The 144,179-nt window shown below is 37.9% G+C and overlaps 2 protein-coding genes and 1 long non-coding RNA gene across 21 annotated transcripts; 1 reads left to right on the top strand and 2 right to left on the bottom strand.

The window, feature by feature from the left end:
* Window positions 1-24,839: 24,839 nt before the first annotated feature.
* PALS2 (protein associated with LIN7 2, MAGUK p55 family member) lies at window positions 24,840-78,738 on the top strand. 14 transcript variants are annotated; one of them, XM_034402652.3, is made up of 13 exons: window positions 36,620-36,710; window positions 38,488-38,653; window positions 53,195-53,316; window positions 57,768-57,920; window positions 58,927-59,079; window positions 59,696-59,923; window positions 62,581-62,712; window positions 64,513-64,612; window positions 64,950-65,018; window positions 66,329-66,490; window positions 69,528-69,730; window positions 71,527-71,655; window positions 73,880-78,738. In XM_034402652.3, the coding sequence occupies exons 2-13, from the start codon at window positions 38,650-38,652 to the stop codon at window positions 74,054-74,056; spliced, it is 1,632 nt and encodes a 543-aa protein (XP_034258543.1). In that variant the 5' UTR covers window positions 36,620-36,710; window positions 38,488-38,649; the 3' UTR covers window positions 74,057-78,738. The 14 variants fall into 14 exon arrangements, with proteins under 14 accessions (XP_034258545.1, XP_087748791.1, XP_034258547.1 ...); XM_034402654.2 differs by lacking the exons at window positions 36,620-36,710; window positions 38,488-38,653 and adding an exon at window positions 24,840-25,323 and having other exon boundaries at window positions 53,198-53,316; XM_034402656.2 differs by lacking the exons at window positions 36,620-36,710; window positions 38,488-38,653 and adding an exon at window positions 25,025-25,278 and having other exon boundaries at window positions 53,198-53,316.
* A 1,456-nt stretch (window positions 78,739-80,194) lies between these two features.
* On the bottom strand, window positions 80,195-120,937 carry GSDME (gasdermin E). 6 transcript variants are annotated; one of them, XM_087892668.1, is made up of 16 exons: window positions 120,641-120,937; window positions 120,076-120,164; window positions 116,702-116,732; window positions 116,345-116,381; window positions 115,717-115,743; window positions 113,890-113,925; window positions 112,914-112,938; window positions 104,821-105,066; window positions 102,309-102,501; window positions 101,367-101,538; window positions 99,654-99,774; window positions 93,315-93,488; window positions 91,103-91,230; window positions 90,258-90,438; window positions 87,283-87,356; window positions 80,195-84,250 (listed from the first exon to the last, which is right to left on the bottom strand). In XM_087892668.1, exons 8-16 carry the CDS (start codon window positions 105,035-105,037, stop codon window positions 84,011-84,013), a joined length of 1,500 nt encoding a protein of 499 aa, XP_087748794.1. In that variant the 5' UTR covers window positions 105,038-105,066; window positions 112,914-112,938; window positions 113,890-113,925; window positions 115,717-115,743; window positions 116,345-116,381; window positions 116,702-116,732; window positions 120,076-120,164; window positions 120,641-120,937; the 3' UTR covers window positions 80,195-84,010. The 6 variants fall into 6 exon arrangements, with proteins under 6 accessions (XP_087748794.1, XP_034258539.1, XP_034258538.1 ...); XM_087892670.1 differs by lacking the exon at window positions 80,195-84,250 and adding an exon at window positions 87,021-87,088; XM_087892669.1 differs by lacking the exons at window positions 80,195-84,250; window positions 120,076-120,164; window positions 120,641-120,937 and adding exons at window positions 87,021-87,088; window positions 117,353-117,410.
* On the bottom strand, window positions 111,900-135,384 carry LOC148114327 (uncharacterized). Its single transcript, XR_015734014.1, has 8 exons — window positions 135,285-135,384; window positions 134,159-134,194; window positions 133,040-133,088; window positions 132,881-132,947; window positions 129,413-129,463; window positions 123,212-123,239; window positions 121,289-121,319; window positions 111,900-112,032 (listed from the first exon to the last, which is right to left on the bottom strand). It is a non-coding gene; the product is annotated as an uncharacterized LOC148114327 (long non-coding RNA).
* Window positions 135,385-144,179: the final 8,795 nt, after the last annotated feature.

Genomic DNA, 144,179 nt, shown 5'->3' with positions numbered 1-144,179 from the left:
GAGCAGTAGTCGAAAGTTGTATTAAGTCTTCTTGGGTAATCAAAGCTCCCTCTTGAGCCTGTGCCAACAATTCTTCCTTCTCCCCCTTTCTTGCCCCCTTTTCTGCTTCCATCTTCCTTCTAGCTTCTGGGGACTGTAGGTGTCCAGCCTTTAGTACATTGGTGTAGAAATCTCTTGCCTTTCACACTGAGTTAAGATGATGTCTTTCTCCTGAATAGTTCACTACTAGTCCAGCTGGAACCTCCCATCTGTACTGTATCTGATGTCCTTTGTCTCCATTATTGTTTATCTTGACCTTGGAATTTTTGTTAAGTAAGATACGTGGGTCAGACAAAATAAATTAAAATTAGGCAGTATGAGTACAGATTACAAGCATTCGCAGACAACTTGGTTGTTACTTTAACCCAACCATTACAGTCGGTTGTAGGTTTAATGGACATAATCAATATGGACAAGTATCTGGATTTAAAATAAATGCAGGAAAAACGAAGATAATAACTAAAAATATGACTATAAATCAAAAAGATGAATTAGAAAGACTAACAGGATTTGAAATTGTAAAAAAAGTTAAGTATTTAGGGGTCTATATCATGACATCAAATGCGAAATTATTTAAGCATAATTATGATCCATTGTGGCAAAAAATACAGAAAGAGATGGAAAACTGGAAAAAATTACAATTATCCTTGTTAGGAAGAATAGCAGCAGTAAAAATGAATGTTTTGCCTAAGTTTTTGTTTCTTTTTCAAATGATACCAATACTTAAAAAAGATGAGAATTTGAAGATATGGCAGAAGGGTATTAATAATTTTGTCTGGGCAGGGAAGAGACCGAGAATAAAACAAAAAATAATGCAGGATATACATGAAAGAGGAGGTCTCAAAATGCCCAATTTAAGACTATATTATGAGGCAGCTGCCCTATCAGCAATGAGTGATTGGATGAACTCAACAGAAGAAAGAATATTGAATATTGAGGGATATGATTTGGTTTACGGGTGGCATGCTTATTTATTATATGATAAGAAAGTGGATAAGACTTTTAAAAGTCACATATTAAGGAATGCTTTATTGCGTGTCTGGAAAAAGTATAAGTATAAATTAAACGAGAAGTTGCCAATGTGGGCAATACCCAGAGGGTATTGGAGGGAAGGGGGGGGAAAGAGGGATGGGAAAAATTGTTGTAATACTTGTTAAAACTTTTTAATAAAAAAATAAAATAAAATAAAGGTTTCCCACCTAGGTTACCATGGGAACGCTACTATGGTTGTAAGTGCAAGGATCAGCCCAAAGTCAATGGCTTTCAATGTCATGGTAACTTCAATCACTACATGGCTGTAAGTCGAGGACTATCTATATAGAGGTTGTTTAGTTCTCTCATTATTCACCATTATGCAACAGCAAGCATGGAGGCTTGCAATGAGTTAAACTTGAAACTGTTTTAAAACAGTGCAACTTCCAATGATAGACAATGGCACCAGCACATATAAGAAATCTGAAATACTCATTTTATCAGGTTCATATAGCTGCTCATCTCTATACATAACTCTGGGCAACAACCAGAGTTAAATGAATGGGCTGTAACTTTGAATGGCTGCTAAACAAATGGTTTTTAAGTAGAGAGCTGGAAGAGTTCTTTTAGACAATTAAATCCAACCCCCATTTTAGTGTCGGATTATAAATCTAAGCATTCCAAGCAAAGGGCCCTGTCCTGTCTGCCTGAAGACATGCACTACCAGGGACTTCTCTGTCTTGGGGTCCTCGCTCAAAATTCTCTTACTATTAGGAAATTTTAATGAAAATCACAAAAAGTCTACATTTTTAACATTTAAAGTTATATTTCAGGGTGAGGGTTTTATTAGACTCCCCACTGATTGGTTTAAAATACAGAGTATGTACATTAAGAGTTATTTTTAATTTAATCAAACAATTACACACCCCAATCTCATTTGCCTCAAATGACAAATGAATACCTACATATACGGTACATAATACGGTGTTTCCCCCCAAAATAAGACCTTGTCTTATATTAATTTTTGCTCCAAAAGATGCATTAGGGCTTATTTTCTGGTTAGATCTTATTTTGAGGAAAATACGGTACCAAATGCATCCATCTGGCTGACAATCTTAATTTGGGCTTATTTTGGGGGTAGGGTTTATATTACGAGCATCCTGAAAAATCAGGCTAGGCCTTATTTTCCAGTTGCGTCCTATTTTCAGGGAAACAGGATAAATTTAGCAAAGACATGTAGGGGAAAACAACATGACTAAGTATAAAACCATATACTGTAAAACATCCGGCAGGGAATGGATCACAATCCTGCTGCTCCAGGGCTTGTTAGTGAAACTGATCTTCAAGGGTTGAATAAACCACCACAGGGTTGGAACCATATGGATTTCTGCATTTCTATTACTCCCAAGGGCTTGAGTGAACAATAAAGAAGACATGTTTCTGAGGTTCTGCAAGATAGCATTCTTAACTGAGAGGACTTTGTATGAGTTTGCCGATCTCATGTTTGCTTTTCATATCTATATTGCACACAATACACACAATTCTCAAAATAAATGCAGCATATAAATCAAATGATAACTTATTATTGGAAAACAATGGTTATAATAAACTTTTTCAGTTTATTACAGACCAGAGACCAGAACAAATAAAAATGCTCAGTAGATATACAATTAAAAATTCTAGTATAAAATAATAAATAACAACTAAAATCTATAATAAAATCCAGTCTGTCAATTATACATGGTCTAACTATAATACAATTACAATCCATAAACTGTGTGGTCCATTGTAGCAATGGTGGGTTGCCCCCAGTTTGCAAGAACCGGTAGTAAAACCAGCAGGGGGCTCCGCCCACCGCCCCAGATATTATCATTGTAGGTTCAATGCTAAAAGAGAAAGAGGTTATAATAAACTCATGACTGTTGCATTACTAAAGACTGGAATGGTACAGGATAGGAGCTGCTTCCTAATAAAGTGTCGAACATAAATTAGAGCGAGAAAATATTCACAGAAATACTTTATCTTGCTTCTGTTGATGCAATTTTGTTATTGGCAGGAGTGTAATATTTGTTGTCTCTCCCTTTTTTATGTTATGAAGTTAATGGATGGTTTAAAATACAAAATGGGTACATTACACTTTGTGGTGGCTTATGTGCTTACCGTATTATGCATTTGGGAAGAAAGAAGTAAAAATGAAAATCAGTATAATCAGCTGTTTGACAGTAAGTGGTTTTGCTACCAAATTTGGGCAATGTAATCCAGAGGGTGCTTTGAGGTGGGGTTTTTTTTCCCCTTTTGCTTTGCAAAATGGAGATTAAGATTCATAACTATGTTGCAGATCACCAATTCCTGGTATTAAAGGATAGGAGATGCTGATCTTGGTGCTGACTTCATTGTCCCTGGGCCAAGATCAAAGATATGAGATGTTTAGGTCTCACAGTAAGTAATTAAAGGTGCTAAAGTAGTTCTGGAATCCCTTAATCAACAAAACGGGGTGGTACTACCCCATACAGACTCTCTGTATAATCTAGGAGGGGGGTTTCCTAGACTCACGACTCCTGCTTGAAGAGCAGGTGGTGATAAAGGCCAGGAGGGCCTTTGAGCAACTGCGGGTTCTGCTCCAGTTACACTCTTTCCTGGACCAACAGTCCCTACTCACAGACACTCATGCCCTAGTCACTTCCTATCTTGATTATTGCAACACACTACATGGGGCTGCCCTTGAAGAGCATCAGGAAGCTCCAGTTGGTGCAAAATGCAGAGGCCTGTGTGGTTTTGTGCAGACCCCAGTGTGCAAATATATCACCTCTCCTATGGGAGCTGCATTGGTTACCAATTTGCTTCCGGGTCCAATTCAAGGTGCTGGTTGTCGCCTTTAAAGACCTTCCTAGCTTGGGACCAGGTTATCTGAGGGACCATCTCTTGCCGGTCATATCTACCCCATCAGAGTGGGGAGGCAGGGAATGTTGTGGGCCCCATCCCTGAGGGAGATACACCTGGTGGGACCCAGAAGAAGGCCCTTCTCCATGGTGGCTCCCTCTCTCTGGAACATCCTTCCCCTAGAGATTAGAATGGCCCCCACTCTAATACTCTTCCGGAAGGCGCTGAAGACCTGGTTCTGCCAGCGGGCCTGCGGAATCCAAAGCAGGATCGAGCCCATTAAATGGCTCATGTGATCTGCTGCCACTAGGGCAGAGGGTGGGAGGTGGGGGTGATTTTGTTATATTGTACTGTATTAATTTATTGTCGAGTGTCAAGCAGCACTCGACACCATGTCCATGAACGTTGAAAGACAGCAGCCGCCTGGGGGGGGGGTTGGTGCGGGCGTGGGAGGCACAGGGTGATGGTGATGGGGTTTTGAGATGCGACTAGGAGTCTACGGCGCACGGGGGGATTAGCGGGGCTCGCGAGTGGCTACCTGAATGGCGCAACGAGCAATGAGCAAGCAGCAACGATGCCGGCAGAGGGCGACCAAGGAGATTGGGCTGGTAATGATGATGTCAACAGCGCGCACCCGGAAGTAAGCAGCGGGACTTTTAACTGCACCCAGCTGACCGGCATTGGCTTGATCTATATAAGGGCGCTGCTGGTGACCGTTGCTAGCCGTGTCTTTGCTTTGCTGCGCATTCCGGCTTCCTGGATGAGCTGTTGTCACTAAATAAACCAAGTTACATTGCTGGAACCTTCGTGTGTTACTGGTATCTTGGTGATCGCGGGCTACCGGAGGCCGAGATTTATTTAATTCTTTTTATTAGTTTTTATTGTTTTAAATGTGGTTTTATATTCTGTAAGCAGTGGTGGGCTGCAACCGGTTTAACAACCAGTTCTGTGAGTGGGCGCTTTGCTTGCGGGCGCTTAACACGCTTGTGCACAGCGTTCAAAATGCAGCAATTTGAAGCTCAGCTGCTTTCCTTCTAAGGCAGCCCCAGTAAGTAGAACAGCGGAGGCACGGAAATTAGCTGTGCCGCATGAATCAGCTGAGCCAGAAAAAAGGAAATATAGGACAGGATAGGGCAGGTGTGGGTGGGCAGGGCCAGCTGATCGTCAGAACTATCGGTTCACCTGAACTGGTCCAAACTGGCAACAGCCCACTACTGTCTGTAAAGCTGCCTTGAGTTGCCATAGGTGAATAGGCAGCAATATAAATTCAATAAATAAATAAATAGAAGGACGGAGGACTACACTTGTGTGTGGATTACCGGGGATTAAACGCTGTTTGTGTTGAGCCATTATACCCGCTACCCTTAATAACTGACTTGTTAACGTTATCCACCGGGAAGATCTTCACCAAATTAGACCTTCGTGAGGCATACTATCGGGTGCGTATCCGCTCAGGTGACGAATGGAAAACCACCTTCAACAGTCCCCTGGGGAGCTATCATTTCCTGGTGATGCCGTTCAGGTTACAGGGGGCTCCAGCCGTTTTCATGCAACTAATCAACGGGATATTGCATGATTATTTATATCGCGGGGTGTTAGTCTATTTGGACGATATTCTTATTTATTCAAACTCTCTGGAGGAACATATCCAGCTGGTGAGACAAGTACTTACCAGGTTACTGGAGGCACGGCTGTTTGTGAAGCTCTTGAAATGCGAGTTCCACCATACAGAGATAGACTACCTTGGTTTTCGAATTACAAACACAGGCATACAGATGGACCCGAAGAAAGTGGAGGCAGTAGTAGGTTGGCAGGCCCCACGGACATGGAAGCAGTTGCAAAGTTTCTTAGGGTTCGCAAATTTCTATCGACGGTTTATCCCTTCATTCGCTAAGACGGCTTTACCGTTAACAAACTTATTGCGCACAAAGGGGCTGTCACCACCCGGGGTTAAACCTAAACCAGGGCACGTGTTGCCCTGGACCTCTACCTGCCAAGAGGCGTTTGAAAACCTCAAGAGCCTGTTTTCAAAGGAGCCTGTCCTTAAACATCCAGACCCATCACTACCCTTTACTGTGCAGGCTGACGCCAGCGACGTAACTGTCGGAGCTGTCCTCTTACAGGAAGATACATCTGGTAACCTGAGGCCCTGTGCATATACGTCACGGAAATTTACATCGTCGGAGAGGAATTGGGCTATTTGGGAGAAGGAGGCTGTTGCCGTAAAATGGGCATTGCAGACCTGGCAACATTTATTGGAAGATGGTAAGCACCCGTTCGAGGTACGGATGGACCACAAAAACTTAGAGGCCCTCCAGATGCCACGGAAACTATCCCCGAAACAAGTGAGGTGGGCACAGTATTTCCAACGGTTCTGCTTTTTGCTGAAATACAAACCGGCAGGAAAAATGTTCTTAGCCGACGCTCTGTCTCGAATGCCACAATATGGAAGTAAAAGAGTTAGTTCATTACAGGCTTTAATACCGTCTGTACAAACGGAAACATGTGCTGTTGGAAGCCGGCAAGATGATGAATGGCTTCCTATGTTACAAAAAGCATTAGCCTCTGATGAATGGCTACTCAGAAATCGGTCGGTATTGACCCACCAAAACGGAGTAGCATGGTGGGGGACTAAGTTGTATGTCCCTGCTGCGTTGAGACAACAGATCCTGAAACGATGCCATGATGTTAGATCCGCAGGACATTTCGGTTTCCTTAAAACATTGCATCTGGCTAGGCGACAATTCTGGTGGCCTAGAATGCAGAAGGAAATTGAGAAATATATTCAAAGGTGTCATGTTTGCGCTCTCTCCAAACCAAGACCCAGGAAACCCTTAGGACTGCTGCAAACCGTAGTGGAACCCACTTGACCTTGGGATGAAATCTCGATGGATTTCATTGTAGATCTCCCGAACAGCAAGGGCTATACCGTGATATGGACGGTACTAGATTTCTTTTCAAAACAAGCACATTTTGTCCCCTGTAAAGGGCTACCATCAGCACGACAATTAGTGAAACTGTTTCTACACCATATCTACCGCCTACATGGGGTACCCAGGCGGATTATATCAGATAGAGGGGTGCAATTTACAGCTCGGTTTTGGAAGGGGTTTCTCCACGACATTGGAGCCACTCAAGGATTAAGCTCTGCTTACCATCCCAGTATGAACGGGGCCGCCGAAAGAGCTAACGCTATGGTAGAGCGTTATTTACGCTCTTATGTGTTATATCAACAAAACGACTGGGTGGACTTGTTGCCTTTTGCTGAGGTTGCTTATAACAACTCAGTACACCGTAGCACAGGGTACACCCCATTCCAGGTTGTTATGGGGCGAGAATTTACAGCCATCCCCGAGTTGGAACTCCACACTCCAGCAGCTACAACTCCCCAGGACTGGTCCCATAACGTACAGAAAGTATGGCCACAGGTAAAAGAAGCACTAGACAAGGCGTCACAAGAATATAAACAACAAGCAAATAAGAAACGGGCTACCTGTCCTTCCTTCAAAATCGGAGACCAGGTGTATCTCTCTACTAAATATATACGACTATGACTACCAAGTCGAAAGCTAGGGCCCAAATATATAGGTCCTTTCCCCATACTAAAAATCATAAATCCAGTAACCGTCAAATTGAAACTACCGCCCTCGCTAGGAAAAATCCATCCGGTGTTCCATTCCAGTTTACTAAAACCAGTTAGCAACCCCTATGTACCCCAAAACCCCCCAGGACCAATAGATGGATCGCATTACGAGATCAATGATATCCTTGACTCCAGATACCATAGAGGACGTTTGCAGTATTTAGTCAGGTGGACACTGTATCCCGAATCAGAAGCATCCTGGGTTTCACTAATCGATATAAATGCCCCGAAGCTATTAAAAAAATACCATAAAAAGAACCCCCAGAAACCGCAACCAAAGCCAAAACGTAACCGATAACATATGTTTCTTTTCTATCTCCCCTAGGCGGATACCTGGTAGGGGGAGCCGCCTGTCGAGCGTCAAGCAGCACTCGACACCATGTCCGTGAACGTTGAAAGACAGCAGCTGCCCGGGGGGGAGGGTTGGTGCGGGCGTGGGAGGCACAGGGTGATGGTGATGGGGTTTGAGATGCGACTAGGAGTCTACGGCGCACGGGGGGATTAGCGGGGCTTGCGAGTGGCTACCTGAACGGCGCAACGAGCAACGAGCAAGCAGCAACGATGCCGGCGGAGGGCGACCGAGGAGATTGGGCCGGTAATGATGACGTCAACAGCGCGCGCCCGGAAGTAAGCAGCGGGACTTTCAACTGCGCCCAGCTGACCGGCATTGGCTTGATCTATATAAGGGCGCTGCTGGTGACCGTTGATAGCCGTGTCTTTGCTTTGCTGCGCATTCCGGCTTCCTGGATGAGCTGTTGTCACTAAATAAACCAAGTTACATTGCTGGAACCTTCGTGTGTTACTGGTATCTTGGTGATCGCGGGCTACCGGAGGCCGAGATTTATTTAATTCTTTTTGTTAGTTTTTATTGTTTTAAATGTGGTTTTATATTCTGTAAGCAGTGGTGGGCTGCAACCAGTTTAACAACTGGTTCTGTGAGTGGGCGCTTTGCGCGCAGGCGCTTAACACGCTTGTGCACAGCATTCAAAATGCAGCAATTTGAAGCTCAGCTGCTTTCCTTCTAAGGCAGCCCCAGTAAGTAGAACAGCGGAGGCACGGAAATTAGCTGTGCCGCATGAATCAGCTGAGCCAGAAAAAAGGAAATATAGGACAGGATAGGGCAGGTGTGGGTGGGCAGGGCCAGCTGATCGTCAGAACTATCGGTTCACCTGAACTGGTCCAAACTGGCAGCAGCCCACTACTGTCTGTAAAGCTGCCTTGAGTTGCCCTAAGTGAATAGGCAGCAATATAAATTCAATAAATAAATAAATAAAAGAGTATATTGTTAATAAATAGAGTAGATCTCTAAATAATGTCCATTAGATCACGGAAGGCTTCTGATTTTGCAGAATTTAAATTATGCTACTAAAATGATATTTGAGAGTAGAAGAATAGTGTGTATGCAAACATACAAAGTATGGGTATGCAAATACTCAACTTATAACTTTAAAGAGCCTGGAAATTCCATTCTATGTCATGATGGTCGTAAATCAAAGCACGCACATGACTGGCCCAATTCTATGACATTTTTGTGGCAATCATTAAGTGAACACATGGCCGTAAAGCAAATATCATGATTGTTAAGTGAACTCATTATGTGCAATAGGAATTTTTGCCAAAAACCAGAAGTAAATGCTGGTTTCCAGCAAAAACTCTTGTGAATTGTGATAATGTGACCATGGAATGCTGTGGGGCAGTCCCCAAGCACCCAAAATGCAATCAAATAATGGGAGGGGGGGCAGAGGGCCATGAGAATTTTGAATCCACATTGTAAGTATCTTTGGGGGGGGTCCCTTCGTTGCTAAATTGAAGACTATCTCTATACATCCCAATGACCGTATTACAAACATTTCCCCCCCTTGTAATTGTAGGCCAATTTTCTTAAGGCACTGTTTGACTTTCTGTTGGGCTGTTGGTGTTCTTTGAGGTTGGTAGCTTACCTGCACAACAGGTAACATCATCAGTGCAAGGGAAAAGTGAGTTTTGATGGTTGTTTATATATTTGAGCTTGTCCTGCAAACCTTGGTGGGGGTATGGCTTCCTCCTTGATGATGCCTTGATTAGATTTCCTTCCTCATTGTTTATCTGGTGCTATTTCCTGCTTCTCTGAGTGTTGGGTGCTGGAGGGCATGTGTTGAAGGCTGTTTCCTTCCTCCCTAAACTTTTGGTTGTGTCTTTTAAATGGTATGTACATTTATCTCTATGTGTTTATTGATGGCTGGTTTCTTATCATGGACAAGGCCATTATTTCTAACAGAGCAAAGACATTCAGAAAATATAGTTATAGGTATGACTGCCTGAACCCAAACTTTCTGCATATAATGTACAGCTACTATTAAATTAGGCAGAAGTTGATGTCAGCAATAATAGATTTCGGGATTAGTTCCATTACGGCAGGTGCTGGACCAGCTTGGTATCACTTTGCTATCCTACATCTAAAACTGGAGAAAACACTCTTAATAATAGTAGCCACCCTGTGTCTTACTGATAAATCATATATCCAAGAGTATGCCCAATTCTGGCCTTGAGAGGCAGGGCAAACTGTTTTCTGAATCCTGAACTTGTCTAATGTCAGACAGAGCAGTGGTAAAATGTAAAATTTGTTACTACCGGTTCTGTTGGCGTGGCTTGGTGAGGGGGTGTAATGTGACTGGATGGGTGTGGCCAACTTTTTTTTTTCTTTACTTTTAAAAGCATTTTTTCTACAACCTTAAGAGGTTGCAGAAAAAAATGCTTTTAAAAGCCTCTGATGATCAGGCAACTCAGCAGGGATCGTCAGAGGCTTTTAAAGGCATTTTTTTTTCTACAACCTCTTCGGCCAAAGAAAAAAATGCTTTTAAAAGCCTCTGACAATCTCAGCTGAGCCGTGCGATCATCAGAGGCTTTTTTTTTTAATTTTTAAAACCATTTTTTCGGCCGAAGAGATTGTAGAAAAAATGTTTTTAAAAGTAAAAAAAAAAAAGCCTCTGATGATCGCGCGGCTCAGCTGGGCATGTGGTGGGGGGCAGGGATTTTTGCTATGGTTCTCCGAACCATCCGCCACCATCGCTACCGGATCTGGTGATCTGGTCCGAACCGAGAGCATTTCACCCCTGAAACAGAGTCTCTATCTTAAGTGCATTGAAACCTTATTCATCTATATCACATCTCACCTGATACGGATGCATAAACAAAAAAAATATTAGAATCAAACCTACTGACTGAGAACTTTACAACTTCTTGGAAAATATTTGGTGTGAAGCACCAAATATGGAAAAATTACAAAAATTGTGAAGCATCAGGAAGTTTGACCAAGACACAAAGAATAGAAAAATATATCTTTATCTTTTTTCAAGTATTCCTTAACCATTTTTAATGAACAATTAATCATCAGAGCTATGTATTGCAGATGCAGTCTCCCTCCCCCAAATTTCATTATAAGCAATGATGATTGTATAGAGGATGATTGTAAAAGTAGCAATAAGGATTTTTTTGTACTTTTGATATGCTAACCCTATTGTAATAATAAGATAATAAAAACACACTGAAGCACATTGAAGTCAAGGCTACATCATGAGTGAAGTCCAAACACAGAGAGGAAATAACACTTGAGCAATTAACACCTGAGAAATTCCAACTATTATACAGATAGCTGAAATAGTGGACTGAAGTAGTTCAAGTAGAACTGAAAGCCCTGGATAGGAAAATCAGAAAACTAATGACAATGAATCATCCCCTTCATCCACACAACAATGTTGACAGAATCTACTTATCGAGGAGTGTAGGTGGGCATATAATGTTACAAGTAGACCAGACTGTTGAAGAAGAAAATAATGGCATTGGAAGAATACCTAAGGACAGTAAAGAAGAAGTACTGAAGTTACTACACCATGAAACTTACTGAATACCAAATAGACCAAAGTGGCCTATAAAAGACCAAATGAGGAAAAGAAAAGAGACAAGGCAAGGCAAGTACGTAAAAAAAACAAAAAAAACCCAGCACACAACATAGATAACAATACCTGACTATGATTAAGACGAGAAAAATTGAATTATCAGAAAGAGGGGCTAATTTTGGCTACGCAAGCCCAAGTCTTAAGAACAAATATATTATCATCACCAGTCAATTGCAAAAGGCAGCATGGAACAGGTTACATCCTGTGACTTTTAACATTAGTAAACAACATCTGCTTATACCTATAAGGCCCTTCATGACTTAGGTCCGGGATATTTGCATGACCTTCTCCTGCCTGCCTCTCACCATCCTGTTTGCTCACATAGGGCTGCTCTCCTCAGGGTTCCGACGGCGAGCCAATGTCACCTTGCTGTGCCCAGGGGTAGGGCGTTCTCTGTGGGTGCTCCCACCCTCTGGAATGAATTACCTACTGAGCTCCGGATGGCTCTGATCTCCGCTCCTTCCGTCGGGACTTGAAGACTTGGCTTTTCAAACAAATAGGCTGAGACTGATTCCGGGCTTTATTATTTACTACTAATTAATTATTTGGATTAAATTATGATTTTATTGTACTTGTTTCTTAACTTGTGTTCGCCGCCCTGAGTCCTTTGGGAGAATGGCGGCATATAAATACATGTAATAAATAAATAAAATAAATATTCCAGGTTCTTGGGAAAGATTCAACTGGAAGACAAAATTCCAAATCCAGTCTAAATATTTGGCTGACTCTGTGACTATATTGCCTATCCCAGGTCCTTGGGAAGGACTTGATAGATAGACAAAAATGCCAAATTCAACCTAAATAGCTGGCTGACCATGCAACAAACTATAGTTAATACATTAAACTTGTGTGCCACCTAACACTTAGTGACTTTGGACATCTTACAAGAAACAAAGGAATTACAATAAACATAAGGGGCAATCTTCCCTCCAAAATCTATGGGACACGGCGAAAACCTACATAAGAGACTTAACGATATCCTTCTTAGCAAAAAAAAAAAAAAAACAAAGAAAAACAACAGGAAAAAGACAACTTATTGAAGGAACTCAAAAAGTATGAACTTGAGCTACAGAATGAACCCCTAAATAAGAAGATCAAAGAAAAAATAAATTTGGCCAAACACAAAACAAATTTGATTACACAAACAGAAATTGCGAGGAAAATCAAATCTGTAAAGCAAAACCACTTTGAATATGCAAATAAGACAGGGCAATGGCTGGCATACAAACTGAAGCAAAAAAAAGAGAGAAAAACAATCCATGAACTACAGGATGAGGTTGGAGAAATACATTATAGGAACAAAGACAAAAAAGAAATAGCAAGAACTTTTTCCCAGAAACTATATAAACAGGAAGAATCCTCAGAAGAAGATATCAAACAATATCTTAATGAAGTCGATATCCAAGAACTAGAAGAATCACACAGGGACCTTCTGGACAGGCAAATCATGATGGCAGAATTTATAGAGGCGAGGAAGAAATTGAAAGCAAACAAAACCCCAGGACCAGATGGCATACCTGCAGAGTTCTGTAAGTCTTGCCAACAGCCAATAGATGAAATTTTACTTGGTGTATGCACTTCTGGAAGCCACGATCCCTGATTCTTGGACAGAGGCTATCATAACACTGATACCGAAGGAAGAGACAGACCATACCCATATCAAGAACTATAGACTGATATCGCTCTTAAACGTGGACTACAAATTATTTACATCAATAATTACAGAAAGAATCAAGAAAATAATCAACAAATATATCCATCTGGACCAGAACGGTTTTATCCCAAAGAGACAGATAAAGAACAACCTGAGACAAATAATGGACATATTAGAATACTACGAAACAAATTCAGACAAACAAATGGCCTTAATTTTTTTAGATGCGCAGAAAGCCTTCGACAACCTAAATTGGAAATTCCTCACACTACAATTAGAAGCTATGAAATTCGGCAACAAATTTACCAATATGATAAAGAAAATCTATTCTGCTCAAACAGCGAAAATAACAATAAACGGTGACCTAACAGAACAATTTCAAATAACAAAAGGAGTAAGACAAGGGTGTCCCCTATCTCCCCTTCTATTCATTTTAACATTGGAAGTTCTCTTAAGGGAAATTCGAAGAGATAAGGAAATACAAGGTCTGAAGATCAAGAGGGAGGAATACAAGCTCCAAGCCTTCGCAGACGACATCGAACTTATTGCAGAATAACCAATAACAATGGGCTCCAAAATATTAGACAAAATAGAGAAATACGGGAGAGTAGCGGGACTTGAAATTAATAAACAAAAGACAAAGATACTAACGAAGAACCTTACCAACCAGCAAGAAAAAGAATTAGAGGACAAATTAGGTATACTAACTACAAAGAAGATAAAATACTTAGGAATATGGCTCACCAATAAAAGTACATCAATTAGAGAAGACAATTATGATAAACTCATAGGACAAATCAAAAAAGACCTAGAAACCTGGAAAAAACTATAATTATCTCTATTGGGAAAAATTGCTTCAATTAAAATGAATGTCCTTCCCAGAATGTTATACCTATTCCAAGTGATCCCAATAAAACCGGGGAAGAATTTCTTTAAAGATCTTAATAAATTAACAGCGGATTATATTTGGCAAGACAAGAAAGTAAGAATTAAAATCAAATACTTACAAGATGCAAAAGAAAGAGGAGGACTTGGCTACCGCACTGGGAAACATATTATAAAGCATCTACATTGATTTGGACCAAGGAATGGATGGAGCTAAAAAATAAAAGATTGCTAACTCTAGAAGGATTTGACCTACAGCGAGGATGGCATGCATTCTTATGGGAGGGCACCGATAAACAACACGGATACTTTCAAAGACATATGGTCAGGCAGTCATTATACCACACATGGCAGGGTATCAAAAAAGCACATTATTATAAAATCCCGGAATGGTTATCGACCATGGAGGCTCAGATTTACCCAAATGCCATGGATAGCACCAAAATGAAAACCTACAAGGACCTACTAAACAACCAAGGAGAGCTAAGAACAAGACAAGAACTGCAGGAGATGGGTGGCCCTACCTACAAATAAAATCAAGATATCAGAAGGATTTGACCCAATTTCAATTTCAAAAAGGCCAAAACGAGCTAGACAAAATTGTACAAGGACCACAGGATAAATTGATTAAAAAAGTCTACAATTATTTGCGAGCATATAAATTAGAACAGGAGGTAGTCAAGGGCAACATGTTAAGCTGGGCAAAGAATTTCGGCCATAACATCGAATTAGATAAGTGGGAAAAATTATGGACAATAAACTACAAATTGACAATGTCTGTACCCTATAAGGAAAACCTGCTTAAAATGTTTTATAGATGGCATCTCCCTCCGGCCAGGTTGGCAATAATGTTTCCCAACACATCTTCAACATGCTGGAAATATAAGATACACAAAGGAACCTACTATCATACAAGGTGGACCTGCCCAAAGGCAAAACAATACAGGCGAATGATCAAAACACAAATAGAACAAATCACACAACATAGAATAGAAATGAAGCCAGAAACCTTCTTACTAGGCATTATATCTGGACAATATGAAAAGGAAATAAAATACCTAATAATTCATATAAAACGGCAGCACGCATAGTTTTTGCACAAAATTGGAAGAGTAATGACACACCAAGCGAGGAGAAAATAATTAGTAAGATCATGGAATGTACAGAAATGGATAGACTCACAAAGGAACTGCAAGATAAGGAAGAACATGATTATTATTTAGTATGAGATAAGTGGTACACTTGGTTGGAAGATAGGAAAAGAAAAAAACAGGACTAGGAGGTGGCTAGTGGAACCCAAGATAGATATAGAAACATAAACTGTTTACCACAGGCCAATAGGGACTTAAAAAAGTTTAAACATAACACAAAAGACCCAATGAGAGAGGAGTCAAACATACAAATGAGAATTATATAACAGACTACAGTTGCGATAACTTTGATAAGATTATACCTGATTTCTTTTTCTTTGTGTATATGTTTTGTATGTCTTGTTTTTACTTGTTCTGTTTTGTTTGTATCTTTAAATAAACAAAATTTCAAAAAAAAAAAGAATAAAGTGAGGAGTCTTACTTTTCCTCATCAAAGATCTGGGTGAAAAGCCAGATTTTTCCAATCAGAAAAGTGGAGGCTGTCCAGATCTTGGTATGAACCTTGTCTTTTATTAAGTATTTTGTTAGTTAATAATTTTATTTATTTTGTTAACTAAAAGGCTGTATTATATGAAACCCAGGGTGGTATGGTACTTAAGGTAGTGGATTAGGCCTGGAGACACCTAGTCTCCATGATTGAAGATTCATTGGGTGATTACCTTACCAGGCTGTTAATATGGGTATGAAATGAAGGAAGATTCTCATGTAAGCTTTCTTGATTTCCTGGAAAAAGTGAGATGTAAATCCAACAAATAAGTAAATAAATAAATCAAACCAGAATCCTGGATAATGTTAAAAGAAATGTTCTTTTGAGGTACCAATATAATTTATATATTGTTATATGAGTTACAGTCAGTGCTGGGTTCTACCGGTTCGCCCCGGATCGGGCAAACTGGTAGCGGCAGCGGTGGGAGGCTCCGTCCATCCTGCCGGACACTTCTGTGCATGTGAAACCTCCACGCATGCGCAGAAGCATTGCGCGGATGTGCGAATGTGCACGTGCCCACAAGCAAACTAGTAGCGACAGATTTTGAAACCCGCCCCTGCTTATTAGTAATGAGTTCCAACTGGTGTTATCACTGGTTCTCTTCGAGTACACGCTTTAGGTTTCTGCCCAGCTGAGGTGCAGCAATCCACTCTGCTGCGCCTATCAGCTGGGCTAAAAAATAAGAAATAAAGTTAGGAATGGACTTCCAGTTGGCACCGCGGGAATACAGATGGGGAATTAGTGGACTCTTCAGAGCCCCGCAAAAACCCCGTCTGCCAAGCCCCCGCCGGTAGGTCGTTGGACCTACCATTTCCTGTAAGGATAGGGGGATAGAGAGGGACCCTCGGATGACCGAGAGGAACAGGCAGGTTCCTCGGGGCCAGAGGCTTGCCCTCTGTGCTGGTGGTGGTGGAATGGCGGCCATGGCGGCTGCCCTGAGACCACGGCAACCGGGATACAAGAATGCGCAGGAGGAGAAGAGGAGGAGAAGCGGAGAGCAGAGCTGGGAGTTTGTATGCCGGGTGAGTGGACATCAACCCAGGCAGGAACTGCCCACAAACGCTGAAATACAATTAGTCTGCCCCAGCCTTAACAGTGGTTGAGAACTATTGGGACACAAAGACAAAAGACCTGTTGGTGGATAACATAAATTACTGACTTTTTGGAAATGTTTGACTACAGATCTGGATATATTTTTTCTTTACTTTTTGGTTGATAAATGAGATTGGACTATGTGCCCTCCGGGTTTCTATGCATTCCATCAGCTGAGGTCCCAGGGGAGGGGTGGGGGGGTGGCGGTTCTAGTAAAGGAAGGTCTCGCCCCAAGGGAGGCCACTGTACCTCAGATAGCCGTATGTGAGTCCCTCCTTGTGAAGTGGGGACAAGGGAGGCAGATGGGCTTGCTGATTACATACCTGGCTCCCTACAACGTGTCAGCCGCCCTGCCCGAGCTCCACAAAGTGATTGCCGAGGTGGCGGTGGAGACCCTCAGGCTTATGGTCATGGGGGACTTTAACCTGCCATTTGTCGGTGAAGCATCTGAGGCGGCTTGGGAGTTCATGGCTTCCATGATGGCCATTGACCTGACCCAATTAATTTGTGGACCCACGCACATGGGAGGACACACTCTGGATCTGATTTTTGTCTCTGGGCAGTGGATGAATGATCTCAAGATAGGGGAGATAGTGATTGAGCCCTTGTCATGGTCGGGTCATTCCCTTCTTAGGCTTGACTTTCTAACTGCCACACCCCACCGCAGGGAGGCGGAACAGACCAGATGGTTCTGCCCCGGGTGCCTGATGAATCCTGATAGGTTCCAGATGGAGCTTGGGCCATTTCCTGAGGCTCTGACTCATGGCTTGGCTGAGGAGCTGGTGGCCGCCTGGGATAGGGCGGCCGCTGACGCTTTGGACCGAGTCGTGCCTGCACGGCCTCTGACCTGTCGCCGAGTCTACCTGGCTCCTTGGTTTTCCGAGGAGCTGAGGGAGATGAAGTGCCAGAAAAGACGTCTAGAGAGCAGTTGGAGATCTAGTCGCTCCGAATCCGAACCGAACACTGGTAAGATCTCATATTAAGACTTACCTAATGGCGATAAAAGCAGCAAAATGTAACTATTTTTCTGCTCTTATCACATCGGCAGATAATCGCCCGGCCACCCTGTTTAGGGTGACCCGTTCCCTCCTCCATCTGGGAGCGCGGGAGGATCCCTTTCAGGGTCATGCCGAGGATTTTGTCCAGTATCTGCACGATAAAATCACTCAGATTCGGGAAGGCTTGGTCTCTGACTGGGTAGGTACAGACGGGATGATGGGTGCCAGTCTTGAGACTGCCATTTGGGAGGAATTCGACCCTGTTGCTCCCGAGGACATGGACAGGATACTGGGGCGGCTGAACGCGACCACATGTTTATTGGACCAGTGTCCCTCCTGGTTGGTGCTGGCCTCCCTGGAGGTTACGCGAGGCTGGCTCCAGGGGATTATCAACGCTTCCTTGAGTGAGGGTGTCTTGCCATCCACCTTGAAAGAGGTGGTGGTGAGGCCCCTCCTCAAGAAGCCTGCTCTGGATCTGGCTGTTTTGGCTAACTATTGTCCAGTCTCCAACCTTCGCTTTGTGGCGAAGGTTGTTGAGAGTGTGGTGGTGTGACAGCTTCCTGGGTACCTGGATGAAGCTGTCTATCTGGATCCACTCCAGTCCGACTTCGGGCCTGGGCATAGCACGGAAACGGCATTGGTCACGTTGGTGGATGATCTCTGGAGGACTCGGGATAGGGGTTGTTCCTCTGTCCTGGTCCTGTTAGATCTCTCAGCGGCTTTTGATACCATCGACCATGGTATCCTGCTGCGCTGGTTAGAGGGGTTGGGAGTGGGGGGCACCGTTCTGCGGTGGTTCTCCTTCTATCTCTCCGACCGGTTGCAGTCAGTGTTGGCAGGGAGGGCAGAGGTCGACCCCGAGGCGCCTTGTTTGTGGGGTGCCTCAGGGGTCGGTCTTCTCGCCCCTTCTGTTCAACATTTATGTGAAGCCGCTGGGTGAGATCATCCATGGCTTTGGGATGGAGTTCCATCAGTACACTGATGATACGCAGCTGTACATCTCCACCCCAGGCCATCCCAACGATGCCTTTGAAGTGATGTCCCAGTGCCTGGAGGCGTGTGGATCTGGATGGGGAGTAACAGGCTTTGACTCAACCCTTCCAAGACTGAGTGGCTGTGGCTTCCAGCGTCCCGATATAGCCAGCTGGTGCCATCGCTGGCTATTGGGGGCGAGTTATTGGCCCCCACGGATAGGGCTCGCAACTTGGGCGTCCTCCTGGATGCATGGCTGTCTTTAAAAGAGCATATGATGGCCGTGGCCCAGGGGGCTTTTTATCAGGTCCGCCTGATTCGCCAGTTGCGTCCCTTTCTGGATCAGGATTCCTTACACACAGTCACTCGTCACTTCCCGCCTGGACTATTGCAATGCTCTCTACATGGGGCTCCCCTTGAGGAGTACCCAGAGGCTCCAACTGGTGCAGAATGCGGCCGCGCAGGGGATTATGGGAGTGAGGGGTCGCTCCCATGTGACACCTCTCCTGCATGAGCTGCTTTGGCTTCCAGTGGTCTTCCAGATGCGCTTCAAGGTGTTGGTTACCACCTTTAAAGCGCTCCATGGCATAGGACCTGGGTATTTGCGGGAGCGCCTTCTGCCGCCGATAGCCTTCCACTGACCGGTACACTCCTACAGAGAGGGACTCCTCAGGGTGCCGTCAGCCAGGCAATGTTGGCTGGCAACCCCCAGGGGGAGGGCCTTCTCTGTGGCAGCTCCCGCCCTCTGGAACGATTTGCCCCCAGAGATAAGAAGGATTTCGGATCTCCGGGTCTTTTGCCGTGCCCTGAAAACTTTTCTTTTCCATCAAGCAGGGCTGGTGTGAAACCCCCCCCCTTTTGTTTTTTAGTTTTTTAGTTGTTTAGCTTTTAATCTGTCAATGGGTTTTAATTCGAATTGTTTTAAATTTGGGCCAAAGTATATAATTCTTTTAATAATTTTAAATTTTGTATTGTTATGTGTTTTAGTTCTGGCTGTGCACCGGCCTGAGTCCACTAGGAGAAGGGCGGTATATAAATTGAATAAAATAAATAAAATAAATAAAAAATGTTTGGGAGAGAGGAAGGAGAAGAGGAAATAATTATGCCTTCAAAAGCAAAGGAAAAAGGCAAACGGAGATGGTTTGCCAGCTGAAAAGGGAAAGTGTAAATTCCAGGCTGCTTGTTACTTGAAAAGAGAAACTTTATTGCTTGTTATTTAAACTTGACTATTTTGAGGAAAAGACTCGGAGAACTTGACTTAGGATACATAATCTGTTCACTGGAGGATTTATTGAAGATTAGAAAGAAGAAATTAAATGGAACAATGAAAACTGAACTAATAAATGGGGCAATAAAAGAAGGGTGTGGCAATAGACCCATACCATATATGGAATAGCTTCAGAATCAACTTTGTAGAACTCATAACTTTGATGACATTGAAATGGAAAAGATATATACTTGGATAGACTGGAGAAACGAATAATGGAATATATTATGTAATAAGACAACAAAATATTATATTTTGATTTAAATGAATGTAATGATTTCTGGGTGGTTGAATAATGTTAGGAGATACTTTTTTTTTCTTCTCTATGCTCTCTCTCTATTTCTTTCTTGTAGTATCCTTCTCTTTGTTTCTTTTCCCCTATTTTCTTTTTTAATCCATTTTACTTCTTTTGTTATATTTCTACTCTCTTCCTTTTTCCTTTTTTTAGTGTTGCCTTATTTTTTGTATTTCTTTTATTGTAATTATTATTATTATTGCTATTACTCTCTCCTTTTTTCTATTATTATTTTCATATAAATACACAAATAATTTGATTAAGAAATAAGAGCATAAATGATTGAAGAAAAACATGATTTTTGGATGTTCTAATGCCTTTTTAAATTTTGAATTTTTAACTAGCACTACCTACAGATTTAATAATCTGGAAGAAAATATTTACTTTTAAAGGCGTTGGATGTTAAAAAGAATTATTTATAGAATTAAGAACCATAAAAAATTGATTTTAAAGTGTTTCAAAATGTTTCCTATTGAAAATAAGAAATAAGCATGGAATGGGAGAAAACTTAAGAGAGAATAGGAGATAAGATATTTATTGAAATATACTTTTATCTTAAATTGGTAAGAGATATGGAGGAGAATAGATTGGAAAACAATATTGGTAACATATTCCGAAGTAATTTGGAGCAAAACAACTGAATAAGAGATAAGTGTTATGAATTAGTTAAATAAATGAATTTAGGAGTGGAGGAAAGCATGATTCTGGAGATCAGTGAAAGCAAAGCTGTGACCCAGTTTTACAAATAAGGTAGGAGTGGAGGAAAGCATCATACTGGAGAACAGTTAAAGTAAACTGGGGACCAGTTAAAAATAAAAATAAGAGTTAGGAGTGGAGGAAAGCATGGGCTGGAAAACAGTTAAAGCAAAGCTGTGAACCAACCAAAATAGAGTTAAGAGTGGAGGAAAGCATACACTGGTCAACAGTTAAAGCAAAACTGTGAACTAGCTAAAAATAAAAAGTTAGGAGTGGAGGAGACTATATCTGGGGATCAATTGAAATAAAGTTGTGAACCAGTTAAAAATAGGGGTAGGAGTGGAGGAAAGCATTGCTGGAAGGCAACTACTTAAGTTGTGATCCAGTTTTATAATAGATTTAGGAGGAGTTAAGGAGAAGATTGGTGTGCAGTTAAAATTATACTGTGAACCAGCTAAAATAATTAAGATAAGGAGTGGAGGAAAGCATTGCTGGAAAGCAGCTGATTAAGATGCGAACCAGCTAAAAAATAAATTTAGGAGGAAGTGGAAGAGATTTTACCAGAGAATAATAGCTAAACAGTGAACCAGTTTAAATAAATACAAATAGGAATATTGGAAAATACAGCTGGGAAATAGGTATTTAAACTATGAACCAGTTAAAAATTAGATTCAATAAAATATGAGAATAAACTTGAAATAAATAAAATAAAGTATTGTGGAACTAATAAACTATAGAAGGAAATGTTGATGGTTTATGAAATGACTTTAAGAGAGGAGGAAAATACTTTTTGTCAAGATTATGGATATTAGATGTCATTTAAGAGAAGTAAAATATAGATTTGAGATAATGGGCCTTAGGATTGAAGAATATATATGAAATATTGATTGTTAAAATGATAAAAATTTAGAATAGTGTTTATTGTTTAGAATTTTGGGTGTAATAGTAGAATGATAAATGTTTATAATAAGATTTTTTTTCTTTTTTAAGATGTAAATGGATAAAATTTGGAACAAAATTGATTGAGGGAATGTGAATAATTGTACTTATTTTATGCCGGACCAAACCCTTGCTCTAAAATGATGTATTTTATGTTTTATGTTTAAAAAAAATAAAAAAAATTGGGAAAAAAAAAGAAATAAAGGTAGGAATAAAGCGGGGGCGGGCGGGAGGGTTCAGCTCCATCAAAGCGAACCGGTTCAGTGACACCACATTGTCACCACTAATGTAAATGAAGCGGGCTCTGATAGATGACCACTGGATAACTTTCTATTCACTCTATTCTAAAAAGTAATGCATCCGGTTGGAAAAAGTACAAACTCAGCCAAAATCCTTTTGGTACCTCTAGGAGGCCTCTAAGTTGTCAGAAGAAAGGAACATTCTAATGACATACAGGTTAAAGGTTGGTTAGGTCAAGGGGATCCACATGAGTTAAAAGTTGTCTATCGTCAGAAGATGATTTGAGTCTATGCTTCAGTAATCTACAAAAAGAATTATAACTGTTTTGCAAAGAAACTCAGTAATTAGGAAATGTCAATTAAAAATGACAAATGTATATGACCATATGAATTGCTGAGTTAACAGAATCCTTTGTCTAGAAGGGTATAAAACCATTGTACCTAACTTCTGTCTTTGTTCAACGCTTCATGTACAGAGCTTTGAACCTATTGCGCAATATACAAATTGTCTCTGATTAATCCAAAAGTTGTGTTTGTCTTATTAAATCCACAACACCACTACTGGCTCAGCCAAACCGGGCCGAACCGGGAGCAACCCACCACTGCTGTTTACAGTATAATATCAAACTAGTGATTGTTACTACAGTGGAATCACACAGTACTATCAATAACAACTCTAGGACACAATGCTAATAAGTTGTTTTAAACAGGCTACTGTTTTTCTCTATTATTCTATTCCGCGAGAGTCTTATCTTGTGTATACATTGTGGAAAAGCACCACTGAACCTATGTGCAATACAGTGATTAAGTATAGATTTTTAAAAAGGGCAGCTGAATCTTTCCTTTAAATTGGGGTACTGTAGAAAATGTATATGATGCCACAAGTATATAGATTTTGTTGGATATGTTAAACTTCTTATCAAATTACAGTACTTGAAGCAGCATCTGGTTTATTATTGGCTTGCTCTTACTTTTAAAACTAAGAAAAAAGGGCCTCTTGACTCAGAAATAGATTGCCATTTTGTGTGTAATCATTTCAAGCCTTAAGAAAATCAGGAAGGCCTATATATTTTTGTCCATTTTTTCCTCAGGTATATATCTTATTATATTAGTTTTGAATTTGGTTTTTGAGAATATACTGTAAGGATGGCATCTATTAACTTTATTAATTGTTTCTGTTAAGTAATTTGCAGAGCAACCCTTGAGTAGCAAGGGTGTGCACATGAAAGCGATTGAGAGTAGTTAGGGGAAACACAGCCAACACACAGATACACTGAGTTGTGTTTACTTTTAGGAAATAGCAATACGGCACAGTCCAAATAACAGTCCAGGTCATACACGTATAAAGCAGTAGAAAGTAAAATAATAATCCAGGGATAATCCAATAACAAAGTCTTCTTACCAGTCATTGTAGTCATACACAATAAACAGTTGCAAACAGTAGCAAACATAGCAAAAATGCAGTAAAGACCACACAACAAACAGCAGAGAGTCATTAAAAGAAACAAACCAGGTTTCTAGCTCCCTCTTAAGGACATTGGCTACAAAGCTAACCAATCAGGACACAGTATGATGCAATACAGCAATACAGCAGTCTTAAAGCTATAATGATGGTTTATATATTGCCAACCCAACAAGTTAGGTAAAATCATTTCCTAACAGTTTCATTATTAGGAATATTTAAAAAAAAAAATCTAGAAATATTTTTAAAACCTACAAAAAGGACCAGTCTTTTTCATAACCAATAGCTAAATATAAGATTAACTTTTCTGTTTTAGTGAAAATCCCATTCAGAAAATAGCAATGAACAGGATGGGGAAAAGTGTTACATTCTGTGAGCAACAGAAATAGACTTTACTTAGTCAAAACATGTAAGAGTTAATCAATAAACAAGTAGTAAGAGTGTATAACTATATTAAGATTTTACAAAGTGTGTTGCTATTTCCATGTTATAAATCCTTACTCCATCTACTCGGCTTTGATGACCGTAGAGGTTTTCCATCTACAAACTTTCCCATCCTGAGAATCAAAGCTGAAATGTGCAAATAAATCACATCATCCTTTTTCCAATTTAACTGTGTTCGTAAATACATTCTCTGATTCAAAACAATTTTTTGGGAGTCCTACTCCTGAAATTGTGGATTTCTGAAATAATCAGCCCAAGCATTCTGAAGGACATGTAAACCACTACAGATAAATTTATGTGAATTTACTGCCAAATGCAGCTAATGTATGTGAGGTTGGGATGTTTTAAAAAAATTTCAACCCCTAAGAACAAAACAGAGTTTTTAATTCAGAAAGGAAGTGTGTGTGTGGAGGGGGGGGGCATTAATTGACCTGAACTCATTAAGATTTATTTCGAACTATTTTCAATCCGAGCCGTGTCCTGAATAATATCTACACTTGAAAGTAAAAAAATCTAGTCTTCCAATAGAGGTTACTTCCTTATTTAGTTAACAATACGCCTAAACACGGCTACCCAGAAGTAAGCGTTCGTCAATTTAATCCGGTTTATTTCATAAATCTTTATTTCATAAGTGCGATCAGTATTGCATCTTTAATTTTGCACCCTGATTTGTCCAATATTGACACGCATTCATATATGGCCTTGACATCGCCTGGTTTTCATCCTGGTTACATTCCAGCTCGAAGAATGCAGGCGATTGAAGATCTCCGGGACAAAAGACAAATGCACACGTGAGTTCCCTTTTCTTTGCCTTGGCATGAATGGCGAAACTGGCGTCCTCAGGCCAGTAAGGTGGGACCAACCACAAGCCCAGTCAGAAGGCAGCGAAAGAGTTAAGGGGGGAGGGGCTTGCTTCGCGCGCTCCCGCCCGATCAACTAGACTAGAGAAGCTTTCGCGCGCTCTTTGCCTCGGCAGCAGCAACAGTAGGACGGTCTGCTGCGCGCGCAAAAGACCCCGATTGGCGGGTACCCATTTCCACCGTGTGCGCCTCTCGACGGGCAGAGGGGGTTGTGGGCGCGCGCTGCCGGGAGTTTCATGTCATTAGATGGGGCTGAGTCTGAGCGGCGGCATCCAGTGAAGAGAAGGAGGCTGTGGGTGCGCGTGCGAGCGAAAGGAGAGGCGAGGCCAGCCGGCGAGCCCAACGAGCCAACCCACCGGTAACTGCCGGTAACTGCCCACCTTCCTAGCTCTGGAGAGAGGCTTTTGGGGCAGGCGAGTGCCCTCCCCCCTTTTTTTTCTTACGCGCGGGTGGGTAGGAAGAGGTGGGGGCAGAAGGTCCTGTCGTGGCGCACCCTGTGTGAGTGCCGAGCCTCTGTGTATGGAAGAGGGCGGAGAAGAAGCGGGCAAGGCTCTTATGGGACGGGAACTGGTTCCCGGCGAGGAGCCTACCCCGTGACTCTCGCTTTAGCCTGCCTCGGAGCGAAACTGGTGGCGGCCTCTTTGGGCGTTTTATGGTAGGGGATTAAGGCTCGTGCAGGTATTTTACTCGTGGCTCGTAATGGGGCATTTTGCTTCTTTCCCCACCTCTTCCGTGTCCCTTCTCCTCCCAACTCTGGGCTGTCTTTTTTTTTGCCCCGGATTATCTCCCAGGGGGATAATCTTTGTTTCCCGCTCGGGATTATCTCCTCGACCTCTGCGGGATTATTCTTCTTTCTCCCCGCCTCTTTTCGCAAAATTTAGGGGCGGTGCGCGAACAGATCACCCCCCTCCCCTTTCCTTCAGCGATTATTGCGCGCGCTCTCCCCAAAATAAGGGTCCGTCTTTCCATTTCGGATGAAAAAAACATATTCTGGTTCTTATCTCAGCTCTTTCCTTGTTGTCTGTAGCTGCAGTCCGCATTCAGTTGAGTGAGGAAAAAAAAGGTGGCGGAGCTGATTGAAGAACTGGGTGGGTTGTAATTGCCACGGTGGTGCTGTCACCTCGATACATTTGGAGCTGGGAGGGCGGGAGGCAGGACAAGCGCAAGGATTGGCCGCGGGAAGGGCGATTTTCTGGGGGAGAAGATAGGTAAGTGTTGAAGTCTGCCAAATGCAGGAAAAACATACCGTCGCACTTCACCCATGGTAGTAAAATAATCATTTGGACTGCTAGAAGCGAAACGAACAAGGAATCACAGGATGTTCTTTGGCATCATGATTTTTTAGGTGCATTCATGTCCATTGTTATGAAACTGTCAAGCCTACCTCTTTATTTTTGGATTCAAACTCTAGAAACGTCTTAGTGCTTTCTGCGTCAGAATAATTGAGAGAGTTTACTGAAACTCAACATGTGAATGAAAGACTGCCTGGGTATCATTTGTTGTTAGTAGGGGTCAGTCCTGAATACAATGGACTGTACTTTATGGCTCCCAGCCAACTGGTCACTGAAGGGGGGGCATTGTTTCAATTATTGCTGTGATGACAGAGTTTATATAGGATAATCTTTAACTCATGACAGAGCAAGTGATAGTAATCTGCTAGTGTCATCAACACCCTTTTTCTTTCACCTTTTGGAGGTAACCAGGAATTTGCCTGCTGCTACTGCAGAGTTTGTAATCAATTCTGCAGTACAGGGTTACATCCATCAATTAAAGTTCATTTTATTTGACTTTGGGAAGAGGGGGGCCTTAGGCAACTATAAATAGACCTTTGGACTAGGCGGTAATCAGTAGAGGAAGACAAGTAAATTCTAGTAACACTGTATCTGTGTCTTGCAGGGATGACTGTCATAATGTTTCTACCTTGACTCCTGGCTTGGGTGCATGTTATAAGTTATTTTAAAGGACAAGCTATTATTTAGCAATTTCTCTGTGAAAATGCCTCAGTTAAAACCCCTTTTCAACAATTATAACCAGATTTGAGAATTACACACAGGATCAAAATTTGAATTTGGTACATTCAAAGTCTTGAAAAAAACATATCAATGAGAGAAACTCTAGAATATTCAGTACATACTGCAGCCATCTGTTCATTTTTCACCTCTCTTGTTTACAACTTGTGGCTGTTCAAAATTATCCATTTATATGAACTCTTTACAGCAGAAAGATTTTGTGCCTTGAATCATAGTGGAGATAATGTACTTTATTATGTTATTCTTTGTGTTCATAGTAATATTTTGGTACTTAATTGACTATCAATTTATTTGAAATTTTAGTGTTATGTGTGGATTTTCAACTAGAATTGTAGCTTGGATTAAGAATGATTTTAGTAGTTACAGTACTTAACATAAAGGTTGATGGAAGTTTGAAGGAATTGACTTGGTTGTGTGCATTCATTTGCAATTGTAAAAATTTTAGATGCCAAAAATTCTTATGTGTTGTGCAAAAAATGATGAGAGGTTTTTTTTGTCCTGTATTGATAAAATATTGATTTTGTGTTTTCATTAATGTCCTCTTTCTTTTCACTAAAAGAAATGACTATGTGGAAGAAATAGCAATGTCTTGCTTGTTAGCCCTAATGCCTCTAAGTAAGTGTGTTGGAACTTTTGCCAATGGACTGCAGTGTTAAATGTGCAATTATGCAAGAGATTTAACACTATTTTAAGTTCTGGGTTTTTTGGAAATAATTTGTTTGGAATCTTTATGAAATAGAAAGTATCTGTTCTTGAATACTATGACCATGAAACGACAAATAGAAAATGGCTCAGTTTCATTAAGAAGTAGTTATATGTAGAAAGAAATCAGATTTCCTATCATGTAATTATAGCTAATGTTCAGAATCCACTGTTATATTTGGATAAGAATTAAATTGTTGCACAAATGAATAGTTCCCTGCACATTATTAATATGCAGCTGTTGATTGCTACCAAAAAAATAAGCAAGGATTATAAAGGGAAGAGAAAATGTTGTATATGGATATATGGTATATCCATGGATATATGATATAAGAAGACATATATGGTATAGTGTATACATATTCAAATAATTTTCTTGATAATTGTATGGAAGTCACTTACCATTCTTCCATATAGCCACCCCTGATTTTAAAAAGTTAAATGTTTGGGATCTGGTTAATATTTTGATGGGAAATCATCAGTAAATCCCAGGATACAGACTAGATTCTGAAGCTGTAAACATTTCTGAAAGGTATAATGGTAATCCACTTGTGCCAGAAAATAGCATGATTGCTTTCATGACATCACCAAAAATCAAATTAAATTCAAAGGACACTAATAAATGTTAAACTTACAACCATTTGTTTAGTAATAATTCAAATTTACAACAGCACTGGAAAAAATACTCAAGACTGGCCCTTATATTTAGAACCATTACTACATCCCCATAGTCAAAATCCAGGTGCTTGGCAACTGGCATGTATTTATGATGGTTGCAGTGTCCTGGTGTCATGTGATCATCATTTGCAACCTTCCCAGCCAGCTTCAGATAAAGTCAATGTGGGAAGCTGGAATTGCTTAACAACCATGTAATTCACTTGACAATTGTGGTAATTTGCTTAACAACCATGGTAAATGGTTGTAAAATTGAGTGTGACTCACTTAACAAGTACCTTACTTAGAAGTGGAAATTTTGATCCCAATTGTGTTCCTAAGTCAAAGAATACCTGTAGATACATCAGTTCTAGTTCTCAATTTCTGTGGCCTTGATTTGCCTTGTACAGAGACATCTGAGGGAAGGGCCAGCAACATATAAATGGTGGTACAATCTGGTGATAAAATCCCTGCCCCTTTTAGATATCTATTGCATACATATTAAAAGGGGCAGGAGGTTGCATGCCATATCTCACCCACTATTTTAGCCTCCTTGGCTTTCCTCCATATATACCCCTGACTTCATGTCTGCTTTTACATTGTAATTCTGTGCTATATATGATGTCATGTATAAATAGAGGAATATGGTATTTCTTTTGAGATCCTTTCATGAGTTGCTATCAGGAAGGAGCGCAAAGAAAAAGGAGTTGCTTCTCTGATCCGCTTCTTGATGTCATCTGGCTCAACTTCCCATACATTACTAAATGAGAATCATTGAGGAGAAAACCTACTTCAACATGCTTTCCCCAGATTTTAATACCAGTATTGTTTTATCATCTCATGATATTTTTATTAGTAAAAAGTTGAGGCTAGTGGAACTATATTGGTGATAGGAACAAAAGTCACCAAGACTCTGCATTAGTCTTTACAGAAAAAAGAGGGTTTAGTCTTTACAGGGAGAAGAGCCCTAGGAAGGAGGCAATGGCAAACCACTGAAGAACTTCGCTAAGAAAATGTTGATGAAGATTCTCAGTCATCCAGTTACAGTTGTCTGTAGATTGAGTCATGGCAACTGGACTTCTTTTTTTGCCAAAAAAACCTGCAAGGATCAGCCTGGGCAGCTGTCAAGAGTCAACACTTAAGTTGAAGGGAATAACAACAACAAAAAGTATCAATGTGTCATGGCATAGAAAGAGACATTTGAGGTAAAACACACATCTCTCTCCCCCCAAAATTTCCCAAAATTCACATTTATACTTTAAAAAGAAAAGAAATTGACTACAGCTGTGAAGCAATGTAGCACTTATAGAAATGAATGTGAGCAAAGACTGGCTTTGTACAGGTAGACCTTGGTACGCAATGGTAATTGGGACGAGGAACTCGGTTGCTAAGCAACATGGTCATAAAGTGCAATGTCGCATGTCTATTCTGACTTACAACAGTTGCAGTCGTTAGGCGAACCCCATGTTATTAGGGGCAACATCACATGATTGCTACTTGTAATCTTCCGCCAGCTTCCCAATGATTTTATTTGTTGAAACCTAGTAGTGAAGATTACAAATAGTGAAAAATAGCAGAATAACAGAGTTTGAAGGGACCGGGGAGGTCCAACCCCCTGCTCAGGCAGGAAATCCTATACCATTTCAGACAAATTGTTATCCAATCTCTTCTTAATAGCAAATGGTGATTGTGAAATGCTGCAACCCTTGTAATTATGAGCCAATTGCTAAGCCCCAAATAGTGAGCACGTGACTATGGGGACACTGTGACAGCCATAATTTCAAGGATAAGTCTCCTTGTTCAAGATTGTAATAACTAAACAGTTTGTTGCATAAATGATAGTTAATTGAAGATTACCAGTCTAGAGATCTGCATGTTGGCATTGTAAGTAACAAATAATGCCACTGTTAGTGCTATTCTTCTACAAACCTACAGTTATATAGTACAGTGGTATCTAGGTACTCATTGTTAATTGATTCTGGGAGGTGCAATGTGTATCAAAAACAATGAGTATTAGACAAATTTTTTCCATAAGGAATAATGTAGTGAGTCAAAAAGAAGCTGACACTAACACATTTTAAGTTGTATGTTGAGTACCAAACAAATGATGACTAACGGGACAAAAATTTTGTATCAAACATGTTGAGTACCAAATTCGATGAGTTTCAAAGCAACTGAGTTCCAACATACCACCGTATGTATTTGGTTCTATGTTTCAGGTTTACAACATTTTAAAAATATAGTTACTTAGTTTGATTACTTCACATTTGTGAATTTTGTGCAGATATGCTAACATAGAGAATATATTAATAAAATCTATGGATCTTGAAAATGTTGCAATTAGTTTCTAGTGTTAATAAAATAAATTGATAATTTTATAATTTATTTAAAAGAAGCCTTGTTATAAATTTGTACCAATTCTAAATATATTTAATTGCATTCATGATATGTTTCAACAGAATATCAAATGAGTATACTTAAGAGAAAATCCTTAGATTAAGCGTTGGTTTAATATTTTTGTCTGTCAAACATCCATTTAAAGATAAAGAAAAGAATTATGATCTATAAATGAGTAATTTCCATTGTGTTTTGTTCATGAATTTCCCAAATAACTAATTTTGGAAGGAAGAAGTATTCAAAAGTATATGGGGTATGTGGGGGTCATGTGATCACCATTTGCAATCTTCCCAGCTGTTTCCAATAAGCAAAGGAACTGGAGGAAGCTGGATTCACTTAACAAAAATGGGATTCACTTAATAACTGCAGTGATTCACTTAATCATGATTTAAAAGATTGTAAAATTGGGCACAACTCACTTAACTGACTTGCTTAGCCATGGAAATTCTGGTTCCAACTGTAGTCATAAGCAAACAATATAAACCATCTATACAGGTCTAGGGTTAGACTGCCTGCATTTAATTTAAAGCAATTGTATAGCTATCCTAGTCAAGATAAAGTAGATCATCCGTATTACTTAGTAGCTGTGTTTATAAGAATATTGTCTGATAATTTTGCATGGTTGGCTTGGAAAAAACTACCAAACCGTGATTTGTTCTGTACATAGGGAATAGAAACAATAAATGATTGCAAGGAACAATTTATCTGAGAGAATTTTTCCTGTAAAGAATTGTAGCAAAGTTTTAGCAGCAAATTGGTTATTCACTGTTTAAGCAAGTGCAAAACTGAGCAAAACAAAAGATTTCTCAAAGCTTGTTAAGGGAATAAAGTATATTCCATTGTTATATAGAAAATGTTGATATAGGAGAAGAGCAGGCAGGGCTAAGGGAGCAGAGTTAAGTGCTTGAACTCTATGGGAATGTAGCATGGAGGAATTTCCAATGAACAGTGTGTCTGTTGATTTAAAACGAACAATTGGAAATTGGCAGGTGGTGCTTTGTGTCCAGGGCTTGAGTCCTTAGGGTATATAGAGACCCACTTTTTAGTTATGCTAGTGATTTGTGTTCACATTGCTTGACTGCCCTGTATTTTAAATTTTGTAATGTGTGCAATTGTTTTCATTACGTTTTAACTGTTTGCTGCCCAAAGTCACTTTCTGAGATAAGTGGCCATATAAATTGGATAAATAAGTAAATCTCTCCAAATTTGCTTGATCATAGTGCATTCAAATAACACAATAATCTACAAAAATGTGGCCAGTGGTTTTCAGAATATGGCAATAGATGTGATCAGTGTATTATTTATTAATAATTAAGAAACTAGCTTGTCATTTGGTGGAATGGGAAATAAAATACAAATAGAGGTTACATTCTTCCTTCTACTTTGCTGATTGAAATAATTTTACCAATTTTCAGGTTTATGTACTTCACAATCTTTGGATTAATTTTCACACCCAGTGGTAAGTCTGGGAGTATTATTTTCCCTTTCATTATTTTCTGTGTCTGCTACAGAGAGCAAATTAGCATTCATGAACTGCTTTGGTAAGTATTTGCAAAACAGACTAAAGGAGATTGAAAAAGCTGCAATGATGCATAGTATGGCTACTGTTCTATTTTTTTCCTTGTTATTATTACCTTTGATATAACCTACATTTATTATAAAAAGTTATTTCTACGAAGCAGAGAGAGAGTAAGTGCATGTAGTTTCCTAAAAAAATAACATGATGGCAAAAAAAAAAAACCTGTTGTAAAGGCAACTTTAGCTTTTCTTATGTGCGATATAAGGATGTGTGGATCAGTAAACATGACTGTTTCATTATTCCCTTTGATGGAAAACAGGTTAATCTGTTGATTCACTGTATGTTTCTTAGTTATATACTAGTGTATGTTTCCATTCTTCCAATTGTGGACTATTTGTCCTTATATTTTGCATGCTACTCACAGCTGCTGTCCTTCACATTATCCCCATCTGCCTATCACATGGAAATGAAGTACTGTGTTGGCATTCAAACCATTGGGGCTTCAGCTACATCCACTATTTTAAACTACAGATAGTGTCAGACCTAAGCACAAAGCAGCAAAATCTAACTAAGTCCAATCCTTTATTTCAGGGTGGATAAAAATAGTTTATTTTTTAAAAATATATATTAAAAAATGGCTTTTTAAAATTTAAATCAGATTTTTTATGTTTATCAAATTTATTTTAATAAAATGCTTTTGGAGTAAAAATCTAAATATAATTTTTTATTTAAGATACATTAATAATTTAGTTTATTCAGCATAAAATGGAGCTTAGTTATGTAGCATGAGGCTGTATATTCTGCAATATTTATATTTTTGGTAAATGCGTTCAATGAATTCAAGCTCTGCAAACTGAGATAACATGCACTGCATTGATGCATTCACACAATTTCACAGTAACGAGATAAATCATAAAACAAAGTTCAGGAATATTCCTTTATCCATTGTTTTGCAAATCGATGTACACTACAAACTGTATGATTGTTTGAAGAGAAATACACCTGTACCACCAGGCTGTACCACCAGGAGGAAAGGCAAGCAACAAAAATGAAAGTGAAACCTTCTAAGCAGCTTATAAATATAATATTAAAAAGTACCTATCATTTCAGATCCATCATGACAGCGCCTGTTAGCGGGCATCCACTCACCTGCTGCCTGCCATGTTCCTCACCACCTTGTGTCACTGCCGCATCACCAGCCGTCCCATTAAAGTGAATGTGACTGTTGGTGACTCAACAGAAGGTCAGAGGAGAAGCTGCTGCTGGACAGAGATGACAGTTGCTCTTTAAAAATTATTATTTAAATTGAGTTGATTTAAATCAACCCTGCTTTATTTGCTTACACCTAATGGACAGAACCTTTGCAAACTGCATCTATAACCTTCTAGCCTACATCTTGAGAGAGTCCAGGGTAGCTCGAACCTCTTCCCCACTGCCTCATCCAGCTCAGGGCTGTGTAGTCTCTTAATTTGGACCTCCCCAACCCACCCCCAGGAAAAGTTCTGTGTTGCCAAAACATCCTCCCCCACCACCAACTGCTTCTCCAGGTGCACATTCTATCATATTTAATTTCTCTCAGCTTGAACTGAGCAGCATCAAAATATTCTTGCATAAGCATCATCACATGGTCATACAGGAATTGAATGGAAAGAACCTGCCCTCTATCCACCCTATTTCTTTGCTCCTTTAACCTTTTTCCAAAACAATAGCTCAGTGAACCCACTTATTGCTAGGTTAGGAATATAATATATCATTTAAAATGGTGTATACTTAGTTGTGGTCTTGAGTTAGGTATCTGTAGTTAAGATCAAGATTTTTCATAACCACTTCATAAGCGCATGGCACAACATAGATGAAACACATCAGGACTGGATTCAGCAATCCACCTGCATTTAAAAGACACAGGCCACTCTTGAAGACCACTAGTTTAAAAGAGGGATCAAAGAGGCCATCTATGTCAAAATTGAACAGCCTCCTCTCAACAGAGCGGGTGGGATACGACATCATCTATCTCCATTCTACAACACAGTCCTTTCAACAGTTCCAAGAAGGCTCCAGAGTCCATACCCATTTGTACCACTCAGGTGACCCTGATGACACAGATAAACCTCCAGGTGACCTTAGTGACTCGCTAAAAGAATGCAAATGACCAGCTGTCTGCAAGGAGTGTAAATCCTTCCATTCCCCACCATCCAGTCAGAGCTGAAGAAGCTTTTTGGAGAAGTGAAACATCTTCAAAGAAAAAACCAGAAAGTCCAGTTGCCTCTTGAAAAAGCACCCTTGGGTCTCTAGAAGGGTGAACAACAAATATGAATTAGATGATTAATCAAACAAATGATTAAATTAAAAAGAAAGCTTGAAATAAAATTGGGAAGCAATCATATGTTACTCTATTTTATGTAAAGAATGATTTTGTGTCGTAAGCTTAAATGCTATTATGAAAAGTGAGTCTTGGAACTTCTAGTAGAATTGCAGATGTGAGTACTAGAAATTATGGCTGTAAAATATTGCTGAATTTAGAAGAGAGAAAAGGTTTTATTTTTTTAAAAAAATCATTTTTTTATGAGTACTGTTAATTGACCTTCGATAATAGCTTTATTATTACAACTGTGGCATAGTAAGATATGGTTGAAGGGCAGTTTATATAGATTGTGCACAATCTGTATAATTAGATGTACAGCTGCCATTAAGTTCCGGAATTCTGAATTACTAAAATCTACATTTCAGCCCATACCTCTCCGCCAATAAATGCAGATATTTTTTCAAGTTTAGAGAAAGTAAAGAATATGATTCTATGTGAGTTCAAAAAATAAGTCCTTATGTGAATTTGAACAGGATTAAATGTGTAGAATGATTAAAATAAACCTTAGAATTTCTAATAAGAGTTTACACATCATTGTGTATATTGTGCTGTAGCTATTTTTACTTAAAAAAAAAAAAAACCACAACTGCTGGAATTTGGGATTCAAACTTTAAAACTTGCCACTTATTTCAAGATTTGCAAAACTAATTGATTCAGCTAAGAGTGAGAAAATATTTGTCTTGGTGTATGTTTCTAAAAAATATTTGTCTTGGTATCTAACTGTTCATAGTTATCTTAGAATCAATTGTCAGTTTTCATAGTAGTCAGCAAAGTCATTTGTTTAAAAGAATTTGGATTTATAAACATAGTGAAGACATCTTATTTTTTAAAAGTATCTCTATTTTATTTTTTTCATTAGCTGGTAATCTCTTGAAACTTTAAAGAGTGTTGTCTCTATTTTAAGGTGTGCTTTTTTGCATGTCTGAACTTTTTAAGAAAAACTTCAATTGGAAAGATTAGTTTTCTACATTCTTGTCTACAATTGTTGGGATTTGATATATTGTCTTCTGAACTAGTAGTTAAAAGCTTTTGGGGCCATTTATCTGAAAACTGTAGTTACATGATTTTTGAAACTGCTGTTCAGAAGTCTTAAACTATATACTTATATGATGTAAGTTGGTGTCTTAGCATTGACGAAGCTCTTGATAGAAAGCAGGACCATTACATTCTCTAACATAACTGTAATTTCCTGTTTATATAGTTTCCCTGATTAGCAGTAATGGTAAATTTAGCTAGAAATTAAACTGTACATTAGGACTTATCCTGGATGATGAACAGCTTTTTCAAAAATCTCACCCTGAATTATCTTCTCAGAAATCCAATTATTGTGAGTCTCAGGGCTTCTAGTAGAATTTCAGGTATGTATGTTTTAGAAATTATCTTGTAAATACTGTTGAATTGAGATAAATGTTTTTCAATTAGCAGAAAAGAGGATGCTGTAAATTATGACATATTAAGTTACAGTTGAAGGGCAGCTTACATACATTGCACACTTAACCATATAATTAGATGCACAGCTGCTTACACTAATGATTCCACTCAGTTGGATAATGAAAAGTCTCAATAAGGAAGGATATTTGTAGCTTCAGGTTGAAATGAAAAGATTGCAAGCAAACAACTCAGCTCACCAAGGATTGCGTAGTATCAACACTTCAATATATTCTTGGAGCCCAACTTAAAACAATGGACTCTGAAGCAGAATGGAGGGATAGCAGATATAAAATAATGAAAATTACATTGGGAAAATAACAATGTTGAAATAGACAGAAAGTTTTTATTGGGTAGCCCTTCTTTGAAAAAAAAAGTTAATATAAGCTTGGATTTTAAATGTTTTTCAGCTTGTAAATATGCCAAATAAGGTGTGCTTGAATATGCATTTTGAGCAGCCCAAATTAAATATGCAAACCTCTTTCTAATGAAGTTATACAGAAGATACCCTTTCACAGCAGCTTGGTAAAGAAGACTTTTTTATCCCCATATAATTATATAGACTGATAAATACTGCCCTTGAGTGAATTCTAACTCATAAAATCTTACACCTCCACAGATAGATGTATAATGATATGAGGTTTAAATAGTAAAAGTTTCATCAATGATGCTGGAAGTCTTCAGAAAGCCTTGAGGATACATTTATAGGTAACTCTAAGCTATGATTTTTAAAACATAATTTCCTGATTATTCCCTGGTAGATTGGTTTGAACATGCTGTGAGACCAGTTGAAGAAACCAGTTACATTATGATTTAACATGTCAGAATTATTTGGAATATTTTCAAAATTTAAAAACTACAGGCTATATTTTCTAGAAGCTGATATATTTACACAAAATACTATGTAGTTTTTCAAAGAGCAGTAATATTCTTCTTTTTTAGTCAAAAAGTCCTAAATTTGGTACATATCTTTCAGAAAAAATAAAAGGATCAAACTCTGGAAAGTTGCTGCTATTCACTGAAAAAATTATTATCTGGATTGATGAAACATTTTTTGTAACTTGAATCATAAAGTCTATTTACCTGTCTATTACAGGCATATTCATATGATTTCCTGGTTGACTGCCTTGAGGCTGCAGTTTTTTAATGTAATGGGTGATCATAACATGTTCTAAAATAGATTGAAGCCTAGAGGGAATTTTGACCTAGGGGTAATTCTCAGGCTTCACATCTTGTGACAGAATAAAAACAAAATTGCCCATTTAGGGTGAGAATGCTGCTTAAAAGGAGACTTCGTAAGTGTACTTGGATGACTACACTTACATAATTAGAATCACAGTACAGGTGGTATATGAGTAATAATCCTACAAAAGATTACTTTTTCTGTGTCATATTTTCTAAAGTATAGTAACAGTTTTTGTTGCATTACAAGATTTCATCTCATGCATCTGCTGAGTTTTCTGTAATAGCTTATAGAGGTGAAAGATGTCATAATTACAATGGATTCTTAGCTATGATACCAAAGTCTTCCCTTCAAGGGAGTTTTATATGTAACTGAACACTAAGCATTTTTGCATTATTGTAGGACAGGGGTGTCAAACTCATGTTGTCATGTGACATGACTTTTTTCCCCTTTGCTAAAATGGGGGTGGGCAAAGCCAGCGCGTGACACATCTGTCCTGCGGGCCATGAGTTTGACACCTCCCTTTTGTAAGATAATTATTTCAAATTGAATGTGGACAAATATAAACTAAATGATTAGACTGCATTAGAATTATAACTAGATAACTTTGAAACCTTGGTGTAATCAACATCATTACTATTTTTAATTGGAAGAGTTTGTGTGCTAATGTAGTAATATCTGTGAAATGATAATTTACAATGACTACTGTTTTCATACTTTTTGATTATGACTCTTGTAGCAATGTTGCATTATTGAAATATCTGTTCTGTTTGAATGTGCCTCAAAATGTATCATTTCCTTAAAATTATAGAGCTACTAGTTTGAGGGGAAGCATGGAAAAGGCAACTACAGGTAGTTCTTGCTTACTGGCTTGTCTTGTGCAGCAACTGATCAAACTTACAACAAAGTTTAAAAAAAACTTGGTGACCAGTCCTCATATGTTCAGCAGTTGCAGTGTCCTGCAGTCAAAAGATCACTATTGGTATGGCAACTGACTTACGACATTCGGAGTTAATAGGGAAGGCAGAGGTAGTAAAATCATAAGTTGTAATCATATAGGTTTTTTGCTTACCAATTTAATGACTGAAGGACAAGTATGGACATAAGCATATGACAGTCATATGCTTTTTTACTTAGCAACTGGGTAGTGCTTTAGTGGCTGAGTTACGGATCCCATTTATGGTTGCTTATGAAGATTACATTCTGTATGCACTCCAAATGGGATAACTGTTATGATCAACATATTGTGTTGCCTCTTCATTTATGGATTGTTGATTGAAACATTTTTATTCTTCCTTTAAGGGATCTATCCATGGAGCTCTCTTTTTGCTTTCTCCTGTAGACCATGCCCTGGGTGGAATATCTGAGAGATTGATGATCCCAGCACAGATCATCAAGAGTCATTGCATGTTTATTCTTTTCTCTAGGCCTGTTTCTTAACATCTGGGGAAAAACTTATTTTTGATGGGTAAGCTATCATGTGCCTTCTTCCATATTTGAAAGTTGATAAAGGGAATAACTGTAGTTTGACTTTTGGAAAATTTTTATAGTGCTTGTTTATGTAATGCATACCTGTAATATTGTATTGGATACAATCAACATAAGCTTTTATGCCAATAGAAAAGGAAGTCCTTCTGAAACCATATAATTTTCTATTTAATAGATGTGGGCTATAAAAATGTATTGCATCTACCGTATATGTGAATGTGAAAGAATGTGGATATGCGCAGTTAGCTTAGAGATAAGAGCTCTGATCAAGGTGCAATTACCCAAAAGCAGAATGGGATTAATTGCCACCCTGATAATATCAGCAAAATTGCATTGATTTTTGCTGTATTTCTAGACTTAGTTCAGGGTATTGTTAGCACTGGTAGAAAAATCAACAAAAGAAATGTTTCAAATTATGGAGAAACGTATATACAGATAATCCTCAATTTACAAGAGGTCATTTAGTGAGCATTCAAAGTTACAACAGCACTGAAAAAAGTGACTTATGACCATTTTTCACACTTATGACCATTGTAGCATCCCAGTGATCACATGATTTACAGTTATCATGATCACATGACAACTGACTCACATTTATGACCATTGCAGTGTCCCAGAGTCATGTGATCCTCTTTTGCGACTTTCTGCCAAGCAAAATCAATTGGGAAGCCATTATGTTACTACACAGTTAACAACTGTGCTACTAATTTAAGCATTGCAGTGATTCACTTAACAAATGTGGCAAGAAAAGTTATAAAATTAAGCAAAACCTACTTAACAAATTTCTCACTTAGAAACAATTTTGCTCAATCGTGGTGTTAAATTGAGGACTATCTGTACCCAATTGGTTTCTCTTTTTACTTGTGGCAAACAGCAGTCTTTTAATTCCAGTGAATAATATCAGTATCATTTAATCTTTTACTCCCTTGATGAATTCAATTTTTAGTCCCTTTTTTCCAGAAACAGGCCAATCTATTTGTTGTGCATTGCTGAAGCTGCAGCAGATGATTTGCATTTTAAATCTCCTGCAAATAACAAAAAGATGCCATAGAGTGCCCCGTCTACTTTCAGGATGCCAGAAGAAGTGGAAGATCTCACTGGCCCTGATTATGAGCTGTGGGCTCCTATGCTACAAAATACAGGACAAAGAAACTGTGGCTTTTATTCTTTAATATAATCCAGTGATAAATAAATTATGGAATCTAAATTTGCTGCATATTGAAAATGTCCAGTTCTTTCAGTTACTTTGTTGTCATGGAGTTCCAGATTTTTGACAATTCTACTAATGGTTTTTGAGGTAAATTATCAGAAAGCAAGAGATTATATCATTTATCAATGATTTTTGCCATTTTAACAAAATAAGATGAGGTTTCTCTCCCACCTGCACTCTGCCATTAAATGGGTATTGTTTCCATGTATATATGCATGCATGTATGTATTTACTTATTTATTTATTTATATCCTGCCTTTTTATTTTTATCAATCTCAAGATGCTAAACAAATCCAACACATCTTCTTCCTCTTATTTTCCCCTCAACAACAACCCTGTGAGGTGAATTGGGCTAAGAGAAAGTGACTGGCCCAAGGATACCCAATGGGATTTCATAGTCCTGTTTTAAAACAGGACTAATCAAATTGATATTGAAATCTACATTGAACTATGCATTCATATCACAGTCTAAAGATGTATTTGATTTACTACTATTTATTAATTTGTTTATTAATCAAATTTATATATCCATCCATCTCATGAAAAGTGACTCTGGGCAGCATACAATTATCAAATAAAAGTAGACATATAAAACAATCATTATCTAACGCCATTATATAATAATTATTTATTAATCAAATGTATATAACTGTCCATCTCATGGAAATTCACTCTGGGTGGCATGCAACAATCCAATAAAAGTAGAAATATAAATCAGTCATTATCTAAAGCCATTATATAATAATTATTTTAAAAGCATTAAACATTCAGGATTAATTAATCAAATGTATTTGGCTACCTTTGTCAGAGAAAGTGACTTTTTTCCAAAGATTCCAAACCAGGGTGATTATTTGGTTATTGGTTTAATTTTTGGAATACGTTGTCAAGGCCAATAATCTGGTAGGATTAAAAAAAATTAGACATATCTAGAGCAGATAGTCTTACAGGTACAACTTATTTAGTGACCACAATTGGGACTGGCAACTTGGTTGTTAAACAAAGCACTTGTTAAGTAAAACTGTGATTGTACAGTGCTTATGAGCTTGCTTTAGATTTCCTTGGCTTTATAGACCTGCAAAGGAAGTAAATGTGAGGGCTAGTCACAAGTTATTTTTTCATTCCTATTGTAACTGCAAATGGCTGCTAAATGAGCCAGTCACTAAATGAGGACTACCTGTATTTGTTGTTTACCAAGATGGAGAGAAAATACAAATATCCTCAAAAAATACAAATATCCTTAAAAGCAAATATGTTTTTAAAATTATAAATTTTAAAAATTCTGCATATCAACCACATTTTATCAAATTCATTGATACAATGTCTTGGAAGCTGATTATATTGATTATCACATTGAAGTACATTTGTCAAGTTTAGTGGACGTTAAATTAATAAGATTATTTACATTCCATGAAACCTAGCTGAATGTGGCTCATAACTGAAAAACTCATGGGAAGCCACAGGAAATACCAGAAGCAATAGGCTAGACTGACAATAGACAAAACATTGAGAAAAGCAATGATAAACAATTTCTGTATTATTATCAAGAAAAAATCATGGAATTTTACTCCACTCAAGAAGAATTTGCTCAATTCAGCAGGATTTTGTTTAACTCCGAAAATTAGTTTTTTAAGGAGTTCTTGTTTTTCTTTTGGAGGGAAATAGTTTTCAAATGTTGTTAGTATGGTAGGTTCTAGTTTCTTTACTAGGATGTTCAAGGATGTGAACATAATGGTTTAGGATAGTACCTAACTATAGTGCTTTGTAGGAAGGGTCTTGGGAGACTGGGCAAAGAGACATTGCCAAGGAAATGGTCAGATAACAGACAGCTTGGCCCACAACTGGATAGTGGGTGGTGGGGTAAGAGGCTCAGAAGTCACTCTCAGGAGAAAGGTTGGGTTATAAAGGAGATGGGCATGGAAGACTTGAAAGCTTTTGTCAATGTAATTTTACAATAAAGTAGAATTAGCTCATCTGGTTGTGTTTCCTATCTAGTTAATCCTATGAGGCTGACATTAATCTTGCAAGTCAAGATTGATGTCATCTTCACCCCACCCCCAGCACCTATGCCATCTCTTATCTGACCATTCCCATGGTAATGTTTCTTTATCCAGTCTCCCAAGGTCCTTCCGCATAGTATTACAATAAGTCTGCATTGTAAACAAAGGGAGTGTGCCTTGTTTAAACAAAGTTAGGACTATGGTCATAACATTGTTCTGTAGCATAAAGTAACAATTAAGGAATGAGTCCTCCAAGGCAAAAATGACTTTTGAACCAGACTCTTAGTTATGCACAACAGAGGAAGTTGAAATAACCACAGGAATTCTAGCCTTCTTGACCTCAGCTGTAACACTTAGCAAAAATAGAGTTTCAAATCCTTCCTAGAATTCAGAGAGACATGTTGATGTCTTTTGGGTAGTTCAAACTGAGTAGTGGAGAAACAATGGAGTGCCTGAAGTTAAAACCTGGTATTTTACAAATTAGAATAAGAGACAGGCAACCTGGTAACCCCTTTCTTCAATGTTTTGAATTTCATGTTCTAAGGTTCCTAACTACCTATGGCTAATAACAAGGGATTGTAGAAGATTCTTTGGATAGTTGAGGCCAGAATGAGGAAGGAATTGCAACATTTGCTGCTATTAATTATACTGCTACACTGTTTATTTTTTGAAATGCATCCTTTTAGTTGATTTTTATGTATTGTAGATTGTTCTCTCTTTATATGTCCTGTTGTTGAATCTTAAAAAATGAAGTATATCATGTAAATATCAAGCTTGCCTATTGATAATATGTACTGTCTGGTACAAAAAGAAACAGCTTAATTCCAATCTATATATATAAAAGTGAAAACCACTTACACATTAATCACAAAATCTCCAGAACCGTAAAGCCTACAAACTTGAAAATTTGCCACGTATGTTCCTCTTGGCTTCTAGATACCCACTAAGAAAGGATTTTTCGAAATGACCATCAGAGCATTAGTATTTTCTATATTATTATAACATGCTCTGATGCTAATTAGTTAGACATTCTACCCCCCCTCCCAACTTGAAAATAACTCTGGAGAGAATGGGGATAGCATAGGACTGGCTTCTGTGGGGCAAACCTCATGGAGAGAAGGGGCTAGAAAGCCTGAGGGAGAGAAGGGGATAAGATAGGAGATGTTTATGTGGGGCAAGGCTGAGGGAGAGAAGGGGATAGGATAGGGGAGAATTCAAGTGTCAATTTATCAAGTCCGATCACATAGTTTCGTAGCGAAGCACGGGGATTCAGCTAGTATAACATAAGGTTCTGAAATCAGTGTAAATAATAAGAAGCATGTCCAACTTATTTTAGTGGGAACAAAGTGCAACTGGCATCATGGTTTCATCTCAATGTATTTGGATTGGGATTGGACCAACAGTAAAATCTGTTATGAGACAAAAACATGATTTGATTTCAGAATCGTCCCTCACTGACAGATTCAGTCCTTGGTATCTCCAGATAAAACAGGAGCAGAGCTGCTGCCCGTGTTGACACTGCTATAGGTGGGCCAAAAAACTGATTGTAAGTCTCAATGTAGAGTCTCATTAGATGGTCACATTTTATGAACAATTGTCATAATGCAAATAATAACTATAAATACATACAGGTACATGGTTCAGTCTTAAATCATTCTTTTCTTTGAACAATTTTATTAAATTAAATATAAAATAACAGAACAGGAAAAATTTGTGGGGAGGGAATAAAAAGGGGGAATAAAGAAAAAGTGACAAGAAAAAAAATGGGGAATTGACTTCTGATTTTCTTCAGGATAGACACAAATATATAGTACCTCTTATTCTAAGTTAAATCAAAAACATAAAAACATCATGTAAAATATACAAATTAATCAAAATAATATTAAAATATATGTAATAAAAACCCTCTTACTCTAAGTTTAAACATAAATTTAAAGTATAGGTTTAAAGAATATAATAAGAATAAACATACCCAATATTAATCATAACAAATCTAATCACCGAGTCCTAAAATCAAATTTTCATTTTTATCTTTCTCAAACAAAAAATCCAAAAATGGTCTACAAATAGAAACAAAGTTATTTTCTGAATCCTTGTTCTTCAACATTTTTATTCATGAAGAGGTGAAGGGAATGGTTATTAGATTTATAAAGGATACAAAATTGTATAATACTTCAAAAAACAAATAAAATCCAAAACAATTTTGATACTTTCTGAAAAATGGGTTGAAAGTAACAATTAAATTAAATACGGACAAATGAAAATTGTACTTAAGAAACTAAAGTTAAATGCACAGAGATGGAATGCATTATATATGATTTTATAGTAGGACATATGAAAAGGATCATGGAATTGTAGTTGATCACAAAGTAAATATGAATAAATAAAATGTAACTTCTGAATTATGGGAATAATACTGGTTGTTCCACAGTGGTATTCTTGTTATCAAACATTGGGTTTCGTTTGGGGAAAGGATTTAGATAAAGCTGAACACATGCAGAAAAGAACAAAAAGGATGTTCAGGTATACAGAAAAATTGAAGGTACTAAGGAATGTTCAGCCTTAAGAAGGGAGACAGAGTGGGAATAGTCAAGTTGGTCTAGTGGTTAAGGCACCAGACTAGAAATCAGACACTAAGTTCCAGTCCCATCTTAGCCATGAAAATCAGCTGGATGACTTTGAGTCAGTCCATTTCATCTTTCTCAGCTCAACTCAGGGTTGAGGTATGTTGGATATTTTCACTGCCTTGAACAAAATAATATAGGCAGGATTAAAATAAATAAATAAATGGGTCCTTCGTGCTGTCTGAGCATGATTGTTTTCTTGCAGACATTTCATAAATTATTTTAAATTTATTTAAACTGAGATTCATAAATAAATACAGGTAATGCTTGTGTTCCGGCCATTTATTTAGTGACCATTCGAAGTTGCAACGGCACTGAAAAAAGTGATTTATGACCGTTTTTCACACTTATGACTGTTGTAGCATCCCCATGGTCATGTGACCAAAATTCAGATGCTTGGCAACTGGTTCACATTCTCAGGGTGACACTGTCTCAGGGTCATGTGATCATCTATTGCAGGGGTGGGCCGAATGCGTCACGCACTGGCCATGCCCACCCCCATATTAGCAGGGGGAGGGAATTTGCGATACATGTCATTGCCAGTTTGACACTCCTGATCTATTGCAACCTTCTGACAAGCAAAGTCAATGGGGAAGCCAGATTCACTTAACCACCTTGTTTCTAACTTAACTGTGGTGATTCACTTAACAATTATGGCAAGAAAGATTGTAAAACGGAGCAAGTTCACTTAACAACTGCCTTGCTGAGCAATACAAATTGAGCAAACACAATTATGGGTGTAAGTTGAGGGCTACCTGTAAATATCATAGCACTCTTTAAATAACTTGAAATAATTATTACATAGAAAAAGATCAAGAATAATTTTCTTTCTTCTCTTGATGTAGGTAAAGCTGGTTTTAAATAACAAGAAGGAAGCTACTGAAATGTCATTTAGTTAAATATACAGGGTGGATTTCTCTCATCACTGGATGTGTTTAAGCAAAGGCTAGAGAAGACCAATAGTTTAAATATTGTGGCTTGATTATCTATTTGTTCATTCTAAAAATAAGTCTGTTCCCTATTTAGCTGAGTTATGGAAATAAAAGTTTATTGCTTTAAGTGAACTTTGGACAGGAATAATGAATTCTAGTTTACAGCCAATACAGTGCTATTACCCTAGAACAGTGTTTATCAATTTCGGGAACATAAAGATGTGTGGACTTCAATTCCCAGAATTCCCCAACCAGCAAAAGTTGACAGAAATTCTGGAACTTGAATTTCACACATTTTAAAGTTCCCAAAGTCAAACATAACTTTGCTGGAAAGAATTGATTTCTTTTCCCAACCTTGTGCTTTCCAGAAGGGTTGAATTGCAGTTCCCAGAATTCCCTGATGGTGGCCAACCACACAATATGGATCCTACTGTATTCAGATATACCTGCATAGAAGCAGATTATGAAAAAATACTAGTTTTTGGGATATATTTTCCACTGTCTATGATCATCTATGGCTTGTTTATGGCTTGTTGCAGCTTTTTTTTTTTTTTTGCTTTTTAGATTAATAGATGCAGATAATATTTTACTTGTTACAAATAAAAACTGTATTCTGAGTATTGAACATTTTTTTCCAAGTTTGCAGCATTTGGCATCCAGCATAGTAAACTTTAGGAAGCTGCTTTGTACATTATTCTGTTACCTCAGAGTTGTGTATAAATTTAGATATTGTACAAATGAAGGTGAGAAATATTTTGCATGCATCTTTTTGAAGTGAGTTTGCCCCAACTATTAAAACAGTTCTTATGCAATTTATTGGCTTTAATCTAGATAATGAACTTGAATTTCTTGCTACTACCTACACAGCTGCTACTCTTCATTTTTTTATTAATAAAAGTGCATTATGTTCCTGAAATTTTAGTATGGTTGACAATCTTGGCTTATCAACTGAAGAAAAAATGCTGTCAGAATTCCTGAAAGCATAATGTAACTGTCATTAGCCTCCTACACAAGCTTTTCAAAGAGAGCTTGTTTGCTAGGAGGAGATGGGGATGCATTGATTGTACAGTGTGGTTATAGCAACGTTTTTAAAAAGCTTTCATTGTATGATACATGTTTATTTTAAGAATGGTACCACATAGTTAAAATTTTCTACGTAGTAATATTTTTCCAGAAAATATTTTTCCCCTTTTAAGCGAGGACATATTAAGAACGTAGGTGTTAGTGTTATTTAATGAATACTATTGTGAAGATAATGTGCAGTGGTTCATGAGTTTTTGAAGCTCTGTTTTTGAAGTAGTCCTTATGGGCAATATTGTAAAAACTTTTATTTTTAACAATCTCGTTATTTCCTGTTCGATGTGCTTTGTCTTTTTAAAATGGTAATTAATTTTTCCTCTGATTGCCTCTGTTCACTACAGAAAGCAAGCCTAGGGAGGTCTGCTATACTCAATTACTGTGCTTTGTCTCCAGTGATGTCATAATTATTTTTAATCATTGTTAAAAATTAATGCAAGCATTAGTGTACTTTAATGCACATTAAATCACTATTGAGGATCAGTAACTACCATTCTGGTCCAGTGCTTCTGCCTTGACCTGCTTTTCCACAAGCAGTTATTATATGCGAGTTGCTTTATTGCACTTACACATACATACAAAATTAAATATACTTGAAGGATAAAATTAGTGTTATAGGTAGTCCTGTACTCATGACTGCAATGGGGGACTGGACTTTCAATCATTAACTTGTGATGGTCATAAATCGAGGACCAGACCCAATTTTATGACTGTTTTTATGGCAATCATTAAGAGAATCAAGATGTCATAAATCTGATTCACATGGTTGTTAAATGAATTGCAAGGTTGTAACTGCAACCTATTCTCCTGACAGAGTGTTTTTTTTTGCCAGAAACCAGCAAAAAAACACTAGAAATGGCCAAAAAAAAAAAATGTTGCAAATCACAGTTATATGACTACAGAATCTGCAATTGGTCATAAATGTCAGTCAGTTTCCATAATGCAGTCATGTGACCATGGGAAGAAGATGCAACATAATGCAATGGCTAGAAGTACTTTATGGGTTATAAAGCACCTTTTCTGAGGCAATTATTATCTCCAAACAACTGGTCTTAAATCAAAGACTACCTGTAGTTACTAGCATTCTCCCCCCCACACCTTATATTACAATAATATACAATTAAACCAGTAGTATTGAAATTAGAAATTGTGACTTGAGAAATAGAAGTATGGAATCTTATCTGAGCATATAGATCTACACCCTAATGTAGGCTATTTACTTTTATAATATATATTTCAATATCTTCTTTACTTTTTAGTAAATTGTGGTTTATAAAGGGACACATAGGTTGCTATGCATTGATTGGCACTTTTAAAGGATTATGTCCTCCTACATCATGGTTGTCAAACTCAATTGTGTTATGGGCCGGTTTGTGACCTATTGTGATGTTTTTTGCTTTTGCGGAGTCATGGTGGGTGTGACCTGCATGTGATGTATCCGATCCATGGGCCGCCAGTTTAACAGGCCTGTTCTACATGCTTAAACAAGTCATAAGTCTCTGTGAATAGGGCCCTCGAAGAAAAAATTATTTTTCTCGAGATGGAAAGATCAGCTTTTTATCTGAGGATACAAAATGTGGTGGAAGAACGGGGGGGGAGCTCTAAGAGATATAGTGGCAAACATTCTGGCTGGGATTCTGGAGATAGCTAAGGAAGATATTCTGAGAGATATTGATGACGTTTTCCGTGTACATACGAGTTACACCAGGAGGCAGAAACTTCCGATAGAGGTCCATGTTAGGTTATCCAAGAAAGCACTTAGGGAAGAAGTGATTTTGAAGTCCAGAGACAAAATGGTAACATATAAAGACAAACAACTGATAATTCTGAAACAACTCCCCAGACGGGTACGGGAATTACGGCGAAATTATCATTTCTTAACTGCTCAACTAAGAAAACACAGAATGCTATATAGGTGGCTATTACCGGAAGGGTTACAATTTACGTGGGCAGATAAAGTGAGAATTGACAACCTTAGAGATGCCAGTGATTTTCTTATCAGATATATAAACCCCTCAGAATCGGATGTGGGAGAAGAGTCGGAGTGCAAGAGTGGGGAAGAATTATTAGAGGAGGAAGAGAGAAGGGAACCAGAACAGCTAGGCGGGAGAAAGAAAGGAAGAGGACAGAAGCAAATAGAGGCAGAGATAGGAGTTGAGGGACTGAGCCAGAGAGAAACAAGACAAACAAAAAAGAAACTCCAAGCAGAAGGCAAGTAAGGGCAACAGAAGGGAGAAGGGATGGGGGAGGAAATTCGTCTATTGTCAGTTAACATCAATGGGCTGAGTAGCCCAAATAAGAGAAAAAAGATTTTTAATAAATTAATAAAAGCACGTCTGAATATAATATGCCTTCAAGAAGTACATGTGAAAAGGGAGCATCTTTATTTATTGAATTATACCAAACTGGGTCAATTATATACGTCTTTAGCGGAAACTAAAAAAAGAGGAGTAGCAATTTATGTCCAAAGGCATATAAACTCGAAATTAATTTTTGCAGATGAAGAACGGAGACTTCTAATTTGTTGTAAAAAATGCTTACTGGTTTGTATTTATGCACCTAATGGGAATCAGAAAGACTTTTTTCAGAATCTCTACAGTAAATTGGTAGAATATGATTACTCACACATTTGTGTAGTGGGGGACTTTAATGCCATGGATGATAAAAATAAAGACTATATATCTGGAAACAGGAAACAGGAGGGGAAAAAGAGCTCTGTAAAGAAAAGACTGCCTATTATTTGCCATCAAATACAAGAGGAATTTGAATTTAAAGACATTTGGAGGGAAAAACATCCAGAAGATAGACAATACACATACTTCTCCACCAGGCATCATTTTGGTCGTGGATAGATGCGGCTTGGATGTCAGGGGAATTGCGGCAGGGAACACAGAAAGTAGAGATAGGTGTCAATGAGTAGGCAGACCATAATCCACTCTGGATATCATGGGGAGGGTTGAAAACAAGGCCTAGGTGGAGAATGGACGTGAGGGTCCTCAAAGATGAACAATTTTTAACTTATGTAAAGAAGGAGATGGGTTTTTTCTTCCGGGAAAATAATAATGAAGATGCAAACTTTTAAAATGTATGGGAAACAGCTAAAGCAGTGTTTCGGGGTTTAGTGATAAATTATACAGCTGGGAAACGGAAGAAGGAGAAGGCTAAATGAGACAAATTATTAGAAGACCTGACAAGAAGTGAGGTTGCATTGCGACAGGACCCAAATAATAGAGAACTTAATATGAATTTGAAATTAGTGCGACATCAAATTAATTTACTAGACCAAGAGGATTTAGAAAAAAAATTAGGTGGATGAAACAATGACAATTTGAAAATGCAAATAAACAGGGAAGATGGCTTACATACCGATTAAAAAAAGGAAAGGAAAAGAGTAGAATTCACAATTTGAGAGATGGAAATGGTGATTGGATCACAGGGGAAGAAGGGAAGAAAAGAATAGCGCAGGAATTTTATACCGATTTATATAGAAAAGAAGATAAGCCTGAGCAAGAAATAAGGAAATACCTAGAAGAATCTGACCTACCCAAAATATCGGATATGTCTAGGGAAATACTGGACAGGGAGATAATGGAAGGGGAAATTGAAAGGGTTATGGGAAAACAAAAAACAGGAAAGACTCCCAGTATGGATGGTCTCTCGATAGAATATTATAAGGCACTTTGGGAAGTCTTAAACCCTTATATGACAGACTGTTTAATGGGGTAATCTGGGAGGGAAAGATCCCGAATTCCTGGTCAGAAGCGTTAATAACCCTCTTGCCAAAGGATAGTAGTGATTTATCCCTAATCCAGAATTATAGACCTATTTCGCTCCTTAACGCAGACTACAAACTATTTGCGGCAGTATTAGCAGAGAGGCTAAAAAGTTTCCTAAGTCAATTTATACATGAAGATCAAAATGGCTTCTTACCCTGTAGATAGATTAGAGACAACGTGAGAATAATCATGAATGTTTTGGAACATTATGAAACCCACATTGATAAACAATTGGCTTTGGTTTTTGTGGATGCGCAAAAAGCCTTTGACTGAGTGAGCTGGAGTTTTTTAGTGGGCTTATTACAACATATGCAATTCGGGGAAAGGTTTATCCGGGAAATTTGAATAATCTATTCGAAGCAGTCTGCCAAAATTTTAATTAATGGAGAGGTATCTGAACAAATCTGCATCGAGAAAGGAACTAGACAGGGGTGCCCGCTTTCTCCATTGCTATATCCTAACATTAGAACCTTTATTGAGGGAAATTAGGTGCAACTTGGGGATAAAAGGATTGCATATTAAGGACCAACAATATAAGGTACAAGCATATGCCGATGACCTAGTATTTATATTGGAAGATCCTATTCTATCGGGCCCAAATTTGATCTATGAGTTAGAAAAATACAGAAATGTAGCGGGCTTAAAAATAAATAAGGAAAAAACTAAGGTTATCATTAAAAATTTGACAACAAAGCAGAGTAAGGAATTAGAAGCGAATTTGGGATTTCAAATTGTCAATAAATTACGACATCTAGGTATTATATTAGCAGCCAAATGCTCAACAATCAAGATAATTACTTGAAATTACTTCAACGAACAGAACAGGACTTAGAGAAATGGAAGAACCTTCAGACGTCTCTATTAGGTAGGATCGCGATTATAAAATCCTATATTCTCCCAAAATGGACATATTTATTTTATACAGCACCAGCTAGATTAGACAACAATTTCTTTAAAAAGCTAAATTAATGTGTTCTTAAATTTATCTGGCAAAATAAAAAGCCCAGAATTAAACTTAAAATGCTTCAAGAGATGAAAGAAAGAGGGGGATTCGGCTTACCAAAATGGGAATATTATTATCAGGCTGCAAACTTAGTTTGGATAAGGGAATGGATCCTGCTGAGAAGAAGACGATTGTTGATTCTGGAAGGTTCGGGATTACAACAGGGTTGGCACTATTTTCTTTGGCAAGATAAGGTTAAAAAATATATGAGCTTTGCAGGTCATTATGTAAGGAACATCTTAATTGAAACATGGAGAAAAATCAAGGGTAAATTCTACTTCTTGACCCCGTCTTGGTTGGTCCCACTAGAAGCTATAACATATAGCTCGCTTTACAATAAAGAAAAACACCTATCTTACCAGGAGCTATTGGATGCTCAAGGCCATTTAAAAACAAGAACTGAGTTAGATCTTCAGGGAATAGAATTGGATTGGTGGTCTTATGTCCAGATCAGCTCTAAACATAAGAAAGACAAGGAAAAAGGTGGCATAGATATGACCCAGCAAGAAATAAATAATATTATATTAGGAAAGGAGGAAAGAATGTTATCCAAGATTTATTAACTCTTAATAAATTACTGGATAGGGGATTAGATTGTTAAAGATTCAATGATTGCCTGGGAAAGAAATATTGGTTACTCAATTGAGTTGGTAAAATGGGAAGAAATATGGACGAAACAACTGAAACTCCTGATGGCAACCACTTACAAAGAAAACTTGTATAAGATGGTGTATAGATGGCATCTCCCTCCTGCCCGACTATCCAAAATGTTCCCAGGACTCTCCGCAAACTGTTGGAAATGTGGGGAGATAGGTATTTATTTTCACGTATGGTGGACCTGCCCCAAGGTAATTGAGTTTTGGAGACTTACACAGGGATGGATATTAGAAATCACTGGATATAAATTACAATTGAAACCAGAATACTATCTATTAAATATAAGGCCAGATAAGATAGGCACGAATACATGGTGTCTGATTGTATATATCACAACTGCAACAAGAATATGTTTTGCTCAATATTGGAAGTGGAAAGACTTACCGGCTGAAGATTTGATTTTGGGAAAAATTATGGAATATGCGGAAGCTGACAGGTTAACAAAAATTTGGAGAGATCAAAAGGATTCCGCATATTTTCAATGCTGGGACCAATGGTATACTTGGTTGAATAATAAAATAAAAAGAAGGTAAGGTTAGTGTAGATTTTATATCTTATTTGTATATTTTGACTGAAGTTAATATATTGTGTAAAGCTCCCGTCGTGATCTGTATGTGAATAAATACTTTGTTTGTAAATAAATAAATAAATAAATAAAAACAAGTCATAACTGTCTGATGTGTATTTAGCTCTGTCTAATAGGCAATGAATGGAAACTGACAGGATTAACTCCACATTTCTACGATTTTTTCCATCCTGTCAGGTGGCTACCACACTTTGATGTTTTTCTATCTCAAAAGTAGGTGAAGAAACAAATGAAAAGCCATCACCCATTCCCACTTTTATGAATGCTCAAGCATTTGTCCCATAAACAGATAGTCCTTGCTTAACAACTAGAATTGGGACCAGCAATTCCATCACTAAGCAATGTAATCATTCCGTATAAACATCACTGGCATGGTCATGAGAAGACTGGTTATAAAGTTATTTTTTCAGGGGCATCATAACTTTAGTTGCTAAACAAGACAATTGTTAAGCCAAAACTACTTGTAAATATGTTAGCTTTAAGGTAGCCAAAAGGTTTCTTACTGTTTTTTTAGTTGTTAAATTCTCTCTCAAAACCAACATTAAAGGAGAAAATAATTGGTGCTTGGCCTTTTAGTGGCTGGTCATTTTATTGACAATTATTTTAATTATATATTTATTATTATAAGTCTGAAGTATTTTATCTCTGTTTCTTTTCAGTAGCAATGCAGCAAGTTTTGGATAATCTTACTGATTTACCCTCATCATCAGGAGCTGAAGAAATAGACCTTATTTTCTTGAAAGGAATTATGGAGAATCCTATTGTAAAATCACTTGCTAAGGTATGAAATATTTATTTATGGCAGTTAATTTCCAAATGGTCAGTGCACCTTCTCATATACATTAACTAGCCCCTTGGAAATCCCTGCTGTATCAATTGAGGAGAATTGACTACAAAATAGTTTTCAAGAAGGGTAAGCTGTGGGGGACTCCAGAACACCTCAAGTGTGCACTGCTGTAATTCAGAAGCAAAAATTATTGAATTGTAACAATGTGATTGTAATTTTTATTTATTTTATTTTATTTTATTTCAAATTTATATACTGCACCTTCTCCCAAGGGACTCAGGGCGGTGTACAGCCAGATAAAAACATACAATACAAACATTAAGAACAATTAAAAGAATATATATTAATTTGGCCCCAGTTTAAAATGACAAACCAATTAAAAATTAAAAATCTAAAAATATGTTAAACCAGCCCGGCTTGATAAAAAAAGAAAGTTTTAAGGGCACGGCGAAAGGCACCGAGGTCTTGGATTCTCCTTATCTCAGGGGGCAGCTAGTTCCATAGGGTAGGTGCCCCCACAGAGAAGGCCCTCCCCCTGGGGGTCACCAGCCTATATTGTTTGGCTGATGGCACCCCGAGGAGGCCCTCTCTGTGGGAGCGCACGGGTCGATGGGAGGTTGTCGGTAGCAGCAGGCAGTCTCGAAGATAACTAGGTCCTATGCCATGGAGCGCTTTAAAGGTAGTAACCAACACCTTGAAGCACACCCGGAAGACCACTGGGAGCCAGTGCAGCTCGTGCAGGAGCGGTGTTATGTGGGAGCGCCATGCAGCTCCTGTAATTACCCGCGCGGCCACATTCTGGACCAGTTGGAGCCTCCAGGTGCTCTTCAAGTGTAGAGAGTGTTGCAGTAGTCCAGGCGAGAGGTGACGAGGGCATGAGTGACTGTGCAAATGGAATCCCGATCAAGAAAGGGTTGCAACTGGCGAATCAGGAGAACCTGACAAAAGGTCCCCCTGGCTACAGCCGTCAGATGTTCCTCCAAGGACAGCTGCATATCCAGGAGGACTCCCAGATTGCGCGCCTTCTCCGTGGGAGCCGAAGACTCACCCCCAATAGTCAGCAACGGAATCAGCTGACTATATCGGGATGCCGGGAACCACAGCCACTCAGTCTTGGAAGGGTTGAGCTTGAGCCTGTTCCTTCCCATCCAGATCCGCACAGCTCCAGGCACTGAGACATCACTTCAAGAGCATCGTTGGGGTGGCCTGGGGTGGAGATGTACAGCTGGGTGTCATCAGCGTACTGGTGGTACTTCACCCCAAAGCCACGGATGATCTCACCCAGCGGCTTCACATAAATGTTGAACAAAAGGGGCGAGAGGACCGACCCCTGAGGCACTCCACAGATGAGCAGCCTTGAGGTCGACCTCTGCCCCCCTGCCAACACAAACTACGACTGGTCAGAGAGAAAGGAGAAGAACCACCGTAACACGGTGCCCCCCATCCCCAACTCTTCCAACCGGTGCAGCATGATACCATGGTCGATGGTATCAAAAGCCGCGGAGAGATCTAATAGGACCAGGACAGAGGAGCAACCCCTGTCCTGAGCCCTCCAGAGATCATCTACCAACGTGACCAATGCCATTTCCATGCTGTGCCCAGGCCTGAAACCCGACTGGAACGGATCTAGATAAGACGTTTCCTCCAGGAATTGTGGAAACTGTCGCGCGACCACACTCTCAACAACCTTCGCCACAAAGCGAAGGTTGGAGACAGGACGGTAGTTGGCCAATACTGCCGGGTCCAGGGAGGGCTTCTTGAGGAGAGGCCTCACCATCGCCTCTTTCAAGGCTGTGGGGAAGTAACCCTCACTCAACGAAGCGTTAATAATTTCCTGGAGCCAGCCTCGTGTAACCTCGTGTAAATTTGTTCTTGGGGGTCCTAAATAATTTTTAAATTAGGAAGAGGAAGTGATCCTACCTGGAAAATGTTTTTTCCCATGTCCACCCTAACCCCTCCCCCAAATATTGCTAATTACAATAGCAGCCCTAACCCCTATATGATAGTGCCATATATCAGTAATGACTTCTTGTGAAATTTTAGAAAGATGGGAGGCTGAATTATGGAGCCCAGTTGCATAGATATTGCTGGTATCTAGTATATGAGGTAATAAAATCTGATATGCAAGAGAGTATGAAGATTGAGGATAAGTTCTTTTGATCACAGAGTGAGCCCTCCAAATGTAATTATTTTAATTGTACTAGTAATTCTTGAGCAACCATTAAATATCCTTAATAGCAATAGCATTTAGCCTTATGTACTGCTTCACAGTCCTTTATAGCCCTCCCTAAGTGGTTTACAAAGTCAGTCTATTGTCCCCAACAAATTGGGTCCTCGGAAGGATGGAAGACTGAGTCAACCTTGAGCTGATGAGAATCGAACTGCCAAACTGCTGGCAGCCGGCAGTCAGCAGAGGTAGCCTGCAGTACTGCATTCTAACTGTGGCACCATGGTTCTTACCTTCATCTTCTAGATTTCAGTAAAAATTCATTAATTAAATTCATTAATTTGTTGTTTCAAAAATAGCACATGAAAAGATAAAAGAAGGGTAGCTTATGTAAAGCATGGTGAGTTATAATTTGAAGTTTCAATACTTCTGTTTCTTCAGTACTCAACATCTGACCACAATTGAACCCAAAATTTATGTTGCTAAGTGAAAAATTGGTTAAGTGAGTTTTGCCTCATTTTACGACTTTTCTTGCCAAATTTATTAAATGAATCATTTCAGTTGTTAAATTAGCAACACAGTTGTTAAGTGAATCTGATTTCCCCATTGACTTTGCTTGTCAGAAGGTTGCAAAAGGTGATCACATGATGTGGGGATCAGCGGTGAAATCTATTTACCTTTGCTACCGGTTTGGGCATGCTCCCCTGCGTGTGCGCCTCTTCTGCGCATGCGCAGAATGTTCTGCGCATGCGTAGAATGTTAAAAATGGGACGTAATGACGTCCCGGCGGGTGAGCAGAGCTTCCCGCCACCGACGCTGCCGGTTCGGCGAGCTGTATAGAACTGGGGGGGTGGATTTCACCACTGCCGGGGATACTGCAACTGCCATAAAGATGAGTCAGTTGCCAAAAATTCAAATGTAAATCACATGACCATGGAGGTGCTGCAATAGTCATAAGTGTGAAAAGTGGTCATCAGTCACTTTTTTCAGTGCTGTTGTAACTTTGAACAGTCACTAATTCAATTATTGTAAGTTGAGGACTACCTGTATAAGCTTAATAGATGAATGGCAGTTTCTTCTTCAAAAAGGGAATTATTTAGGTAATCCTCGATTTATAACATTCATTTAACAACCATTCAAAAAGTTACTGTGCAGCTGAAAAACGTAATTTATGATCAGCCCTCACATTTACACCTCCACAATGTCCCCACAGTCACATGATCAAAATTTGGGTGCTTGGCAACTGGCATTCATGTTCATTCATTGCAGCATCCTGAGATCATGGGCCTGCCAGTTGCAACCTTCCCAGCTGGCTCCAACAAGCAAAGTCAATGGGGGAAGCCAGCCTTAACAAGTTAGTAAAAAGATAACATGCAGTAAAAAGATAATAAAATTGGGCATCTCATTTGATGACTGCTATGTAGTGAATTTTGTTCCTAATTGTGGTTGTAAGTCAAGAGCTGTCTACCCTGATCTGATGAAAGGATAACCTGAATTTAGATTGCCCCCATCTTTCTAGATATCAGACAGAAAAAGATAAATGTGGATATTCATTACTGTGTTTTCAGTTATGGTCCAGCTGAAGATAAACTTTGGGGGGGGGACCTTTTTCCTTTTGCTAATTTGGCTAATCACAGAGTGTGTGATTTATATTTCCTTGATCTCATTTACCTTGCATTAAGTTTTCAGCCTTATCAAGTAATGCTTCAAGGCTTAGGAACCGGTGTCCCTATTTTTAAAGCAAAAAATCAGACTTCTATGGTAAAAGTAAACACCATAAGGAAGCAGATGTAAAATAATAATGATTCTAGTTTGCTAACTTGATTACCCTAAGAACGTCACCTTTCAGCATACACCCATTTCATGCATGATACATATATTTCAGTGAAACATTTTATTTTGTAAGATATTTAGTCTTTATAACATAAACATTACCTGTGGTGAAAATCTCTACCAGAATCTGAAGCATAATTGTGCCTTAATATTTCCAAAAGGCTGTGTATTAACCTTATTGTCTTACTTCTGTTACTAGGAGTAAAAACAACTATTCAGAAAAGTATATTTGCATGCTTTATTTAACAGAAGTGCTGTTTTTTTCAAGGGTCCTACAGCAAAGATAAAAATCCTAAATTACACTGCATGAAATAACAATTTGCAGAAAGTGCAATATAATTGGTCTACCTGAGTTGTTATCAAAATACCTAGTAAGTATTATAAAATCAATGGTAAATCAAACACCCTTTTCTTGTTAGTATGTCTTATTCTATAATTTTCATAGGCTCATGAACGATTAGAGGATTCTAAACTTGAGGCTGTGAGTGATAACAATCTGGAGCTGGTCAATGAGATTCTTGAAGACATCAGTCCATTAATAAATAAAGATGAAAACATTGCCGAATTAGTTGGTATACTAAAGGAACCACACTTTCTGGTAAGTATATTTCTAGTCTTAACAATTTGTTCAATTGCTGTAAAACACATGAAAATAGGTTTTTTTAAAAGACAAGTCTTTAGATTTAGAACCTAGATTTAGGTTCAGATCTAAAAACGATTGTGTTAATATTAGACTGAAGTTGATATAACTTCAGATGTGTTTGATCTTGGAGTATAAATATACTTTGATTGATTAATAACTTTAATTACCATTTCTATTTAATTTACTTCAGATTAGAGCCGTGATGGCTAACCTTTTTGCCATTGTGTGCGAGGAGCGGGCATGCACATACGCATGCCCATACTCATAATTCTATGTGTCCTGCCCCCGCACATGCACACATGACCCCCCCCCACTCCTGGCACGTGATGGCACGGTGGACCTGGTAGACCCATTCTTTGCTCTCCCCAGCCTCCAGAGTCTTTCTAGGAGCTTGGGGAGGGCGAAAATGGCCTCCCCCCCGGGGAAGGCCATTTTTGCCCTCCCCAAACTCCTAGAAAGCTTTGGAGCCTGGGGAGAGAGAAAATGGGCCTTCCCCCGCCCGAGGCCCTCCAGAGGCAGGAAACAGCGTGTTTCCCTACTTCCGGTGGGCCCAGAAAGTCTGAAAATCAGCTGGCCGGTGTGCACATCTGCGCCGGAGCTGAGCTTGCGTGCCCACCAATATGGCTATGCGTGCCACCTGTGGCACGCATGCCATAGGTTCGCCATCATGGGATTAGAGCATAATTTAGCTTTTCTTCTGAGCTGGATCACATCTGTTGTTTTGAACTGAAGAAAACATGTTAGAATGAGCAATCTGTACAAAAATTCTCTGTATGATGAATAGAGTTTATCATATATTGTAATTTCTGTTTACAAAATTGAGAAGCTGCCCTATTAATATTGTAGGACCATTCTGGGTTGCCAAGAAATGGCCTTCAAATTATTCTGTTTAACTATTGGCCAATTATAGCTGGAAAAAATATGTATTAAATGTATCATCTCATCCATTCTCTATTTACAGTCACTCTTAGAAGCTCATGATATTGTGGCATCAAAGTGTTATGAATCTCCTCCCTCTAGTCCAGAAATAAATAATGCTTCGGTGAATAATCAGATAGTACCAGTAGATGCTATTCGTATACTTGGCATTCATAAAAGAGCAGGGGAGCCTTTGGTAAGTATGATTTCCCCCTTCCCTTTAAATATGAAATGTATTTGACAGACTTGCATAATCTTTCTGTGTTGTTTCTTTAATTAAAGTTATAAGATGGTAAAATACTTCTTGAATAGACACTGAAATATAAACTTGAAGTGGGAGAGGCATAATTCTTTAAATATCTGTTTTTATATATTGAGGCAGTCCAGTGCTTTTGTGGGACTGCAAGCTTTTAGTGTGTGAGTGTATATGAAAGAAGGAATAATCAAGTTCACTGAAAACACTAATATGCTCCAGGGAGAAGAAATGCTAAGGACTTGCTTTCATATCTCTGTACACGTTCTTCAACTAGTAAATAGAATAGATGAATAAATTTGTTAATAAGTATCTAACTTATAAAGATTTAAATAATTGTGTTCAGTAAGTTGAAAATGTGAGAAATCCATGTTTATAAGTCAATTCCTTGTATGAAATCCTCTTTTGCTTTTGGATTTCAGGATCATAACAGTGTACAAGTTTTAACAGCTCTTATGTGATGTCAACTAATAAGAAATCACAGTGTTAAGATTCTAGTTCTGAAATGGGTATAAATGTTTCAGAGATAAACTCTGATGCCCTTCAAATGTTCATTTAGGGTGTGACATTTAGGGTGGAGAATAATGACCTGGTGATTGCAAGAATCCTTCATGGAGGAATGATAGACCGACAAGGTCTCCTACATGTAGGTGATATCATTAAAGAGGTTAATGGTCATGAAGTTGGAAACAATCCAAAAGAATTGCAAGAACTTCTGAAGAGTATTAGTGGTAGTGTCACTCTGAAGATTCTTCCTAGCTACAAAGATAATATTGTTCCCCAACAGGTTAGTAGTACTATCCTTGATTTGAAGCTATATAGTGATGTTACTTTGTTTCCTTTCCTAGGACTAATAAAATATGTTAATTAACTCAGCTATAGTCATATTTAAGGATGACAGCTGTCTGCAGTTAATATTTTGCTAAGAGCCACTTAAAATATATATGTAAATGCACTGCAGTTACACATAATTGCAGGAATTTCATTCAGAATGCAAGCATTATAAAGATGCAGCTGACTACAATTCAAGTATATGAAAAGATGCATGTTACTATCTATTATTATTATTATTATTATTATTATTATTATTATTATTATTATTATTATTTAATCTTTGGTGAGATTCACAGCCTTTGAGGCTGGTTAATAGCTCAGCAGCTCGAATCCTAATCAAGGACTTAGGAACTGTTAAGGTATCGTCGGAGGATGTAAGCTGTTCCAAGTAAAGTGGTTTTTTGTAGAGTCCAAATGTTCAAGTCCGGTAAATTTAGAATTTCTAAATAGCGAGGTAGCCCTTTGGGTATTGGCTATTATTATTATTATTATTATTATTATTATTATTATTATTATTATTATTATTATTATTATTATATTTGTAGACTAGCCCAAAGTCATCCAACTAGGTTCCATGTTTAAGGGAGATCTAGAACTCAGTCACCTAGTTTCTAGGCCAGCACCTTAATCACCTACACCAAACTGACTCACTATTGAAGATGAAAATGAAGATGTTAATTTCTGAGGAACAAAATTAATGCAATAATTTTAGTAAATTCCTAAAAACACAAGATGTTTGGTAAATTCCTTGAGAATAAAATTATACATTACATTTCATGGGTTTTTATTTTTTTTCTGCCCCTGTGTACAAATGGCACACACCCCACACATCTTATTTTTACTAGTTTTCTTCTTTAAGTTCTTGGCTTAGAATTTTATGTCTGGAAAGAACACCCTGTCACTCTGTGGTCAAATGATGGGGTCAATGACTGTAATGGTTCTTCTCTATAAGAAGGGTAAGTGGGACAATCTAGCTAACTGTAGACTAATTGTCACCTAAACAATGAACATCAGTCATGGACAGTTTCTAGAAGGAATCTTAGGGAATAAATAGGGATATTAATAACATTAATAACAACTGAAAACTTCCCACTAAACCTGAATAATCCTGTTGGGGGAATTGGAGAAGATATTGCCATATGGCAAATATGCTCCTGTAGAAACATATTGAAATTCAGACAGAGACAAATAGTTTAACTTTTAAAAGCAACACCTGGTTGTCATAGAGTTGCTGAGGAGTGGCTAATTAGCCTGCCTGTAGTAACATTTCCCAAATTATGGTAAGGTTGTTTCTGAGCTAGATATATAATAAACTCCCTTTGGCATTTCTACAAAGAATATACTCTTAAGACCCATTAGAGAAACATGTCTGTCATTATAAAACAAGGGATATTGAAGTAGCCCAGCATGTGTTATTTTGCTGTGACATTTACAGATGTATCCAAAATATATATTCTATCTTTTCTTCAACAATAACTGGGTGAATTGGCAATTTTTATGTTATTTTCAGATGCTACATCTTCCATTATTCAGATGGTAGCAAAATATTGTGCAGCAGCAGTGAAAATGAGGCAGCTATTATTGCAAAGTCTTCCATAATTATAGCTCATGTATTAACCATTCTCAGGCCTTTGAGTATAATACAGCTTATTATGTTTCCTCTATATCTCAGATGTCAGCTTTCCATTGATTTTAAAATCTTATATGTAAAAAAATATTTATGCTTAAGCAGTAATAACAATATTTTTTGAAAGCCAATACTGTGTGGTTGACTGAGTTGTGGCCTAGTCCAATCTCACTTCATAAAAAGTAATTTTGTCTTTTTAGAACTATGATTTGCTGAATAAACCTAAAATATTTTGATGCAATATTTGGAAAATATTATTTTGTAAGAATTTATGTGTTGGAGCTTTCTGTAACATCCATGTATCACTGCTTTTTAGTCATGCTTTGTTCAAAAGATTGTTTCTAAAAGACAGCGCAATACACTGCATGAAATAAAAACAATTCTGACAACTGATTGTAAGGTGTGGAATAAAATAAATTAACTTTGAACAAACATTAAAGAATGTGTAAAATATCTTTAAAATTGTATGAAAAAGAATTGTTTCATTGTTTTAGTAATAATTGAAATGATTATTTAATGTAAAGGCAAGTCGCTTTGTTATGACACTATTCAATTGTAACCTCTCAGGTTACATTTTTTGCATTGGGACAAAGTTTTCTTCTGTGGCAGATGGCAGAATCTTCTATGCAAGTTTGAATCCTGGAACTCTTAATTAAAATATTGATTTCACTTCAGCTCACTTGACTGCATTCTGAGAATAAAGACATCTAAAAATAATTGGGATCACTTAAACAAAATTATAAGAACATAAATGACCACATGATAACTGTAGTAATTCATTTCAAGGGATTTTTACAGCTTGAACCTTTATCAGACACGTAATCATCTTTCAGAATTGTCCTCTGGACCCTTCATTTTGCTGGGGAAACAGCAAAACTTTTTCTGTTTTCTTTTTCTAAACTTTTAACCAAGTGACAAACTTGATGAGCATTTATAAATCTGAGAATGGTTGTTCTTAAACTGTTTTTAAAATTATGTTTCAGGTATTTGTGAAGTGTCACTTTGATTATAATCCATTCAATGATAATCTCATTCCATGCAAAGAAGCTGGTCTTAAATTTTCCAAGGGAGAAATTCTTCAGATTGTAAATCGAGAAGACCCAAACTGGTGGCAGGTTAGATATTGTTAAATTTAATACAAATTTTCAATGCATTAATCCAGTCTTCTGCTATATACATTCTGCATTTATTTTTTTAAAAATACTATTTTGTATCCTATGAAGAATTACTGTTAAATATAATTTCAGGCAAGAGAGCTAGTTTGGTATAATGATTAAGAAATCAGTTCTAGTTCTATCCTAAGAACAAAGTCAACTGGGTGATCTTGGGCCAATCTCTTATTCTCAGCCCTAGGAAGAAAGCAATGGCAAATCACATCTGAAAAAGCTTCCCAAGAAAACTGCAGGAACTTGGAGAAAGGGATAAAAAAAAAAACCAGACAGAAATTCAGAACTGTTTCATGAAAAGTGGAGTAGATCCTTAGGCTATCCCTTCTATATGATCAAATTATAATTCTGTCTGTAAAAATATGGAGTAATATCAGGCTTGTCTTGAGATCATGTGCACATCTGTGCTCGGTTAGAATAACCAAATGATACAAATTAGCACATAGATGTACTGTAGTATACTTATTAAATTGTTACAGAGGTACAAGGATATTAGTAACCTTTAAAACATGTGAGTAAAAAAGCCTCCATGCTTTTGAGAGGGGCTTCTTTGTGTATGTGTGAATATATATGCATAAAATGCCAAAATATGGGTCTTGGGTTGGTGTGACAAATAACAAAAATTACTGGTGCATCAGATAGGCTTATTTGAAGAAGGAAAAGTTCTCATTAGCTTAGTTCTGGGTCACAACTAATGCCTGTTAATGCCTGTGAATCTGCTCTTGGTTGTCCACTATATCCACTAGCGTTTGTTATAAGAAAGAGTGGTCAGATTATTTATGTGGGCACATTCCTAAATTTTTGTCCAATGCATTCCAACACAGCTAGCCTTAGGTTGTTGCTATGGGAGCAGTGGTGGGTTGCCCCTGGTTCGGACCGGTTCTATAGAACTGGTAGTAAAACTGGAGGGAGGCTCCACTCACCAACCCCGATGTCATCAGAACACTTCTGCGCATGTGCAGAAGTGAGCGTGCGCGCTCAGCCCCGTTGCGAACCGGTAGTAAAGGTAAGTAGAACCCACCCCTGTATGGGAGGGATTATCAGTCTTGATATTTCAGGAGGAAGACAAATGGAAAAGAAAATTTGAATAGAATTCATCTAACTATTTGGAAAGGGATACCGCTACTTCATTTTTATTTCTGCTTACATTGTTAGATATAATCAAGATAAATCTGCTTCCTTAGGATATATTTGGTTTTTACAAATAGAATGGTCTATATTACTTAGGTGATCTGCATTATGTAATCTTATTTTTAAGCATAGATGGCCATGAAGTAGGGCTCAAATGACAGACGATGTATTATGACATTTTAATGTCATTTTGGCTTGCTATGCACCTTGGTATCTAAAGACTGTGTACAAGTCTTGGAACATGTAAGAAATCCTGAGTTAAAGTTCATATCTATTAATTCAATGATTTAATAAAAGCAAAAGGTGGAAATGGGATTTTTTTTTAAAATGCATTTTTTAACATGTACTGCTTTAGGACTTCACTTAGAATATTTACTGAAAAATAGGTTTTGGTTGTTGAAAGGTGGGTGGAAATTTTTTAAAGAAAAACTCAACTGTTCTTATACTTTACGTTTCAGATATTTTTTGTCTACTTGTGTGTTACAGTGCTTGTCTACTTGTGTGTTACAGTGCATCCAACTTGTTTATATGAATAAATCTGAACATTAAATTGTTTTTGGCTACATTACAACTTATAATGTAAAAATCAATTTTGTTTCATGCTTAATTTTATTTCAGGCCAGCCATGTCAAGGAAGGAGGAAGTGCAGGACTTATTCCTAGCCAGTTTTTAGAAGAAAAGAGGAAAGCATTTGTTAGACGGGACTGGGAAAATTCAAGTAAGGAACACAAAAATATCATTTTGATTATGTTCATTTTTCAAGTTCCATATGTTGTGAATAATGGAATACGTTATTGTCCATAATTACAAATTAGTAATCAAAATAATTTGTTTTCTTTCTAATTTCTGAATCTTTTCTGCCATCTGCTGGTACTTAGATAAAATTAAATAGGGAGTATTATAATCATAAGTCTAAACAATTTATTATAATTATATAACCAAATTTAGCAGTTACAAGCAGTTAGGGTGATACGGCTTTCAATGGAGTACATTAAAACTTGGTTCCAAACCAATATAACAAATTGTAATTTCAAAAATATCTCATTTGTTTTTAGGTCCTTTCTGTGGGACAATAAATAGTAAAAGGAAGAAAAAAATGATGTATCTCACAACTAGAAATGCAGGTTTGTGAATTTCAGCATTACATACTAGAATACAGAAAAATAACTTGGCAAGAATATTTAGAAAGTTATTTATATTCATTTAGTTTAATAACTACTGCAAAAAAGATAGTAAAATTGGGTGTGTTCACAGGCTGACCATACACAACTAATATGGCATACAACCATAATTATGGTCATGTATCAAAGACTATCTATATCTCCAGTGGCTATACATACAAATCCAGGAAGTGATTCCAAATGAAACTGATCTTTTCTGAGTTTTCCTACATGCCAGCAATTTCATATCCTTTGTCACAGTTTAAAAATATATATTTACACTCTTTTGCTAATTTATTTTATAATTCAAATTATCCTTGAACTCACAGATAATTTAGCTTGTCATGTTTAGCAATTTAATACCAAAGTGAAAAGGAGCACATTAATGATTTTTTTTTTTACTACTGTATTAAATAATTTAGGAGTCCTATGTTCCAGATTATATCTAACATTCTCAGAAGTAATTGGGAACAAGTGCCTGTACAGCACTATTTTTTTTAAAATAAACAGCCATGCAGTAGTAGAAATCCTACTACAGGAAAACATTTTTTTACTCCTTGTGACAAGCTGCAGCTGTTGTATATTACATCATTCATATAATTAGCAATGTGTTGACCCATCTATATTCATAGTATATTCATCATTTGAAAACTATTGTATGAAATCAGAGATACAATCTGAAGGACCAGGCCATATGACCTTTCACCCAGTCCTTTCCCAAAATTATCAAATCATAATTTGTAATAAGTCTAATATTAGTGTATAATGTGTAATAAATTTTAATTAAGCTTAAATTTACATTAAATCAACTGTAATTGCCTAGTCCTATCAACTTATTGCAGAGGACTTTCTGCCACGATTGGATACTGCCCGCCTCCTGAAAATACATACATACATACATACATACATACATACATACATACACTATCTTCAATGCTGGAAATAATAAAAATGGATATCATCTTGAAAACCTTACATGACTAGCTTATCTGCCTCTTCTTGAAGTAATCTGTCCTTTCTGCATTGTAGATCCCTTCTCTTAAATGATGTCACGTAATAGGGGCCTCAGAGGCTCTGATTTCTAGTGGTTAGCCCAACCCTTTGGACAGCCTCCCACCTGAGATTCAAGAAATCACAAATTGATTCGGTTGAGAATAACTGTCCCAAAGTCAACCAATGAGCTTCATGGCTGGTTGGCGGATTGCATTCCTAGTATTGTGAAATTTATATAATGTTCACAATGCCTTGATTTTAACATATTCTGTTGCATCTAGAATTTGATCGACATGAAATTCAGATATATGAGGAAGTAGCAAAAATGCCTCCATTTCAAAGAAAAACACTGGTCTTAATAGGGGCCCAAGGAGTTGGCCGAAGGAGTCTGAAAAATAGATTTATTGTACTGAATCCCACAAAATTTGGAACCACAGTCCCATGTAAGTTTTTATAACACTCATTTGTTTGCTTATTTTACATAGATTCACTAAACATATTTCTTTGATTCCTGATAACCTTAATTTCAGATAGACATTATGAAATGAGGTAGAAATTAAAATCTACAAATTAAAATCATCACTTTAGTCATTGTCTATCCACTGCAGGATGAAGGCTTCTCTTCTTCATGTTTCCAACCAATATGCGACAACATTAACAAGTATTGAGTGCTCAATTGGCAAAAGAAAGCTCAGAATGGTATTGGTTGGAAAGTACAGGTAATCCTCGAGGTATGACAGTTCACTTAATGACTGTTACACGATGTAATGAAGTTACACGATAACCCTCCCAAGTATTTACAACACAGTCACACAGTCGTTCACCCTTACAAATGACCGCAGAGGAACTGCAACATTTACCCTGCCTATTCGTCCCCTCAGTTGCCCACAGTTGCTTTTCCCTCATCCTGCCATGCCAGATTCACTTACCTTGCAAAGATCTGTCTCCTCTCTGCCATCCTCTGGAGTCCATTTAAGCTCACGCCTACTGCTTCAGTGACTCCATCAAGCCACCTCATTCTCTGTCGTCTCATTCTTCTTTTGTCTTCAATCTTTTCCAGCATTAGGCTCTTCTCCATTGTGTCCTTCCTTCTTATATTAGGTGGCCAAAGTATTTGAACTTCATCTTCAGGATCTGGCCTTCTAAAGAGCAGTCAGGGTTGATCTCTAGGACTGACCAATTTGATCGCCTTTGAATAGATTTTGAATAGCTCAGCTGGAATACTGTCACCTCCACCAGCTTTTTTGTTGCTCAGATTTCCTAAGGCCCATTTGACTTCACATTCTAGGATGTATGGCTCAAAGTCAGTGACCATTCCATCGTGGTTATCAGGGACGTTAAACTCATTCTTGTATAGTTCTTCTGTGTAATTTTGCCACCTCTTCTTAATCTCTTCTGCCTCTGTTAGGTCCCTGCCATTTTGGTCCTTTACCATGCCCATCTTTGCATGAAACGTTCCCTTCATATCTCCAATTTTCTTGAAGAGATCTCTGGTCCTCCCTATTCTATTGTTCTCTTTCATTTCTTTGCACTATTCATTTAAGAATGCATTCTTATCTCTTCTAGTTATTCTCTTTAATTCTGCATTCAATTGGGTGAATCTTTCTCTTTCTCCCATGCTTTTCCCTTCCCTTCTTTCCTCAGCTATCTGCAAAGCTTCCTCAGACAGCCATTTTGCTTTCTTGCGTTTCTTTTTCTTTGGGATGGTTTTAGTGCTACCTCTTGTACAATGTTGCGAACCTCTGTCCATAGTTCTTCAGGTAATCTATCTATCAGATCTAATTCCTTAATAATTCCTTCTATTTGTCACCTCTACTGTATATTCATCAGGGATATGATTTAGTTCATACCTGAGTGGCCTAGTGCTTTTCCCTATTTCTTCAATTTAAGCCTAAATTTTGCAATGAAAAGCTCATGATCTGAGCACAGTCAACTCCTGGTCTTGTTTTTACTGACTGTATAGAGCTTCTCCATCTTTGGTTGCAGAGCACATAGTCAATCTGATTTCTGTGTTGACTGGTGATGTCCATGTGTAGAGTCGTCTCTTGGGTTGTTGGAAAAGTGTGTTTGCTATGACCATTGTATTCTCTTGACAAAATTCTATCAGCCTGTGACCTGCTTCATTTTGTACTCCAAGGCCAAACTTGCCTGTTATTCCGGTTATCTTTTGGCTTCCTACTTTAGCATTCCAATCCTCCATGATGATAAGGACATCATTTTTTGGTGTTAATTCTATAAGATGCTGTAGGACTTCATAAAACTGGTCAATTTCATCCTCTTCAGCACCAGTGGTTGGGGTATAGACTTCGACTACTGTGATGTTGAATGGTTTGCCTTGGATTCGAACTGAGATCATTCTCAGATCATTCTCAGTAGGATGGGGGGAAGCAATTGCGGAGTGCATGAGGTATCTCAGTGAGTCGGGGGGAGGCCTTGAGTGGCCTGTTCCATCACCATGCCTTCCCCACTCTGAGATACCTTGCACACTTAACGACCAGCACATTCAATTAACGAATGCGTAGGCGAAAGCAGGAAGTTTTTATGTTCACTTTATGTGATTCACTCCAATAAATCCTCGGGTTATAAATAACTGGCAGGCTCCATTACATTCATAACTCAAGGATTACCTGTACGGGTTAAAATACTATGAATAAATGCATTTGAAGTTTGTAGCTAGTTCATTTTCTAATATTGGCATGTTTTACATATTTGGCAGTAAAATAGTATCAGAAAACATCTGGGCAGTTGTGCTTCAAAGCATATTCCCCTGGGAATAAGCTACTTCCAAACACACTTTGGAATGCATTACATAAGGAATTCTACAGATTGGAATTTAAACTATTTGTATGCAAGTTCATTTAAATATTTTAATTATAAATAGTTGCTAAAATACTTATTTTTTTCAGATGCAGATGGGAGAGAGGCAGGAAGTGCATGAACTCACAATGAAAATAAAAATGCAAATTAAAATAGCTCTGCAGACTAAAAGCCTAATTTCTGGAGCTTTTATGTGATCTCCTGCTGCCCCCAATCCTTCTTTCAGGTTTATACCTCAAGGTTGAAAGGTTATGAGCGGTGGTGGCACAGTGGTTAAAATGCAGTATTGCAGGCTACTTCTGCTGACTGCCTGCAGTTTGGCAGTTTGAGTCTCACCAGTTCAAGGTTGACTCAGCCTTCCATTCTTCCGAGGTCAGTAAAATGAGCACCCAGATTGTTGGAGGCAATAGGCTGACTCTGTAAACTGCTTAGAGAGGCTGTAAAGCGATATATAAGTAAGTACTATTGCTATTTCCTGAAACAGAGAAATTATTTTGTGAGCCATAGCAGGAAACCATTCTTGAACTGAAGAGCCTTTCTACTAGTACAGGAAATCTACTGTATTCAGATCTTTGTGTCTTTCTGTAAGAAGTTCTTACATAAAAGCACACCTGGCTGTATCTTTTGTATATTATTGTTCTGTTCATATGTCAATTTATTTAGTTACATCACGGAAACCGAGGGATGATGAGAAAGATGGACAAGCATACCGGTTTGTGTCACGAAGTGAAATGGAGGCAGATATTAAAGCAGGAAGATATTTAGAACACGGGGAATATGAAGGAAATCTTTATGGTACCAAAATAGATTCTATTATTGAAGTGGTTCAGACTGGAAGAACATGTATCTTAGATGTGAATCCACAGGTATGCTGGTGTAATATTTTAGTACCCAAGTATCTGTGGGAAAATTTTGCACCTGATCAAGTTGGAGAAACTTTTTAAGAGTTGGATTTTCTAAAATTACATTAATTTGAGTAGTAAGCAGATTTCATAAGAGGGCTAGGCTTTCAACAGGAAGTGGGGACTACATCATGCCTTGTTGTTGCCAATGATGGCCAGAAAGAACAGCATTGGTCCTTTTCCTATTTTAGCATGTTTTAAAGGCCATTTTCACAACATTTAAGTGGCCATTATGACTCTTAATCCTCCCCAAGACCGTACACATGAAGAAATAGTCTTTAAAAAATTCAGTCCTGTCTACTTGAAGAAATCTGCAAGTTGTGGATTTCCCAGTTGTCTCTAGAGGGGAGCTAGTACATACATATCTGAAAGGAATATTCCCATGACTTCACTGTATATGTATAATTTTTATTGTTCCTTTGAAATGGAAAGTGGCTTATAAAGTTGAGCCAAAGGCCATCTAGATTGGCATTTATAGCTTCATAATGATTGTTCTTGAGCTTACTTTCCCTCCCATTACTGCATTTTTTCCATCTTCTTCTTTGGCCAATATTTGCTATTGTCTCCAAATGGTGGAGATTGTGATTGTAGAAGCAGTAGATGGATAAAGAATAAGCCTCTTATTTCTTTTATTTTTTGAGGCTGACTTTAGGTAACTACATGAAGAAGTTCATGTAATTTTCTTAACAACCTTTCAGAAGGGATTCATCATTGTTATCTACAGCTTAGGGATGGTGACTCAAGGTCAGGACAAGAACAATTTTTTTTCTGTTCTTAGTCTAGTGCCTTAATCACTAGACCAAACTAGTTCTCTTAATCTCTGAAGATTTAAAGTCAATGGCAGTGGGAGGGAAGCTTATTTGCTTGGAAACTGTATTTTATATTTATACTAGAAAATTTGAAAAGAACTCAATTACAATAATTAAAAGGTTGGAGAAGGTAGGGAAAATAGTATGAATTTAATCCTGTCCTGCCTTCACTCAGTTTTGGGAGTAGTTTCCCCCCAGTCTGGCCTAAAATATCCTACAAAATTTGATATGGCTCTGAACCCAAACTAGGCTATGCAAATTATTGGTTTAGTGCAAATTCAATTCCAAAAGAAATGTCTCCTTTCATTGCCTCCTTTCCAAGGCTGAGAGAGAGCGAGTAGCCCGAAGTCACCCAGCTGCCTTTATGCCTAAGGCAGGACTAGAACTTGCTTAATTCTTCAACATTTTGTACTTGAAATGTAGCTATGAGTTGTTAGATTACAAAAGTATAATAACTAAAGAAAGTTCCCCCTATCATTAGGTGCTAAACATATATTCAGTATATAACTGAATTGAAATATAGATTTAAAAGTCAACTATAATTTTGACCAGCTTACAGTTTAAGAAAACATTATAGAGAAAACTTCTGACACATCCTGACAACCATATTCTATATCTCACCACTATTACTAAGTCCACCACTAATATCCTGGGAGAACTGCCATGTTTGTAAAGACTTCTAGAACATCCTCAGGGCAGCAGAGTCACATGGATCTCTTGGGGCACGTAATTGAAGAGGCTGAATGCAGTGTCAGAAAAAGCACCTTTCCTGTGTTCTAATAGATAGCATTGTTTAATTGAAAGGACTGAAGCATGTTATCTATTAAATAGTGAAAAATACATATTATCCCCTATGCTATCATGGAAATCTGCATAATGTTAAAGCTGCTTACACCAACACTACCTATTATCCAAAAAATTGAATGCATAACTTAATTCTTTTCTTTCCAGGCACTTAAAGTGTTGCGGACATCAGAGTTTATGCCCTATGTAGTTTTTATTGCTGCTCCAGAACTTGAAACCCTGCGTGCAATGCACAAAGCTGTGGTTGATGCAGGAATTACAACCAAGCTTCTAACAGTAAGGAAAATTAACATTTAAAAAAAAAATATGTGTGACTAAACTAGTTTGTTTTCTCAGCATTATTAAAGCTACATTTAGTATAGTATAGTATAGTATAGTATAGTATAGTATAGTATAGTATAGTATAGTATAGTATAGTATAGTCCGTCTTCAGATTCCTTTCCCTCTTTCTGCTTGGCCATTTGTAGTTCTTGGACTTTTACTAAACTTTCTAGGCATAGATTGTTGCAGATTTTTATTTCATTCTGTTATAACTGCCTCATCTGTTCCAGAAAACTTGGCAGGCTAGTAGTTTGTTGATATGAGGCAAAGAATGTACTTGATGTCTCTCAATACATTTTTAAAATATATTATGGATCAAGAAGTTCTTTTAATTCAAATAACATTCGTAATCTAGTTTCTTAATTGAAAAGCAGGATACACTTCTAATTACTATAAATATATATTATGTTACTTATGACATAGCTCCTGCATTTAAATATATGATGCTGTATGTAACCATTTAAAATTGCCAGAATAGTATGCATTGAAATAATAGTTTGGATTAAGATTGTGTTAGAATATGGAAGTCAATGGGATTGGTAAAAAGCTTATAAGGACAATTTCAAATATCAAATATAATTCTGAATATAATTAAATCTAAATTTAGCCTAACAAGTGTGTGAACCACTATGAAAGAAAGTGAAAAATAATTTCATGAGTAAACTATCAGGCAAAATAGCTAGATAAATCAGTGACACAGAAGATGGTCTTTAAGGCACCTTAATCCTCAGCTGATAGAGCTTTATAAATAAATAGGCTCCGACTCAACCCCTCCAAGACCGAATGGCTGTGGCTTCCAGCGTCCCGATATAGCCAGCTGACGCCATCGCTGGCTATTGGGGGCGAATCACTCGCCCCCACGGAGAGGGCTCGTAACTTGGGCGTCCTCCTGGACGCACGGCTGTCTTTAGAAGATCATTTGACGGCCGTGGCCAGGGGGGCTTTTTATCAGGTTCGCCTGATACGCCACTTGCGCCCCTTTCTAGATCGGGACTCTCTACGCACAGTCACTCAGGCACTAGTCACTTCCCGCCTGGACTACTGCAACGCTCTCTACATGGGGCTCCCCCTGGGGTGCACCCGGAGGCTCCAGCTGGTCCAGAACGCGGCCGCGCGGGGGATTATGGGGGCGCCGAGGCGCTCCCATGTGACACCTCTCCTGCGCGAGCTGCACTGGCTCCCGGTGGTCTTCCGGGTGCGCTTCAAGGTGTTGGTGACCACCTTTAAAGCGCTCCATGGCTTAGGGCCGGGGTACTTACGAGACCGCCTTCTGCCACCAATAGCCTCCCACCGGCCAGTACACTCGCACAGAGTGGGCCTCCTCAGGGTGCCGTCTGCCAGACAATGTTGGCTGGCGACCCCCAGGGGGAGAGCCTTCTCTGTGACGGCGCCCACCCTCTGGAACAACCTTCCCCCAGAGTTACGTACAATAACAGACCTCCGGATTTTTCGTCGAGCCCTGAAAACCTATTTATTTCAACTAGCTGGGCTGGCTTGAGTTAAATTTTAAATTGATTTTAAATTGGGTTGTTTTAATTTATGGCCAAAATATTTAATTATTTTAATACTGTTTTTTAAATTTTGTATGCTCTGTTTTTACTTTGGCTGTGCACCGCCCTGAGTCCTATTTGGAGAAGGGCGGTATAGAAATGGAAATAAATAAATAAAATAAATACCTGCATGTTAAAATGGCCAGGAAAATATTCATTGACAGGTTCGGTCATTTAAGTACATAGTTAGTATGGTCCATACAGTTTGATCTAGCACAAAATGTAGCTGCTTTGTTATTAATTAAAATGCTTTGAAATTTTTCTGATGAAATCCAGAATTGTAATAAACTAATATTGAAACATTTATTTCTAAAGTAAGATTTCAAAGTATGCAGATTGTATGCATGTTTAAAGAGTTGTGCATATCTATAAGAATCCCAAGAACTAGACTGTAATGTACGTAATTAAGAACATCTGTTTTATCTACGGTACATAGCTGTTTGCAATTTCAGATTCCTGTGTCATTATATTTTTAGGAATTAATTTTAAATACTTTTTTCTAAAAAAAACCTAGTTTTGCTGGTCTCTAAAGATTTTTTTTAATGCAGACTCTCAATTTTACATCTGACTCTAGTCCCTTGCTTTTTATAGCATTGTTTTATTTTTAATATTTGTCAATATTTTAATAGGATACTGATTTGAAGAAAACTGTTGATGAGAGTGCACGGATCCAGAGAGCTTATAGTCACTACTTTGATCTGATTATTGTGAATGACAACCTAGACAAAGCTTTTGAGAAGTTGCAAACTGCTACAGAGAAATTGAGAATGGAATCACAGTGGGTCCCGATTAGCTGGGTATACTGACAGTTCTTTTAAAGATGAAACAAACATCATGTAATGTTAGTTGAAACAAACACTATACTAAGAAAATATTGTACAGTGGTGCCAGATACTTGGCAGGACCCAATATGTTTTTATTTTATGTATATTAAAATAATAGTATGCTAGTCAAACTTTTTATACAAAATGTTGAAGGGAAAGTGTACTTAATATGTGATTTATTTTAATTTTTCTAACTTTTTACAAATAACCTTTTTATTCATATCACATGAAGGAAATGCGTTGAAGCATTTTTATAAATGTTTTGATTTACTACTTTGCCTTTACTCATCTAAAGAACTTTCCAGTCATTCATTTATACATTTGATCTTACATTTTCACTGTGATAAGGAGAAAAATACTTGAAAAGGTTTTTGTAAAACTCTGTTTTAAATCAAATGTTTCATCTTATTAGTTTTTATTATTTAGATATAATCCTTGTTCTAATAAGCATATCTCCTTGACATAAGCAGAACTTTAATAAAGCAACCAGCACTGAGCCATGTTACTGAAGCATATTTGCTTAATGTTATCCATGTTTTGCAGCTGTTTTGTCTTAGACAGATGTACTGTAGACTTTTATGTAGATTCCCTTTTTACATAAATGTAAAAGCAATATCTTGAACTTTCCCTAAGAGACTCTTTTAAAAAGCCAACATTTCAACCCATTCAGTAAGTATTTTTCAAAGAATTCTCGTAATGTAAATTCATTGTGTTTGAGGTAATGGTGAAGTAGCCTGAAAGAACCTCACGCTACAGAGTCTTAGTGAAGAGCTCAGCATGTAGAATGTATGTTCTTAGTTGTGGAAAATTCATAGCTTAGAGGAACAAAATCTGCTTTTTTATTATGACCTCGCTCTGTATTTGTATATCGTTCTATGACGACTGGCTTTTAGTTTATACCAGAGTATTTATGAGTGATTTTGTGTGTTATAAAACGTGATGTGATGGGGCTTTGAGCTGATCCTTTGTGTTACATGGCTTTATTCACCAAATAGAGTGTGAAACTAAAATTATTGTCAGATGCTAAAATTCAGTGTTATTTATCAAAGAATTTATTTTTGTTTCACACTCACGTTTTACAGTGTTAGCTAATAACTTTTCCCTTAGTTAGTTCGTCATCTTAGGTTCATATTTACTGATTACATAAATGGATTTCTGATATATATTCTATTGAGGGGATGTAGATATGGATGATTACTAAGAGGTAATAATTTGATGATCATATTTTATATTACGTCTGCTATTATAAATAGAGCCAGACATTGCTAACACATAGAGAGTCTGAGGTAGCTATCATTTCCCCATTTCATTTATTTTGCATATGAGTTTGGGCACTAGGATTACAGAGCTTATTTTCAATACCAAAGTATCATACACAAGATGCCAACAATGAAAAAATATTGGAAAAGGCCAAGAGAGTACAAACTAGCGTTTAAGTATTTTGCCTTTTAAGATGCACAAGGAAACAGGGTTTCAATAATTTTTAGTTTATATAGAGAAATGTTGATACCAAAAAGGTATTGTAGACTAAAAAAAACCTTTGTGGTATTTTTTTAAAGATTTAAGTATATTTTGTAAATGTTATGCAAATAATTGCATATCTGTGTCTTAATTGCTATCGGTATTTAGAAATTAGCTTCTAACAATATGAAATATTGTACAGAAATTTATTTCTGTTGCATTAATTCTGTAGATAGGCTGATGTTAAGTATTTAAAAATATGTATACCTGAGTCTGGGGTAAAAAATTTCCAGTACCCAAAATGACATTTTACTCTGTAATTTCAATGTCATTGTAGGGTTATGAAGTGGGATAAAGTGTAAAAATGACTATACTTTTATTGAATATAATACTGTTTGAATGGAGATTGAGCGGAAGGCATTACTGAAACCTGAAGTCAAATAACTGCTTCTCATTCCTTTGTTTTCTATTATTACATTAGCATTCCAGTTGGTTTGATGCTACTGCTCTTTGCTAGATGAGTTTTTGGGCTGCATTTTAAGTAGCCGGGATTAAAGTTCTGTTCAGATTCTACCTGAACTATTTTATTAAAAAATAAAATGTTCTCAAGCAGAATACTTGGTCTACTCATGTCTTGTTTCTAGCCATTGATTTGTATTATCCACTCCTGTTGGAAAGCAGAAGGTTTTTCAGATTGGCCTTAGTTGAAGGAAAGTTTAGCAAGTGATTAAACGAATTTGATGTTGGTTTTAAGGTTCAGAAGGTCAGTTTTTCCTGTCAAAAGCAGGAAGAAGAAAAACAGAGTATCAGTATTTGCCTTAATGGCTTTCTAAAGAAATGGTTAACAGTAGGGAATTGGTCAAGAAACATTTTATATTTTCTCTGGGCAAGACTTTTTATGCTGGTACCCCTATATCATCTTGGGAGAACTGCTCATGTCACAGAATTCACTCTTGGCATTAATATGGGAATTTAAACCACAGGTCCTGAATGTAACAGGAAGAGTTAGTTCGCTGCCATGCATAAGAATTACTGCATTTGATATAAAATACACCTCTATGCTCAGTCACAGACTATCACTGCACATTATATAGGCCATTCACTGTTTTTGCTGCATGGGTATAGTAGTTCAAGCTATGAAATGAAACTTTGAATACCCATGAATTTATCCTCCCACTGAATGGCAGCAATGGAGAAGTATGTAACAGGCAAAATGAGGTGCAGAATGGATTAATTGGAAAGGTGTAAATCAGAGGCAGAACATTTTAAGTGTCCTAATTTCAGTTCTTGGCATCTTTGTCTGCAACTGCAGAGTTCCTGTCAATGATCTAAACTGATATAGTGCAAATTCCTATGGATAATAAATCCAGAATATACCAGACATGTTTAACCACTTTACTCAAAGGATAAAGTATATTTATCCTTCCTTCATTAATAGAGTAAATGTGAAATCATATAAGGGTGATTCCATGTGTACTTCAATATAAAAATGAAAAATGTGTCTATGCTTAACATGAGTACATGAAATGGGAAGAAAATATTGCTTGCTGACATTAGGGTACATAATTATCTGTACCAAAGTAAATATATATTGAAATATATGTGCTAAGTGTATAGGTATGCCTGTGTAATAATAGTAGAAAACAATGGTTTATGCAAATGCCTATACTAGATGTTAACATGGATCAGTAAATAATATTCATTGTTCTGTTCTATAATTTTACCAAAAATTATGGAATGGAAAAAAATCAATAAAAGTGCATGACAGTTATTATAACGTTACTTATCCATTAAGGCAATCCATAATTGTATCTGTTTAAGCTTTTTTTAAAAAAATAATAATTTTCCATAAATTTATATAGTTTATACATTGTGGTAACTTTAAATTATACATAAGCTACAATAGGTCATACTGAATTCACAGGGACTATAAAGTTCCTGGAATATATAATTGTTATATGTTTATTTAAGCTTTTCATTTATATTAAATTTATAATAAAATGCAGAATATATGAATCATGCTGAGTCAGACCTGAATCAAAGCTAATTTTAGTTTCTAATGTAAATGCCTATTTCTCTATAGCCAGTAACTGAATCTTCAAGGAGAAGCTGCTACTGTTTTAAACTATTTTTGGCCTTCAAAATTTATAAATACAAATATACTAACCAATATAAGAACAGAAAGTGTCAGAAAGACAGTTGTCATAATCAAGGAAAATTATAAAAAAAAGAACTTAAGAGCAAGAGCTGAAGAAAGAGAATAATAGAAACTGAGGGACGTTTTAAATCAGGGGTCCCCAACCCCTGGCCTGCAGTCCACTACTGGGCCATGGCCCATTCAGAACCAAGCTGCAGAAGAAGCAGGCAAGCGCACAAGTGTGTTCAGCTCCACTTGTACGCACAGCAGGCTGGCAAGCCTGCATGTACAGTTCCATTTGTGTGAGTGGCAGGTACATGTGGAACCATCCCCTCTCCCCTCCCTACCAGTCTGCAAAACTGGCAAGATTGGAGACTGCTGTTTCAAATGACAGTTCATGTTGGTGCTTCAGGAAAAATTCTATTTCTTTCTATTTAATTTACTAGTATCACAGATACCCAGCGAGTTTAAAATTATGTACAAAATATTTGAGTAATTTTTTTGTGGTTAAAAGATTTTGGAAAAGAAAATACTCAAAAATAACAGCAATAATTTAACTGCTAAATTATCTACACAAGATCTGGTAAATCCTATCTATAATAATAATGAGTTCCTAAAAATGATGTTTTAGCAATTTGTGGAATCAGCAGCAACTGCTATTTTTGAGAAAGATGCAAAATTTTGAATGCAAACTGCCCTGTTCAAATCTGTATATGATACTGATAGAAAGGATTAGAGTTAGGTACGTACTTTTGGAATAAAAATGTAAAATACAGAACTTTTTTTGGAATATTTGTCTGAAATTCATTTCAGTTCATGGGTAATTTTTTATCTGTTCAGAATCAAATATAGTCTACAGCCATTGCACATTATTACTATTTTGCTTTGTCTTATCTTGGTTCAATTGGCAGGAGTTCCCATAATAAACCTTGGAAACTTACAGAGAAAACAAAGCAACCCTTAAACTATCTCAAAAGCTGCTTTCATCATGTCATATTGAAATATTTGTGTTTATGATGTAAATTGCTTTGGATTAGTTTTCCATTAAAGTTCACCGTGACTGGAACTATGTATTGGATAATCCTTTCTCTACAATATTAAAATAGCAACATCCATGACAAAAAAAACAAAACCCCAGGCAACAAACTAATGAGATTCCTAACACCTCTTATCTATTTCATTACATACAGTAGGTAGTTCTCAATTAGCAACTGTTGAAAGTTACAACACCTACCCCCACACAAAAAAAGGACTTATTACCTGGATTTGAAGTTCTGATGATCACCCCACTGTCACATGATCACACTTTGGATACTGTTCCATAAATATTTGCAGTGTCCTGCAGTCATGTGACAGCAATTTACATTTTTTGCTGGGAACTGGTGTTTACTTCTGGCTTCCAGAAAAAAGCACCCATATATGGGCAATGAGTTTACTTAACAACCACTGTAAAAAGGTCATAAAACTGGGCATGGTGATGTGCTTAAAACCCATCATGACTAACAATGGTAATTCCAGGTTCAATTGTGGTAAATTGAGGAATACCTATATTTTAGATTGCTTACTTATCTTCTTCCTTTCAATGTCCTTGCCTTATATGGGCTTTCTTGGCAGAACTGAATTTCTTTGAGACTTCTTGCTGCTAAACGGATTGTCCATTTTTAAGATCGAACATTTTTCTACTGATCAAGTATGATAGCTGAGAATCATGTCCAGTCTTATGATGTTATTTGTGTTCCAATATGAGGGTAAGAGAAACATCTGATTAAGGGTTCAGGTGCATATATGATAGTTATACTTTTTTTAGAAAACGTAACATGTTAGCGAGAGAAAGATGTTTTAACTTGGAAGCTGTATTAAAATAATATATCTTGGATGCATTGTCATACCATTTCTTCGAATATGTATGCTATCGAGATCTACATTTTTTGGGGGGCGAATTATTATATGGGGGCTATTTTGTGTTTCTAAGATTAGATGATAGAAAATCATCATTAGGTACATTCCAGAATAATGACTTCTGTTAGGCTTATGCAGTATAATTTTTATTGCTTCAGCTCTTAATATTTCTATTAAACGGTAACTTTTTTCAAACGTGCACTAATATTGATACACATAGGACAATAGAAGATTTAAATGGGACTTGACTGAATCCCTAATAGGAAATTTTATTGTCTTTCCATGCTGTAAATCAGAAGAAAATTGCCACATAGATCAGATTAGAAAGTTCTGAAAAAGGATCATAAGAAAAGTGGTGAAATTTCATAGGACAAATGTGTGCTATTCAGTTAAACAATGTTTTTTTTTTAAAAAAAAAAATCTGTTTACCCATTTTAAGTTGTATATCATTGTTGAAATGTATAAAACTGTGAAATCCTGAAAACTCCTAAGGTTATTTTTGTATATATGAAATAAAATGTAATATTTGAAAATTCAGTGTGATCTCTTATGAATTGCATTCTTACTGCACAGAACAGGCATCAGAAAAGGAAGCTGAAAAGAGGCAATACAGTAGGCCTTCCTTGCAATAGATGTTATTTTATATTGAATGATGTATACAATTTTTTTATCAATATGAAAGAATAACAAGTCATATTTTTGCACTGCATATGCCTAAATTAAAACACTGAAAAAAACTCGTTATCATTCCCATAATACCTTAATTAGCATTTAATAAGTGCTGTGAATATATTATCCAAAATCTGTTAACTCATTGATTTGAGGCCATATGGCTTTGCTAATAGAAGTGAATGGAATTGAATGGGTTTTATATCCCTTTGTGAATATCTGAAAAGCTAAATATTACATTTTGCTCCTTAACATACCCCCCCCCAATCTAAAACAAGCAGCTCTGAGAGCTCAATTTTGATACACTTCACATTAATCAAGTAGGGTAAATAAAAATGCCTTTATAACTAGAAAGATTAAAAATATGACTCCCAAACTGAATGCTGCTGTTCCCAGTTTCTCTGCCACACCATAAAGAAAAATACTTGGAAACTTGCTACATCCTTTGTGATATTTGACTAATCTAAATAATGGCTCCAAAGGAAAGCCCAACATTTCAGATCATGCTTATTTATTCCTGTGCTGCTCAATATTTTAACTTTGTTTGCTTAAATGGCTCTTTCAATTATTCTCCTGTTTCATGATGGTCTTTGCCAGTGGTGGGATTCAATTTTTTTAACAACCTGTTTTGTGGGCGTGGCTTGGTGATCATGTGATCGGGTGGGCATGGCCAACTTGACGTCACTCATGTCAAAGGGTGCCTTGCCTGGCCTCTCATACCGATACAATTTCCCAGTCTACTTATTTACCACTACTGAACATCCAAAATAACTATTTAATCCTATGTATATATGCCATATGTGTACATACATATTACAAAGTATAGTGTATATAGGCACACAAAAAGATATACTGTGTATCTTATATATATACTGTATGTGTATGTACACACACAGAGCTCTTCTAAAACTATACACATTCAATTTCACTTACTGAATTTGGAAAAAGACACCCACTTTCTACCACACATTTAACTATAACTTCTGTACATTAGAACATTACACACGGCTCCAGATTTTCTTCCCTAGCCTGCACATGATTGTTAGAGCAGGGAGGTGTCATGGATTGAATAAAATGTGGTGAAACTCACTTAACGCTCTTGCTTAGCAACCAAAATTTTGGGCTCAATTGTGGTCATAAATCGACGACTACCTTTGCCTTCCTCTGCCTTGTCCTAGTAAACTCCTCTTTTCTGGCAATTTTCCTCTCTGTTAAAGGCACCAAAATAATTCAGACGATATAAGGTCTCCTGCTGGAGCAGGGAGTTGGACTAGATGGCCTCCAAGGTCCCTTCTAACCCTGCTATTCTATGATTCTGTAGGGGTCTCCTGCTGGAGCAGGGGTTTGGACTAGATGACCTCTGAATCCCTTCCAGCCCTAGATTGCTGTGCTGTTTCAAAGCGTCTTCTAAAGGCATGTCTAGTGCCAAGATTTGTGGTCCTCCTTTTCTCTCTCCTTCTTTCCTCCCTTCATGTATCTATCCATCCATCCATCCATCCATGCAACTATGTCATTCACTTTCCCTTCCTGCCCTCCCTCTTGTCTTTCCCCTTTCTCTCTCCTTTCTCTCTCTCCCTTTCCTTCCTCCTTCTGTCTATCCTTCTAAGGCTAGGAGACCCACCTGAAACAAAAACTCCTTTGGATGAGACCGGCCATTGCCATCTGGCTTATTCAACCCAAGACACACACACACACACAAACAAACTTCTGTGATAGTAAGCTGGAAAGTGCAAATTAATGAAAACTCTTTGCAATGCTTGTTTTTTTCAGCCTCAAGCCTCTCCCGATATTTTCCTCTGTCATAGCCCTGGGCTGCGAGGGGGGGGAAACCTTAGGCGCGTGGACTATCAAAGAGGATCCTGGGAGCTGCGCTCAATAGGGAAAATGAGAAAGGGAGCTGCTGGCAGGATGGAAAGAGGAAAGGCAGCCAAAAAAAAAAAGCAGCTTCCTTCCCTCACGCTGGCTGCTGTTTCACCTCCCCGTTAAAGAGGATCTTGGATGCTGTGCTCAATAGGGAAATGAGAAAGGGAGCTGCTGGCAGGATGGATAGAGGAAGGGCAGGCAAAGAAAAAAGCAGCTTCCTTCCCTCACGCTGGCTGCTCTGTTACACCTCCCCATTAAAGAGGATCTTGGATGCTGTGCTCAATAGGGAAATGAGAAAGGGAGCTGCCAGGAGGAGGGAAAGGTGAAGGGCAGGCAAAGAGAAAAAGTGTCTTCCTTCCCTCACGCTGGCTGCTCTGTCGCCATTTTGTCCATTTCAGTGCTGCGCCATGGAGCTTCCCCCACCCACCTCCGCCCAGGCTTTTGCTTCCCCCAAGCAGAAGGATGAGCAGCGAGAAGGCTGTTCTGTTGTCCTTTTTGCCATTGCAGTGCCACGGAGCCCTCTCTTTCCCCAAGTAGGACGAGGAGCACGGAGAAGGCTGCTCTGGTTGTTGCTGGTTTTGCCTTTGCAGCACCACTAAGCTTGCCCCACCCACCACTGCCCAGGCCCCAGCTTCCCCCAAGCATTGCCCCCATTTCTTTGCCTACCTGACTTCCCCTCCGTCATGTTTTTCCATTGCACTTCTCACCATTGTGTGCCGGAGAGCGCCACGTGAGATGCAACTGAAGGAGCAAGTTGGCTAGCCCTCGGAGACCGTGTGGTCGAGGCAAGCAAGGGAGCCAGACAAAGCAGCAGCAGTTATGCCGGGCAAGCGAGTGGACAAGATGAGTAACTGGACGGGGCGGGGCAGGTAGGGTAGCACAGAATTTTAACAACTGGTTCACCCGAATCGGCCTGAACCGGCTGAATTCCACCACTGGTTTTTGCTCAATTTTGAATACACTATTGCCACATAGTATTCAATTAGAATATACTCTAGCTCAGGGGTCCCCAACCCCTGGTCTGTGGACCAGCACCAAGCTGTGGGATGCAGGCAGCATGCAAAACCACCTCCTTCCAGTTCACGGAAAAACCTCCCTCCATAGAACAAGTCCCTGGTGCCTAAAAGGTTAGGGGCTGCTGTTCTAGTTTATAAGGAAAATAAGATTAGTACTGAAGCACAATACAGTACAAGAAATTCTTCACTGGCAAGTCCAGTTCTAAATGAAGCTATTGCTAAATGGACCTTGCTATCTTGTATGCATCAAAAGCAATGCAACTCTGTCACAATCTAGTACTGGAGCCATTCTCTTAAAATCCGTTTCTCTCCAAACCCTTCACTCAGGTGTAGGTGGGGGGAAGAATAAAAAGCAAGCAATTTATGAAGACAATCTCTCCTTCCCTGCTGCCAGTGTGATCATGATATGTAGAACAGTGAACAGCTTATTTTGTTGAAATCTCTCTCTACTCTACAAGGGGTGATGGTATGTGAAAGAAAAAAAAAATCACAGGTCTGGCTCAAGACAGTACATACTGACTGTAATGGCATTCATATGGCTGACGGATGCTGTGAAGGTTGTGAATGGTGGTTAATGAGCCATAAAATTACTTTTTTCTGCACTGTTGTAACTTTGAATGGTTGCTGAATAAATGGCTGAAAAGTGAGGACAAGTAATCTTTTTAAACCTTAAAATAATACAGGAGTGTCAAACATTTCACCAAGTATCCCTGCATTGCTTTTTTATCTTTGCATCTTTTCATTCATATAATTAATTTCAGCATTCGTCTTACTCCAATAACACAGCCCATCGGCAGATATTCCAATTGCATGAACACAAATCTAGTGGGTTCATCACTAAGAGGCATTAAACAGAGACACTTGTAGTATTAAACTATTCAAACAGCTTCATCAGTTCTTGTCTTTTTCATAGCCTAATGCATGGAGGCCATTCAATGCTATATACAGAATGATTGGGGAAAAATTGGATTTTTTCATGGTTGCAGCTTTGATGGAAGATTCCGTCATTTCAAGGTTAATGTTTGATAAAGCGAATAGCCTCTGTGCTATCCGAAACCTTCCTGGGTCAGCAAGTGGAGCCAATACGGGATCTGCAAGTATCACTGTACCATCTTCTGAGGTCATATTAGGCTGCTCAGAGATAGAAAGACATTGATTAAAAGCATTTCCACAATAGTACAATTTTTAAATAATGAAGGCAAATTTTCATATGTAAAGCTCACTAATCTGGGAATGGAACATCTGGAAAACACTGGAATTTTATTTCAAATTTGGCTATTGGAAGCTGCCTAACAGTTTTCCAGAAATTAATCTTCAGAGATTCAGGAACAGTAGTTTTTGTACATTCTTAAAATGCAACAAATTAGAGGATCAATGCAATGTAATGATCAAAGTATGCTACATTAAATTGGAAGGCCAAATCCAAATGCCCATTCTCTGGGCAACTTTGCTGATTACCAGAATCAAAAGGAGGTTAGTTGTTTGGAAGAAATGCTGGATATAAATGAAATAAAATAAATAAAAATACTCATCTGCTATTCCAGCCAAAGCTCTGTGAAACAGTCTCTTCAATAGTGACACCATCTGTGCAGATACCTTTCCCATAAGCATTTCATAGTTACAATTCCTAGCAACCTCTCTGCGTAGATTGGGGAAATGTAAAGTATCGCTAATGGTCTCAAAACTGTCAATGAATTTAACTCTTCGTCCTTTTCTTTATCTCAGGCTTTTGGGTTTCTATTTCATGTTCCTTTTCAGTATACTATATAATCCAATTTAGTATATAAAGGAACAGCATATCCATTGTTACATATTTATGCATCTGCATGTTTGAGGGCTGCGCAAATCAGCACAAATCCTGATTCTGTTCAGATTTGAGATCTGAAGCGGCAGATTTGAGAACAGATTCAAATGAACCTGCTTTGTGGTTCCATTTAGGGGGAAATGCCCATAGGTTATCTAAACGTCTCTAGGTGATTCATTTTTGGCAGCATTATATCCAATGGAATGTAGAACTCCTAGAGAACAATCCTGCCAAGGTTCAGGCAGGTATCTCTAAGGGTTTCATCATAATGGCTTTTGAAATAGAGGACGGAACAGTCCATTAGTCTCCAAATTATCTAGCAAAAAGCCTGGTATCTCAACTAATATCTCTAGTAAATCATTGAAGCAATGCTAAAAATGTCCAGGATCTTTAAAATCTTCATAAACAGCTAAAGAAACAAGTTTTTTTTTTAGGGTCTTGCTTTCTGTGAGCGTCCAGGCTTGGTATAGTAATGATATTGAGAAATGACCATAGACCTATCTTTGTGATAATGTTTGCTGTATCTGATTGCCAAGTTCTCTGGGGTGACAGGAGATTGCTACTACTAGTTGATAAACTTGGTTCCTTCCAAGTAGGGCCCCTTTATCAGTGTTACAATTCACTCTGATCAAGCTGGGAATTCTGCATGTTGGTAGAGGCTATCTAATACAATGAGACCCAATGGCACAAAATAGTATACTACATATACCAGTATTTATATTATAAGAAGTATAATATAACAGTATTATAAACCCTGTTCTTAAAAACACTAAATGTTTTAGCGAGCCAGGCATCACTTTAATCATTACTGAGAAGTCAAAGTCTGTCACAACTATATAAATTTTAAGTTTTGACTAAAAGTTGTGTTACCCTCAAAATTGGATAGGAAGGATAGCACACTCCATTAACACAAGACAGACCAAAGTTAAGATCTCGTGCAGCCTTACTTTAAAAAAAAGAGAGAGAGAAATGAATGAAAGCAATGCTAGGCTTGGATCTCCAAAAGAACTCTTGTAGACACAGAGGTCAATCCAATTGGCTACTTAGGTCATTGACAGAGACCATCATAATACCATTTATCTGTAGCACCCCAGAAACAATAGAAAAGCCATTCTATCCATGCAGCACTTTGAAACATTACACAGCACTTTCAATCAGATCATTACTCAGCTGGCCCTTTGGCTTCAAGGGAATAATTACTATCACTTCTGCACTGCTGCGGAATAGGCAGGATACTGAAATTTTTCTTTTCTTTATAATCATTTTGATGAGTATTTATGATGCTGTATTAAAATAAATTTATGAAAATTGAGATATATTTATTAAAATGAATTCATAATACTTCAAAAAAGATTCCACTTATCACAGCACAAGAGCTTATTTATAGGAAAATCATCCATTAACAATAAAGCATTAAAAATGGGCAAGCAAAAGCAGAAATAACCATTCATACTTCCAAAAGGTGACACACAAAAACCTATCTATATCAAAATGTTGCTGAACAAATTCCTGCCAATAGTCAGCATGCAACATATTGTCATGGCTTCTTGCAATCGAAACTGGTTTTATCTAAGCAGATCAGAACCGTATCTCCCACCCCTCCTTTATTGTTTTCCCAAGTATTTCAAAAGGGAGTGGTAGATAAGTAACAGTAGGAACTAAAGAACCACATTTGAAAGGGAAAAAATTACAAGTATTTGTGTACAAAAGATCTCAATCTATTTCTGATAAGAGGAACAGAATTACTATGGCCACAAGATAAACTAGAATGGAGGAATAAAAGTGCAGTGATAGCAACAAATGAACAAAAAATCTAGTTTCAATAAATACTTTTATTAATTGTTAATTCCTACTGACGTATTTAATGGAATGTATGGAGTTTCTATGCATTATTGGTTGTATTCTGTAGGTTTTATTAAGCTTTATTTTATCTGAGTCATAATCTGCAACAATAATGAATTTTTAAAAAAATCTATGTCATTTGGAAAAATGTCTATTTTTTTTAGTATAAGAAACAGACCAAATGTTGACAGTGTTTTTCAGGTATCAGATTCTTATTTGAAATACCGTAATTATGACAAAATGCTTATAAAATCAGTGATTGCTTTTTATTCAGTTTTGTACTGATTTTTCTTATCTTTCCTGCTGTGAATTGCCTTAGGAACCTGTTGTTGAAGGATAATACGTATGACATTAAAATTCAATTTCCATTTAGGGCTAGCTAATTTCTTAAACTGAATGGAATACATATTCCATAAGGGATGCAAAAGATATTGCCATGAATAAGTACCACTAAGAACCAGCTGCTAGAACTTATGCTATTGTTAAAACATTTCCAACTTAAATTGACAGGACTTACCAAGAAACACAGAGTAGGGACAAGCTGGAGGTCACAGCAGGCTAGCAGCAACCATAGGGAATAACTTGACAGTTCTGAAGAAAGGAAATAAAAGGCAAACAAAAACTTTTAAAAATATAAAAGAATCATTCCCGCTGAGCACTGAGTCATGGGCTTCTGAAATCTTTCTGAAGAAACTCAAGAAAGTAGGGCAGTATGTTCTCCAAGTCCACATAGAATCTAGAATCTGCCAAAACAGAACAATTTATGTTGTTCCTGAAAGAGAATGTCTTGAGAATCTAGATTGCCATGCTGAAAAGAACATTCCTGTAGTTTGATGTACCTCACAATTGAATCTTGCCTTTAAATTACTATTGTTCAGACAATCTACCATTTATTTTTGCATTTAAAAGGTTTGACAAGTGAAGTCTGACTACTTCAAAATTGCATTTCCAAGCACGTTGTAAGATATAATTCAGTTAGAAATGAAAATACTCAGGAGTCAACGTCAGCATATATTAAAAAACATGACTAGAATAGAAAATAAAAACTGTATCTCAAAAATAAAGACTTTATTATCTTTATTAAATGGGTGGATAGGATCATTAATAAATACAAGTAGTTCTCGAGTTATGACCATAAAGACATAACTCATGATGGTTAAAAAGCAAGAATATGTGACTGACCTGATTTTATTAATTTTGTGGTGGTCAGTAAGCAAACCCCGCAGTTGTCAAGCAAATCTGTGGTTCAGTATGAGCTAATTTTGCTGAAAACTGAGAGTAAATATCAATTTTTAATATCACAGTAATAAAACCTGATCAAGCGAATGCAGGATGTTGCTAACAGCCATCAGTATCAGTTGGTCATTGATACTTGAACTGCAGTCACACAATTGCCATCCCAACTGTAGGAATTTTGAATCTGGGTTTTAATATCCCTCACATAAATTCCTCAAACTTTAAATGAGGCAACCAGTCATAAGTTAAAACTACCTGTGCAGAGTGTTTATGGTATGAAGAAGAGCCTGGATATATTGAATTAGACAAGGTGTTCAAGCTCAACTTCATATAGACTTTTTAGATGAAGTGAAAGGCTTGCTGGAGATATAAGTAGAAGTGGGTGTGAATGATACAGAGACACTAGTGAAAAACAAGTAAATGATGAAGACTCCAAGAACAAGTAAAAGGGTAACAGAGGATCAAAAAAAGGACTTTCAGATGTCTTTAAGGAAAAATTAGAGAAATAATTTTCTCTGATAGGAGCACCCACTGGATGAGCAATAAGATAGGTAGGCAAAAGAATAAGTGACAGAAACTTAATGCATGTTAGGATCAAGACAACAATGTAATCAACCAAACTAAAGGGAAAAATATGAAAATTAAAAATCCCTGTTTAATTTAACAACAAAAATAATCTGAGATTATAAAAAATTGTAGTTTCATTTCAAAGAACTTCATGAATCCAATCTGACCTGTCACAAGAAGATCAATACTTCAACACTGAGAAAGAGTTTTCCCCAAAAAACCTCCATGACATTAAAGACTGATTAGAGCAATGATTCACAAACAGTAGTATTAAGTTGGGGCTTTAAGTAGGATTTAAAGTATCATATTTTTCGTATAAGATAAACCTTTTTCCCCCAAAAAAGAGGGTGAAAGTCTTATACTCTGAATATAGTCTTGCCCAGCCTCTGAAATGGAGGCTTTAGAGGCTGAAAAAAGCCTCTGAAAGAGAGCTTCAGAAAAAAAGCCTTTGAAACAAAAAGGCACAGAGCTCACAACCAACGAACCTGTTGCTAAAATTCACCTCTGGGAACAGCTGATTGGGGTTATTCTGGGAGGCCAATCCACTCGCCAATCAACTTTTTTCTTATTTTCCTCCCCAAAAACTAAGGTTATACTCTGGTGTGTCTTATAGTCTGAAAAATACGGTAAATCATTGCTATGTAAAGTCTGTCTATAATAACAGAATCTTTGCAAATATATGAATGTTATTCTTGGAAAAAGTGAGGGTTTCTATAATGGTGGGACTTAAGTTTCCAAGGGCGATTAGTTCTAAGACTCTAGACAAAAGATCCAAGCATACAGTCTTTATTTTATCAGTGAATCAGGAGTCAGTCATCTGAACACAGAGTGAAGAAATGATAAATATGATCTTAGTGTGATATCAAAAGACAGAAATTAAATACTAAGCATCTGTAAAACTAGACTGAGTCACAAAGATATCTAGGAAATGTAATGTAAAATGTAAAAAAATATTAATTTTGTTTAACAACAGTCTTTTTCTTTAGGGATACTGAGTTTCAAATGGCAATTAATGATCTAAGAGTTGATCACCTGAGATTATTAAAATAATATTCTTTTCCTTTGATCAGTTCTATTTCTTTCTAAATTATTACTTTTAAGACAGACTCTGAAGCACTGTAATTTATACCACTGATATAAAAGCTTGAACCTTTCTTGTTTCTTTATTAGTAGCAGTAAATAAACTTAGCACCATATGAATCAAAATGAGAAAGCCATCATTCAAAGGCAGCTGAAGTTAAATAATTCCTTTGTAGAAAGTAGGGGGTGACCTTGAAGCAAATTTTTGGAAACCCTTATGTAAATACTGTGAAGATGACAGAAGCATTCCTTAAGTCTGTGGAAATATTAGAAAGACACTCAGAATGGCTCAACCCTGATTCACAAGAGGCATAAGAGGAAGGGAAGGGAAGAAACAAGATTTTGTTATTATAGCTTATCTCAATAAACTTTAATTCTGATTTCCTAATCAGATCTACCTTGAAGGGTTGACATCCAAGCACCATGCATTTAGTTCTGCATTCCTTTATACTTTATGCACCAAGGATTTCCTCTACATTCACAAACTGAATTTACAAAGTGTTTTTCCTCCATACGCATGATACGATAAATCTGAAATAGCAAACCCTACCTGCTCTCAACAAAAAATAATTTTAGAAGAAAACCACTTGCTTATTTATTCTTTTGTACCTGCCAGAGCACTGAGGAGGAAATGAGCAGCTAGAAAAAGCTCCTTATTGTGAATCTGTTGTTTGCTCTGTAAATGTACACCCACAAGCTGCAGAAATTCTTCTAAACATGGTTTCTCTGATGACTTTAATTCATCCATTGCTATGTTGCCTGGACTCCCCTCAGAACATATACTGTCCAGCTGCAAAAACAAAATAAAAAGAGAACAGACACAGTGGGCAGATTTAATCATACTCAGAATAAAGTTAATCAGATCAAGTTTGACTTCCGATTGCCTCAACACCTCTATTATGTTTCTTTCACAACAATATGGAAATGGTTTTTCGCTGCATTTTTTTAAAAAAACTTCTCAATGTACCTTGAAGTTTCCTATCCAAATTTTAAGCAATGTTAAGCAACTCTGCTTAGCTTGTTCTGAGATCATCCAAGGTTGGGTAAGTGATGCTACTTGCTGTGATCCAGAAAATAATGATGTTCAAATCAGTCAAGACCAATAAAAATTCCACTGATTTTATATTATGTGAAAACCTGACTCTTTTAAACATTAACTCTATAATGCTAGGCAGTGCGGAAAAAAGAGAAAAACAGGATGAGTAATGGTAATGTGGATGCATTCAGGTCTAACAGTATTGGGAATACTGGATCAGATTAAAGATAGATCATCCTGGAGACAATCCATCTACTAATCACCAAGATAACACTGATTTCATGGTAACAATTAAAATAATTATAAGTATATAATTAGAAACATACTAGAGCAATCAAAACTATGTTCCTTTCTTCATAAGGAACAAGCTTTAAAAAAAAGAGGAAAATTGCATGTATGATTGGGAAATAAAAATTACCACATTTTCTAGTTGCATCACTGTTTCTTCATGAAGCAAAAGGTCACAGACCATTTGGTATAAAGATCTCTGCTTTTCTTCTGATAAATTCATAAAAGGTTGGAACTGGGTCTTTAATTGGAGGACATCTGAAAATGTATTATGCATGCATAGTTAATCATTAAGTAGAATCAAGTTGAAGAAGTTAATCCTAACAATTCTGAATTTAACATACATTAATTTAATTTAAAAGATAGTGAGTGTTTGTTTCTGTGTGTGTGTATGTGAGTGTTTGTGTGAGCATGCGTAACATGATGCGTAACACATCATAATCATTTGCCTTTTTATGGAGGGATTTTTTTTTACAAAACTGATCATTTTGATCCTGACTCAAATTTCAAAAATTCATCCTATGATTTCATCAAAGAGGAAATTTGTGTATACATTAACAGAGAAAATCAGAATTCAAATGAATTACATTTCTGTAATAGTTTGAATGTTGCCATGTGCTAGGTTCATGCAAAGACATAAAATGGCTTGTTTGACCAGCATATCACATGAACCCAATTGATCTTAGTTTAGTTAGTAAACCATTGTTAACAGACAATAATTTAGTGTATGATACAGTTTCATTACATCTCCCCCACCCTCCTGAGGCATGCCTGCGCTCCCTAGCCTTCCATCCACTTAATAATAGCAACAGGGAGTATCTGGATTGTGCTTGAGTGAGAGTTGTCGAGATATGAGATGTCATGTGACATCTCACTTAATGGCCACTTCACTCAACAAAGTTTGTGATCCCAATTATAAGTCAAGCACTACTTGTCTGTCTTGAAGCAGTTAATTAAAAAACTGCACATTTATGCAGTTGTAAACATTATTTGGAATAGTCTGCAATATATAAAATCACTAGAGTGGTCTATATATCATGAAAAAGAAGTTATCTTGAGAAAATATACAAAGTATAATACTCTAGAACAGGGGTTCCCAACTGGAGGACGTGAGACAATATTCCCGGGGGTGCGAAAACTTGGGTTTAGAAGTTTCAGAATTACAGTATATATGCATAATTATATGCATATAATTATTTACTTTTGTAAGGGGTGCGAGAATATATCAGAAGTGTTCTGGGGTGAGGGATATAGAAAAGGTTGGGAACCCTGCTCTAGAAATAAGCACTGTGCTTTAAAATTGCACTGCCAACATATTTTCATGTCTATAAATTAAAAGAGAATTTATGACTCCTTATTAAAAACATATAAAATTAAACCCTGTTTTGTTAAGTTTTTTGTTTAGTAAAAAATCCAACAAATGCTTTGAAATTTACCTTGTTTTGTATATTTCACTAATCACATCATTTAAGTGCTGAAAATGGTTTCATAAAGAATTATTATCTTGTTTTAGGATAAAGAACAATTTTGCTACAGAAGGATAAGAATTATATAAATATAAATATAAATATAAATATAAATATAAATATAAATATAAATATAAATATACATATACATATACATATATAGGCTAGGAAGTTGATACCAATTTTGACTTGGCCTGAGCCCTTCAACTGAGCAAATGGGTAGCGTTTTCTAACACGGTAGGAATCACTTCTTCTTCCTATTCATGCAAATGAACCATCTTTCTTCCCCCCCCCCCCCACTGTTACATATAAAATTAGCTTTCTTTGGTTCTGCAGGGCAGAAAACAAGGTTCATTCATAAGTAAAATATATATTATCAATATATAAAAGCATTGCATTAGTTTTCAATGGTCTATATCTATAGTTAATTCCACACATAGTTTGTTGTAAAATTAAATTTTAAAAGGAGAATAAAACATTATTATGCCACTGATCAACCTGGGGCAAGTATGGAAAGCAACTGAAAATTGGATTATTGGTATTTTTACTACCTATTAGTTCAAGCACTTAGAGGTGTAAATGCATAGTGATAATAAAGATAGCATGGGAAGAAAAGAGAGGAAACTCAGAATGTTGTTTAAATAATACAAAATTTCCATGACTTGTAAATATTGAGCTCTTAGTGTTTACAACTGGTGATACAGTACATTTTGGGAGGAATTAACCCCAATTATTTATGATGCAATAATCATATCAAGAATTGCCTTTACACACATGCATCCAATTCTAGAACTATGTTTCTGGAATCCTTGAAGCCACACATTAAGCTGAAAATAGTATAATAAACAGGAAATATGAACAATTTTCTAGTCCTACCTTTGCTTAGAATGTTAAGTGAAGCATCACTTGGAATAGGGCTTTCAGGTCCAGACAATTTCTCATTATCCACAACATCAAAAAGATGAGGGCAGCAAGCATCTTTGAAAGCCGATGGTCCTTCTATAGCCCCTTTTTCAAAACCACCTTGTTGGTCATGAAGGAGGCACAATTCTACAAAAGGAATAGTTTGGCTGTCTTATTTTCAGATAACTTTTGATTTACAGTTCTCACTCCATCCCATAATATGAAGAATTATCTCTTAGTATTCTGATTAGCATTAAACCATTTTATATTGTGATCTTGTACATTCATAAAATGTTTATCCAGATGGGCGTAACAAATCAGAAATCACCTATTTAATAAGAAGAATAAAGATGTTCTCTGTGATTACCACCAGGCTATTTTCACTGGTAGATAAGAGTCTAGAGTTTACAATAAGGAAAAGTCCATCATACATTTGGGAAATTAATTCCATAACATTAAGTAGGCTGGACTTGCAATTTTATGTATTTATATACACATGCATACACATAATCTCTATTGTATAGCGGCCATCTCCCTCATACAAAGAATTTCTATTATAAAATTAATTTATTGATTTAAAATATTAATGTTCATAAATTTTTCACTGTTTCATAATGAAACAGAAAAGTTTCTGTCCTTCCTTACACCATGTCATCAAGACTCTTTCAAAGCTTGAATTAAATGCACACAGCTAAAGAATAGAGAATAGTTTGCTACTTTAGAACATATGAGAGAAGTATTCAGTACAGAAATATTAAGGTCATCAATATATCATTGCAAATTCATGATCAGAATATAAACGTAAGTATTCTATGAATACATGTATACATGTGTGCACCCACCTCCTGAATATTACATCACTGAATGAGATGCACTGGTAAGTAGCTTTAAGAAGAAGCAACACAGGACTTCCAGTTGGCACCGCAGGCTTCGTGGACAGTCTCCTTAGACCGCCAGCCCTGTGACTTTGTAAAAGCCGTTTTGACAGCGCTAATCGGCTGTCTGGCGGCTGAAAAACCTCTCCTTCGGTAGAAGAAGGAGAGGAGAGCCGGTGGGAGTGAGTAGAGCTCCCCGAAAGTCCTCTGGAATAACTCCAGAGGCTTGGAGGGTGAGAGCTCCCCAGTCTGCCCACCAAGAAGCTCCGAATCTGGGATAACTCTGTTCAAACAGAGCTAGAAGCCGCGACCAATCCTGCTGTCAAAAGTGAGTTTGATTGATTACAAGTGCAGGCAGAGCGGAAACAGGAGAACAAGCTTTTAATTAACAGTGCTTAACTCCGGACTTACAATGTTTCAAATTGAATTTCTTTGAGCTGGAGGCTGAAGATGGCACCTTTGTTATGGGTTTGAAAGTGAAAGTCAGAAATGAAAGTGCTTATTGAGAACTTTCTGTGAGAGTGGATTAAAGCTGCTGGGAATAGAGAGCTTATGGAGAAAAGACTACTTTGCTTGATAAATTAGAGACTATAATTTACAAGCTCTTGAAAATTGTTTAAGGGACTTTGTGGCTTTGAAAGGAAAAAAGATCTTTAAAAAAAAAAAAAAGATGGCTTCTAAACAAGTTAAGCCAGGAGTTGCTAAAAGAGGAGGAGGTTCTCCAATTGTGTCAGTGGTGACACAGAAAGCACAACTTCCGGTTGATTCACAGAGTCAGGAGGCTGCTCTTAATGATCTCAAAGAATTATAAAAGAAGCCATGAATAACCAAGCTGCAGCAATGAATAACTTAACAGTAATCTTGGAAGGGAAATTAAAGAAAGTTGAGGAGGATATAAAGTCAATTAAAGAAGTTGTTGCAATAAAGCATGATGAAATAAGAGATGATATTGTTTTTGCAGTATCAGGATTGTCAAAACTTGTTATTCAGGTGGAAGAGAGAGTGGAAGAAATCAATGAAGCCAATTTGAATTTGGGAAGCAAAATGGGAGATATTATGACTAAAACTTTAGATCCTAAAAAATTATCATGTATGTACCCGAATTTGCAAGCTAAATGTTGGAGATGTGAATGTGATGATGCAACTTATTATCATATATGGTGGACTTGTAAAAAAATCAAGGCATTTTGGATAAAAATTTGGTGGGTGATGCAGAACATTCTGAAAAAAAGATTGAAATTTACTCCTCAATTGTTTCTACTGGGTATAACGACGGATTGTACAGTATTAGAGACTAAATTGATTTTGAACTTAATATCAGCAGCTAGGCTGTTGGTAGCGCAATATTGGAAGAAGGATTCTTTGCCTACTATCGAAGAGTGGATATTGAAAGTAACGAACTTAGCAGAAATGGCGAAAATCTCAGCGTATTTGGACTATACACAAGAAACATACGTATCGGAATGGAGAAGATGGATTGATTATATTCAAAATAAGTATCAGACAAGAAAATATCAAATAGCTTATGAATGAATGTTAAGTATTAGAAGTATTATGTTATCTATAGTGGAGTTAAGGTTTCGGGGGGGGGGATTTAGTAATCTAAGGATAGATAGGTTAATTTAGCTTATGATTGTTAATTGAAATACCTTGTATTTTGCTCTGGGAAGTCGGCGGGGAGGGTGGGATGAGGGGAGGGAAAGGGGGGCGGAAATCTTTTTTTTCTGTAAAACTTTTCAATAAAAAAAAAAAAGCAACACAATGCAATTGAATTTGTAACTGTCATCTGTGTAAAAGCATCCCCATTCCAAATCTTCCTTTCCAGAAACATTAATGTAGATTAAAAAAACCAAAAAAACCTAACATGATTTATCACATTTGTGATGATGTCACAAATGTTTTAATGCCTTTGGGACACTCCCCAAGAATAAATCATCTCCTTTCCTTACCTCTCTCTTTGATCTATTCATATTATTGTACCTCTGTGGTATTAACTGGCAACAACACATTGTGTTTTAAGTTTTTAAGTCAAAACGCTATAGGGACTTTGATTTACAGGAATAGTTAAAGCATTCAAAGAACCCTATGTGACTGATAAACAAGAGGGAATACTACTATTCCAAAGAAGCAATAAAAAGTAAGTCAAGGTACATACTTGAAAAATATATGAATGCCAAACATAAGAAGACAACTCAGGAGAGCATGAAAGTTTTACCATGATTGTTGAGAAAATGTTTTACTACTCAAACTGTAAAAGGAAATTTGAAATTTGAATAGTGATGATATAGCAATGTATGCCAAGAATAAAAGAGATGCTGCTACAGGTATTTATCAAGATTTAGAGATAGCATTTATCCTGGTATCAGATTAGGGTCTTCCATGACAGTTAGAAAAATCAACAATTGAGTAAGAAAAAAAAAACTTATTACAGTGTAACTGTGATAACTCATTACAACTTATATAATTAAACGAAAAATGGAACACAACACTTTAACTGTGAGTTTTCAAGTGGGTTTTTTTGTTTTTAAATGGTCTTCAAAATTATCTAATTTAATAGATAAATGAAGTATCAGGAAGTTGCAAAAGAAAAACAAGCTATTTAGTTACGGTAAGTTTGACCTTAATTTGAACATGGAGATAACTGTGATAAGCAATGAGAAGAATGCTGAAAAATAGGTATTGGACATACAAACAAAACTAGTTGATGTTTCATTACTTAAAAGAAATGCACAAATAGAAATAGGGTACCAATAAAGGAGAATATTTGTAGCTCAAGGTTGAAACGAGAGGTCCTCGGTGCTCTCTGAGTTTGCTTGTTTTCTTGCAAATGTTTCATTACTCTAACTAGGTAAGTAGTAGTTAGGGTAATGAAACGTTTGCAAGAAAACAAGCAAGCTCAGAGTGCACCAGAGATATTGTAACTGGATTTTTGCTGATAAGGAATGAATGATGAGACCTTTGGATTTTATTTTTACTTAAAAGATGAGATATGAAGAAAGTATATGTTGTAATCTAAGGATTTAAAGGTTTCCCCTGTCATAACCGACTCAAGGGGCAGTGCTCATATTAGATTCTCAGCCAAGGGAGAGCTGGATTGTCTGAGAAATGCTTCTATCATCATGTGGCCAGTACGAAAATATGGAATACAGTAACCTTTCCCACCGAAGCAGTACAGATTTATCTACTTATATATGCATGCTTTTGAACCGCTTAGGTTGGCAAGAGCTGGGGTGAGTAAAATGGAAGCTCACTCTGTCCTTTGACACTCGGGTCTTGAACCCGGGAGTTAGCTGACAAGGCAATATATTAACCTGCTGAGCCATTGCACCACCAATTGCAAAAGTTATTGTAATGAAAGGAGAAGCTACCCTTTACACTTATTTCTTTGTTTATTTCTTTGTTTGTTTCTTTGTTTGTTTCTTTGTTTGTTAGTTCAATTTATACGCCGCCCTTCTCCGAAGACTCAGGGCTGCTTACAATGCACTTATAGCAATAGTCTTCATTCTTTTGTATATACTTGCTTATTAGGGCTTTTGGCCCCCCATAAGCGGTGTTTCTACAAAGTCAGCTTATTGCCCCCACAATCCGGGTCCTCAATTTACCTACTTTGGAAGGATGGAAGGCTGAGTCAACCTTGAGAATAACCTTTGTTATTCTTATATTTTTATAGTTTCTTTAGCTTTTATTCCAGTTGTATAAAAATTATTTGAAAAAAGATGTTGCCTCCTAAATTCACCGAATCTTAGCACATTGTAAGCCAGCTATTTTAGGCACAATTATTTGGATGTTCACTGGAGAAATGGATAAGAATGGCTAGAATCTCTATAGATGAGAAAATCCTTCCACTACAGAGTAGAATAGGGTGATCATTTCACACAGTGGAAAACAGCAAACATTTTCAAGGTATTTGCTGTATATCCCAAAAGATAAAAAGCAGCCTCATTCCATTGGAAATAAAAATGTCCTTGATTCTACATAGAAGCTGCAGACTAGTTTAGGTGATGCAAAACAGGCTATGAGACACACAGAGATTTATTCTACAAGTAAAAGAATGGCCAAGCGTCTTGTGAACAAATGCTGATGATCCAGAGGTATTATTCATAAGCTCCTCCTTAACCTGAAGTGCCTGTCTTACTTTGCCTAAGTTAGGGTTAGTCCTGCAGAGCAGAGATGTTGAGTTATAAGGTTTCAAAGATAAGATGCCCTAATATTAAAATCCAGCAAACAGAAATTAGAGAAGAAATAGCAGCATGGTAAAGGAGGGAAAAAATAATGTGCAATCATTCTTACCTTCATATGTATGCCTTCACTTAATTTTTTAAAACAATATTGCCTGTTTTCAGTACTATTATGTGATATACATGTTTTAAACATTTCATATGCTGAGATAAGTGTATATATATTAAAAGAGGATGCAGTGGTGCAGTGGCTTAATGATGCTGGAACTGCCAGCCAGAAATAGTCTGCACTCTGGCAGTTTGAGCCTGGCTCTGTGACATGGAGTGAGCTCCTGTCACTCAATCCCTATCTGATATCCACCCAGCAGTTCGAAAGCATGCAATATTGCAAGTAGATACATGGGCACCATTCCAGTGGGGAAAACCTAGCTGTGTTTGTATGTGCAGAGAGTGGAAGCCAGCACTGGACTTGGCCAGGTGCAAGGCATTGTGACAAGAGGTGAGGCAAGATCAACAGAGGAGCCCAGAAGAGTCAGCAACCCAAGCACTGCTAGTCAGTTGGTGTAAGCTAGTTTGCCCCCTTGCAGTGCACTAAGGATAAACAAATAAGCACTGAATAGAATGAACTAGCAATCTAAATTGTCAGGACATGACTTGTGTGTCTAGCATGTGTAGATTTCCCTGACATTGTATGCTATACGATAGATACCGTAGGTAGGTAGGTAGGTAGGTAGGCAGGCAGGCAGGCAGGCAGGCAGGCAGGCAGGCAGGCAGGCAGGCAGGCAGGCAGGCAGGCAGAAAGAAAGAAAGAAAGAAAGAAAGAAAGAAAGAAAGAAAGAAAGAAAGAAAGAAAGAAAGAAAGAAAGGTATATACTGTTGTCAAAATCCTTAAGTTCCATTGTTAGAGGAAGTTGATCATATAAGCAGGCTTTCTCTTTTTCTGCCTATAGTAGAATCTATAATTTGCAACTGAATAAAATGCTTGAATGCCTTGGTTTAACCTGCACCTACATCTTCTTATGTATTATACTCAGTTTCTGACTGTAATACTGATTCAAAACATCTGTAAGCCTTCCCTTTAAATGATCACCAATTGCCATATGTACTTATATATGGTATGCATAAAACTGAATTTAAAATGCAATGTTGGGACAAGAGAACCTCTGCTGATGAGCTAGGTCTATTAAAAGCATGCTCATCAGGATGAGAATGCTCTTTTATGCTGCCCTGAGGAAAAGGAAGGTGGCTACATTACTTACCAAATTGACCGTCACATTTTATATACAATTCTATTATACCATAAGCAATTGCAGTTGGAGCAGGGATCTCCAATACCACATTGGAGTTCTTGATCATATTCCCATTTTCATTCACTGATACCTAGAGAGAGATTTAATTGTTGGTTAATTTGTGCAAATTAATTCCAAAATGCATTAATTTACACATGAAAGGATGACAAGGAGTCATTTTGTAGAATTTAAAAATGACTTTTCAATTAGTTTTAAGTGAGTTAAAGCCAAAAAATGAAACAGAAAATGCCCAGAGCTGATAAATTTAAACTATCATCTCTCAGCCCAAATCCTTAATAGGATGGCTGCAAGGATAAAATAGGTGGCCTGGGGGCTATTTACACACTATAATGACGACAAGGTGTGTGGAGAGAGGTATGGCACCAAGAGTTACTTGTTAGACAGAGTTAAACAGAAATGCGTGTATAAATAAATGAGAATATATGTATCTTGATATTGGAGTCTTTAGTGTTCTCTGAGCAGATGTTTCATTATCCATCTAGGTACTGATGATGTTACAGAGTTGATTAGGAAATATCAGCAAGCAAACCACCAAGTTCAGAGAGCACCAAAATCTACATAACTAAATATTTTAGAAGTTGTTTTAAAACTGGACAGCTCTCAAATGTGTTTTCTTAAGTTTGACTTTGAGAACTAGGTGGGTTTTTAATTCACAAAAGACAGGTCCACTACAAGGAATTCTCCTTAATACAAATGGAAAATACATTTGTGGTGACTTTCAGCTGGGGTGAGGATCTTTATAATTAACTTCTTGTGAGCTTCTCTACTGCTGACAGAATTGGAGCAAAGGATTCAATTATCTTTAGTTTCATCCAGCACTTTGTAACTTTCATTTAAGTTCAAAACCATAGTGAGGTTGTGTTAAGGGCATCACACTTTGATCCGAATATTCTCACCTTATAAACATTGTACAAATTTTTATCCATTCTAACATTTAATAGCAAATAGATTTAATAGTAAACAGTCTTTCAAACTGCATAGAACAGTGATGGCGAACCTTTTAGACACCAAGTGCCCAAATTGCACATGTGCGCATGCCCAAATGGAAAGATGCGTGCGAACGCATGGACATGCACGAATGCATGCATGCGCAGACACACATATGCATGGTGCATGCACGGACATGCGCATGCACATGCGCAGCAGAGACCTGAAGACACCTGGCCGGTGGGAGGTGGGACATCCCAACACTGGCAGCATGGCAAGAGGTAAGATCTTTTCCTTTCGTGAGCTTGTTTTGTCGTTTGCAGGGAAACAAAAGCTCATGAAAGAAATGCCACAGAGATCTGATCTGAAGTGATGGTGCGTGTGCCAGCAGAGAAGGCTCTGCATGCCACCTCTGGCACTCATGCCATAGGTTCGCCATCATGGGCATAGAACATTCATTTTTTAACAGAAACATTGATATTTCAACTTAATGCAAACAAGTTTATTTGTGCCTGGGGACAAATGAATGCACTTGTTTTCTAAAAAATAAAAAGCCACAGGGATGTGGTTAGCAATGCAATACAAGACTGGAGTGGACAGGGATGAAATTTCAACCTTTTCAGAAGAGGAATTTAAAGGGCACAAAAACTATATACATCTTGCTGGGGAATGATATGGAAAAATGCACTAGAATGCTGAAATAGTCCATCACTATTCCTTCTTATGCATTAATACCTTTATAATTTTTGTACTTATTCCCACCATTCCAGCAAGTTTTTCCTCTTTTTGAATATGTTCAGATATTAAACATTTCTGAGTTGTCAATATTTTTTCTGTAAGGATACAAAGAACATCATTCTTTCTTTCAAGCATTTGTTCCAACAATGAAGTCTGTAGATTTATTGACCTAAAGGACAAAAAATACATTAAAATTACTGTGGAAAAAAAGCTTCTTTTTAATAGCTGGACTTAATATTGTTTTCCTATAACAAGTTGATAAACAATTTACTCTTTAGAAGCAAAGAGCTAGTATACCAATCAGAAATATATTTAAAAATGTGTTGGATCACTGCATTTGGATACAAGCAGCCTATATAAAAAATATACTGTCACAGTGATAGCATTGGATTTATGACTCAATTACAAACTAACATCAGATTTTTCAGTGCTCTATCAGCCATCTTCCCAAATGCTCCATATTCAAGTCTCCCATCTCTTTCAAAACAGATATAAGAGTATATTTACCTATCATTGCACATATATTCATTCTTGAGTGGTCAATATGGCACACATGAGAGCACTCTAATTATTCTACAACACAACAGTATGAGTTAGCTTGGGCTAAAATTGAATGACTGGGGCAAAATAAGATTAGTAATTGAGTATAATTATGAACATGACTCTATCCAACTACCTTAGTTATAATATAAACTAAATCTGGTCATCAATAGCATTTCTAAACTCTCCAGTAAATTTATATTAATTCCAGAAACCATGATTTTCATCATCACCATTTTTTACTGCTTTCTTATTCATTCAATATCTGTAAAACTTTTCAAAATAATTCCTCTTTTTAAACCTCACAAAGATGCCATTTTAAAGCTGAACATCTCCCTTTAAAACCCTGTACAGTAAAACTATTTATAGATACCATAAATGAATAAAATAAATATGTACCTTCCCTTCACATCTTTCATAAGCTTGTGCAAGTCAACTTCTTGCTTTTTAAGATTTCCAAAAGAGGACAGACTTTCCACAACATCGCTTCCTCCAGTTCCTAAATTAATTCTTCCTAATGAAGTATCAATGCTTCCTCTGATGCAGTTTTCAAACTTGCCTTCATATTTCACAAAGTCAGATTCTACAATAACTGGGGGAAAAACAACATATCCAAAATACAGAACTTTAAACTGAAGCACAACATAATTTTTTTTTAAAAAAATAAAACACTATTGATAACAAAACGTGTTGACTTACTTAGTCACTGACTTTCTTAGTCATTGTTTTACACTGCTCCCTGTATTTTAAAATGTTTATGAATGAATAAAGGAAAGGTGGAGAATCCATGATCCTTCACATGATATTAAAATAAATGCAGCTTCTTTGAACAACTGGGCCTTGTTAATAGAGTTTACCAATGCTGCTTGGTGTCACAAGTTCCCATCCTTAGAATATATAGATCTGTATGCTATAAACCTTTAATAATTTGAAAGGATTTAGGTCTTAGAAATTCATATGTGACCTTTAAAGAAAAATAGCAGTCATTCTAAGTAACAGTTCTCTGAATTCCACCAGAAGTTATTCTGTCTATCCGCTGTGAAAACAAAAAGTTACAAAATAAAAGTCTTGCCATGTTTTGCCTATTTATTTATTTATACCATCACAGTCCACCCCTAGTTCTGATGGACTCTGGACAATACAGTGAATGAAGCACAAAATTAAGGATACAGGAAATAAAACAACTTGATACAAATCTTCCTGCATATTAAAGTCAACCATGCCCAAAAGCACACTGAAATAATAACTTTTAGCCAATGAAAAATTGAAAAAGAAATGGGACCAATCATATATTTGAAAGACTAGCACAGAACAGACATTTCTTATTCTAAATTTCTTGGGGTATCACATTTGTGTTGGGGTAATATGCAATCCTATGCTCACAAGCTAATTCTTAATTCTAAGAGGTTACTTTCATATTCATTTTCTTCTACAACTTAAAAGGTAATTTAAAAGTATCAAATGAATGCTAAGAGTCAATAAAACAAAGAAAACTTGCAAGAACTGTTGTCCTGACATGTTTGAAGTAGACTGAGTCGCAGAAGCTATAGTAAATAATTCATGACTTCTCTGAATTCTACTTTTGCTGTTACTGATACATCATATAAACCAGTTTTTGAGAATGGGTTTCCCAATTATAAAATTATTACACTGTGTGTACACATTTTACAGAGTACTGATTCACCATATGCAACTTTCTATCCTTTAATTTTTCACTCCCATGGAACAATACCTGCTATCCTTGAGTTCTTTTGTCCTTTTTCTGGACAAGGAACACTGTTTCCCAACAACAACAAAATACGGAAACTAAGATGATGCTAAAGAGTGACATTTGTTTAGTGTAATTCCAATTTCCTATGTTTTTACTATAAAAAGTCAGTCAGGGAAGAGGGACTGGTGGCTACTCAACGAGATATATATTCATGTCTCGAGGCATCATGTCAAAGGCTAAAACACTAAGCTAAAAATCCAATATTTTACACATTCCCGCTTAATTTAAAAAACATAGTTTGCAAACCATAAGGCTGAGTTCTCACAGAGCCAGAACAAAACTAAAAAAAATTACATTGTGATTTAGCATAGCATCAGAAGTCAATCAATAAGATTCTGTTTAACAGTAGTCAGAGCAAGATACATCAACTCCACTTCAGTAAAAGAACAAGGTATCAATTTAAAGCCAAAAATCTTTGACATCTTTAAAAACAGAAAATAATGAAGTTCTTCAATGATCCTGAATTGTAACCCACAAATTTACTATCCTAAAATAGCAAGTAAAAGCAATTTTCTTAAAGAAAAATTATTTGTCTTCAATTATATTAATTGTAGACGTTTTTTTAACTAAACTACTAATGGCTTTTCAGGATATTATGCCTGAATTCAATTTAAATCTGAGATCATCTATTTCCATTTGATTAAAAGCAATGATTTCCTAAATTGTCAACAGATATTAATTTAGCAATGTTAAATTAATAACAACAATTAATAAAAATGTTATCACTAATTACTGAATGGTGAAAGTGCTTTCTGAGTAAAAACGTAGGCATCCACTGAATGATCAGACTTTAGCACTTATTCTTCTGTAATATTAAGTACTGCAGGCAAGTCATTTAATAGCATTATTTTCACCAATAAAACTGTAAAGTTTCACAATCTAAATTATTATCTAATAGATCAATCTGAACTATTTTGATTGAAAATGGATTTTGAAAACTTCCAGAAGAACTTCCAAAAGCCAACAAAACTTCCAGAAAACTAACAAGAAAACATGTAAAATAATATTGCTGTATCTAATTTTAAGAAAAAAATAACTATTTCAAAGTTCAACAATAATAAAGCAGGTCATTTGTTCAATAACGCATAGGACTTTGCACTTCTTCTTATCTCCTATAACAGTGTATAACTGTGACTCTACCTGGCTTTATAGGTTCATGCATATCTTCAGAAAGCAGATCATTCAATGAAACTGATGAGAGATGATACTTTGGATTTTGCCAGCACCAAGTTTTCTTTTTCTTTGTGACTAAGTTCAGGAACTGTAATTTATCTAAATTATTCAGGGATGACACAGAGATTAAGTCTCCTCCACAGTCAACCTCCTTCACAAAAGTCTTGGTTGCTTTTGCAAACATCCTAAGGACGGGAGATATTCAACAAAAATCTGGAGAAACAAAACAAAATGTGAGAAATACAAATAGTGTGAGGAAAAATTTACTAGGTAGTCTTTGACTTGCTACCTCAGTTGGGACCAATATTTCTGTTGCTAAGCATGGCAGTTGTTAACAACTCAATTTTACAATCTTTTTTGCACAGTTATTAAGTGAATCACCTGGTCATTAAGCAAATCCAGCTTGTCCCATTGACTTTGCTTATCAGAAAGCATCTTGGGAAGGTCACAAATGATAATCATAGGACCTTAGTATGCTGCAATTATCATAAGTACCTGTTGGTTGCCAAGGGTACAAATTCTGGTCATGTGAATGCTACAATATTCATAAGGACCTATCATAAGTTATTTTTTTCAGTGCTGTTACAACTTCAAAGTCGCTAAAAATAGTTTTAAGGCAAGGACTACGGTTTAAAGTATACCTGTATAAATAAGATTGATTTGTACTTATCAGATTTCTACCGAATCATACTTTGCAATATACTTTGTTGAGATAAGAAAACAAAATAATAACTTATTAAACCAAAGTAAGACAAATATTTTTAAAAATACAATATTGTAACATAAATTTTTGGTAGGGAGTTGGTGACTGTCGACAAACATATTTATGCAGTTATGGCAATGAAAAATGCCTTTATGCACTTCTTTCACCTCTGATGATTTTTTTTTCCATTTAACAGAATAACACCATTCACTGTTCTATAGATTAGAGACATGCCAACAGCATGTGCAACAGTGGCAGAAATAAAAATAAAGCAGCCATAGCCACACATTGTGTTTGTGTAATAAACCTACAGCTGTAGTTGTAAGACAGCAAGAAGCCAAAGCAAAACAACCCTTTTCTGTTTAAGTTCAAACTACAATGCTCTGAAGCAGCATTTCTCTCTGCTGAAGGGAATTTTGGAAGTTTCATCAGCCTTAAAAACTGCTGAGATTGAAAAACAATTCTATTTTAGTAAACTAAAATAGAAACTTTTGGTGGTTTTAGTTTACTTTCACATTGTAAAACTGTAAGAACTGCATAGGAGACAAAGAAAGGGGGTACTTTGTGCTATCCCCCTTAGTGCTAATTTGGATCATCGATGCAATTTAAGAGCGGCCGGTAACAGCAACCCATCCCCCAATCTAATCATACAGTACTGAACAGGAAGATCTTGATGAGGAAGGAGAAAGCGAGACAGCAACAGTTCAGTTTCAGAGGGCGGGAGAGGCTGAAGTGGGTGAATCTCGCTTGTCTCGGTCGCTGAGAGATAGGCAGAAGAGATGCGCTCTACTAGAAGAGGACAGGAGCATCAAGCGGGTGGAGAGGCCAAACGAGTGGGAGTCGCTAGCTAGACTTGGTACGATACAAAACATCATTAGGTTTTACAGGAGAAAAAAGGAAAAGAAAGGAACATTTACCTCAGTGCAGGAAAAAGCGGCTTTCACCTAGAATAGCATCTGTAACCTCCCTTACGCTTCTTTCTTTTTACTCACAATTTCCCAGGGTCGACAAGAACTCCGCGGCGCAAGACCAAAGCCCTTCGCAATTGCTCCGGTCCACACTCTATTGTCAGGGCCTGTCGCTCGATCGCAATGCCCTCACACTCGACTGTACCCAAGCCTTCTCCCGATTCGCTTTCCGAACTCGCGCTTTCTTGTTTTTTATTTGCTCGTGACCGGCGGGGAGGAGGTGGACTCCAAACGAGGGGCGTGGCTAGATGCTGCCTCTGACAGCGCCGTAACGAATACGAACTGACTGACTCGCCCACGATGCGAACAGCGTGATGTAGCAATGAATGGGATACAACGGTGCCTGCATTCATTTGAAAGCTGACCAATTGGAAGTTGTTTTATTTATCTTCTTGCGTAATAATAGTTTTTGTATTTACATGTGCACGGCTGTTTAAGAGGTTACTTAAAATACTTTTCTGTTTAGGCAACTTGAAAAATACTAGGTCTGTATTTTCATGTTTCCAGTGATAAAAGATAAAATACATAAAGAATCAAAGTATGGGAGGAATCACGGGGGAGAATATAATTCATCTCTTCTGTGCCACCCCTTGCACTTTGGTTTATAATCCATAGCTAAGCAAATACTATCAAGACCAGCCAAAATGATAAGACAACAAGCTTTTTACTTCCCAGAATTTCATCAGGCAAGGTACTATGACAATAGAATAAAACTAAAAAGTCTAAAAATCAATCCAAATGTGTATATAAAAAGCAGTTTAGATTTAATGTGAAAGAATGTAAGGCTACCAGATGTGGGCAAAAAAAATTATGCAACTAGACGATGACAATTTTTGCAGCCCTAATGAATTAGTCACCACCACACATGGAAGGTGATATATTATATATAACATCAAGAAACCAAGAAACTGGTTAATCATCTTTTTTTTTTTTTTTGTTACACACAGAAGCAGCAGCCTAAATTCTGAAGCTTGGAAACCAACCTGGAACAGATCTGCCTCTTGTTTTGAACGCACTTAATCATTTTGGTCTAAATAACATTGCATTCTTCATGTTAGGAAGCCAGGATATAAATTTTAATACTGGGTCAGGCCAAAGATTACACAGATCCACTTAAAGATCAAGGCCCTGTTTAGTTAGTAACTGGATAGATTAAAAGGTTAAAAAAAAAACCGTAAAAATACGATGTTTCATGATAAAGTAAAATTCATATTTGTATTATTATTATTATTATTATTATTATTATTATTATTATTATTATTATTTAAATTTAAATTTAAATTTATATACCTCCCTACTCCCGAAGGACTCAGGGCGATGAACAGCCAAAAGATTAAATACATATAGTACAAACGTTAAAAAACTATTTAAAATACATTAAATACTTTGACCCAAAACAAATTTAAAATACCCCAATTTATAAGACAAATTTAAAAAGCAATTTAAAAGGGAAGTTAGGCCAGGCCAGCCTGCTGGAATAAAAATGTTTTGAGAGCAAGTGCGCAGATCTAGGATCCTCCGTATCTCCGGGGGGAGCTCGTTCCAGATGGCAGGTGCCCCCACAGAGAAGGCTTTCCCCCTAGGGGCCTCCAGTCGACATTGTTTGACTGGCGGCACCCTGAGAAGCCCCTCTCTATGGGAGCGTACTGGTCAGTGAGAGGCTACTGGTGGCAGAAGGCGGTCTCGTAGAATCCCCAGTCCTAAACTATGGAGTGCTCTAAAGGTGGTAACCTAAACCTTGAAGCGCACCCAGAAGACCACCGGGAGCCAGTGCAGCTCGCGCAGGAGGGGAGTCACATGGGAGCGCGACGTCACTCCAATAACCACCCGTGCAGCCACATTCTGGACCAGCTGGAGCCTCCGAGTGCTCCTCGAGGGGAGCCCCATGTAGAGAGCATTGCAGTAGTCCAGGCGGGAAGTGACGAGGGCATGAATGACCGTACTTAACGAGTCCTGATCCAGAAACTGCCAAATCAGGTGAACCTGATAAAAAGTCCTCCCGGCCACAGCTGTCAAGTGCTCTTCTAAAGAGAGCTGTGAGTTCAGGAGGACACCCAAGTTGCGAGTCCTCTCCATGGGGGCCAACGACTCGCCCCCAATAGTCAGTGATGGCACCAACTGACTATATCGGGATGTCAGAAACCACAGCCACTCAGTCTTACATGGGTTGAGCCTGAATCTGTTTCTCCCCATCCAGATCCGTACAGCCTCCAGGCACTGGGACATCACTTCAAGGGCATCATTGGGCTGATCCGGGGTGGAGATGTACAGCTGAGTGTCATCAGCGTACTGATGGTACTTCACTCCGAAACCATGGATGATCTCACCCAGCAGCTTCACATAAATGTTGAACAGAAGGGCGAGAGGACTGACTCCTGTGGCACCCCACATATAAGGCGCCTTGGGGTCAACCTCTGCCCCCCTGCCAACACAGACTACGACCGGTCGGAGAGAAAGGAGGAGAACCACCGCAACACGGTGCCCCCCACCCCTAACTCTTCCAACCGGTGCAGCATGATACCATGGTCGATGGTATCAAAAGCCGCTGAGAGGTCTAATAGGACCAGGACAGAGGAGCAACCCCTGTCCCGAGCCCTCCAGAGATCATCAACCAATGCGACCAATGCCGTTTCTGTGCTGTACCCAGGCCTGAAGCCCGATTGGAACAGATCCAGATAAGCCGATTCATCCAGGTACTGAGGGAGCTGTCACGCTACCACACTCTCAACAACCTTCGCAACAAAGCGAAGGTTGGAGACTGGACGATAATTACCCAACACTGCCGGGTCCAGGGAAGGCTTCTTGAGGAGAGGCCTCACCACCGCCTCTTTCAAGGTGGCGGGGAAGACACCCTCACTCAAGGAAGCATTAATAATCCCCTGGAGCCAGTCTCGTGTAACCTTCCGAGAGGCCAGCACCTCCCATGCCGCGCTCTTCAGCAGGACCAGGCCTCCTCCCCCGCGGGTTCTCCCCCAAACCCACACAACTCACCTCCCTCCCAGAACCCTTTAAAATCCTATCTAAAAACTTCCCAAAAAAACCCCACAGCCCCCTCTTCACAACATGCCATCTCCCGAGATTCCAAAATCCGTTATCAAGGTAGGGCCTCAATAGTGAGGAGGGCCAAACATGCAAGAGGGGGGAGTCTCACAGCGCAAGAAGTTCAGCAGCCATAAACATCACAAAAAAAAAAAAACAGAGGTGGAAAGTAAACTGGTCAGGGCTTCACCAGATAGTCCAATAGTACTGGATCAAGAGTAGATCTTCGTACCAGGAGCTGGGCTTCACTGCCCTCTCACGGCAGTGGAAGAAGCCAGTGTCATCCCACCACGTTCGGAGGATAATTATCCCAGTCACCCTTTCACAGTGACTGGGCCAGATGACACCGACAATAAAGTCAGAATAGTCCATCCTTTCGTTCGGTGGATGACAACAGCCCCCTCAGCACCTGCATACCATTTCACCCAGTTCTCTTCCAGTTAGGGGTCGGATAAGAGGCCAGCAGTTCGTAAAGATGTTAATAGCAATGGTAATAGTCCCACGGGCACAAGATCTTCCTTGAGGCGAGAGTAGGAATAGTGAAACAGCAAAACCCAATCCAAGGGTGGATGGCCATCAAAGGCCAACACCCACCCATACCTGGGGGAAGGGGGGAAGACGGGCCACCCGAGGCAACCAATAAACCAAACCATGGTCAGCCTCCCGCTTCTCCTACCCCCAAATCTCCACAAACCCCCAGTCACAGCTCTGATCTCAAAAACCCCGATCACAGTAGGGGTCTCAGTCAATAAAGGCCAGATGGTAGTCCTGAGGGCAAAGGCTTTCCATATCTCCCCCATCCACCTACTGCAAGCTGTTTCCCTGGCCGGCCGGTCCATGGCTGCCATTGCCTCCACCGCTGCTGCCGCTGTTGTCGCCAGCTCACAACTAGGCACCCTAGGCTCCCCAAGCATCCTATTCTTCTGGGAATAGATTGCAACTTTGCCATTTGCAGCCTTACCTGGGACCGAAAAAAAAAAATCTTACTATGGTACAATGACTCATGCTCATTCAAAAACTGCAGTTAGTTCAGAATGCAATGCCCCAAATGCTAGCCAGGCCCCTTGATTAGGAGCACATGCTATCAATCTCCCCTCCAAAGAGAAGATGCCCCAAATAATTAGTGCTGTCGCCGCCAAGATTCGCATCATGTCTCCCGCTCCTTTTTCTTTCCAGAAGTAGGGGACTAGGCGGAGTTTCTCTTTAGGTAACCTAATAAATCAAGCCAGTTCTGGTTGAAACAATCAGTCTTGTTGGTACCCATATACAATGCCATAAATTGCTTTCTATGTCAAACCAGCACTTTAAATTGCACCTGGAAAGTAACATTATCAATGCAAGATCCAAGCATAGATAAAATAGATAAGACAAAATAACTCAAAAATAAAGATGTGACCAGCCAGTGTGGCTAGAATGGCTTGCCCTCTCTTCAAAATCACCTAGGAGCATCAAGAACAAATATTCTGGAGGCCATTCTAGCCAGACTGGGCAATCTGCTTTTATTTTTGAGTTATGTTATGTCTCAGTTGTCATTTTATTGCTTTTTAGTTGTCAGACCTAATGCAAATGTTTTAAATATTTTTCCTTATATGAGATGTGCTTGTAGTGGCATACAAAGGTAATAATATCACACAATTTGTATTTCAATATGACCAAGAGGTCATATTGTACACCAAGAGTGTATGCACCAATATAAATAAATACCGTGTGTGTCCAATCACACTTGGCCCATAAAGAATTCAATTCAATTCAATTCTTTATATTCTATTCTATTCTATTGAAGTAAGGTATTCTATGCCTCAGTATTGCAAAATTTTATTTATTTATTTATTTAATTTATATACCGCCCTTCTCCCAGAAGGGACTCAGGGCGGTGAACAGCCAAAATTAAAAAAACATACAAATACAAAAGTTAAGATAATTAAAAAGAATTAAATCACTAGCTTCCAATATAAAACCCCCAAATCCATAAAATTTAAAATCCCAATTTAAAAACCATTTAGGCTAGGCCAGCTTGATGGAATAAAAACATCTTCAGGGCTTCACGGAAGGTCCGGAGGTCCGGGGTCAATCGTATTCCAGGAGGCAGTTCATTCCACAGGGCGGGTGCCCCCACAGAGAAGGCTCTCCCCCTGAAGAGGTAGGGGCTTGAATAGTATGTCCTTGTGGGTAAATTCATGTGATTGTACTAAATTGATAAATATTAGATTTCCACACTTTACTGAATGAAATAAAATCCTGGACAAAGTTATATGGATGTATGTCATAGTTCTAAACATCAGCAGGTTCTCTAATCCAGTTTGTAATCAATTTAAAATATTGACTCAAATTATGGCAGATTAAAATATATTTATTTGTCATATAGATATAAATATTTTAATACATTCAATAAAATTTAAAATTTCAAACATAAATATTCTCCAGTATTTAGATTACATTTATACTGGATTTCTGTTACTCAGATTCACCCTGAAAAGAAAACAAAGGCAAACTTTTAAAATGCACACTAAACTCTAGCATTTATACTGCAATTTTCACCATAAACTAACCTAGATATTTCAAACTTAAAGCAATTGACATACTATTGTTCTTAAAATTGAAGTAAATGAAGCTGACATCCTATATTTCTAAACTAGCTGGTAAATGTAATAGGAGTATGCAGAATCCAACATTTTTTGAAATGTCCTTTCATAGATATAGGTAGTCCTCGACTTAAAACAGTTGTTGTTGTTGTTGTTGTTGTTGTTGTTATTATTATTATTAATTTATTTATTGAATTTGTATACCGCCCTACTCCCGAAGGACTCAGGGCGGTGAACAGCCAAAAGATAAAATACATATAATACAAATGTTAAAAAACCATTAAAATACAATTAAATAATTTGGCCCAGAAAACAAAATTTAAAACACCCCAAATTTATAAGACAAATTTAAAATTTAAAAATTTTAAAAACAGTTTAAAAAAGAGGTTAGGCCAGGCCGGCCTGCTGGAATAGGAATGTTTTGAGGGCACGGCGGAAAGCGCGCAGATCTGTGATCCTCCGGATCTCCGGGGGGAGCTCGTTCCAGATGGCAGGTGCTCCCACAGAGTTCATTTAGTGACTGTTCAAAATTACACCAGTAATGACTTATGACAATTTTTCATACAGTTATAACCATTGCAGCATCCCCATGATGATATGATCAAAATTCAGACTCATATTTATGACAGTTAGTGTCCTGAGATCATGTGAGCACCTTTTGCAACCTTCTGTAAGCAAACTCAATGGGGAAGCCAGATTCATTTAACAACTGTGCTACTAACTTAAACTACCTGTACTTTTATATAAAAAAACTACCTGCTTGCTTACCTGACTGTAGTCTTCAACAATATAACTAAATTGGGGAGAAATAATAATTCAATCAATTTGATAGTCTAAGATATAAACGATAATTTTATCTAAAGCCTTTATCTATAAATCTACTTGAAGACAATTCTCACTAAGCTCAATATGGTTGTTTTGATGTGTTCTGTAATCAAACCAGGGCAAAGTTTGAAATTTAGTTGATTTTGATTTAGATCTTACCAACTTCTACACCACACAGTTTTAGTAATGTTGTCTTTTCCTTTTAAATTGAATGTCTTTGTCTAACCTAAATCAATTGATGTTTGCTCAAGGCATTGAGCCTAATGTAATATAAACCATGGATAAAAAATTTACCCATGGGTGCTGTAACTGCTGTCTTGTAGTTGTTCAGATAGCATGACAAGATAAAGGCAGCTATAGGTTGCCATTCCTGTCAACCACTATTGTTCCCAATTTGTGACTATTTGGGTAACACTTTCTGGCTTTCTTTTTCCAAATTGGAAGAAAATATCTTCATACTGGCCTAATTGGTCACAATTATTGTGTGAGACAGAAATCTGATTCTCTCAAGAGTCTTAAAGCCTCTACATTAATACCTGTTATATACTGTGGCTAGAACACTCTCTTTTTATAACTCTTTGGGTCTTCTACCTATACATTTAGAGATAGTTGGAGTTTTCCAACAAGTGAACTTAAAAGAAATCATTCACTAAAATTAAGCAAAATTTAAATGATAGGTTTGAATGTCATGATAGGCCTAACATAGTACTTTGGGTGAACCAGATTAATGGATAACAAATGAATTAAAGGAAATCCTCTTAAATAAAAAAAAAAATCAAAAGTGAAAAGAGTAAATAGCCTCAATCCAATTTTATCTCTTTTGTGCCTCTCCAACCTCATTAATTTGTAGAATCCAGAAGATCAGATTACACTTTGTATTTGTCTTGTATCTTTTTAAATAAAAAATATTTATTAATACCTTGAATCATATTCTTCAGTTTGAGTTTCAATTGTTCTGCAGGGTGGAATGAAACTTAGTTATTTCTGACTACAACTATTAGCCATTTAACTCATGATCAGAATACAATATGAAATTACCTGGGCTACATATTTAGACTGCAACAATCTGTATGATCATTAGATGGCAGCAAAAAGATACAGAAAATTTGTTACTGCTGTTTTGTACTGTACTTGTTTAGATTTATGCAATCCAGATTTCCTAGGCTTATTATGCACCTGGTTTATGTAGGAAAGGGGGTAAAAAAAAAATCCTGCCACACAATTATTGTAAAGTCAATGTGTAGTCCACATTCAATATGATAATGATTTTCAATATGATATTGGAGTTTAATTCTCTCTGCATAATATCCATAGCAAATAATAAAAGCAATAGTTCTATTTAACTCTCCCTTCACCCATCTCTATATTTACATAGAGAAAAGTACTGTATAAAACAGGGGTGTCAAACTCAAGACTTGTGGGCTGGATCCGGCCCCATGCGCTGCTTAAATCGGGCCTGGCCTGGAAATATCAAAGGACCGGCCCGCAATGCCTGTTTTCAGCTGCCATGGCCTCCTGCAGCACTCTGCCAGCCAAAAACAGTCTGCAAGGGGTGGGGGCGGAGAGAGACTCGCACAATGTAATGACTGGTTATATGGTAAGATATATGATCTACTTTTTGAATGGCATCACCAACCCTTGGCATTTACTGTATTCCCTAAAGAAATTTGAGTGCAGCCCATGCACTCAAAACCCTTAAGAAAGGCTGAGTTAAAAGGACTAACTGAAGTCATAAGGAGGTTTTTAAAAAGTAAATTAATGCCTTACCATTCTCCCCCATGAAATTTTATTACTTCTCTTAAGGAAAGTAATCTAAGAGTGTTTTACAGTTGAACAATATTTGAGAGTGAAATATAGCAGTTACTATCCCAAACACAAAACCCTCTTTGGAATTTTTAAAAGATTAGTTAGAAAATCCAGGTAAGCATTCCCTTCATCTTCACCTGAAAATATCTCCAAACAGCTCTGTGAGTCAAAGGGTAATGAGTGTATGCTACAACTCAAAAATAATGGGAGTCCCTGACTTACAATCATTTTTTAGTGTCTGTTCACGCCCACTATAGCCATGCCCACCCCTGGCCACCTCCACCCAAGCCAAGTCCCACCACTACCCCTAGCCCTCTGAGGTCAAATACAACCCGATGTGGTCTCAATGAAATCGGGGTTGATACTCCTGGCAAAAAGTAACAGGAGGCAACTGCCATCAGAAAACCTGGCATCAGGCACAATTGCTTCTAAAGAAAACTTCTGTGCATGCATTTAAACTAATGAAGGACAACTCATTATTAAAATTGGTATAATTAGAAATAACTAAATGAAATAGTTTAGACTCATAAACTAAAACTAATGGTTATATAAATTGCTGGAAATGGAAAAGGGATGCTAGCAAGCTCTAAATTTAAATACAATTATTACACAGCACAGCATTACGTGAATGGGGTTTTCTACAATGTGAAACTTATTTTGAATAATGTTTAGACAGAAGTAGGTAATTTACAATTTTTTAAAAATACATTTTAGTATAAGTGATCATTTGTAATTCTTCAAGAATTTTTAATTTACTAAAATCCATTTTATTAGATAAAAAATTAGCAAATATACTTCAATTGGAAAGAAAAATGTTTTTCTTGAAATATAATCTCTCTGTGGTACAGATCAAATTTAATTTCTTTAGGAATTTCTTTTAAAGAAACACCAATGTTTTTAACTTAAAAGCAATTTCAAAATAAAATATAGATATCCTTACCTCTTCTCCAGTTCATCTGTTTGAGTGCTGTGGATTTTGAAATGGAAGCTTATCATTTTAGAAGAGCTATTGACTGATATACATACCTTTTATTAAATATATAAATATATAACCCCAAAATATTTTAACACAATTTTTAGAGTTGTATTCACAGTTTTAAATAAACCAAATGAAATGCAACAGTGTTATTAATCTAGTGTGTTAACTATAAACTAATTTACTACAAACTACCTATAGAAAAAACACACATCCTATTAAGGCAATCATTCATAAGAATGAATGTAAGGATGTAAGAATTTAACCTCAAGTGCACCCTGAAGTTTGAAATGATAAATAAAAAATGTAGCATGAATCTTAAATAGATATAAAAGAGTTTTAAAAATGTGAAAACTTGGAGTTGAAGTTTACTGACTGATCCATGCAAAAATGGTCCCACACACCTTTTGTCATTGTTGCCACTCTAGCTACTGAATCCAAAAACAGTGGATGCCAGCCATCAAATATTTGCCCAGCCTTGCTATGAATATACATTTAAATGGCAATATCTATAATTTTATAAATATATCTAATTAATTATTTTGAGTAATTCTCTGCATTAACTGTTGAATGGAACAAAACCTACCCTTACCTGACATGCTTCTTTGGTTCACTTAATATTCTTTTTGCTGTAAAATTAAAATTGACATCATATTCATTTATATTTGGATTTTTAAAATATATTTACTCTTTGTTTGAACTAATCACTTTAACAGAAAATGTTTCATATACTCAGCATTCAGGGTTAAGGCAGAGTTTTCTAACATTAGAAAATAGAATTTCAAAGATGTTTATTTAAACTATGGAATTAATATATCAAATAATGCTTAACTTAGGATAATATACTGTCACTATTCAGAGTAAGATCACGATGACATACAAACTGACAAGAAACCAGTGGCTTTAAAAAATTGAATCTTTTGTAACTATTTAAATATTAGTAACATACCTTGGCCACTGAGAAGTTCAGACTCTTCATACTGAAAGGAGAGACAAAATCTAACTTTCATTTAATTATACCAAACCAAAAGTCTTCAGAAATTCGAAGCTATTTATTGCTTAAATAAAGGTTTGCCTTTGAGTCAATCTTCTTCTGGTGATATATATCTGGGCTGCAAAAATCTGAAAGAGCTAAAACTTGCTAATAAAAGAACATTGATGTTTGGATTTACATATCACACTAAGACATCATGTGTTCTTTATTAGGGTTGTCAAAAATCTTCTAGAAGAAAGCAAAGTTTTCTGTATCTGTTGCCATCCAATGCATATCCAAATTTGTGCATCCCAGATCTGGCAATCCTAGCCTTTGTGGTTTGTAAATAATGTAAATAATTGTGTGTTGAATAAGGTCTGCCAGTTGCCATTGTAGAATAAATCACTGTTAAGATAGTTGAACTTAGCATGTAAATTGGATGGAGTCTCCTTCAATTTCTAGCTCATCCAAAGCTAGTCCTAAACAAGTACTATTGATTTTACAATTTTCAAAGAAATTCAAACTGCATTATCACTTACTGTACTACAACATGAAACCCCAATCTATTCTTCTTTGTACAAAAAGTAAGTGACACTAAGAATTGTTCCTTAAACAAAATCAACTCACCCAGAAATTGGTAACATTCAAGTAATTTGATATTTCACCAGAAAGTCTCTCAATTTCACTTTGAAAACAAAGCAGAATATAAATTCACATACATACATTTAAATTGAAACCTACTACCATGTCAGTAATTTAAAAAGCATAATAACATTAAATGACATCCAGTCTGTCTCTGTAGGCTAACATTGTCTATCATTTTTTACTAAAACACTTATACTTTTTATTTATTTTTTAGTAAGGAAAAAAGAGAACCTTATAGGTTAGTAATGGAATTTAATTGATAAAAATAGAGGCCTACCTTTAAAATACATATTTTAAATCATTAAAAGATCTAGGTGTACTTTAGCTGAGCATTAACTAAATTATTAATTCATCAGTAAGGCAAACAAAAACAATGTAGAAACAGTGCAACTATACAAGTATCATGATATGAATAATAGATGCAGGTAGTCCTCAACTTACAACCATAATTGAGCCCAAAATTTCCATTGCTAAGCAAAACTGTTAACTGAGCTTTGTCCCATTTTACAATCTTTTGTGCCACAGTTGTTAAATGAATCACTGCAGTTGTTAAGTAACACTGTAGTTAAGTGAATCTGGCTACCTCATTGATTTTGCTTATCGATGGGTTATAAAATATGATGACATGACCCCCAGATACTGCAATCCATCATAAATACATGTCAGTTACCAAGAGTCTAAATTTTGATCATGTGACCATGGAGATTCAGCAATGGTCATAAATGTGAAAACAGTCATAAATCACTTTTTCACTTGTTGTAACTTCAAATGGTCACTAAACAAATGAATATAAATTGAGGTCTCCTTGTATTGCAGAAGTGTCACAAAAGGAATTGTATTGTCCATGTCACTTAATCACAAATATAGTTGAAGAATGAAAGTGGCAGTGGCAAGACAAAGATATGTAATATTAGGATTATTTTTTAATTTTTAATTCTTGAATTAAGGTAGCATACCACCTAACATTTGTACTACAGTATTACTATGTTTCCGCAAAAATAAGACCCTGTCTTATATTTTTTTGAACCCTGAAATAAGTGCTTGGTCTTATTGCCATGTGCTCAAAAGCCTGATTGGGCTTATTATCAGGGATATCTTATTTTGGGGAAAACAGGGCATCTAAAATGGAAATATTAACCCAAATATCCAAATTAACCAAACTAAAAAACATACAGAGGTGCTTAAAAGTTTCTGCATAAATAAGACCTATAAGATGGTAGGTTCTAAATGAGTCCTAAACTAGAGAGCCCAATTAAACAAATGAGTAAAAAATATAGTTTCTCCTGCTTCTTGATCCTAGAAGCAGGGGTCTGCAACCTTAAACACTCAAAGAGCCATTTGGACCTGTTTCCCACAGAAAAAAAACACACCAGGAGCCATAAAATCTGGGTGGGCATGGCCAACTCAATGTCACTCACTCCCACCAGGTCACATGACCCATCCAGCCACGCACACCCAGCCACAAACCATTCTCTGTCTCTCTCTCCCCCTCTCCCTATCTTCCCATCTCTCTCCCCACTCTCTCTCTCCCCTCCTCTCCTCTCTCCCCCGTATCTCTCTCTCTCACTCTGTATCTCTCCCCCTCCCTCTCTTCCCCTCTCTGTGTATCACTGTGTATGTATCTCTCTATGTCTCTTTCTCCCCCCCCCACTCTCTCTCTCTCTCTCTCTCTCTGTGTGTGTATCTATCTCTCTCTCTCAGAAAGCCGCAGCTGGGCCAAGCCAGCAAGCTCTTCTTGGAGTCCTTTGCTACTCCTTTTATTTTTTCTTTTGGAAAACTAGGCTGGCTGAAGAAAGATCGCAAGCAGCGGCAGAGGCTTCCCTTCGAGTGACTGTCCTCCTCCTTCCTCCACTACTTCTCCTCTCGTGACCACCTGGCCGGCTGTGGCTGAGCCAGGAGCATGCGCACGTGTGGGGAGACTCTCTGCAACTGAGCACCCATGCGTGCCTTTCCTGTGCTTTGGTGCTCACTTGAGGAGGGTCTCCCCACACGTGCGCTTGCTTCCAGCTCAGCCACAGCTCACCAGGGGGTCACAAGAGGAGAAGGGGGAGGAGGGTCGTCTGAAGGGAAGCCTCCGCCGTGGCTGGTGATTGTTCCTCAGACAGCCCAGATTTCCAAAAATATCCAAAAAAATAAAAGGGGCGAGGGGCGGGGCCAACCAGTAATGGGACAGGGAGCCATAGCCAAGGACCCAAAGACCCGCATGCTGCTCTGGAGCCGCGTGTTGCCCACACCGTCCTACAGGAATCAATTTATTATTTCATCTCCTGGAGTTCCTATGAAAATCAGAGGGTTCTCATGCTTTGTGGATAGAGACAATCCATACAGATATAATCTGATCTAAGGCTAATCATCACCTATTGATTTTAGGAAGCAACTAAAGCCTAAGTCAAACTGCATCAGAGTCTCAGGAACAACTGCCAGTTTCCTCCGAATTGGCTAAACATGCATACCACACCACACCACACCTTCACTTCACACTCCTCTTACCAGAGAAGCTGGAGACATATACCACATTTTTGGTCCTCCAAAACCTAATGAATTAGGGATCATCGCAACCCACCTTATGCCTCGCATTTTCATTTCCGTTGCCATTAGTCTCTTATACCATCTGCTAAATCCAGTCGACTACTCAAATGTTTTTCCCTTCTAAAGTCCAAATGTTCAGATATCATAGATTTAAAAAAAATCTGTATGACTCTTACCTCTGAGTTTGGCTTCCACATGCAGAAGAGAAGATGGTTGTGCTCAACAAGACAAATTTCATAGCAGCTACAGAACTAGTCAGGCCTTGCTGTATATGTAATGGTATTGACAAAGACCTTAAAAAATGGGGAAGAGATGCTGCCTAGGTGACAGTCATATAAGAGAGGGTAGTTTGTAGCTTCATAATGAGTGAAGAAAGAGACATAGAAGGGACACACAGACCCCAACTTCTCAGGCTATAAAGGAAATGGCAGAATATTTGTACTTAGATTGATGTCAGCCTTCCCTTGTATACCAGACAGAAAACAGACCAGAAGAGATAATTCTATATTATTGTGCAGCTACATTAACAGAATCTTGCAAGTCTGAAAGTACAATTTTCCATCATTTCTTTTAAAACTTGATAACTTAGGGTGGGTTCCTTCTGAGCCTCTTTCTCCGTTATGCAACTGTGATCTGTATCCTCCCTTATCTGATCTTTCTAAAGGGATCATCTCTTTGCCCCATTTCTCAAGGCCTTCATCACTTATAATTACATATACCCACTAGATGCTCAACTGTTACCTGGATGTCTATTCTGTCCATTCTGATTATCAAGGTTAGGTTTCCCTTAGTCAGTGTCACTGGGAGATCAGCCTTTGTTGATTATATGTTGCTGCCACCTGCCACCTGCTGATTACACTGTCACTGCCACCTGTCAATTTTCTTACTGCCACTATGCTACTAGATAGTCAATAGCTGATTAGTGGAGCTTACAGGCTAACACCAAGCGCTACAAAACAGTTGAATGGTGATGCTGCTATTGCCAGCTTTCCAAGCAAGCTGTTTAGATGTGCCATGCCCACTGGTTCTCAATCTACTATAGGCTACCAAGTGCACCTTCCTGTTCATTCACCCATGAGGTCACAATGGAAGCTTTCCTGTCACTATCTCCTGCTGCCACTGCGAACCTTCACGGCATCAGTTTATAGTATAGGGGAATCTGAAAAAACTCCAAATCTTTTTCAGCTCCTCACAAAGTATATATATTCCATCTTCAACACATTTCATCACCGAATTCCTGTGTCCAATCCCTAGCTTTCATCTAGACTTGAAACCATTAAAATAAATATGTAAAAAAGTACTTTGGCATGTCAGAAACCTTTCAACCAACATATTAAAAATGCCTTTCAATAAATATATTAAAAATGTCTTCATCATACAATAACTTACTTCTCATATTCTTCTTTCTTCAGGGCCCAGTCTGAGGGGAAAAAAACTTTTGCTTTTTGAAAAAGTAACTTTCCTCCCAGATGTGAGTAAAGTTTTATTTTCTTAAAGCACATTTTCTTAATTCAGAATAATTATTACTAACACTGTCTATTATTGTAGTCTTCACTTAGTCAAACCAAATCAGTTTAAGAACTGTTGGACTGGGCCAAGGCCATCTAATTTAGCACTGGATTAAATGTCCATTAAGAAGCTTAACAGATCAGAGATGAAAACCATTCCCTCACTGATATTTTACTGCAACCTATATTTGGAGGGATGTTAACTTCAGTCGAGGTAACACTGAGCAAGTATCACTTGTTCTTAATAGAGTTGTTCTTCCTGGCTACCCAAACCCTTTTTAAAGCCATACAAATGAATGGCTATTATTACATATTCTGGGTTCTGGATTATACTGGTTAATGATACACTGTATAAAGTACTTCCTTTTATTTATTTCATGTTTTCTGATCAGTTTTATTAGATGAGTTCTGGTTCTAGTATTTTGAGCCATGGGGGGAAAATGTCCACATTCTACAGGCCATCTATGATTTTATACATTTCAATAATGTCTCTCCTTAATAGGCCTTTTCACATGGAAATTATTTGAACATATTTGTTTAGCTTTAGAAAGAAACAATAGAAAGTTCTCCATGGTAAAACATAGTAAATCTATTTTTTCATATCTTGGACTGTGTCAGAATGCACAGGCTAAAAATGAATTTCACTCATGAACTAGGAGATGAGTATAATATAATTTGGTCATAGCAGAAAAAAATGATAAGTCATGTTCATATTATAGTTCAGGGGTGGGTTCTAAAATTGTTTACTACTGGTTCTGTGGGTGTAGCTTATTTTGTGGGCGTGGCTTGATGGTCATGTGACAGTGGGTGTGACTTGATGGTCATGTGACTGGGTAGGCGTAGTCAACTCAATGTCACTCACGTCAAGGGGAGTCATAGTTTTTTGACCATGCCCCTTGTTCCTTCCTCTCAGGCCCAGTTTCAATTTAGTCGGCCTGAGAGAAACATCTCTAGCAGATCTGGCTTTCAGCCATCGTCAGTTCAATTATCTCAGAGTCACTGTGAATTTTTTGACCAAACAATTCTTTAGGATTTAGCAGAGGTACTGGTTTATCAGGCTTTTAACTGCTTGCAGAGTCGTACGGGTCTACCCATTTGTTTTTGGAGCGTTCCAGTCTACCAATTTGTTTTTGGAGCGCACTGGTCTACCCATTTGTGTTTGGAGCGCACTGGTCTACCACCACTGCCTTTTACCGCTGATCAGCAGTAGGGCGGCCCTTTGAAGCACCCCGGCAAGAGTTTAAACAGTTTTTTGCCACTCTGCCACCACCGAGAGCATCGGAAACTGCTTTCAGGCAGCTTGGCCTCAATTCCCAAACTACCACCACCGAGTGGTTTACAAGGAGTGGCTTGGTTCTAGGAGATCAGTTGGGAAGCTTCTTGACTTCTCAATTTAAAGCTATTGTCTTGTTTTTTTTCCCTCTTCTTTGTCAAGTGAGCCCTGATTTTTTTCCTTCTAGCCAATCAGCTGGGACTCGGGAGGCAGCGAATTGATTGGGGGTGGGGCCAGGCAGAGGTGGTATTTACTGGTTCTCTGAACAATTCAAAATTTCCACTCTGGTTCGCAGGGAGAACCAGTAGCAACCCACCACTGTTATAGTTAGGTGCAAGTAGAGAAATGTTCCACATTTGTAACTGGATAGAAAATGACTTGAGGGTATCACATAATTTTTGACCTAGCCAGAATATAATTTTTTAAAATTAGTAACAGGGACAAATAGTCTTAGCCCCTCTGGACCTACATTTCACCACCATACTTCCCCTAAATCACAACCTCCTCATAGATTTGTTTGTTAATACATACCTTTTGTCTTATAACGCAGCCTTGAGTTCTAATTTTAAAAAGAATATCAATCACATTAGGCTTTATGACAAATTACATTCTGAATACATTGACAAAATTACTATTACTATGAAGCTCTATGATTACATTTCAAAGTCTGCAATGGAGAGAAGCTAATGTTTTATTAGCACTATGCAGATTCAAATGGAGAAAAAGTGATTTGTGAGGCATATGATCATCACATAGCATTTGACAATTCCTCCGTTAATCAAATATATCCTTTCTTTGGAATACAATATTATGTCACATGAGATCAGATAAAGTCATAGATTTTTAAATCTACATGTACTCTAAATCACATTTCCCCTTTTTAATCTGTATGTCTTTACATATCATTTATTTCCAAATAGACATCCTCAGTTTAAGGCCTTTTTATAATAATCCATCTGTCTGGAATTGGCTAATAGGGAAATGTAACTCAACCAAAATCTTATTAATTCCAAATATTATATTTACAACATTTACATCATACTCTTTTGTCATGTGGTAATATATATCAAGATTTTATGTCATGTGTAGCATAAGTATCATCTCAGATTTTGGATTAATATATGTATTTCTGTTAACCTACCCCTTCTACAAGGATTCCCTGTGCTCAATCATTCAGTCCCTGGTCATCTCACAGTTGAACTCTACATGGGGCTATCCCTGAATAGAATTCGGAAACTACCATTGGTGCAGAGTGTGGCAACATGGGCAGTTTTGAGGGCCCCTAGAAAAGCCCCAGTAACACCATTGTTCCTTGGGCTGAATTGGTTACCAGTCTGCTCTGGGTGCAATTCAAGGTGTTGGTGATTATTTTTAAAGCCCTTCATGGCATAGGTCCAGGTTACTTGAAAGACCATCTCATCCCACTGGGATTGGCCCATCCCATCTGTGCTGTCAGAATGCTGCAGGTCCCATCAGCCAAAATATTCTGGCTGGAAGGTCCAGGAGGAGGGCCTTCTCTGCTGTTGCTTCTGCCCTCTGGAACATCTTGCTCCCCAATGTGAGTTTAGCCCCAATCTTCCTATCTTTTCATAAGGGCCTAAAGATTTGGCTCTGCCAGTTGACTTGGCAACGTAGTGGTGGGAACATCATAGTGGAGGTGGTTGATTGAATAACAACTAATCCCTCCCACTCTGACCCTGCCCTCCCCATGTGTCTTTAATGTTGATTTCAATTATTTATATTTTAACTGTACATGTATAGACATGTATTTTTATGACTTAAGCCACCCAGAGTTACCCTATGGTAAGATGGGCAGCCAATAAAATTTATAAATAAGTATATATTTTTCTGCTAAAACTTAAAGTTATATTTAGGGTTTTCTTAGACTGATTTCCTTAATTTTGTTTTATAAGCATGTGTTTCTCTTTTTTTCCCTTTTCTAAGACAAATGTATTTATATATACATTTATATATATTTATATATATCCCCTTTTTTTTTGACTAACTTATTTTAATCACAAGACTTTCCCATCACTGTAAGAGGGAGATGGTATTCCGATGTTCTATTATTTTAGCTTCCTTCTACAATTATCTACTTTACCCTTTTTGTCTTAACCATCTGTTTTAAACCATCTTTAACACCTTAAGAAGAAAATGGCCTTTCATCGCCTCCAATTCTATCTCACCTCCGATGTATTCAATAACAGAACTCCTAGCACTGCGAGATTCCCCCCTCTCGCAAGTTTGGCCCTCCCAGTTATCTAGGGCCGCCCTCAAGGACGGGTTTTGGAACCCTGAGAGGTGGTATGCTAAGAACCGGAAGCTTTGGGGTTTTTTAGATAGTTTTTCAAATTCTATTTTAAGGGGATCTGGGATGAGGGTGGTTTCCAATGTAAATAATGAGGCTGGGGGGCCTCCCGGGAGGGGGGTGGGTTGTATGGGTTCAGGGATTAACCCGTGAGGGACGGGGTCTAGTCCATCTGAAGAGCACGGCGGAGGAGATGCTGAATCCGGGGCCAAGGAGAGGGTTAGAGCTTGTGCTGTTGATAGACATTACATCAGTACTGTAGGTGGGAGGGGCAGATATGGCGGGAGTAGGGGGCCACATCAAGTTGCGGGAGTGCGCGCTCGCTGTCTTCAAGCGGTGGCATGCTCCGGCCCCCAATGCTGTTCTCGTTCCCCAGGTGGCACAGACCCTCAGGCCCTGGGCCTTCGGCTGATGCTATGCAATGCCAGGTCCGTGGTAAATAAAGCCCCCCTCATTTGTGATCTTGTTCAGGAGGGGGGAGCGGACCTGGTGGGTATTACGGAGACCTGGTTGGGCCAGGAGGGGGGAGTCCCTCTCGTAGAGATGTGCCCACCTGGTTTCCGGGCATTTCATCAGCCAAGGTCACAGGGAAGGGGCGGGGGGGTGGCAGTTATCATTAAAGAGGGTCTTAGTCCGAGGGAGGCCACTGTTCCTCAGACGGCCGGATGTGAGTCCCTCCTTGTGAAGTGGGGTCATGGGGTGCAGATGGGCCTGCTGGTTACGTACCTGGCTCCCTGCCACGTGGCAGCGGCCTTGCCTGAACTACTCAACGTTATAGCCGCGGTGGCGATTGATACCCCTAGACTTATGGTCATGGGGGACTTCAACCTGCCGTTCATCAGTGAGGCGTCTGAGGTGGCTCAGGAGTTCATGGCTTCCATGACGGCCATGGACCTGACCCAATTAATTCATGGCCCTACTCACACGGGGGGAAACACGCTGGACCTGGTTTTTGTCTCTGGTCAGTGGCTGAGTAGTCTCGAGATAGGGGATATAGCGATCGAGCCCTTGTCATGGTCAGATCACTCCCTCCTTCGCTTTGACCCTCGAACCACCACACCCTGCCGCAGGGAGGCGGAACCGATGAGGTGGTTCTGCCCCAGGCGCCTGATGGACCCGGATAGGTTCCAGACGGAGCTTGGGCCATTTCCTGAGGCTCTGGCACACGGCTCGACTGAAGACCTAGTGGCTGCCTGGGATAGGGCGGCCGCTGGAGCTTTGGACCGGGTCGTGCCTTTGCGGCCTCTGACCCGGCGTCGATCTCACCTGGCTCCCTGGTTCACCGAGGAGCTGAGGGAGATGAAACGCCGGAAAAGACGCCTGGAGAGCAGTTGGAGAGCCAGCCGTTCTGAATCTGACCGAACACTGGTAAGGTCTCATATTAAGACCTACCTGGTGGCAATAAAAGCGGCAAAGTGTAACTATTTTTCTGCTCTTATTGCATCATCAGATAATCGCCCAGCCGCCCTGTTTAGGGTGACCCGCTCCCTGCTCCACCAGGAAGCGTGGGAGGACCCCTTGGAGGGTAGAGCTGAGGACTTTGTACAATATCTGTATGACAAAATCGCTCAGATTCGGGAAAATTTGGACTCTGACTGGGTAGATTCGGGCGGGAGGATGGAGGCAAGTCTTGAGAATATTATCTGGGAAGAATTTGATTCTGTGACTCCGGAAAACATGGACAAGATACTGGGCAGACTGAGCGCGGCCACATGTTTATTGGACCCGTGTCCCTCCTGGCTGGTGCTGGCCTCTCGGGAGGTTACACGAGGCTGGCTCCAGGGGATTATAAATGCTTCCTTGAGAGAGGGTGCCTTCCCCGCCGCCTTGAAGGAGGCGGTGGTGAGGCCTCTCCTCAAGAAGCCTTCCCTGGACCCAGCAGTGTTGGCTAATTACCGTCCAGTCTCCAACCTTCGCTTCGTTGCGAAGGTTGTTGAGAGTGGGGTAGCGCGACAGCTTCCTCAGTACTTGGATGAATCGGCTTATCTAGATCCGTTCCAGTCGGGCTTCAGGCCTGGATACAGCACGGAAACGGCATTGGTCGCATTGGTAGATGATCTCTGGAGGGCCCGGGACAGGGGTTGTTCCTCTGTCCTGGTCCTATTAGACCTCTCAGCAGCTTTTGATACCATCGACCATGGTATCATGCTGCACCGGTTGGAAGGGTTAGGGGTGGGGGGCACCGTGTTGCGGTGGTTCTCCTCCTTTCTCTCTGATCGGTCGCAGTCTGTGTTGACAGGGGGCAGAGGTCGACCCCGAGGCCCCTTGTATGTGGGGTGCCACAGGGGTCGGTTCTCTCACCCCTTCTGTTCAACATTTATGTGAAGCCGCTGGGTGAGATCATCCGTGGTTTTGGGGTGAAATATCATCAGTATGCTGATGATACTCAGCTATACATCTCCACCCTGGACCACCCCAATGATGCCCTTAAAGTGATGTCCCAGTGCCTGGAGGCTGTACGGATCTGGATGGGGAGGAACAGACTCAGGCTCAATCCATCCAAGACCGAGTGGCTGTGGTTTCCGACGTCCCGATATAGTCAATTGGTGCCATCACTGACTATTGGGGATGAGTCATTGCCCCCCACGGAGAGGGTTCGCAACTTAGGCATCCTCTTGGACTCACGGCTGTCTTTATAAGAACACTTGAAGGCTATGGCCGGGAGGTCTTTTTATCAGGTTCGCCTGATTTGCCAGTTGCCTCCCTTTCTGGATCGGGACTTGTTAAATACGGTCACTCATGCCCTCGTCACTTCACGCCTGGACTACTGTAATGCTCTCTACATGGGGCTCCCCTTGAAGAGCACCCGGAGGCTCCAGCTGGTCCAGAATGCGGCCGCGCGGATAGTTATGGGAGCAGCATTGCGCTCCCATGTGACTCCCCTCCTGCGCGAGCTGCACTGGCTCCCTGTGGTCTTCCGGGTGCGCTTCAAGGTCTTAGTTACCACCTTTAGAGCGCTCCATGGCTTAGGACCGGGGTACTTACGAGACCGCCTTCTGCCACCAATAGCCTCTCACCGCCCAGTATGCTCCCATAGAGAGGGGCTTCTCAGGGTGCCGTCAGCCAAACAGTGTCGACTGGCGGCCCCCAGGGGGAGAGCCTTTTCTGTGAGGGCACCCACCATCTGGAACGAGCTCCCCCCAGAGATACAGAAGATTCCGGATCTGCGCACTTTCCGCCGTGCCCTCAAAACATTCCTGTTTCAGCAGGCCGGCCTGGCCTAACTTTCCCTTTATATTGCTTTTTTGATTTTATTTTAAACTGGGATGTCTTGAATTATCTAGGACCAGAGTGTTTAGTATATTTTAATTGGTTTTTTTATTAACATTTGTATTACATGTATTTTTATCGTTCGCTGTTCACCACCCTGAGTCCCTTAGGAATAGGGCGGTATATAAATTTAATAAATAAATAAATAAATAAATAAATATACATGGATACTAATATTCATGGTTTTTATGATAAATTAAGTAAATCTACCTTGCATGGTTAGGGTGAGTGGACATTACACTACTGCTTTGCATTTCAAAAACAGTACATGAGACTCTAACATTTAGTGCTTTGTTTAGCTCTAGGAAAACATTTCTAAGTGCCTTCCTTCCTTCCTTCTTAATTATATTCCTGGAGAGAGGCTGCAAGAATGGCTGAGGTATTAGAATATAAAACTGAGGCCAAGTGAATAGCCAACAGCAGGGATGGTCAATTAGCACATCTGAATTTCTTTGTAACACTTTTTGCCCTCAGACTCAATATCAGAGGTGTATACTCCATTTTGAAGTGAAGAAAAATGAAAGCTGTATATTCAGTGCATTTTACAAATAACCAATAAAAATCCGAATATCTATGATAGTCCAAAGTCTGAGATGCCCATTTTACATTATCCTCATTCTACTTATATAGTCCATGTTTCCTGTTCAAAATTATATGTAATATCTGGTCTCTGAAGATTTTTCAGCCCAGCCTTATTGAGTTCAGGCAAGGTTCACTATATGCATGCAATGCGTCACAATTACATTTACAGATATTGTAAAAATGATCCACTAGGTCGGGAGGACCAAGCATTTCTCCCTTTCTATTTTTTCCATAAGCCCATATAATTCTAGATAGACATTTTATTTCTAAGCTTTCTCTGCTACTCTATTCCATCTTTAAAGTTTGGGGAATAAAATTAGTAGATTTCCCATATAAACCTTCCTAAACTCTCAAGGTGAAAGTGGAATTAATGCAAATTATTAAAAGAATCATTAGCATATGAATAATATGCAGCAGAATTAATCTGAAACTGAATGTATGATCATCAGATCAAATCATTCTATTAGATAAGGTGAATTTATCATTGAAACAATAGCTATTATATAGAATCCTGAAACACAGAATGAGGTTGTAAGTCAGTCATACACTTAAATAAATTGTCAAATGAATACCGCATTTTTTAGTTTCCTATTTTCTGTTCTGAGAGCATCAATCTCCTGTACCTAAACAAAACACAAAGTCTAATTATTTTTGCTATATAAGTAACATGTTGTAAAGCAAAGTTTAATTATTGAGATTGCAAAAAGGCTATGATAGAATATTTTAGACATCTCCTTGTGGATGGGATAGAGGCAATAATATGGTAGCTTGCAAATAAATCTTTAGAGATTTCAGCTTGCATGGAATAGCATAGGCATGCTTGGAATAAAAGTGGACTATGTAGCACACTGAAAAAATATGCCAAACTAACTGCTACTATTCTTAACAGAAAATGCTGCATGTGGCACAGATATGACTAAAGGTGATAACTGAGACTACAGCTTCTCTATTTTATCACAAAATCATTGTAAATGTCTCAACTGATCAAAGTCAAGATGGGTATTGGAGTTCAGTATCTACAGGCCCTTTTAGTGACAACCATGGCATACACAATAGTGACTTACAATGTAAAAAGAATGATAACAAATGTGAATTAACAAATGGAATGAACAAAGAAAAAAAGTAACTTGTGTGTGGACAAATGGGAAAGACATAATGCATAAAACTGCAAATAAATATATGAAGAAAGGATATATTTGTCAAAAGCAACAGAAGACCAAGAAAGTTATTTCTGGAAGGTGCTGATGAGCTCTTCAATGGGGAGGGAGGAGTTGAACAAAAGGTATGTATGAAGCATTGGATAAATGTGGTAGAAGCTAGGATGGTTTGCAAAATTATAAACAGCGAGTGTGAATGATGTTGGTATAAATTAGTTTTAATTAGTTATCTTTTTCTTATGTTATGGCTTCTCTGGCTTACTATTTTTTAGTATTTTTCAGTATTCTGTATAATCTTGATTATTCCAAAAAAGAATTGCACATTATGTCTATTTGCACGTTACTGTAATTACTGAATAGTTCTAATTTATATACACATTCTTTCTGGAATTTCAGTTCCTTCTTTGAAATCTATTGCTAAAGCTGTTTATGGTATATAAATGTATATGAAGGAAAGTCTTTTGAATTTGACTATTTTACTACAGGCTGCTGAACCTTGTCTTGTTTTTTTTTCCTTATCAGTATATTGTTTAATTTGTGACTGCTAGTATATTTTAAATGAAGGTTAAGATTTACTCTGAATCAACCATATATTTTGCCTCACATAAATCCAGGGATGAAATGCTACCAGTTCGCACTGGTTCAAACGAACCAGCAGTAATAAAAGCTACCGGTTCGAGTGAACCGGTAGTAATAAAAGCTACTGGTTTATCTGAACCGGTATTTCTGACAATCAGCTGTGCCGCACGATTTACATTTGCTAGAAAGCATGAAATCTTGCTTTCTAGCAAATCTAAATCACGTGGCACAGCTGTTCCAACCCCCCTCGCTGTTCTATTTACCTTCAAATGGCTCCTTTTTCTGTGTGAAACGTGCATTTGGTGCGCATTGCACATGCACGCAGTGTCATGCATTGCGCATGTTATGTGCAGCATGCATTTGGTGCGCACTCACGTGTGCGCATGTGCGTTTGGCACACAACACGCATAGCGAACCTGTGGCAACCCGCAGAGGATTTCACCACTGCATAAATCTCAACTTTTCTGTCAAATGAAGGTGCAGTAAGAACATATGCAGAACAACAAAATGAAATTCAGTTTCTGTTGCCTACATATTGCTTTCTTGGCCATAATATTATACATATGGTTTGCCATTGGTATGCTTCCTATTAAGTAATATGAGTAAAGTTACAGGTAGTACCGTGTTTCCCTGAAAATAAGACCCTGTCTTATATTTTTTTGAACCTCGAAATAAGTGTTTGGCCTTATTTTTGGGGGGGGGTGTCTTTTTTTTTTTTTTTTTAATTTGATTTATATGCCGCCCTTCTCTGGAAACTCAGGGCGGCTTACAATGTGCTCAGCAATAGCCTTCATCCTTTTGTATATTTTATACAAAGTCAGCTTATTGCCCCCACAACTGGGTCCTCAATTTATCTACCTTAGAAAGGATGGAAGGCTGAGTCAACCTCGAGCCTTGGCGAGATTCGAACCTGCAGTAATTGCAGGCAGCTGGTCTTAATAACCAGCTTAATAACAGGGTGCCTTAGACCACTGTACTACCAAGGCTCTTTTTTTTATTATTATTATTTTTTCTTATTATTTTGGGGCACAATTTGGGGGTGGCAAGTGGGGGAGGGAGGAGGAGAAGCGAGGGGCAGGAAGCCCTGCCATGCCTGGTGAGAGAAGAGACAGCAAGAATCACAGCTGCTTGAGGCTTCAAAAGCAGCAAGAAAAATGGTGCAGGGGAACCAGGAAGATCGGGTAGAAGAGATGCTGGGCGGTGAGGGCGCCGGCCATCATCTGCCACGAGCGAAGCACCGGGTGAAAGTACCCGCGAAATTGGAAGGTGTTTTTACCATAGTCCCAAAGTACTTTTCTTGCCCTTCATGTGACAGTGGAGAACGGAGCTGGAAAGCAGGTTAGTGAAGGAATGTGGCTGTCTTGGGAAGTTTGGTGGGGTGAGGGATCTCTGTGTGTGTTGTATAAAGAAGGGGGGAAGGAGAGAACGTTGCTGCCAGCCCTGGATAACTCTCCGAGATTAGATCGGATCTCTCTCTTTCTCTCTCACTCACACACCATTCTTTCTTTGGGATCACAGCACAGACGGCCCTTCCAGGATTGCAAGGCTGAAGGCTTTGGATGGAGCATTTTGGGGAAGTGTGTCTGTGCTGTAATCCCAAGTAAAGAAAGATCGGCAGGAAAAGGGGGAGGAGGCTGGCAGCTGGGGAGGTGCTCTGGAGATCTGGGCCGCTGGCTCAACTGATCAGAGGGCAGCAATTAAGGGGCTGAACCTCCAGAAGGTGACTGGGGAAGGGAAGTGCTGCCTCCTGTGCTGGCCACGCCCACCCCTTCACTAGGTCTTATTTTCGGAGGAGGGAGTATATTTATACCCACTCCAAAAATCAGGCTTGGCCTTATTTTTGGGACATGTCCTATTTTCGGGAAAACACGGTACAAGCTATGAAGAATGAAGTAAATGAATTTTAACTGTTGTTTTCAAATTCCTTGAAAGAATGTTCCTCCCATGGAAAATGAAAAATGCCCACAGAAGTGAGGATTAAAAAAAATAACAACAACAATTACATGCAGCCCACAGAGATCTATTACTTCCAAATTGAAATTTTTTAATGTGGCAAAATTGAAGGTATGACTAGAAGTGATTATATTAACTATATTTAAATTTAAATGGAAATGAAATATAGTTTTTGTATAGATCTAATCCATTTGTTTTTTAGTAGAGTTCCTGGTATATAGGACAAAATTACAGGTGGTTTTGTGCCTGAAAATGTTGTATAGCCTTGTTTAGACAGTGATCTTCCTTTGCTTAAAACACTTCTATTTCCATGAACTTCACTATATAAAATTTGTTTTATGAACTACTTACAGACTGACTGCTGTCCAGAAAGCTGCAGATTTCATGTACAAGTCTCTTTCTCTGATCTTTGTTTTTTCTTAAAATACAAAAACGTTATTTTTTAGACTGAACCTTAATTTATAGACAATTAATTCTTTAGTCTTCTCAAGAAAATAAATGGATGCTTACAAAATCGGCAGATAGGTTTCACTTTTCATCAGCAACTGCTCACCATTTTCTATGAAATAACATTTATAGATATTAAATCACATCTCTCACAATTAGACTTGTGCCATCACTATTTGCTGACAGAGATTTGAGTCTTAGTGAATTTATCACTTACATCTCTTTTTCATAATTCTTAATATAAAAGCCATTCAGATATAATAAATAATTCAGTTTTTAAAACAAAAATTAGAATAGAAATGTAATAAAATGCAATTATATTTGAGAATATTTGCAAAATTGTAATTATTTTTTTATAAATTATTGCAATATGTTAACGATTGGTAGGAAAACACATTAAGATCAAAGTAGAAAAATGATAAATTTCAAAAGGAAAGATCCACTATTTCTGCAATGCTTCTTGTAGAATAAATATATTATATAGATAATTTAGTTTGTTGTCATTTCTATTATTAAGAGCTTTGTTTTTCTCAAAAGAAACGTACATATAGGGATCCATGCACAAGTCCTACTAGATCAGTCAGCATTTGATGCTACATTTGTTGGTTTAAAAAAATTGATATTTCAGCATTCTTTATAATATAAGCAAAAACATCTTGCAATTACTAAAGTCTGATGCACAGAATATTTTCGAACAGAATGTTAACTGTCAGTATTGTAAGCATAGTTCACTGTCACAATCTCAAACCTAATGAACCTACTTGTATGAAACAGTGGCTATCTTCTGGCAGGATAACATGTGTCCTGTAATAAATAGCAATAGCAATAGCACTTAGACTTATATACTGCTTCACGGTGCTTTACAGCTCTCTCTAAGCGGTTTACAGAGTCAGCATATTGCCCCCAACAATCTGGGTCCTCATTTTACCCACCTCGGAAGGATGGAAGGCTGAGTCAACCTTGCGTCTGGTGAGATTTGATCTGCCAAACTGTTGGCAGCCGGTGATCAGCAGAAGTAGCCTGTAGTACTACACTCTAACCACTGCGCCACCACAGCTCTTAAATTCCAATGTAAGAGCTAAATTGGGAAAGTTTACCAGTTATTTACCAGTTATTTGCACCTTGTGTTACTTATTCTACCTAGCAGGTAATATTTAAATATATGTTAAAACTTTTCCTCACCATGTTTCTCAAGTAATGGCATTTTTAAAGCAAAACCTGTAACAAGAATAAAATTTGAATGATTTATCCTTTATTTTATGATTTGTCTTCCATTGGTCAAACTTGATGGACACGTCAAGCCAAAGCGTCCCAAAGGCTCCAAAGCTACAAACCCCAATCTAAATAATTATTTCTTCTTCCCAGATACAAGGAGAGAACATTTCTAGGTGCCTCATATCCTAAAGTGGAATAGCAGCCATGACTGTAAATTGACAACTTGACAAAGATAGCAGGAAAGGAATAGCAAATTCCTGCTGCTACCATTTATATTCACCTAACTGTTCATACATATAAAGTGAATCATTGAGGTATTGGCAATCTCCATTATTTTGTTTTGTATTGTTCCTGGTTGTTAAATAACAGTGAGAACAATTTATGAATGGACCGACTTGCTTCCAGAAGTTGTGGGCGCTCCACCACTGAAGACTTTTAAGAGAGAGACTGGACTGCCAGTTGTCTGGAATAATAGTACTGGGTCTCCTGCTTGAACAGAATGGTAGATTAGAAGACCTTAAGGTCCTTTCCAACTTTATTATTCCATATTTTAAAATGTTTTTAATGATTAGTAAACCGCACCTGCTGGGAATCACGTAATGTATAAATGAAGTTATTAATATTATTATTAATATTATTATTTTCGACCAATTTGCCTTTATTATTGTGAATGATGATCTGGATCCTATTTCCCAATGGAAACGGAAATGACCAACAATTATAAAGCAAAATTGCATTCAAGCTGAGCTTGATTCTGTAGCCTCTAGGGACATCCATTCAGTTTTCTTAATACCAACACTTTTCTTAATAATGCAACTTCCTAATTCACACACGATCTGAGACTTTGCCAAAGCCCAGTTATTTCCTCGTGGCCCTCCAGGCAAGCACTACAGTAGTGAGTGCGGACCTTCAAGACATTACATGCTGCCACCTGCTGGTGCCTCATAGCACTAATAAATCTCCCCCCCCCTCCTCCTAATCTCCTATGCTCCCGCCCTTCGTTATCGAGACACAGCGAGAGAACGTGGCCTATCAGTAGGCGGGAACTGGCGAACGTTATTCGCGTGCGCTCTTTCTTTATCTTGATCCCAACCTCGCGGTCTTTCTGTGGCTGTTTCCAGGTTTTTCTAAGCTTTAGGACAGCGCACTGAAAGAGGACAAAGAACACTGGGGAGAGCTAGGTATCTACATCAACGGTCGTCTGGAGGTGGGGGCTCTCGAACGCGAATTCTCGAGCTAACCTCTCCCCATTGGCGGGGCGGCAAACGAAGGCCCGCCTCCATCCCACCCTTCCACGCGGTCCAGGGCTGAGATCACCCGGTGGAGGACCGGTGAACGTTTATGATGATACTTGCTGTTTTCTCCGCTGCTGATGCTTCAGAAATAAGTCCCGTTTTTAACTTAAGTAAACCAACGGAGCGGATGTATTGCCAAAGGAAGAAGATGGACTCGGATAAACGAATACCTTTGGCTGTTTTGTGGGCCCGCCAATCGCTCTGCGTAGTTCTTTGAAGCAAACTCCGAATTTCTCCATAAAAGTTACTGGTAAACGTGTACAGTATTTTAAAAACGGGCTTAAGCTGTACATTATATTTTTTAGCATCAGTGACTTGCTTAACATGTTTAATGGAGCTTCGTATATTGATAATACCTGCTTTTATTTCCAACGGCTTCTTCATGGAGGCTTATGGCAATTATTGATTCGCCACAGCAATATAGGAATATTTTCGGTTTCAGATCTTAAACTCAGTTAAGATCTGCATTATAACACACAAAAATAACCAAGCATATAGTCATACTTAGAAGCATTCATCCTACTATTCTTTTTTGGAGGGTTACGGTTATGCAAAATATTGGAAGACTAGAAAAGGAGAAAACGGCTAAAGAGTGGACACCAATATCATTCTAAAATATTATCATTGCAATCTGTCATAGCTTTCACCACCTCCATAATACATTCCACTCTTAACGTATTTTGGAAAAAAACCACATGTCTATCCTGTTATTTATCTTTTCAAATAATATTACAATGTACAACGTAATATTGATCAAAAATTAACTTCTGAAAATGGTAATATATTAAATAGAATCAGCAATCTCAAATTCCTTGCACTTTCCATTCATAAAATTTTTAAAATAATTATTTTCTGCAAACTGGGTCTCTGAATGTTTATAGAAAGCAGGTTAATCTTCCATTTGAAATAAATAAAAAACTTCTGATTAATAAATCAGAATAACATTGAAAAATCCACGACTAGTTCAATATTGATATGTAATCTTTAGTTCTTTTTAAATGTCTACTTTTTTTAAAAAAGGCCAACAGCTTTTTTGCAATGCATCTTCAGTTTTTATTCTATTCTATGCTGTGTAACATGCAGCATCTGAATAAAGGTAATCCTTCACTTAGAACCATTCGTTTAGTGACTATTTGAAGTAACAATGGCACTGAAAAAAGTGACATGACTCACCACTTACAGCAACCCCATGGTCATATCAAAATTTGGATGCTTGATAAGTGGCATATATTTATGATATGTCTGAAGATCATGTGATCACCTTTTGTCATCTGATGAGCATAATCAATGGGAAAACAAGATGCACTTAACAACCATGCACTTAACAACCATATCTTAACACCTGCATTGATTTACTAACAACTGTGGCAAGAAAGGTTGTAAAATGGAGCAAAACTCATTTAAGTGTTTTGGTTAGCAACAAAATTGTCATAAGTCAAGGACTACCTGTATACAAATTTTCTTGTACATATAACATGAATTATAGTGTATGTGCACAAATCAATACTTTTCATGGATTGCTTTTGTGGAATTGCTAAACCACATTAAAAGGACTAGATAATGTCATACTTTAATCTCATTTAAGAAAGGCATAACTAAGAAAATTCCCATTGGTTTTCTAGGTTTAAAACATACAATGCAATTAATAAAACATCTGCTGAGAGTTAAACCACTTTGGACTATGCTTTTGGCCTAGGGATTTCAAGATGGTTAATAAAAGAATGATAAGAGTGTAGATCATCTAGTATTTTACTACATGAAAATATTTCTTATTACTTGAGTGTACTGTATAATTCTATTTACTGAAAAAATATTGCCTAGTTCTTTTGAGATTGCTGTCAGTATTATTAAAATAACTTTTTATTATAGATAAAACAGTTGTTCCTTTGCATGATCTCTCTTCATCACATTTCATCTCAAAGCTAAGATAAACTGGATTTTAGCTGGACATATCACTATATATGATACGTAGAATTTTCTATACATTTGCTGCCATCCAGAGGTCATTTAGATTTTTAGAGCCCTACTGCTTAGATAGTATAATTTTTACATAGTAGGGGAGATTCAGATCACAAAGAAAATGGCTAACTGATGCTAGTCAGAATTTTTTAGTTCCTTTTCCACTCCACTTAGAACGATTGACTGGGGATGATTCAAAATATCTATTAAGAAATCTTATTAAAGCAATATATGGTGGACTGTGGCAGTATAATGTGCATCTTTGGATTCTAATAATAAATTTAGAACGACACTAAATGATTCAAATTGATTAGAAAGTTGTAAAGCAGGAAGTGGCAGGAATCCGGGTAGGGAGAAGTCAGAGTGAAGAAGTCCTGGAAGAAACATTCAGGATACATGTGAAGAGGGGAAGGGTTACTGTGATTTGGGTATGTGCATCTTCAGAGAGGTCTAGGAAAGGATGGTGTTGATGCGTATGAATGCAGGGAACCAAGGGAAGGAGAGCATGGTTACATGCATTCAAGTGCCGGGGTGCTTCCAGTTCTGCAACTTGGAATTATATTTTTCAATTACTTGAATTACACAGTTCATAAAGACTCTCTGCTGCATCTATTTGTTTGATATTATACTTGTTTTTCTTTATTAATTTCAATAACCAAAATACAGAAGAAAGCAAATGGAATGCCAGAACAAGTTGTAAAAAATTCAAACAATAGAAACAAAATCCAAGAAAAGCTAAGATTTCACAATAGAACTTAGCAAAAACTTACAGAGAGGTATTAGAAAAAACAAGAAGCAGTATTACAACATCTGCTAACACATTGAAAATGGACACCAAAAAAGGGAAACAAAAGAGTTTTCCTGGATATCTTGAAACTCAGAAGGAGGTTCCAACCTTAAACTGGTCTACTAAAAGCACTCAAGCACTCGTCACTTCTCGTCTGGACTATTGTAACGCTCTCCACATGGGGCTCCCCTTGGGGTACACCCGGAGGCTCCAACTGGTGCAGAATGCGGCCGCGCGGGGGATTATGGGAGCGACTGGGCGCTCCCATGTGACTCCTCTCCTGCGCGAGCTGCATTGGCTTCCGGTGGACTTCTGGGTGCGCTTCAAGGTGTTGGTGATCACCTTTAAAGCGCTCCATGGTTTAGGGCCAGGGTACTTACAGGACCGCCTTCTGCCACCAATAGCCTCCCACCGGCCAGTTCGCTCCCACAGAGAGGGCCTCCTCAGGGTGCCGTCGGCTAGACAATGCCGGCTGGCGACCTCCAGGAGGAGAGCCTTCTCTGTGGTGGCACCTACCCTTTGGAACAATCTACCCCCAGAGATACGAGTGATCTCCGACCTCCGGACCTTTCGTCGGGCCCTAAAAACTCATCTCTTTCAGTTAGCCGGTCTCTCTTGATTTTATGATTTTATGGTTGGTTTTAAATTTTGATATGGATTTTAAATTGATAAATTTTAAACTATGGGCCAAATTTAATTATTTTAAATCTATTTTTAATTGTATTTATGTATAAATGTTTTTATTTTGGCTGTTCACCGCCCTGAGTCCGAAAGGAGAAGGGCGGTATAGAAATTTGAATAATAAATAAATAAATAAAATAAATAAAACATCAATGGATTGCAACTGATTAAAGGAAAAAAATGGAAGGACTAATCTGAAGTTCTGTGTGGTAGATATATAACATTCAGAATACCGGCGATTAGTACTTGTTTTTAAAAAATATCTCTGAACCCATTCCTACTTATGGGGGAACCTAAAAGAGGGTTTCGTTTACATGAGGTATATTTATTATTTACTGAATTACGATGATTCATTCACTATCACTACACTTCTCAAAATTGTTTGATAGAATTTTAATATATTATGTTTCAATGCAGGCTGTGAAATAATTTGATTTTGTGGACCCCTAAAAGGGAATTTGTGGACCCCAGGGTTACACAGACTACACTTTAAAAAAACACTGCCATCATGTTCCTTACTTACAAGAACCTGTAGTACTAATAGATCAAGGTAGATCAATACTCTAACAAAATTGGAACATTTAAAGAATGGATTGAGTATCTAGAAATGTGCCAATTAATAGAAGAATCTTATAGTTCTAATCAACCTATGCCAGCAAATATGGAAAATTATACAGTTGTCAGCAGATGAGAAAACGTCTCAACATATCAACAATATAAAATAAAGAAATAGTGTAAACCATCACATAGCATCCTTAATTTAAAGTAGCAAAATAATGTTTAACCAACATAGATGAGGGTTAGAAAGGAAGATGGCAGAGGCTCAAGCTGGTTGAGAAATGAGAAGTGATTGCTAATGCACCATAGATATTTGAGAAAGCCAGAGTACCAAATAAAGATCACTTTGTGTTTCATTGATTATAGAAAGGCCTCTGATTGTATCAGTCACATTAAATTGTGGTTTGTGCTTAGGGCTGTGGAATTCCAGAACCACTGGTATCTCCCAGGCCTCATGAAAAACCTATAAACCAGGAAGCTATAGACCAGACAAGCCACAGCAAAGCAGATGAATAACAGAATAAAAAAGTTCAAAGAGACCATGGAGGTCTAGTCCAAAGCTCTTTTGTCTAATCTCTTCTTAAAAACTTCCAGTGATAGAGTACCCCCAACTTCTGGAGACAAGCTATTCCACTGATTTAATTGTTCTCACTGTCAGGAAATTTCTCCTTAGTTCTAGATTGGATCTCTGATAAGTTTCCATCCACTACTTTTGTTTTACACTCAGATGCTATGGAGAATAAGTTGGCTCACTCTTCTCTGTGACAGCCTCTCAAATATTGAAATACTGCTTTCATGTAACCTCTACCTGTTGTCGTTGGGCTAGACATTCCTATAACTGGTCATCATATAGCTCAGCCTCCAGTCTTCTAATCATCTTTGTTGCTCTTTTCTACACTCTTTCTAGAATCTCAGTATCTTTTTTGTATCATGGTGACAGGACACAGTAGTTCAAGCACCAATGTAGTATAAAGCAGTACTAACACCATGTCATCTTAATACTATCCCTCTGTTGATGCACCCTAGGACTGCATTGACTTTTTATCAGCTGTAGCACACTGCTGGCTCATACTTTAGTAGTGTATTAGGACTTCTAGATCCCTGCCATAGTTACTGCTGTTGAGCCACGTGCTACCTACTTTATACCTGTGCATTTGGTTTTTCTTGCCTAAGCGTAAAACCTTATTTTTCTCACCACTGAATTGTCTTTTGTAGATTAGAGCCCAGTGTTCAAATCTGTCAGGATTCTTCTGGATCTTCAGCCTATATTCCAAAGTGTTGGTTATTCCTCCCAGCTTTATTTCATGCAAATTTGATGAGTTTTCCTTCTATCCCATCTAAATCATTTATGAAAAACAGAAAATAGAAGGCAATGAAGAAAAATAGCAAGATTCCAGTGTTCTTCACAGAAGTTATAATTATTCTTTAAACCCTATCTAGAATATGATTCTTTTTCCTATACTCTATTCTCTCTAATCATCAAAACCATAGGTTACAAGTTTCAAAATCCCTAAGGATTTTCCAGTACCAATAAAATATAGATATCTTTTTTAATCAAAGAAGTCATCAGTATGTGTTAATACTGAAATATAAACCTACACTGCCACATAAAATGGTAACCACATAAAAATGTACTAGAAAGACAGGCACAATTTTGTATTCATAAAAATGGATTGTCTAGTTCAGGGGTCACCAACCTTTCAGACCTCAGGAACCACTAAATTCATAATTTTAAATCCCGCGGACCACTAATATGATCTGCCTAATGACTGGCTGGGTGGGTGTGGCTAGGTGGTCATATGACTGGGTGGGCGTGGCCAACTCATTGAGGAGCGCTTCTACTCACCCCTCCCTTCCTAGCCACTCCCTTTTCTGCCCAGGCTCCTTAGGGCCCCAACAGGAAGCAGTTGTTGGAACTAAGCAGTCACCATGAGAAAGAGTTGACAAAACACCTGGCTCAGTTCAAATTGGATCTGACCCTGAAGGAGGCTCAGCAGAAGCACCTCACTGAGGACTAAGAGCATAGGCTTTCCAAGCAGAGTGAAGACCTGCGGGAGTGCAAGGCCAGGTACTGGCGCCTGGAGGCTCAGCGGGCTGAGATGGTCAGCCAGTTCCTGGCTATGATGCAGTCCCACTGGAACAAGGCCGTCCGCTTCTTTGCCACCAGCAGCACTTTCCTCCAGCCTTCGCCAAAGCCCTGCACCAGGAGGCTGAAGCAGACTCCAAGTCAGAATTTCTGTCCCCCTCTGACCACACAAAAATACCCCGAAGGGGGAGACACTCTGCAGCAACATAAATGTTCATTGTACGTATCTGTCCCAGGGGCCATAGTTTGAGGACCCCTGATTTAGTGCAAAATAAAAAATGCAAATAATTTTTCTGCAGACCACAAAATTTTCTCACGGACCACCAGTGGTCCACGGACCATCAGTTGTTGACTGTTGGTCTAGTTCATGTTTCTCATTTATTTAGGTTAGTATGTGCCAGCTTTAGTTGTTAGCATATATTTGCTTATTTACTTATAGACTACATTTGCCCACTTTTAAGACCATGAACTATAAAGCAAAATTCAAAATAATTATCCAACAGACACTGTTTTTTAGGTGTTTCACAAAATACTAGTAATACAAGAATTAAGTAAAACATACTTGTCATCTTGTACATGTTTGACAAACAAATAAATAAATTGTAGACTCTTAGACATGGAAGTTCTGTTTCTAAGAAATTAGTCTATTACTTTTTTATGGTTCTATCTTTATTACCTTATCAAAGGCTTGCTTATCTTACCTTAAACAAGATAAGAATATTTGAGTTTTCACTTGGAGCTATGTTCCAACTTAATTATGCTTGCTGGTAAGATAACAAAGCTCTGCACATTCCTACACTATATGAGATCTGTCAGTGTTCAGTGTGTATTATAACATGGTATTTCTTTCTTATTAATTTGTAGAGTGAGCTGATATTATATAAACTTCAAAGCATTTTTTGTTGGGAACACAATGATATGTGCGTATTATATCAGGCCTCCAACTGTCCTGTTCACTTGAAAGCATACTTCCAAGAATGGTTTTTTAAAAAAATCAGATGCAACACAATTCTTGAGATGTTAAATATTTATTAATAATCAACATGGGTACAGAGATAAAATCTATTGTCAGATCAGGAGTTCTTTCATTGAATAATAAGAAAACCTGGAAGACAACTGCAACTTAAAAAAAATCACAGGATGCAGCAATTAATGAGATTATTTTTAATCGCAAGATAATCCATCAACAGGTTAATATCCTCCCAATATAAAATCAACATAGCATGATATTAATTTGAACAATTAATATTGAAGTAGAATGGATCAAGCATGCATGAATATATGAGAATTAAGGAGATACGGGATAAATACTTCACCCTAACAAGATTCTAAAACATTTAAAAACAGAAATCGACATAAGAACTAATGTAATTATAGAGAAAGAAGAACTATAGGTTTGTTGATCTTTGAATGAGAACTTGAAAATATTTTTTTAAGGAAGAAACTAATAAAGATTGCGGTTTACTGAAAATTCCAAAGTTAATTTACATTCTTTTTCTGCTTCATTTATAATCTTAAAATGGATGCAGATTTTATCATACACTACCTTCTTCACACAAGTCGAATGGCCCTTTTAAAACTTATAGATGTCAAAAAAAATAATAATAATAATCCAAGTACAAGAATGCCATTACTAAATTATCTAAATTAGAAAACCTCACTTCATTTGCTTACATTGTGTAATTTAATTTTCTACAATATAAATATTTAAGTAAATAAAATGTAAGGACCTTTTACATATCCAGTATGTTAAAATTCCATCAATTCCAAATATGAAAGTTTTTATTTGGATGCAGAACACAGATGATTCAGAACAGCGGTGAAATCCACCCAGATCTATCCGGCTTGTGCAAACTGGTAGGGCCGGCGGCGGGAGGCTCCGCCCACCCACTGAGATGTCATTACGTTCCATTTTTGACCCTCTGCACATGTGCAGAAAGCTCTGCACATGTGCAGAAAGCTCTGCACATGTGCAGAAGAGGCGCACGCGAGTACACACATTTCCAAACTGATAGTGAAGGTAAGTGCATTTCACTGCTGGTTCAGAATAATACTCTTTGTGGTGAAGTGCAGTTTGACAGTTCCTATCAAGATTACCAAATTTTTTAGACTATAAGGCACACTTTTTTTTGTCTCCCAAAAGGGGTGAAAATGTCTGTGCTTCTTATAGACTGAATATTGCTGAAATCCCTGGAAAAGGCCCAAAAATGGGATGTGTGGAGGCCAAAAACTTTTTTTTGTTGATTTTCCTCTTCTAAATTTAGGTGCGTCTTATAGTCCGAAAAATACGGTAATTCAAACTTACACTATTGATTTAGTGAAATCAATAGAATTGAGTTATGACTAACCCAATTTTCAGATTAGAGTGATATTTGTTCAACTATGAATAAAATCAAGGTGCAGCCCAATGAGTTTGATGTACGTTAAAATTATTCCATCCAAATGATCCTATTTTAAAAGAAATGCAATATTCTCATTGCAGTCCAAAGAGTTTAAAGTGGAAACCATTTTAAACAATTAATTTTAAATCATTCCATCCATAAAATAATGCAAGTGCTCAGATTTGAAAATTGCACCAATTTAGTGTAGAATTTGATACTTAGAAAACATTAACTATTGATT

This window comes from Pantherophis guttatus, chromosome 4 (assembly GCF_059756535.1).
Source record: "Pantherophis guttatus breed Tessera chromosome 4, ASM5975653v1, whole genome shotgun sequence".
NCBI lineage: Eukaryota > Metazoa > Chordata > Lepidosauria > Squamata > Colubridae > Pantherophis > Pantherophis guttatus.
This window is presented reverse-complemented; position numbering and strand designations above follow the sequence as displayed.

What these genes read in the sequence shown, in the direction of transcription:
- PALS2 (XM_034402652.3), top strand. An exon ending in TCTCACAACTAGAAATGCAG is followed by an intron (nt 65,019 to 66,328) that starts GTTTGTGAATTT and finishes TGTTGCATCTAG; the next exon opens with AATTTGATCGACATGAAATT. An exon ending in TCTTAGATGTGAATCCACAG is followed by an intron (nt 69,731 to 71,526) that starts GTATGCTGGTGT and finishes TTTTCTTTCCAG; the next exon opens with GCACTTAAAGTGTTGCGGAC.
- GSDME (XM_087892668.1), bottom strand. Translation starts at nt 105,037, where the DNA reads ATGTTTGCAAAAGCAACCAAGACTTTTGTGAAGGAGGTTGACTGTGGA. An exon ending in TAAGTACAAAAATTATAAAG is followed by an intron (nt 99,775 to 101,366) that starts GTATTAATGCAT and finishes ATCTCTCTCTAG; the next exon opens with GTATCAGTGAATGAAAATGG. An exon ending in TGATGCAACTAGAAAATGTG is followed by an intron (nt 90,439 to 91,102) that starts GTAATTTTTATT and finishes TTGTTTTTGCAG; the next exon opens with CTGGACAGTATATGTTCTGA.